Here is a 111,148-nt window from a genome sequence, read left to right as displayed (position 1 = left end):
TTCTGTGTGTCTGTGCTCTCCTGTGCTCTCCATATGCATAGTTTATCACAAGAGTAGCATTTCTAAGAGACTGGACTATCCTCATAAAGTCAGCGCAGGGTGATTTAGATGTTTTTAGTATGAGATGCAGTGCGTGCATTAGGCTCCGCTGGAGTGTTTAATTGCTCTCTGAGTGGTTTCAGTGCATGAGCTAACAACAGAGAGCCAGATGTGGTGTTAAACTTCTTACATTGTGCTCTGAGTTTTCTGAATGAGAACATTTGCACACATATGAGCCAGACTTTGTTAAAATGTATTTAATTCCTGCTATTGGAGTTTGTCATTAGATTAAAACATTTTACATTGTATTGAGATCAGATGATATTTAACAATGGGAACAGCATCTGTTTCCTCCTATAAACATAAAGACCTGGTGAGAAATGTTTTTACAGGAGAAAGTGAAATTGTATTACCAGAATGAACAAAAATACTATTATTGTTGCTTTGAATAATGTTTTTTTCTCATTGGATGAATGTTTTTTGTCTCTCTAAATGATGTTACATAAGGGATGCTGGATTATTTAAGTCTATTCTTTTATTTGTTTAACTGTACAACACAGCAACAATAACATAGTTGGTCTTTTGGTCACTAACGTCACAAAAGAGTACAGTGAACATTAGTGTGACAAACAGTATCATCTTATTATACTATCTCTCTTCCATAAAGTGGACCTTTGTGCATTTGAACATTTTTTATTATGCAGAAAACAGTAACAGCCATAAGAGTGATTTTGTTTTTTTGTCACAGGAGTTGCTCTCAGTGTGGATACCGTGTGCTGAGGCTCTTGCACAATCTTGAGTGGTTCTTTCTCGGACTGTCCAACCTGAGAATGGTGATTTCAGGCGCAATCTCAGGTTCGTCAGCCCATGAAACGCTAACTCACCTCAGCAGATTATAAGGAGGAACACCACAAAATCAAAACAGAAGAACCTGTCTGGACTGCGGTGCAATATGTTTTGAATGGTCTGTCCATCAGATAGACAACTATCGGAACCGGAAATATACATTTCCGGTTCCTCTAATATATTGAATGAATATTGCACATCTGCACAATGGAGTAAAAATAAATGTATTATAAATGGCAATATTCAAAATACATGATCTTTGCAGAGGTCTCTTGTCCTCACACAGACATCTGCAGTTTAATGTTGAGATCCAGAGAGCAACAGTTTCCTCCAACACACACTGCCTGTTTACCAGTAGAGGGAGCAGTGCACACACTAACCAGAACGCACAGGCTGTTGCTGCTTGTGGACATTTCTTTGATTATTTATGTTTTAATCTCCAAGCTAAATCACCTGAATCACCAATTCAATGATTTTGTTTAATTGTCTTCATGAATGACTACTTCATCGCTGCACATTATAGAAAATAGACTTGTTGAAGGTCACCTCACATGCTGCTTTCACGTCGGAACAACTGGCACACACGCTGCCAGAGCTAAAATGTGATATATATATATATATATATATATATATATTATATTACACCGAGACAAAGTACTACTGTTAACAATGTATTTACCCACGCTCACACTTTTGTTTCATCAGCCGTTAATCAGTTCTGCTGTTCTAATTTCACTTCAATTTCAATAATTATATTGTGTACTTATGTTTTAAGTATTTCCATACTTGCATACTGTACATGGGATGCGTAAGCAAATAGATAAGATGGGCTGCCCCAATATTATACTCCGTTTGTGCTTTATTACCAACAATTTGGACAAATCCTGAGGAACTTTTTTAATAATAAATGATAGTATTTTGAATGGGCACCTACAGTACTTTCCTATTTTATTTGTTTTCAGGAAACACTTTTTACTCTTCACATGTTTCTAGATTTTCATATGTGCAACAATAATCACTGCATATATAATTTTCTTGCCTAGATTAAACAGTAAGTGCCTAAAAAAATTAGTTTTTAATATTTTGTTTGACAGTTTGTAACACATTGAATTCAACATTTACTAAATCGTCTTCCATTAAAAACAGAATTTAAAAGGAAATAAAATAAAATAATTATTACTGCATTTGGATACCCTCAGGGACAGAATTGTTTAAAAGGTATATCTTATTCTTTTTCTCAAAAGGATCCAGAGATAATACTGTCGATGCATCGTAGCATCTCTAATCGTACAGATGTAGCACTTCAGTTTCATTTTCTTCCCTCTGAAAGATGACTTCTAGACTTGTCTGGTCGCTTTGTCAGCCTGGAAGATTCATCGCTTGTTACAACTCATGCTTTTGTCTCCTGGCTTTTCTGAACTGTTTATTAAAATCAAAACTTCAGCTACAAAACGGCATTTAAGATCAGGAAGCGCGTTTTTGAAACTTTGCTTTGTATTTCTGAGGAGATCTGTACCGTGGCATGTGCACAACCTTTCAGGAGAATATAATGCAATATCTTTCTACATTCTGACCTCTCGCTGATATTAATATATCATTTCATCTAAAAATCGCAGGTATAGAAATAAGTACAAAATGAAATGAAGGAACCAAATGAAATCCTTCCAAAGTTATTAAAAATGTTGTACGATATAGTTTCAATTTTCCACTAACTATTCCTGCAATGCTCGATATAAGATAAGATTTACTATTTTCAGATGTTACTCCTCAGAGAGTATGTATGGCCCATATTCAGAAATATCAAGAAAATCATACGTTGAAGTATGAAAACAATTGACAAGTAAAATAGATGTAACCTCTCAACACACTTTGGCATCTTTTGACAATTATTCCTATTTTATCCAACAGGGCTGCTGACATTTTTGTCTGCAGAGAATTAATTAGAAATGAGACATGTCATGATTTTTTGGAGAGGATGTAAATATTTGTGTGGCCTTTAAAACATATGTTTTTAGTTTGATGATGTTCTATAAATGTCTGTTATTTGTCATATTGGCCTATATTGCTTTTGAGGTATTGTTTTAGCTTATAGGTCTTTATGAAAAGGGGTCTAAAGAGACAGGAGGTGCACACGGTCACACCCCTGCCAAAATTCAAAGGACAATGGAGTGTTGCGATCTTTGTTTCCTCACCGCTGCAAACTCAAAGTATCTTTTGTCTTGTTTGCAGTAATCGAATCAGAACAACTTTGTTACGATCAAACGTATTCATATTTCTGTTGCCCATGAAAACTAATTTTACAAACACCCTTTACGAGTAAAATGGTCATGTAGAAAATGGACAAGAGGAGTGTGTGACCCCGGTGACCTTTCTTTCATCGGGGTTAAGGGTCAGATTGGGATCCAGCTCTCTGTGGAGAGATTAAATCCAGTCACCAAGGTAACATAATGGGCAACCAGGATGACCAGGGTCACATCAATGAACGCTGACTCTTATATTATATTACACACTGACTTTGATCTTATGGGTGAAGAAGGGAACGTGTTTATTTTCATCATCTGTCTACGTGTTTTACTCTGTCTGTTGCAATTAATAATAAATATTTCAACTATTGCAATATGTGCAGAATGTGTGTCTGTGTGTCTGTGTGTGTGTGTTCCTTTTTCACGCTAGCTCTCCTAGCTTTAACCTTTGTTGCCCCACAGCATTCTGTTTGTGAGTCAGCCGACCGGGGGTTGAAGGGTGTGAGCCCTGTCGCCCGGGGTCAGTTGGCTCGGCATGAATGAGTTGAATGAACATGTGCCTGGACTGAAAAGCCAGATCATGGTCGCCAAGTGTGAGCCAAGGCGGCTGGCATACAGCGCAGTCTGAGGCAGCTCAGGTCAGCTTATGTCACGGAAGAAAAGGAAAGGTGCTTGACTTAAAAGACCATATCTCATCATATCTCTGTCAAATTATTTCTGGTTTAAAGGTAAAAGACACAATCAGATCACTGTTGTTGCTTGAAGAGCACTTACTTTAAAACAGTTATGTTATGTAGGATTTTATCATTTTATGTTTCTTGCATATTTTAGCCAAATTCCCTATTCCATTTTAATCCATGTTTAACAACAGATTGTTTTTACCTTTCAGGCGCTGTGGCTTTTGCCACAATGTAAAAATCAATATCTAAAAATATAAAAATAGCTTGAGATGGTTCATCTATCACAATACATATTTAATCATGTTTAATTGTATGTCACATATGTTATTGTTGTGTGGTGATAGATTGAGAGAGAGAGAGAGTGTGTGTGTGTGTGTGTGTGTGTGTGTGTGTGTGTGTGTGTGTGTGTGTGTGTGTGTGTGTGTGTGTGTGTGTGTGTGTGTGTGTGTGTGTGTGTGTGTGTGTGTTAAGGGTTAAAAGGTGTGGTGAGAGCTGTGAGCTGAGGTCAGTTAGTTCCAGCCCTGAGGAGAGCGCCGCCGCAGCCTTGGAAAAGTGTGGGGGTGGTTCACTTCCCTTTTCCCAGCCTGACGGCTTCCTGTGAGCGCTATAACCGTTAACCACACCCTCCTCCCCTGGCCTACACCCCCTCACACCACCACCACACGCCAAGCCCTAGAAAACACTCTGCTCATACACCAACTCTCCCTTCTTTCTCCTTTATTCCCTGGCCAATCAACACAAGCACACACTCCAACAATAGTCCTCTTCCCTCGTACTGTTGTAGTCACACCTCTCTCTGCTCTGACAACTATCTCTTAGTTTCTCTCTGGTGCTCCGTGCCTGACCTCCCCGCTAGCCAATTACAAAGATAAGTTAACACGAGGCATGTTTGCGCTTGAGCCATCGTGTCTACGCAGGTAGGTTCATACTCTTGATCGCTTTCTTGGCTATCCTTTCTCGGCATGTCATCAACCGTGTGCATCTCATTAAAAAGACATTCTAAAGATCCTGTCTCTGCTTAGCAACAGCTGAGTCACCACTGAAAGGTGTCGGTGAGCAGATTTAAGAGAAACAATGATCTTTTTAGAATAAAAGAATAGAAGAACAAAAAGAAAGCACAAATATGTGAGGAACAGCAATGTTCAGGCCACATCTCAACATATCACACCTACAATACCAGCATTCCTGCTATACTCTCATCAGACATTGTTCTGCAGAAGAGGAGAATTGTGAACGAGATCTTGTGCGTCAGTGTGTATGTGAGTGGGCGTATATAAGCCTGTGGTCTGTGGAGAGACAGTAGAGATGTGTTGAAGAGTGTGTGTGTGTGTGTGTGTGTGTGTGTGTAGGGTAGGGGTGTATACATTGTGTGTGTGAGCATGGTGATAGGGGTGTTTGGGGGGCAGGGAGGGGTGAGGTCTACTCCTCCAAAGGGAGTGCTGTTCCCGTAGGGGAGAGGAGGAGTGGGGTGGAGTGCGTGGAGTGAGTGTATGTGGGGGAGTGAGTGTGGGGGCAGCTAGGCCATCTGGACTGTGAGGAGGCTGAAGAAAGGGAGAGTGTGTGCGTGTGTGTGTGTGTGTGTGTGTGTGTGTGTGTGTGTGTGTGTGTGTGTGTGTGTGTGTGTGTGTGTGTGTGTGTGTGTGTGAGAAGAGAGAGAGAGATAATGCAAGAAGGAGGGAGAGTAGGGATGAGAGGAGAGATGGAAAGAGAGCCGAAATTGAGGGTGTGGGAGAGAGGATGGCGGTACGTGAAGAGCAACAGAGGGAGGAATGTTGCTTGTGATCATTACGCTAAACATTTCCACAGAAGTACTCAACATCCTGCAATATGTATTGATTTTACTCGATAGAGACACGATAAGTGTGTGAACGTGCATCTGAGCATAAGATAAGGAAAAGACATTTGTGTTTAAAAGCCTCAGTTAGTATTTTTATACAGCATATGAGTAATTATATGCTAAAGAACATTTTGTACAGGTTCAGCGTGCCAAAGCCGTCACACCATTACTGTTTAGTAAGTGTATTTATGTTCTGACTGAACAAATATCAATTGTATTGCACTTGCAATAATGTTTAGACCTGATGTTTTGTATTTGATCATGTAAAGTAATAATGTATTGTGATATTTAACTCAATAAAGAAACTAACAAAGTGTCTTCACTCTGTTGTAAACAAATCATATCATAGATGATGACAGATTTCTTCACGTATTAATACACTTAAGAGAATATATCAAGATTTCTATCCATGTATTTATTTTCAGCACCTAGACACATCATAAAGACTGTATGTCCCAAATCATTTTCATATGTCTCAATAACAAGTTTAAAGAGGAAACACTTCAGGTAGGAGCTACTAAGAAATGGACACATTGGCCTATATTCATTTAGCCATTAGAAGAAAATAATAGGAACGTCTAGTTGTAGACGCAGATTCAGACCAACAATAACTTATTTTTTGCCGATTTTTCTGATAATAAAAGAAAAATCTGTCTTATGTATTTCAGGATCGTCTACCACTATGTATATGTTCCTCCAGATGCAGGTTACAAATAATAATGTGTTTTCAGCCGTGGCAGGTTTACTTTCCTGGTTGGTCTTTGTGTGTTTCAGTCTGAAAAAACATGGAGATGTTCTGGGGACCCAAAACTCTCCACCAAATTGTTTTTTCTAAATTTGATTTAAAAAAAAAAAAAGGAGCCCTGTACCTGTAGGTGCAGCACCAAACTTCAAGGGGATTTCTGTTTCCAGCAGTGTGAAATTAATACAGCATGTCATTTAGCAATTGTATGACAAGAAAAAGCAAAGAAAAGCATAGGTGTTACTAATAACATTAACTATGACTGTTCTATTTAAGCCTCTCATGAAGCCATGACAGTGTGACAATGAGCCAACATGCACAATACCAGTACCATGAAACCAAAGCAGCTAAAAAAAAGATTCATGCATCATTAATTAGAATTTCTTTTACACCTGTGCTTTTCTTACAGTCTCATTTCAAAATGTCTTCCATGGAAAAGGCCTCTGGACAGAACGGATTAACATGTGAGGGGACACCTATCAAGTACCCTTTTCAAGATGGGGGCCACATGATTAGATATTAAAACATGAAAAATTAGCTGTCTTGTTGACACAGCAAGCCTGGAGCTTTCTGGGCCATGGCAGTTATTTATGGCGCCCTGGGGCATTTGCCTGCTTTGACTGGTTCGTAATGCAGCCTTAACAGTTGATGATGGTTGTTGGCACTTGATTAATGACTACTAATGTTATTACTCACCACATATTATGTTGCATTGTGGGATAATTTGAGTCTCTCTGGACAATCAGACATGACTATAAAGTGGCAGACACTTTGTTATTTACTGTTAACAGTGAATGATTTCTCTACAAATGGAGTTTGGTGTAAAGTGCTCTCGATGGAAAACGACACGTTAGCCAGCCAAATGTGTGATGTGCCAAAGATGTTTAATGACAGTCAGTTATCAAAATGGTTTGTGTAAGGAGATGAGCAGTTGCGCGAGAAAGATGTGAGTATCAAGGTGAATGAAATGTGACGGTTCACAGAGACATTCCACATGTTCTCAGTTTGGTTGTGGAGAGAAAAGAAAAGGCTTCGCTGCTGTCCTTGGATGGTTGCTGATTAACCGTACCCTTGTCTTAAACACATCCCTGCTTTTCTTTGCCACATCAATATCATCTCCTTCCTTTCCAAACCTCCCCCAAGACCTTCCCTTTTCCCATGTCCTCCCCTGCCCTGAGCTCCTCCGGCCCTCCTGGCTGACGGGTCAGCAGGGGTCGGGAACTTGTGACTCCCTCGTTCACGCTCTTTCCTCTCTCTCCTGACCCCGCTCTTGTTCTATCACTTTCTCTCCATCTCCTCCATGCAAACACTCATCCTATTGTCTCATTATTTGACCCACTTTCTCTCTCTTTATCTCTTTCTTTCTACATCTCCCTCTTTCCGTTTCTGTGCTCCTTCGCTGGCTCAAGCTGTTCTTGGATGGCGTATTGATTGGGGTTTCTATTCACCTTCACTCACATCCTCTCTCTCTCTCTCTCTCTCTCTCTCTCTCTCTCTCTCTCTCTCTCTCTCTCTCTCTCTCTTTATTTCTTTTGTTCCCCAGTGTACTGTAATGCTCAAACCTCTTTGATCTGTGTGTTTGTGTCTGTCTATCTACTGCTTTCCTAAATGTCTCCATTTACTGTAAGCTCTACCACCATGCTGCGCTCAATTTCTATCTCTCCCTCCAGCACACACACACACACACACACACACACACACACACACACACACACACGCACACTCACACACACACACACACACACACACACACACACACACACACACACACATACACACGCACACAAACATTGTCAGGTTGATGTTTGAAAAAATTCAGTCGGCCTCAGATGTATAACAGAATAGGCCTGCAGCCTGACTTGCGGCTCACATTTAACACATTTGTCTGATCTGCTAGTCTTTTTTTCTTTGCTGTGTGTGTGTGTGTGCGTGTGTGTGTGTGTGTGTGTGAGAGAGAGAGAGAGAGAGACAGAAAGTGTGTACATATGGCATAAGCCCAGTTTCTCAGCATGTTAACCGTGAGTCGGTTGTGAGGCTTGTTTTCCCAAAGGCCACTGGTGTTAAATCCTCATTCTGAAGAAGGACCGCACAGCTAAAAACCTTGAATACTTTAGGGGATTTACATACAAACGTACACATACACACGAGATGCAAATACACACACACACACATGCACACACACACACACGTACTCGCAGAGCAAACACAAACACAGCCAAGAGGAGGGGCTGTACTTTACCCCCACATAGCTGAAGGGAGAGGTACAGGAAAAAAAAATTAGAAACCAAATTAGAGGAACTGGTCAGGCGAGGAGGTTGGAGGGGAGGGAGGGCAGTGGCGGGTTGAAGGCAAGGAGGGCTAGGACAAACAGAGCCAGTGACCTGAGGAAGGAGTGTCTGAGAACCTACCCAGCATGCATCAACAAGGAGGCTGCTGAGAGGACAGAAATACCAGTTAAAACAGCTCACAGTGAAAAAGAGCGAGAGCACAATGACGAACGTGTGTCTGCGGGAGTCGTCTTTGTCCAGCCGTCACCTTCTGACCCTTCCCTTGTATGTGCGTGTCTATTCTTACATAGTGGCCCCAAAAGATCCCAAACAAAAGCCTTTCTTGTGTGCACCCTTATCACTCCCTGCCCCCATGCTACCCCCCTCCCCAAACATGCGTCATCATCACCCCCTCACACTTCAGTGACACACGTACTGACAGCAAGATAGGATTTTTTGAAACTCACGCAAACCCACCTCGACCCCAATCTCCCCCTCCAGAGATGACAGACTGGTGCATCCCACGACTTCCCAGTCAGCCTCTCCTTCTGAAGAGCGTAAAAATCTGGGTAATGTTTTTAACTCAGCAGGGTGGGGCTGGAGAAAAACACATATCACATTATCGTCCTGATGACTCTGCCTCTTCCGGTTTGTCTCTGTCAATACAGAATCATGCTCACGCTCAGATGCATGACAGACACTCAAACGGCACCGACATAATGAGTTATGAATATTCCCCCGCATGAAACAACCCTTACTTGGTGTGAAGACAGTCAAACTGAGATGCTTACACATTACAACCTCCTACAACCGTGACCTCCGCCCCCTTCATCTTCTAACTCTCTCCCATTCTCCCTCTCTCATCCTTATTGCAGCTTCTTCTCCCTTTCTGTCTCCCTGTCTTCTATTGCCTCATCTCCCTCTCTTGTTGGTGTAAGTAAGCAGCTTAAACACCTACAGGGTGTGACATTGGGGCCCCACGCGCCTCCGAATGTAGTCAGTGCGGGCGGGAGAAAGCAGCGCTGAAAAAGAGAGCGTTTCATCCGTCTATTCTCTCCTCCCCTCTCCGCCTGGCATCGACGGCGCAAGTGTGGTTAAGGCAAAGCCAAGGCTGTCCCCTCACATTAGCCAGGGTTGAGCCAGACAAGCCGTCAACCACCCCCCCCCCCTCCCCGCAAGACTGTCCTCCACTGCTCATCTCGACAAACCCCCACCCCTACTCTCTCATCCTCTTTCCTTCTCTCCTCCGCTCAGCTCAGCTCTGCCATGGGCACCGGTCCCCAATCTCCAAGGTGATTATGACAAAAACGAACGACCCCCAAGAGACGGGGCCAGCAGAGATAAGAGAGAAAGAGGAGGATGGCAGAGGGAGAGAACGAGGAGGAGGAAGGGATTGGAGATGGATGATGTAACAGGGAATTTGGCTGTGCATTAGGATTTGGGTTGAGAGTCTCTGAACCAGCAGTTCATATCAGAGCATATCTATCTATTTCTATATCCCGCCATCATTTTTGAAGATAGATAGAAGCCAGTCATGGGAGGTAGGTAGTAGTTGTGGAAAGTAACTGAGTATATTTACTCATGTACTGTAATGTACTTGAGTATGTTGTACGTTTTACTCCCCTATAGTTATTCAACAGCTGTTTCTTATTTACTCATCCAGAAGTTAAGGAGCAACATTAGAACTCATTTGGAGTCGTGTTTCTGGCCAATTGTGAATGTCCAATATTCGCTCTCTTTTAAGCTGTTTTAAGTCTCTATTCTATTAACTCCTGAGGGAAATATCTGGCCCTTTATTTGCTAAACTTTCCTCCATGCTCCCCAGCTAGTTGCTAACTGTGTCTGTCTGCAGTTTGCTGCTGAGCTGGTAGTGTACGCTGGGTTTATTAGGGCCTTTTCACAGAAAACAGCTGCCTGATGTGGCAGAAAACTATGACATGAGAGCGGTGAGAGTCAAGGAAAATAGTAAAGCTGTGGGCCGGACAGCTAAACAATGAGCTGAAAGTTGCTCTGTAAAGGCGAGAGGAGCTGATCATTTTCTGTATGGCTTATCAGTATGAGCGAAACCTTTCAGAATGTCACATTGTTTGGAACTTTTCAGAGAGAGAGAGAGAGAGAGAGAGGAGAGGAGAGAGATGAGAGAGGAGAGAGAGAGAGAGAGAGAGAAAGGGATAGGGGAGATAGCGCTCGCGCGCCGACACGTATCTAGCTCTCTATACTCGCGAGATAGATCTTCGCATCTGCGCTGCTCGAGAGAGAGAGAGAGAGGAGAGAGAGCTAGACAGACAGGGCAGACAAGCAGCAGATGCTCTATACTGTACATATCTGCATTAGATATAGAAGATATTAGATATAGAAGGGTGACTCGCACGAATAAGATCCTAGCCCTTCCATAAGGGTCAAAGATAATTTGTTTGTGGTGCGGCAATGGGGTTCGTGACCCCAAGCGGTCAGGCAGGGTCAAATATCACAGCGGGCACTGAGCCCAAGAAGGTCATTAAAGAGACAGAGAGGCCTGATTGGGGGAGCTGAACAGGGGATGCTGCAGAAATGAGAGGAAGCAATGTAAAAGGAAATGTAGTGGAGGAGAAGAGATGAGAGGTCATATTATTGTAGCATAGCAACCCAGGTTTCAGTGTGGGTTGAGGCAAGCAATAATATATAATATTGCTGAGAGGTTAGACAGCTTAGAAGAACCTTTCAAGATGGATGTGGAAAGAGAGGTGCACTTTCTGAGCAGAAGAGGGGGAGGGAAGGTAGGAGAGGGGGTGGGGGTGAACAGAGTCGGTAGAAAGAAATAGCCTAATCCTCCCATCTCCATCCACTCCCCCTTTCTCTTTCTTTCTCCCCCCCCCCTCTCTCCCTCTCTCTCTCTCTCCTTCTCTGTTAGTCTTCTCTGTCTTTCCTTCCCTCGCTCTCCCTCCGCTCTGTGCATCATTAAAACAAGCAGAGTAGTGTTCAGAGCGTGGGGCTGCACTGAGACGGTGACCTCCACAATAAGAAGATGTTCTTGCTTCGGGGAAGAGAAGGTCGTTTTGTACTCCTCTCTCACTCGCTTTCTCTCTCTCTCTCTCTCTCTCTCTCTCTCTCTCTCTCTCTCTCTCTCTCTCTCTCTCTCTCTCTCTCTCTCTTTCTCCTACTACTTCCAATGGAGTAAATGAGATTTGGAGGGGGTAGGATAGTGGAGGAAGGGATCAAGAGGGTAGACATGCAGAAAGAGAGACGGAGATAGCCAGATGAAGAGGGAGAAAGGGCAGTTTAATGTAGGATTCATAACACAGCCAGCGAGAGGTAAGATATGAAAAACAAGGAAAGATCTGAATTCCCCTAAAGTAAAGTGGCTAGGAGGGCTAGAGTGAAGCAGACGGGGGCTGAAACCTCAGAAATCCAGGGCATGAAAAGCCTGAACATGAGTCTGCCTATTTTTTATTTAGAAAGAAGATTATTCCTGCCCTGAACTGGGGGAAATACATGTGTTTTCTCCACACACGCAGATGGACACAGTGAGGTCAGCCAGGATCCGTCCTTATCAAAGAACAGCAAGACTTGAGGGATGACCAGCGCTATCTGCGTCCTCGTCCAGAGGCATCTTTCCATCATATACATACAATACACACAAAGGCCGCTGTAGGGAGGACAGGAAGTCCTATGGGTGATACAAGGACAGGCAGTGGTGTGAACAGCCCCAGCACCTCCCTCCCCCTGCATGTCGTATTTACGCAGGAACAAAATGTGTGGGCAGCGGGCACAAACACATTCTCTGTATCCTCCAGATGATTATACATCCCTTAAATCCAATAACCTCAATTTATTCTGCTTCTCCTGGTGTCATTCTTTATTGTAATTCATTCATTTACACTTTCTTTGAGAAATCTGCTCCTTATTTGGCTTCCTTTCCACCTTTCATTAATGCCATCCTTCCTTCCTTTCCTCTTGCCCCTCAATTCTTACCGTCCTCTCTTCCTTCCAAACCACTTGGTTCCCATACTCTTAATTTGCTCTTTTCCTCTGTGGGAGGACTCTTTATAAAAGCCTTGTCGTATCCCAATACTGATTTGAGTATCACTAAGCTGCACCTTCACACATATTGTTGTCTCACACCTTGTGCCAAAAACTCCTTTGTAAAGCCTTCCCCCATCCCCTGCCTGCACCTGGTAGAGATAGTGTTCTTCCAGCTGCAGGCTCTGCTTTCTATACAAGCAGGGCTAGGATGGCACAAGAAGCACACAGCTGTTCCCCTTGGTAAATTGATAGTGAAGGGTAGTGGATGGGGCTTTGAAAGCGCCAAGTGCTATTTTTGTGACAGTTGTAGATTTTTTTGCTGTTTAATTCGATGTGACCAATTACACCGCTGCTTTACTCAGCAGGGGGGCACGGTGGGAGAGCAAATTAATGCATGACTTCAAAAAGTTTTCATAAAGTGCGTTTACATACCTCATACCTTTGTCGCTGTTCAAACGCAAGTCATCAAGGAGAGACCTGGTCTCACTTCCTGCGCTGAGCGAAGATGTGTGTGTCTTCTCTTCTCTGCATCTGTTTTTTTTATTTATTGCTTTCTCCCCATCCTTAGTGTCAAACTTTTAAAGTGGAAACAACATGCTTTCATTTTTTTTAAAGATCAAAGTCTGTAGAAGAGTGACAGTCCCATTGGGTAAGCAGCAATTCAGCCTGACACACTAACCCCCCTACTAAATGCAAACACACACACACAAGTCTACAACACACCCATCACCTTGTGTTTCAAGGACTCTTTGTAAACATAAGTAGCACACGCACACACACACACACACACACACACACACACTAACACACACAGAGGCACAAACCACTGTCGTATAGAAGTCTTGCTTCCCCCCTCACACCACTACTCTCCCTCCTGAGTGGATTGCGGCGATGAGTGTTCCTAGGATTGAATACATGTGTAAGTGGCCTAATGATTCCTAAACCCGTCCATGAGCAGACAGAGGGAGAGAGAGAAAGAGAGGGAGACACAGGGGAGGGCTGATGTTGAGGAGGTGGCGTAGGGGGAGGCCGGGGTCATGCTTGTCGTGTCAGGCGGATTGGGAGGCCACGTTGGCGTGAGAGAGCCCAGCTTTGAGTAAAGCAGCTTGTTTCAGGCAGGGATTGTGTTTGCGGACCTTAGTCGGAGAGAGAGAGAGAGAGAGAGAGAGAGAGAGAGAGAGAGAGAGAGAGAGAGAGAGAGAGAGAGAGAGAGAGAGAGAGAGAGAGATCTGTGCCTGGGCATTACAGACCTACATCCTTAATCCACATGGCCTGACATTCCCCCTTATTCAGCCCTCGGCAGCCAACAACCCAGACTGATGGTGGCACGGCTCTACCCCCTGCTGTCACGCCACGCTTCATTTTCTCCACACACACAATCACACACACACACACACACACACTCACACACACACACACACACACACACACACACACACACACACACACACACACACACACACACACACACACACACACACACACACACACATACTACATGTTTTGTTGTGCCACCCGTTCTCTTCCCCATAAACTTTCCCCACTTCCTCAAACCTACAACGATTCCTGGTCACAGAACATATACTCTTATTTCCTAAGAAACAAGCCCAAGTTCCTCATTACTACAGACACAAACACACTTGTAAATTGAACCTCATCATTTTAAATAAAAAATAGTCAGTACTTTACTGTACTGACAGTTATTGAATGTGTACAGTACTTTCAGTGGTGGAAGTACAGTGAGTACATTTTCTCAAGTACTGTACTTTAGTGCAAATTGAAATACTTTCCTTAAGTTTATCCATTTCATGCTACTACATACTATATAAAGTATTTAAAACTAGAAAAGGGAAATGCTGTTTATGAATGAATGAATGAACGTTTACTCATAACAGAGTATTTGTATGTTGCTTTATTGGTACTTTTGCAAAGAGTCTGCATTCTTACTTGAACCTTTTTTAGCTGCTTAGGAAACTACCTCCCACATCTCTATCTCTATCGTCCGTGATAAGCGTTAACAATTTTTGACCCCTCATAACTTCCCCCAGAACTTAGAAACAAAGTATAATGATAAAAATCCATCATGTGTGAAGGGGAGAGGTTAGGCTGTGGTGGAATTACCCCAGACTTTTTACCAAAAATTGGCCTGCATGCTGCACATCACATGGCTCTCAGAGGTGTTTTCCAGCCAAACTGTGTCAAACCGTAAATGTCAGTCTTCGTCTTCTCTCTCTTTTAAAAAAAATGTGACTGACTGGTGTTTTCTTGTTTGTGCCACAAGAGGGGGTAAGTTACAGTAAGCCCCTGGTCCTTACTGAGCCCTAAGGCAACGTACGCACAAGCTAGAAGACCAATGAACCCCACGGGACTCATGACAACCCCCCTGCTTACATCATAACACCGAATATAATAATAACAATAATAATAATAATAATAATAATAATAATAATAATAATAATAATAATAATAATAATAGATTATTATTATTATTATTATTATTATTATTATTATAATAATAATACTTTTAGATTATTATTAGTGATAGTAGTTGTAGTCGTAGTAGTATTAATTTGTCATGTATAGACATAGACACATGACAGAATTTGCCTGAGGGAGTCTTATAGGAGTGGGACTCGTCTTAGATCAGATGGATACTCGCGGTGTGTGCGTTCACGTTGTCTCATTTCCTGACTCTGCCCAGAGAGAGAGAGAGAGAGAGAGAGAGAGAGAGAGAGAGAGAGAGAGAGAGAGAGAGAGAGAGAGAGAGAGAGAGAGGAGATACGGGGACACGGAGAGAGAGAGAGAGAGTGTAGGGGGAGAGTGAGTTAGAGAGAGACGGAGAGAGAGACATAGACATGCACAGAGGAGAAGGAGGAGGAGGGGGAGGCTCCTGATACCAAGACACGGAAAAGCAGGGGAGGGAAAGAGAGAAAGAGAAAAAGGGGCTGGTGGAGGAAGAAGAGCGGGGAGTGGGAGAAAACAGGGGGAATAACACTTAAAGAAAGAATACAGAGGAGAGGAAGGACAGTACCTAGTGCTTTGGACATCCCCTCCTTTCTTCTCTCAGGCTGTCACACCAGATTGGACTCCAAAGGACCGACACCGCGTCCACCCCAGACCCCATGGGGTAACAGGTATGTCTGTCTTCCTTATATTAGTAGTAGCCCTTTCTACCAGCATTGAGCCCCGCTCCCCTGCTAACAGGTTTGAGGTTTCATTCAGACGGCGGCGGATATCGAAAGATTTCCGTGCCTTTTATATCATGTCAACAATTAGTTTTGTGTCTCAGAGCCATCGCACATCGCGTCTACAGCTGATAGTTGGTGGGCGCACAGGTTGGAGACATGACACAATGCAACTCCTCGAAATCGTGGCACTGTTATAGTTGGCCGTCGAAAAAAAAAGCTACTGTATGAAGGCCTGTCTGTCTGTTTTCTCCGCTGCTTTTTTATTCCAGTCCATTGGCATCATGTTAGCCACGGCATGAGTATATTTTTGACAGCTAAATACCCGGCCGAGTGAGCAGGCGACAGTCTGAAAGTACGCCTACCTGTTCCATACGTGATCGCCAGCTGTCTATTGAGCTTGTTGATATTTGGAGAAGCTGTCAGTCGTTGACGGGATTCGCACATTGTACATTTCACACATTATGTCGCCGGGTGGGGAACACAGGCAGGTGTTTTACAATGGGGGGGGAAATACGATTGATATCTACTTTCTAATGTAGGCAAACTGCTCTACAATTGAAATAAATATTTAGTGGACTACATAAAAATACTTTTTAATGATGTGTCGTAACAGCGCGCAGGAGGACAATCCAGTTGAGCTGAATATTGTTTAGAATAATTGTGATACACCTGCACACATGTATTCTCTGTACTTTTAAGACATATCCCACATACTCAGGTATACTATGTGACACTTGCAGATACACAAATCATCCTCTGTTTCATCTCAGCTGATCGAGTTTGATGAAAACAGCGGTTCCTGGTGAAATTTGCAAAGTTTTGAACAGCATGACAACCTATCGCCTACATCGGCTGCGGGGGAAATTGTCGTGCACGGATACCGTGTCACTCAAAATAAAGGGTGATGCTCCGTGCAGCCGTCTGGAGGGGATTCAAAATGAAAGCGCTCAGAGCCTGGAAGACAAGGGCTTAAACCCTCCTCCTTCTCTCCTCGATTAACCTCCAAAAGGGGGATTTCTCCAGCTGGAAATTTCTGCTGCGTCAACACCCAACCCTAGAGTATCAGACAAGACAAGAAGAGGGGGGGATTTTGTTTGCAGGTGGCGCTCTCGGTGTATTTTTTCTAATTGTTGAGTTAACGCACATAATTATCTGATCCGTGTTGAGAGTTGAAAAGTGTGGCGTCAAGTGCTTTATGTTTATTGGCATATGAAGCTGAAAGCGTCTCTCTCCCTCGTTGCTTCCCTGTCTGTCTCCTGTGCTGTGCTGTGCTGTGTGTGTGTGTGTGTGTGTGTGTGTGTGTGTGTGTGTGTGTATATATGTCTGCTGTCTGTGTCTACCCTCTCAAACCGGTCAGTTCCGTCTTCCTCCATTTTCCACCATGCGAGAGAGGGGAACAACCCCACTTCATTCACGCTCTGTATGTATAGACAGCAAAGTGCGCCTGTGTGTCGTGCACCTCCAGTACTGCCTCCTGCCAGGTGGGATCACACCTGTGTCACTCTTCATCTAATCATCATCTCTGCACTGGGGTTTCCAAACTTTTTGATAAGGTGAGAAAACCTTAGATTGACACAGGGATTTCTTTTTTAAATTGTTACACTTGATGTAAAGCTTTGTTGTTGAGGAGATGATAGTAAAGGTACTTAAAGCCATCAGCTGAGAAGACACTCAGTCACTGTGGGCTACCAACTTTAAGCAAATTAAACCACTACACATTCTGCAGGAGATCCTATGTCTTTCTCAGTTTGGGGACTGCTGTACCAGAATAGCCTGTGTTTCTGTATTTTAGTTTACTTTGAGGAACTTAACAGTGCCAGGCAGCCATTTATGACTCGGTTTGAAGCGCACCCTTTCAGTTTTTGTTTGTAAGTGCATGTAGAGCCAGTTAGAGCTAAGCATTTCCCTCTGTTTACAGTGGCTAACTGGATCTTTGGGATTAAGAGACCATCTAGTGATTTTTTCCAAATTGTCTTAGGCCTCCCTGGATTTGTCTGCTTGATTTGTCCGCTTGATTTGTCCTTCCTACTATAGAGCTAGGGTTGGCGCTTAATATGATAAACCCTCCAAAGTCTTTTATTCAGTAATTCAATTACTGTAAGCTTGTGTGTGGTTTTGCTTGCATGCATTCATCTGTGCACAGTTTGTAACTCATGAGCTGAAGATATCTTATCTTTGTTTTTATGTTGACAATCCTCAACTATATTGTTACTGCCACACCTTGGCATTTTAGCCTTCACGATCTCCCAGAATGCTTTGTGTCTGTAGGTCTGCCCCCTGCTGCACCACTGAGGTTGCTTCCCCCGAGTTAGAGCTGTGTAGTATTACCATTACAAGAGCAGTGGACATCAGTGTGTGTGTATTTGTGTGTGTGTTTGCACCTTCTCCATCTGTGTGTTCCACATAGAAAATATAATACAGACCAAGACAGCAGCTACAAGGATGAGTGGAGGAGGAGTGTAGGCGAGATCGGCCGAAAGATGGAAAAAATCTTAGCTGCTCGTGTGCTTGTGGGATTGCAAAGGAAGATTTGAAGCACTTTCCCACTTGTGTTATCTCCCATGAATGGACCTTTTTTAAAGTTGATTAAACAAGATAATTAGATAAATATATGGGTTTGAAGCCCAAAGTGCGTGTGGTATTTGTTGAAGGTGGTGAAGCTTGCTGCACTGAATATAATCCAGAGTTTGGAGGTTTGTGGGAAACGGTGAGGGTGTGGCAGGGTGTGAAAAGAGGGTGAGAATACGAGACAGAGGGGCTCAGTTTGGGTGGGAGTCAGGTTTGAAGCTTGTTACACTTGCCTCTTCGCTGTGTGCGTGTGTGTGTAAGGCTGTTGGTATGTAGGTGGTGCTCAGTACTCAGTACCATGCAGGTTGTGGGCTGAACTGTGTGGTAGCAGTTTAGTCTGCTTCAGCTACACAAACCCTGGGGATGTAGTGTGCTACCCCCTCGTGTGTGTGCGTGTGCGTGTGTGCGTGGTAGACAGCTTGACAATAAACTGTACAGTAAGTTTACCTAATCTAGTGTACATTCCCTAGAAATAGAAGAAAGAGGGCGAATGCTCCATAAACACTCATGTGTTCCCTGTTAGCAACCTTGTACTCCATTCATCTCTCTGTCTCTATCTCTCTCTGCCAGTTTTCTCATCCCGATCCCCCCTCGGAGCTCACTTGTTAATGGGAACACCTGTTTGGCTAACACATTGCAAAATGAACCATTTACACTTGCGTGTACACATCTTACATGACACGCCATGCCTCTCTGAAGTTTTCTGACAACTCTGTCTTCTATTTGTCATGCCGTGAATATTATCATTCTCACGTCTGATTTTGAGTCAAGACAGTTTGGCAAACATTAACCCCCGTGTCCAAAACCAGCTCCATCCCCTAATAACTCCCAAGGCTTTTTAGCTTAACTGCCTCTATAGCTCATTGTGCAGTGCTGAATACAGGTGTTCCTAATCCCCATGGGGTTACACGGATTGCTGTGGGGGATGTGTGTGTTTGTGTGTAACAGCTGTCTTCCCTATCCACCTATCTGACATGTGCACCCCCCCCCCCCCCCAGCAGAGAGAACAGGTGAGTTTAAGCCATTCCCACCTCAAAACCACACACACACACACACACACACACACACACACACACACACACACACACACACACAGAAATACTCTCCACCACCCCACTTGTCTTTTCACGTAGGTGTTAATATTTCATAGCTGTGTGTGTGTGTGTGTGTGTGCGTGTGCGCAGGATAGAATGTCAATGAAAGCAATAAGCTCTTTGTTCTTTCCTTTTGTTCTTTTGTCCCTGAATTTTAAATTGGAAGGTAAGTCACAGTTTTAGCTCAAATTGTTATAATCAACGGGCAAAAATTGAAAGTCCAGAAACATAATTATAATTTGATTGTTGCTAAAAAATAAATGCAAGTTCAGTGAAAATGACAAGTTGTAAGAAATCTTTCTTAGGATTTGTTGATATTGCAAAACACCTTTTGGGATCACACATTCCTGAGGAAACAGATGAGGGATTTCACTGTATGTGCTTTCATCAGGGTGTGTTTTAGTTTTATTTAGGAATGCAGAGCAGATGAACACTTTGCAACCAGAGCCTCGTGATCACACAATGTTTATCAGCGTCATGAGTTATTTTCTGGAATTTACAACATTTTCTAACTTCAGTTACCAATTGCATCAATGTCCAGAGTCGGGCTAGCATTGAAATCGAATCAGTCCCTCTCGTCTTTATGTGCACTACTAATTGTTGGTTTTTATTTACTGTACGTTTTCACTTAACAAAACAAATATTGCAACAAGTAAAGTGATGAAAAGCAGTTGTTTCGCTCGTCAGGTTAATGCATGTCAATGAGTTTTCTATCTGGTGTTAATGAAAGAACAAGGGAAGAGATGGAAAGTGTATATATCTCTTTGTGTCTTCAGCTTTCTGGAGCTCTGACAGTTAGCATTAATATTCCTTTGTATACACTAAAAGTATATATAAAGCTTTATATTTTCGAGTTACTCTAAACTATAGCACTTTCAAAACTTTTTACAATTATAATACAATCATCTGTATTTTCAAAGTTATAAATCTTTTTATTTTCTTTGTTGAAAACTTATGTGACTGCATGACGTTGATTCTCATGATCAACCACTGATGGGGCTCCTCTAATGAGCTGACGTGGGACTGACTATTGTTGTATGCATGATTTTCATTCTTTTACCAGAAACATTTTTTTGTCTCCCCAAACACACTTTCTGATTCATTCATAAATTATTACCTTATTTCTAAATATCTTACAAATTATTTTGTTTGCCCTTAAATGGTTTCCAGTTGTCACTTTATTTGTCTCAGTGTTGTAGATGTGCAGGTTGGGCATCCTTAATATACACACACACACACACACACACACACACGCACAGTATCGCTATAGACAAGATAGTTTGTGATCTCAGCTCTCCACTTTGCAGAAGGATCACTATCTATCTTTTTAGACACATTTATATAAGCTATTAAGAAATTGAAGGTTTGGGCTTGGCAAAACCTCTCTGTTGAAATCTGGGGTTTACAGGGTTGAAAGCCTTGTATAAGTATGTGGTTGTTAGTTGTTATTTTCCCAGTGAAAGAGTTTGTCTTTTATACACACAGTGTGAGTATTTGATGAGAAATTGAGCAGCTTTGAGCAAATACATCTTTAGAAACAGTCAACTAGCCTTGGGCTGTGGCTGGTGAGAGATTTCCATATCAAAGCTCAGGTGAGAGAGAGAGAGAGGGAGACAAGGGAGGCAGAGAGAGGAAGGAAAAGAGGGATTGTGAAGGAGAGAGAATGGGGAGAAGGAAGGAGGGGGGGGTGAGGTGATGAAACAGACATCTACTCCAAAAGAGTTCTAGCCCTTGTTATTCTGTCGCTTCTTTTGTGCAGCACAGTTTAGTCTGTGTGTGTCAATGCTGTCTGTCTCAATCTAAACTCCTGCGTTAAAAAAACAACCAGAGGGAAGGTTGGAAAGACTCAAATACAAACTAACACCTTTCTCTACTCAATACCATACAGAAACTGTCTCCACAACCTTATGTTGACTGGAGCTGACCGCAGAAACAGTGTGTGGAGCAGAAAATGGATTTCTCCCACCAATACTGCGTAACATCTGACCTGTGAGCTTCTGCCAATATTTGGATCCCTGTTTAATATTATTACCGAACCATAAAACCATCATTTTCCCTGGAAATATTTATCTTCTTTAGCTATAAGTATCAGACCTGACCCCATGGAATTGATGGCGACACTCTAATTAATGGATAGAGTTCTCATTTGGCGCTTTCAAACATGTGCGTGTGCCTCTGTGTGTGTTTCTGATGAACATTATCCTGCTTTGTAGAGTTTTGTAATCCAGCCATGGACTCTGGCTAGAGTGCTAAAGTGCTGCTAACAAGGCCTGTTTAACATTCTCTCCCCTGCTCAACATACAATTATTCCACTTCGCTGCCATTAACATGTACAGTAGGACTGGGCTTTTAATTGGCCTGATATGACTAATGCCAGATCAACTTGGATTTGCTAATTAGTTTTTGCTTTAAAAGTGCCATCAGGACATGAAATATTCATTGATGTGAGGTGGAGCGCGGACTGTGGGTGGTATTAGTGGGATATTAGTGGTATAGGCAGGCTGTTCCAATGTGATGGGAGAAGAAGATTGAACCTACATTGGCCTGTTGTGGTTGGTTATTCATACTTTAGGTGAGGTGTTAGTTTATCGTCATAATTTTAGACACCCACACACATGCACACACAAAGAGACGCACACACATTCATCCTGCGTACGCACACACCACCTCCATTCTCAGACTCACAAGGCCACCTCTTCTTCTTCTTCTCTAGCCCCCACCTCCTCTCTCCTGATCTCACCTCCCCCTCTGCCGTCCTCCCCCTCTACCCTCCCCCCCCTTCCCATTATTTCATCTGTTCATTTCTTGCATCCTTTTTTTTTTTCTCCTCACCTTTTCCGTCCCCTTCCTCCTCCTCTCCCTGCTTTTCCTCCTCATCCACCTTCTCCTTTTCCTTTTCCCTCCCACTCCTTAACTCCCACCTCTCCTCCTCCTCCTGCTCCTCCTCCTCCACCCCCTCCTCGGCTGTAAGTGGGCCAGGTGCCTCCTGTGGCCTCCCCTACTCCATTTCTCATTCTTACCCTTCCTCTACTCCCTTTCTCAATTTTACCCTCTCTCTGTTCTCTTTCTCATTTGTATCCTTCCCCCTGACCCTAGCTCATATTTATACATCCATACATGTGTGTATTATTATGTGAACTTTATAAACTGGTGATGAATGTGGACCTCTGGACACTTCATGAGCTCTCGTGTGTCAGTGTAGTTTCCTATATGAAGAAGAGAGGTGACGCCAATCCTAATGTGAACAGAAGTGAGTAGGTTCACATCCCCTTTTCGGTGGCGAGGGGCAAATTCCCCCAACGGCCTTCTCACTGCTCCTTCCAATGTTGCATTCACACACACACAACCAATATATATATATATACATGGAGGCCTCATTGTTGCTGTCTTTTTGTTCTCTTCTTGCTCTGTGAATGCCCACGGTGAGCTGGCAATGCGCTTTTCACCTCATCTCGTCCTGTCTATTTTCTTTTTTCCCCCCACTCTTCCTCTTTTCACACATTGTCATTCTCTCGGCCTTTGTTTCTGGCTGGCTCTTTCTCTTGCCCTCTTCTTTTTACTCTCTCTTTCTCACCCCCGCACCCCTTCCTCCCTCCCGCCTGTCTTTTTATCTCACCAACCCCCACCCTCCCGGTTGTTTTGGTGTGTGCGCTGGTGTGTCACGAAGGGGGGTGGCGGTTGATTGGTGGTGGTTGGTGGTTTGGACAGACACCTGATACTGGCAGTGCCTCACAATGTGGGAATGTGTGACTTCTTCAAAATTAGGTTTCCAAGGTGGGTGTTGTCCTTAGTGATGGTGACCACGAGCATGGAAGTTTGCACAGTGGACCTATTGTCTCTCCCTCTCTGTTTGTGTCTCTTATGTCTGGCTTTAGGACTGTACATGAATTTGCAGTTCTTTCCATTGCTGTTGGGGGGGGGGGGGGGGGGAGCAATAGTCTCAAAAGCCTGCGAGCCATTGCAGCTTTTCATGTTAGTCAACAGGTGACAGTCAAACGTCAAACCACATTGGAGTAAACACGCTCTGACTGAAAAGACAGACAGGTAGGGAGAAAGGATGACAGAAGAGGAGCAGGACAGGACAGAAGTGAGGATCCAGGTGAGGCATTTGTCTGGTCGCTCTTCAGTCAATCACTGTGGACGTGGTAGCCTCAAGCCACACCATGCAGAAGTCCATAAAAAAGTTGCTTATTTTAAGCAATTGCGCTTCAGCAAAAGAAACTTTTCTTGAAACTTTACTTTCTATTATTTATATCAGTGGCTTTGCTGCGATTCCTCCCCGAACAGCCAATCACGGCATAAACAAGGAAGACAAAGAACTTCAATGATTTTGCGTCTACACTGATCACTATTAGAATTTACTCAGCAGAAGGACCACAAGCCAGTCTGCGTTGAAACTGTTGAAAATATCGCTGAAGGGGCAGACCCTTAGTATCGATGCTACGTATTGATGAACGTCTGTGGTGATACACTGTGCGGCATATTGTACTCTCAAGTCTCGCAGACAAAATGAAGTGTCCTCCATGTGCTCCAGTAGTCCACTAAGCAACTGCTACAGTAGATGAGAAGCCCAGCGAGGCTCTGCAACCATCGATCTCCAGCTACACTGACGCCCCTTCTGTCTTCTATTCCTCGTGTGCTGCTTCAACACTACTTTTCTTCTATTGCTTTCTTATTTGTTCCCCATCTCTCTTCACTTTTCCATTCCCTCTTTTTTTTTCTTCTTGCATCTCCCGTCTCCCTCCCTCTTTCTTACCCTTCACTGTCTCTTTTCTGACTCCAAAATGTGAGTCTCTATATTTAGATGCTCCTCTCCTCTCCCCTTGATTTCTCTCCCTTTATCTCACCTCCTCTTTTTCTACTGTTGAAGGACAGATTCGCCAAAGCGCTCCGAGATTCATCAGTGTTGTATAGTAGCTGCTTTTTGATCAGCTTGATGAGTGACAATGCAGCCGCGGGCTATTATATACAAATGTGTTTTTATAAACACTTCTCCATGTATATGTAAATCACTGTGCTGCTTAGTTGTTGTACGGGAGGCTGTGGGAACGATGGTTATAAGTGAACATTGCATGTTGAGGGCTAAGTTAATATAGTTAAATGATGTGTTTTTTCTTGTTTGTGTGTGCTCTGGAGTGTTTGTGAATTAGATTAGCTGGGAGGGAAGTCTCTTTTAATATTTGATCAGGGGGGGGATGGAGGGTGGGCCTGTTGTCCTTGTGAGTACACTCTTAAGATGCAGCTTCTTTGCTCCCCTCTTTGCATGAACTCATTGTAAGCTGCGGCCCAGTGTGGATTTGAGAAAGATTCCTCTGTTTGCCGTCTGACAGAGCCACAGTCACACCACGTTACTCTTACACACACAGACACACTCTCTGGACTCCCGCCTCGGCAACAGATAGCAACTGGTCACCAGCAATGAGTCACCATCATTCAGTCATTCACTTGCACATTCAAAAACCACACATTTGAACAAATAACAATTAGCTTTAAGTTCACAGACATGTATTCCTTTAGGACTGGCATTGCTGTACCATATGTTCACTTCTTACATTTTCTTCCTCATGGTAACCCTTTTGTTTCATTTCCTTTATACTGTTCAGTTGTTCTATATGTGTGTGTTGTAGTCTTAGACCTTTGTAGCTGGTGGCGGCAGTGTTTTAACAGCTCAGGAACAGGCAGCCTGGGTTCTGTGAGGTACAGTAATGTACAGTAATGTACAGTAATGTACTGTCGTGTCTAGCTGAGTCGTGACAGGTTCCTTTTTTGCTGTGACAGGTTTTGTTTTAAGACCTATAAAAGGATCTGGACAACAAAATGCGCGCACACAAACACATACGTACACACACGTACTCTCACTTTGAGTGGCTCGTTGGCAGAGTGAGAGAGAGATCAGGGTGGGTGTTAAATGTGAGTTTTGAGCAGCTCCATAGACTTATATTATCATCATCACTTGTACTCGTGCTTTTGGAAACAGAACTGGGATGAAATGAAACTGGAGGAGAAAGGCAAAGAGATGTAAAAGTGAGTTAGAGGGATACATTCTGTGTGTTTGTTTGTTGAAGTGTCTCAGTGTAAATAACACGAACGGCTACACGATCCCACAGGTTGGAGGTGAAACTAAAAGTGGCCGCACCTAATGCTCGCTCAATGTGAATTAAAAATGTGTGACTAACTTGATTTACTAGTTTTTTTATCCGGCCAAAATGATGTGGACAGCCCTGGCTACATTCGGTAGACAGTATGTGTGTACCTTAAGTCTGGGGCTGTTGGGTTTAATGGTCTGGACGATTATGGTCATAGGAAAACTTCAGCATACTTTGATATTTTAGACAATACTGGGCTTCCAATTTTTGAGGCACCTATTTTGAGAAGGCCATTTCCTGTTTCATGAAATAAATGTGTTTTTTTTTTTTGTTTGGTGTGGGAGAACTTTACTGGCCTTCAAACTCAATCCCATCAAAAACTTTTGGATGAACTGGAACAAGCCAACATCCCTGCAGCCAGGCTCTAAAATGTTGTGGAAAACCTTCCTAGAAGAGTGGAGGCTGTTGTATCAGTCTGTCAGTCTGCAAAATGTGTTGGATGTTCACAGTTTGGGTTATACTTTTAAACCTTGCCTTCATTTCCCCTTCCAAACAAGTACAATAAAACGAAGGTTTTCTTTGCAGCCTGTGTGTTTGTCTGACGGCTCATGTTTATTGGTAAGACTGGTTAGTTTTCACACTTTCAAAAACAACTTTCACAACACAGAGTTCCCAGAAGTCAGGATTGAATCCTGCTATTAGACGATGTCACCCCTTAAAACACCACCTCCCCTGGAATTCCCTCGTGAAATCAGGGGTTTGTCCATCATGATGGGTCTGCTGCAGTGATGAAACTGGGTTTTGCACCAAGAGACACATGAGATTAGACCACTACCACTACAACCAATCTCCTCGCACCTGCAAAACCAAATGCAGACACTTCCTGTAGGTGATTTCACTTCCCTGTGCCACACAGATATATTTTTCAAAGAAGTAGCCCTTTCCTGTCTTATAATTATACTTAAACCTGAGTAATTATTGGACTAGAATACCTTCATACATTTGTATTTAGCCGGTTTGGTTCTGAGGTGAAGTAATAATCCTCTCAGCGCATGATAAAAGTATCAATCAACTAACATGCATATATACACTGACATATCATTTTTTGCACATACATTACTATGATTGCACTGCAGCTGTTGAGCGATGGTTTTTACATTAAAGTTTAGTACGAGGTAGATAAGTGGAAGTTTGTTTGTCATTTGAATGACACCTCCTATCTCACAGCTCGGTTCATCAGGGCTCCACCCCTGTTTGCATAGGTGGACAATCCTGGCTACCCTCTATGTTAAAGGCAACACATATGAAACAAAAGACTCACTGTCTGGCTATCTGTTCCCGTGCCTTCACCTCTCCTCTCCTCCCCCATCTCTGCCTTTTCACATCCTACCATCCCTTTTCTTCTTCAACCCTTTCCTCTTCTTGTTGCACTCCTTTATGTCCGACTCTCACTCTCGTTTTTTCCCTCCCTCCTGTATAGCCCTTTTTCTTCTGCCGCTTCGTTGTCTTGCAGTCCTCCTCATCCGCCCCTATCCGCTCCTCTCTCCCGCTCTCCCCCCTCCTTTCATTTTGGGTTCTCCAACAGTGGTAATGAGATGTTTCATTATTTGCATTTCACAGCTTTTAATAGAGAGAGAATTTAGGCTAAGCCCCGGGTCGTCAGTCAGGGAGTTACCATGGGAGACATAGCAGGCTTAGGGGCCTAGAGAGAAAGATAGCCCAGAAACTACACACACATACACGCACACATGCACAATTGTAAAGAAGGAAGACACAGGAAAAAGACAAACAGAGTAGGACATAGAATATAGAATAGGTAGATGGGCTGATATGACTTTTTTTTAAAGCTCTTTGTATGTCAAAGAGTATCACTGAGACTTAAAGGGTGATCGGAGGAACTCTAGGTGACGTTAACACTCGGCCATTAGTGGTCAGGTTAAAGGACGTCTTAAAGTCACACCTCTTTTCCGGCCACTCTGGGATGATCTGAGTCCATCCTTACTATGCCCGGATTTCCATAAGATCACACCAGGCTTAACACCTGTGTGGCTGAAGGAGAGGGGACATGGTGTCACAGACGGCCTGGAGCGGCTGAATTGTGCATGTTAGTGTCATAAGCCGGATGGAGGCTTATAGAGGCAGATCTTTTGGCAGGTGCACAGAATGTGAACATGCGCAAAAAGCATGATGAGCAGCACGGAGGTCCTCAGGTGTAGATGTGGAGGGTCCAGGTATTGTCTTAGGGTTGTGTGTGTCGGAGGGGACTGGGGGGAGAGAGCGAGGGCTGAAGGGAGTAGCGCTAAGTCTCCCTAAGCCTCCTGGATCCTCTTTGGTCCTTCTCCACATGACATGGCTATCCTTCTATGAGTCAATCTCTTCCTCCACCTTGACTTCTTGGAAGCCGACCAAAGACACCGAGAGCGGACGGAGAAAGAGAGAGCGAGATCGAAGTGCAAAATGTGGCATGATTAGAGCTGGTGGGGAAGGTGGAGAGAATAAAGATGGAGGGTGTGGGATAAAAGAAACATGAATACTGAAGACGGGAACACGTGCATTGAGGTCTAAAGAAGATAAAAGGAGAGACAAACATGAACAGTAGCTTATTTCCAATGGAAAACAGAGGACAAAGACGCTAAGAACGAGACATTCACAGCTAATAGCTTTGATGTGTTATTTTTTCTAATTGCAGCTTGCATGTCTGCCTGTGTGTGCATGTGTGTCGTGTGCATGTGTGTGTTATGTCTGTCCGTGCCTGCCTTGTTGATGGGCTGCCACCCTGGCTTGTCCCGGAAGGCTGCCAGCTCCGTCGGATTGGGGATTAACCCCAGGATAATGGCCTTGATGCCCAGTTGAGTGGAAGCAAAGCTGTTTAAAAAATATTGGCTGCCTGAGTCACTCTCCCCTCTCTTCCTGTCTCCCCATCTTTCTATCTTCTCATCTTTCTATCCTTGCCGTTTCTGCTCTTTCTCTTTTCTCTCTATTTTTCAATGTTCAGCTTTTATATTTCCTTTAAGTAGAAGTACTAGTAGATTTTTACTCTGGGAAGTAATAGCTGTTTTTGATCATACTGTCATGTGTTCATAGAACAAGGGCCTCCATTGTCCAGACGGATATCATTTTAATTCCCCTTATGCATGTTGTCATTTTGTTTTACCAGTATTTCTTCTCATTATATGGGAAAATGTCCACGTGCAAGCAAACCAATTATTTCTTCTTGTACCTTTTTTAATTTTTCATAGATATTAGCATATAATGTCAGATATTCTCTTTTAATATTTATTTCTTGAGGCGAAAATCGTTTATTTCACTTTGTTTTGAAAGCTTAACATAATACATAAATCATTTTGTGCAGACCTGCCAACTTTTCCATAGAAACTATGATATGGTGGTGTTCTGGTGCAAAAAGAAACCTGTTGCTTTTTTGATATTAACTTATAAAATGTTTTAACTGAGGCACGAGGCTGGGATGGTTGACAACATAAATGCCAACTTTTGGCTCCTGAAACCTGACTTTATATCCCCCTCCTTCCTCTTCACATTCATTCAATTCTTCAATCTCCGGCCAGTTTTTACTGCGTCCTCCCTGCTGATTTTAAACAACAGTGCCAAGATAAAAGCAGAGATGTGAAAAGGAGGGACTTCACTGCTAATAGAAGATCCTTAAAAGTAGGAATGATATGAAAAGATAATGTGTCGGTACATAAGAGTAGAGACTTATTGCAGTGCTGTGCTTATACAAGTCAAACAGTAGCCTACCAAATATATATATATATATATATACATATGCTTTGTTTGTTTTTTTTGCATTAGCAGAAACAAGTTCAGTCGGCTCATCAAATTTGACTTTTTTGATTTTATCAGTCTGTTTTTCTCTTTATTTATTCATGGGATTTATTTATTTATTTATTTTAGCACTCTCACAACAGGCTCTGTGAACTCGAGTTAGACATTCTCGTCCAACCAAAGTCGTTTTTATCAAATAATGAGCAGAACTGTTACATTCGTTGAGCATAGGGCCACAATTTGAATGTAAAGTGATTAGCTTAGGGTGGCAATTTTACAAGCAGCACACCGTCCACTAAATTAAAATGTGCCCTGACCAACTGGAAATCCTTTAATTTAAAATAAATACAACTGAGAGTGTATGAAACGCTCATAACACGCATAAAGAAACTCGCAGCCAGTTAAACCGTGTGCCTGCAAGAATGTTAATGAGGAAGCAGACAAGTTTTACCAAAGCAAAAGTGTGCTGTGAGTTTTATTTAATAAATGATGTTGTGTAATCACACATTATCCCGCTGTGTGAAGATGTTTCACGTGTTGTAACATCTTCATCAGGTATGATGTACGAAAACCTTGTGAAATCCCAGCATGAGGCCGCTGTGAAAGCTGTCTATGTTAAACCCCCGTACAAACAAAGTATCGCTCTGCCTTTGATCCAGAAGGACCTTGCGCACTGTCTCCCGCCGGTCCCATGCGGTCAAGGAGGCATAGAAGTGGCTCGGAGGGACAGGCTGCATTAAGAGAAACACAACAAGGAGGAAGCCCCATTCTCTCACTCCATCACACGTCTCATCTCTTTAGTTGTCTGGCTTCGGCCTAAAGTGACTTTGCTGTGATGTGACCAGGACAAACCGGGTGTGATGCCATGACGGCTCTGCTAAGCGTGTGAACGTGTGTGTGTTTAGTTCTTGCATGTGCTTGTGTATTTAGGGGCAGGGGCTGGATGTGTGTGTGTGTGTGTGTGTGTGTGTGTGTGTGTGTGTGTGTGTGTGTGTGTGTGTGTGTGTGTGTGTGTGTGTGTGTGTGTGTGTGTGTGTGTGTGTGTGTGTGTGTGTGTGTGTGTGTGTTATATGAGGGAAATGTGGCTCTTGATTGCACGTGTGTGTGTGTGTGTGTGTGTGTAAAGTAAAAGAGGGGGGTTAAGGAGGACAGTCACTTTTGATTTGGCCTCAGAAGGGTGACAGGCACTTGGAGCTCTGGTGGCATGCTTTACTGAAACAATCGTCTCTGACCATATATAAGAGCTCACAGACTGTCAACCTGCCTCCTGATGACTTTTTCCTTGCTTTTTTTTCATGGTGAAATTTCATCGAAGGATGAAAAGCTTTTTTCTGCTCTGTGACATCCTGAAAGCAAGCTTTAGTTTCTGTAGCCTTGGTGAGACTGCTAATGCTTTGGAAGAGACACAAAAGTCTCTGCCTCTCGCTCTTTACTTGTTTGTTTGACAAGTTCATTTCATCTTACCTTCCCATATCGTGTCAAGTGTATATTTGGGAAAAAAAGAAAGAAGTATGCTATAAATCAAGGCTGTAGTTACATGGTAGAGGGAGGCAGTTTTGTTCCTGCTGATAGTCGAAGCTCGTGGGGTAAGATGAAGTAGCTCGCTGAGGAAATGAGAAGCGAGGATGAACGCTGGAGAGGCTTTTGAGGGTGTTTATGTGCCGTAGTAACAGGAGCATTGGGATTGGTTCCTCTGGAAAAGGGGTTTTTGACTGGAGGGAATTGGACATTCTGAAATTAAACAAGCCAATTAGGCAAGCAAAGAGTTTAGAGGTCAAAGCGCACTTCATTAAAGTTCCTCTCTTCTGCCTAACTACTGACTCAGTGTGTCTCTGAGTCTGTTGAAGCAATACATCTGATTAGACCTCTCCCTCTCTTCCTCTCAGTCCTTTGCTGTCCTTTTACCCTCCACTGATCATTGTTTTTGTTTAATTTGAGGCACCATTTAACATGTCCTTGGCTGCAATCATAGCCACACATTCACGCCACATACGACTCAGGCTCGCACACTTGCCGAAAACTTAAACACTCAGTTTGAAACATGGCCCCCTGTGTGAAACATGGCTCCCTGTATCAGAATGCAGCAGCCACAGTGACATTATGATTAGCTCTTTGGACACGCATCGCCATCACGGAATGAAAAGTTGCACTAATGAACTTTGATTTCAGTTACTAGATTTACTGGGATGTCCCACACACTGGGTTGTTTTCCTTTAAAGTGCAAACATCTTGTTTGTTTTACTGTATAAAAGGGTTTTCTTTCAGCCAAAATATGGAAAATATATATATTTGCTCACCTTCTTCTAGTGGTATCTAGCCATACAGATCTCTTTAGTTTGATTTGTACAGATTTTGAGACTCAATACAATAGAGATGGAACTCCTTTCTATCCCACAAAAAGCTCACTGAAAACTATTGACAGTGTGGATTAATTGGGACGCTGTTTCTGGAAAGAGATGCTGCTGTTTTTCAATTAAGTGAGCACAGCATATTTAATTGCATTCACCTCCATTGTATTGGAGTGGAGTAGGGAATCTCAGATATCCTTTAACTAGGGCAAAACTGCATAGCAAACACTAGAGGTACGCAAGAAAATGTTTTTTTGTGATTTGGGTAAACCTACTTTTTAAATCCATGTTCACTGAGTACACTGCTGTGGCTGTAATTAGCATGTTGCTTGTTTTCTAGAGTGCTTGTGATTGTTACTCATTGATACTGGTAACAGAGGTGGACACGGAGAGCTGGAGGACCCTGATACGTGCAACAATTGACTTGAGCAATGGCAGTCTTATTCCTGCTGTTATTTCTTTGGTGTAGCTTTCTTTCACTGCCTCCTCTAAACTACCAGTAGAGACATATTTTAAATGGGGGCTGCTGATTGCCTTGTGCTGTACGGTGACCCTGTATTTCACCATCAAACATTGGCTGGAAAAACAATTAATAGAAAAGGTATTGAGGTATTTCTCAGTGAATAAATGCCTTTTTTCTGTGTTCTGTATGTGGCTCTCAGCCGGAGTCTATCTTATAGACCGGGGCTATACAATTGAATGTGCCAGTGGCCCTGAGTGAAGAAGAGGACAGAAGCTGCTGTGTCTTTAAAAGCGCTCCGTTTGTCTCCAAAGGTGAGCGGTGAAGACTCTCAATACCTCCATCAGGGTACCGCAGAAAGGAAAGAATATCTCAAGGTTAGACCGCCAATAGATGTTTTCTAAGAAGTGTGTGAGCTGGAGGATAAAACACTTGCGTCAAAACTTGCCTTTCGAACCTCTGAGGGACACTGTTATTCTGCATTCTCATCCAAGTTCCTTCCTCCACACGACTCTTTATTTCTTTGACTTAAATAAACGCCAGTCAAAGTGAAAGGTTGAGAGCGAGCCGTGCATTGATCAAACTCAGGACAGTTTTGGGTTGTTGGGTTTTTTTGAGAAAGACAGGCTTCAGCAGTTGTCACCGTCACTCCATTCCGCTCGTCCAGTGCTGTTCATAGGAGGTGTGTTTGTCCAAGTGGACGTGGGAGACACTGTGGATTTATCTGATCTTACAAGCCATCAGGTTGAGCAGAGCTTTGCTAAACATGACCTGAAGTGTGCCGGCCCCCGAGCAAACGCTGCTGTCACCTTGGCCAACCCGAGCTGTCATCTCTCAGAATGGCCCATGAGAGCTGACAGCTGTGGCGTTCCCAAAACAAATCACTGCTGCGTTTGGTAACACTCTGCGTCCCCGCGATTTAGCCCTCACCAAGACGAGAGCGGGAGCGGCGGCTGCTAATGCTCTGGCTAATGCACTGCCTGAGTGTGTGTGTGTGTGTGTGTGTGTGTGTGTGTGTGTGTGTGTGTGTGTGTGTGTGTGTGTGTGTGTGTGTGTGTTCATCTTCTTCCTCTGTGTGTGTTTGTGTTTGCAAGGGCTTATGAGGTTTCTCTTTGTTGTTCTGCCACTTAGTTGAATGGTTCAACATAGAGCGATGTTCATATCTCCCTTTGTCTCATTTGGCTCTCCCTTCTCTGTGGCTTTTTTCGATTACCTGCATCCCTTCAGGTGCGTGAGCTCAAAATGCCTCTTGTACATCATCTAACCTGAAGACAGCAGAAGAAATATAACTAATACCCAGTGACATCTTACATCAATAGTTGTGAACCCAAACGCCAGAAGATCCTTTTTGAGCTTTTAGATTGTGAACATTTAAACACCTCCATAAATCCTGTCAATGAACACTGAACAGTTGGATCTTTCTTCGCTGACAGTTGAGCAGCGCCACAAATTGTCATTAAGGATCTTCTTCTCTGTAGTTTTCAGAAAAACTTTGTGTTCACAACCCAGACTGAACTGTGCAAGATCAGAAACACCGAGGTGAAGGTTCAAGAGCGACTGTTCGTCTCAACTAGACAGTTGATTATATATTCGCAGTCGAAGGAGAGATGAAGAACAAAATAACAAGGAACTGAGGCTGTGTTTATTGATAAATATAATGGTAAAGTGGTCCGTACTAAATGAGGTGTTTTTCTCCCTCTCAACTGTTTTGTGAAAGTGTCACGCTTTTTAACTGACATTTTTAATGAGCTTACACACTCTCTCTCTCACACACACACACACACACACACACACACACACACACACACACACACACACACACACACACACACACACACACACACACAAATGGACCTGTCAGACACGGTTTAAACACAGAGATTTTTCACTATTTGTTACTGGGCTGTTTTTAGACATCAAAGTACAGCAGTTGAGATGTGGTTTCTATTGATGCCATTGTTTTTTTATGTCACAGTCATTATTGAGATATCCTTACCCTGGCTCGTCTTTAAAGGAGTGGTTCAGCTAAATTTGCTTATTTTTCCCCCTTACGTGAAAATGAATCTGACGTTCGAAGCAAGGGGTTTGAATATAGCTTCAGCCATCAACCATATATATGGACTTAAAAATATACGAAATGGCTTTGATGTAGTTCTTTCTGTACTGTGTCTTTCTGCTGCTGTACAGTCACAATTCCACACTGTACATTTAATGGTACAATATACTGTATACTTACAATAGTTTTATATTACTAAAATGTATTGTATGTCTTCTTTTGTTTCCCAGCAGACGTTTGGAGGAGAGGCTTTTGTTCAGCTATACAGATGAACAACAGGAAGGAGGACATGGAGATCTCCTCTCACTACCGTCAGCTCCTCAGAGAGCTCAATGAGCAGAGGCAGCATGGCATCCTCTGCGACGCCTGTGTCATCGTAGACGGAAAGATCTTCAAGGCCCATAAGAATGTCCTCCTGGGCTCCTCACGCTACTTCAAGACTCTTTACTGCCAGGTAAGTGACTACAGTTGGGTCAAGGGAGTGTGTTAAGTGCTTGTTTTTCTCTCAGATCATAGTAGTTTTGTCCTGTGTGTTTCAAATGTTTTGATTAAAAAAAGGTTTCCTGCATGATATATATAAACAAGGACTGCTATGAATAATCGTTCTCACTCTTCAGGTTAAAAAAGGGGCAGAGACTCACCACCAGACTACTGTCACTCACCTGGACATTGTCACGGCGACAGGCTTCAAAGCCATACTGGACTTCATGTACTCGGCGCACCTCGCCCTCACCAGTAAGAACGTGATCGAGGTCATGTCAGCCGCCAGCTACCTGCAGATGACGGACATTGTCCAGGCCTGCCACAGCTTCATCAAGGCTGCGCTGGACATCAGCATCCGCTCTGAGATGGCTGACGAACTGGCCGACTTTGAGATGGGAGCTGTTGCTGCCGCTGGTATAGGCGGAGGTGGAGGAGGTGGAGGAGGAGTAGGTATAGCAGGAGCAGGGGGTAGTGCGGGAGCAGGTTTAGGAGGAGGTGGAGGAGGAGGGATCGTGGGCATGGCTTCTGAAGCCCTGGCCTCCATCATGTCTGGTCGCAGCCCCTCCCCTTGGCTGGCGCGCCGCACCAGTCCGGCCAACTCTTCTGGGGACTCAGCCATCGCCAGCTGCCACGAGGGAGGCAGCACGTATGGCAAGGAGGACCAAGAACCCCCTAAGAGCCATGAGAGCCAGGAGGAAGCCTGCCATGACTCCCAGCCTGCCTGGCCACACGACTACAGGCCTGTCACCGTCAAAGAGGAACAGGTGTCCCCCGCATCCTCCTCACATCCCCGGGACACTCCCAGAGGGGCAGCCCAGAGTCAGGGGGAGACAGGGGCTGGAGGGGCTGCTGGAGGAGGTGGAGAGGGGTCATGGCAACCCCTATCAGGGTCAGGGCGGAGGAAGAACAGGAAGAACAAGGACACTGTCAGGCATATTACCCAGCAGGCTGAGAGGAACTGGGACAGAGAGCGGGACAGGGACAGAGACAGGGACAGTAGGCCTGGATCTCCTCTGCCCTCCATGCTGGCTGTGGCCGGATGGAACTACAACGGACAGGAAATCCCAGGTAAGGCTGACAAACCTGCTTCATACACTGTTTACTGTCTCCTGTCTTTTATGCATTATAGACAAAACGGATGCTTTTTCATGTCCAAATACTGTTTTTCTAGTGGATCTGTTAGTTAGATTATTAGTTTAGTGTCACACAAGCAGGTGGAATTAAATGTGACTGGCTCTAGAAATGAGTAGAATGGATGCAGGGCAAAGTAAAGCAGACCCTCACTTATATCTTGGAAAAGACTTTGCGGTTCTCATTAGATGACTTTGAGGCTTTAGTGTTTCCCAGAGTTGCTACAGTTTCCTTGTCGTCGCCTACTTAGTTATCCAGTCATGTAATTAGTGAATGACTGGTGAGATAATAAGATTAGGTTAGATAATTAGGTGAGAGTGTTGTCTCAGCACTCAACTATAGTAGAATATCATTTATCTCTGCTTCTCTTTAAAAGACACTTTCTAACCAGTAGGGAGGGCAGCACTTGTGTGCAAGCCATCAAACTGCTTTGTTGACTTATATTGAACTCAAGTTCAACAGAGTCTGCATGACGCTTTACAGTGCATGCACTTAATGTTTTGAATCCTGTGTGGATATGTCAATGCTTGTCAGACTTCCTTACAGTTCACTAGTTAAAATGACCTCTTTTCCTCCTCCGGGTTGAGATTATCATGCTTTTACACTAACGTGTTAGGCCTAAAGTGATTATCTCAAATCTTGGAGGTGTGAGGTGAAGCCTGGGTAAATGCAGATGGATAATACAATCCTCTTCTTACTGCAGTTTATGTAACACACACTCCCACATAAACAAGCAAATGCATACACAAACACACTCTATCACACATATTTATTTTGAGAAAGTATCTCTTGATCCTCAGCCTTGCAGAATTGTTTGGTGAACTCCTTTACACCAAAAACTAATACATAAAAAACACTTAGCTGTGTGTGTTTGTGGTCGCGTCGTCTACGTGTGCGTGTGTGGGTGGGTGTGTGTGTGTGCGTGTGTGTGTGCACACTGTGGGGCCCAAGGCGTCGATAGGTAGATCATTAAAAGTAAGAGAAGCTAATCCTGGGCGCATTAAGGGAGTTGGCTGTGAAATGGGCACACGCGTCGCGCAGCGAAAGAAAACAGGATAATTGAATTGACCTGGGTCACTGCACGGATTACCAGCGCGTCCTCGCCATCCCAGGCTCCTCCCCCTCTCTCTGGGGTTTAGGGAAGGACCTTCTTGAAAGGGCAAGAGGAGGAAAAATGCAGAGAGAGTGGTGGATAAGAGGGGTGAGGAGAGAGAGAAGAAAACAGAGCCAAAAAAAGACAGGCGAAGAAGACAGAGCATCCGTACAGGCTTATGAGGGTTTGTCTGCTTAGCTCTAAGTGTCCTAAGTCCCAGATTTTGTGACCTGCAGTCAGACATTATTATGAGGCCCTAGTACATCTTTTTTGAGCTACAGAATCACATGCATAGCCACATACACCCATAAAGTAAATAGCACTATTAAGCCCGTTGGCCAGTTTCTCAGTGTGGTAGAAGGTAGAGTTTTACTCTGGCTGTGGTGAAGCAGCCATTACCCAGAGATGTGTTTTCTCAGCCAAAGGTTAGAGGAAGTCTAGTGTTGCTACTGGTGTATGCTCACCTGGTGTTAGCCAAAAGAAAACCATTCATCTTGCTTTCCACTGGGTTTCAGGACTGGGCTCACAATGGAGAAGAGTGGGGGAAGGAGGAGACAAGAGTCTTTGTATCTTGAGGTTATTAACTATCTGGGTTTCCTTCAGTGGGCAGACTTTGCCATTTAGCAGTAAAATATCATGTTACCGGTGGGCTTACGTGATGTTTAAGAGTGGTAGTGTATGACAGTCAGGACATGTTTCACTATTGTGTGAGTCAGTTTGCAGGAGGTGGTTTCTGTGTGTTTAGCGAAGGTCTGGGGGATTGCTGAACAGGTTTAGTGAGGTCATTGTTGGATTGGGGGTGGTGTGATGTTTTGGTTGTGGGAGTGAACTTCTACTTCTATCATTATGATGCTCATGAATTCTTAGAATGAAAAACCTTCAAAGTGAGGACATTAGTGTGTTACTTTAGTCCCTGTGGGTTTATGAGAGTTTGTCTACTTAAGTCTTAAGTCTCCTTAAGTCCGGATTTTGTCACCTTCAATAGGAGATCCGAATCAGATGTATGGGTATATGGGAGGGCCAAGGAATTAGAAAGTGATTTACATTTCTATTTAAAGTTTCTAATTACAACATTGACAGCATTGCAGTGTGGGCAAGGTAGAGAGCAAAGAGTTATCACATACTCTGTACACTATGAAGCAGTTTGTTGGAAGCTTAGAAGAAGACTTCTATCTAATGAGAAAACACAAGACACATTAGCCAACACGTAAATTGAACTTGATAGTAAAACAAATATAAAACATGACATTATCACTGTGATTGGTGAATTATCCCTCCAAATAGCAGGCCTACAGCGCATCGTTTTGATGATGTATACCATAAATGTATTTGTTTATTGCTTCATTACTTTTACTGGTGTGTTGGACAAGTTCATCCAAGCAAATACAAATAAAAACATTCAAATGTCAATGATATAAAACAGAGAAAAGAAGCTAAATGTGAAATGGCTTTTATCGATCGTTGGAAATTGTCAATTAATTTTCTGTCGAACGAGTAAGAGACCATTTTGACTTGTCACAGCAGGAAAAGGCACAAAATAACACTAACGATGCTCCGATGAACGATGAAGTCTTGACAGTAATACAGCAGGCACAATATCAGGACCCTGAATGTGACACACCTAGAACAGCAGACATTATTAACGTCATTAATTACAGCTGTGCATTTTCTGCAATGCAATGTCAAGATGTCTGTTGTGAGAACAATTAGAGTTATTGATTAAATCAACAGATCCGTTTTAGCAGTACGAGTCCTTTTTGTGGAGCAGGTAGGGCAACAGTTAAGGCAAGGGTGTCAAACTCATTTTAGTTCAGGGGCCACATGCATTACAATTTGATCTCAAGTGGACCGGACCAGTAAAATCACAGCATAATAACCTATAAATAACGACAACTCAAAATGTTTCCTTCGTTTTAGTGCAAAAAAGTACAAGTACATTCTGAAAATGTTCTAATTTGATCTTTTTACAAAACATTATGAACAACCTGAAATTTCTTAAGAAACAAATTTGCAATTTCAACAGTAGTATGCCTCAGTTACGGATTTGGCCCCCGGGCTGCATGTTTGACACCCCTGAGAAGGGTTATTCCTACTATTAAGATTAGGGTCAATGTTTGGGAAGTTTTCCATCCTCACAAAGCTGAAAGAACAAACGTGTGTGTGTGTGTGTGTGTGTGCGTGTGCGTGTGTGTGTGTGTGTGTGTGTGTTCCCTGAAAGTCCAGCTGTTTGTTTCCATGAAGGGATATGGTAGGTATAAAGGAAAAAGGCCTCCTTCAGTCTGAGATTATCTTAATTGCTTCATTCTTTATTGATTAGAAGTGCCTAGACACACACACACTCTCTCTCTCTCTCATTCATGTGTGATCGGTGTCCATGCTTTACTATTAGAAACGCTTACATTACATACTACATGAGGGCTGCTTGACTGAGGATTACTCTGTAATATAGGGATACTATACAGCAGGCTATAGCTGTGTAAAGGGCTCAGTGTATTAGTGCGGAGCCGTTTCATAGCGTTTGCATGAAAATGCCGTGTGCCAGTGTTGACATAAACAGCTGCAGGAATTAGGATTTGTTTTCTTTAGATCCCCTTCCCTTGCAAACATCTGCTGTGTTCACTTGATGTCATTATTGAGGCCACTAAGTACTCAACTTCCTTTTTCTCTCTCTCTCTCTCTCTCTCTCTCTCTCGCTCTCTCTCTCTCGCTAACGCTTGATCTCCCTCTTACTTATAGTCACCTTGTCTGCTGCCACAAATATTTGAAATCTTGCATGTGAATTAGGAAAGAGAAGAATCAACCCCGTTTGCATTCCAGTGATCTGATCACGTGCATATATTTTTCTGCACAATAATATATTAAAGGTGACAATTTCTTGAGGATGGGGAGTTTTAAATAGTCTCTACTTCTCCTGCCTGCTTATGTGGTAAACCTTTAAATAATTACCTGAAATTATTTTTAGTTTGGCCCCCGCTGCTTCTTCCAAACCTGGATTAAAAAGCATCTGCAAATCAAAGACAGAGTGTTTTAAAAAAATCAAGCGTGAAGCTTTTTATTTGATTAATTCAGTATATTCTTCTTTAATGCTTCATATGAGCCTCTATTCTTGTAATCCATGTAGTGATGAAACCCTGAGTTTATTAATTAATTATCTGATCAACATGCAATTAGTCTACACCCTTACCACACTCAAGACAGGTTTAAAAAAATGATGTCTATATATTTGACATATTGGATTTTTTTTTTTTTTATATGCTCCGCTATACTGCTACTGTATTTCAGTTTTTACACTTAGTTCCTTTCAGACTCCAGACACAGTGGAGAGGTCCTTTCTCAGGAAAGTCATGGTTGAGTGTTTCTAAAATACAGTTTTCAGTGTATCATTATGCCCTCAAAGGCCTTACTTTCTGCCATTTGATATTTTCAGTATTTTCTTAGCATTCAATGCTATTATTTGATTTTATTAAAGTAGGTGTCACGTATTCGGAGAACATGTTTTGGAGGCAGAACACGATCGCTTGAGAAGAATCCCGAGCTTGTAAAACCATTGATTTCTTTCCTACTTCCTTGATACTTGGGGCAGACACCAACTTGATCTTTATCCCACATAATAACAGCACTGGAAATACTTTTTTTTTTTTTCTTTCGCTGGTATAAAAAAAACAAAAAACAAAACACACACACACATGGTGACCTTTTGTGGCAGCTTGGGGGATTTTGGCAATCTAGTACATGGCCGTTGTGATGTACACACATACACATACACATACACATACACACACACACACACACACACACTCACACTCACTCACACACACAGCTTAGAGCATCTGATTATGTAGACGTGAACAGTTCAATCACACGTGGGTTGTTCTTTCCATTTCCCTCTAGCTGTTGCACATTGATTACATCGAGAATCTTTTTTGAAATCCAACATCTTTATCTGACTCTCCTCCTCTCCTCTCTGTGGCCTGAGAGTTCCCCTCCTCAACCACTAATACACACACGCTTACGCACACTGACACACATACACATGCCCACAGAGACAAAAAAAAGTGAAATCGTTTTTCCTGGTTATTCCTGCAAGCTTGGGAGCGCTGCAGTTTGTGCTACATGTTTTGGCTTGTTTGAATTTAGACCTTCATCCTTCGAAGCTTCGGAGCCTCCTGGACTCACCTGGGGCCCCACAGACAAGCGCTCTCAGAACTGCCTTCTAGTTTGCACTTCCGCATAAACTTTCTCTCTTTTTTTTTTCTTTCCCTCCCTGCGCTCGTCTCCCCAAGTCTCTGCAGTCTAAAGGTGAACACTTGAAATAATGAATCGGATCCCCCTTTTGCCCCCTTCCTCTCTGTATTCCAGTTAAGACTCTCCCCATAGTATTTGCACTTCATTAAACTTGAAATAGGTTTAATATTTAAAACACCGTGAACAGATTTCAACCCCCTCACCCCTCGCACACCTTTTTCCCTCCCTTCTTCTCGCTCTAAGTTTAATAATCTACTCTCATATTTCCTCCCTAATTCACTCCTCCTTCATTAAAAACCAAAATAGATTTAATATTTCAGGCTGTGTGGACTTAATTTTAACCCCTTTCTTCATGGCTTGGTGCTTAACATGCATTGGGTTGAATAACTACATCATGTTGAGGTCTCTCCCCCTGTATTTTCTCCTTTCCATCCATGTCTTTCTCTCTTGTTTTGTGTGGCTCCTGGTTCATCTTTCTCACTTTTTCCACAGTCAGTCTATTATCAGTTCTGTCTCTTACTGTCTTTGTACTTCAGGCCTCTCTCTCTGTGTCTGGCTCTCGCTCCCCCACCCCCTGTTTGCTCTGCTTCTTTGTCCTCTGACGGCACAGATGATTTCAGCCCTTTCCTCCCACCCTATTGACTTTTGTGGCCTGCTCACCCCACCTCCCTCAGTTTCCCCTACTGCCTCCATCCTCTCCTTCCCCTTTTTTGTGACTTGCTACCACACACAAGCACACTCATTTCCCCCTCATCTGCCTGTTGTATGTTAGCGAGAGGGGTTGAATGCTTTTTTTTGTCCTTGTGGGAGTTGTGACGGAAGACTAAAATACGGTTCTTTCCCCATTTTCCCATTTTTCCGTTCTTTCTTTCTCCCGTCAGCCTCCACTTCGCTCCCCATTAAATACAATTATAACAGTTCCACTATCACCGTGGTAACCAATCATTTCTCGCCGCCCACCAGTCATCTTTGTCATATGACCTCACATCCTGCTGGACATTATGGGCAGTCCACCAGCTAAAAAGCCCCTTCTCCTACACCACCACGCCATCACACCACACACACACATTCACACAATTTTTCACACTCTTGCTGTCTGTCTTTTTCTCTCACAGCACTCTCTCTCTCGCTCAGTTCTCAATACTGACACCTGCTCTATTTATAATTCGGTTGGCTTTAAAAGAGCCATTTTGGACAGGAAGCTGCCCCCTCCCCACTCCTGACCGTGGCTTTTTTCCAAAACGTCAGCACCCCCTACCTCTCCACCTCCTGCCCCTAGAACAGGCCGGAGAAGGATTGCTGGGTGGAGAAGAGGAGGAGTGTGTGTGTGGGGTTGGGGGTGTATTTGTGTGTGAGGGGGGGGTTAAAGATTAGCCATCCCACCCTGAGTGCACCTGGGTTGGGCCCATGTGTTTTAGTCAACCACGGCCCACACACACACTGCACTCACCCACTAACCTATACCCACATGTATTCATAACACCTGCGAATACATATACCTATAAAATACTACATTTACATGTTTTAACTCTGTCTCTACACGCACAAATCTCTTGGCATTGATCACTCAGGTCAAAGAATTTATTTACCCAGAATGCATCCTGACAGGATGTCCTGTTGGCAATGTGCAGGGGAGGGTGGGTTTCTGCGGTTGAACATTCACAGCAGTACCCCACAGCTAAAACCCTCACACATCAACACACACACTTCAAACTCCATCACATACCCTAATGTCTATACTCTGGGATATTAAGGGTTGTGGTTAACGCTGAGTCTTAAAATATGTATCATGTCTGTGTGTTCATATTTGACTGACCGTGAGTAATGCGTTTTGACACTAATTATGACACTTTGGAAATTACCTCACTGTGTCTAACCTAACTGAAAATCTGTAATAAAAAAACTATGAACTTTACATTTGAGCGAGGCCTCCTCCTCTTCGATGAGAGATCCGTGACAAGGCTCCTCTTATGGAGATATGAGATGGAGATGTGATGTGATCTAGGATGCCTCTCTCCTCCAGTGATCTGATGGCCAGTAATGGGCCCTGCAGCCGTGAGCCTGGCAGCACTGCTCACTGTGGCTTATGTGTCACACTGTACCCAACATGCACCAAGAGTTAGTCGAGCGCAAGCAGCCAGGATATTGAGACTAGTGGTGTGTGTGTGTCTGTGTGTGTGAGAGAGAGAGAGAAAGAGAGGCAAACATATAGTATACACTGGCAGACTGACTGACAGGAAGAAGCAGAAACAGGAACTTTGGTGAAAAGTTTAACCTTAGAAAGTGCTTTACAGTAAGCCGATGGCTCGGTCTGTGCTGTCTTTCTCTCTCACTCTGTCAACTTGAAGTTTCTCTTTCCCGGTCTGTTTATTTTAGAAAGGTGGCTTTGTTCTATTTACCATACCCACTCCCTCTGCGGCCTCTACCCCCGTCAGACCAGTTAGAAAAGGGGAGCGAAGAGGAGGATGAGGGGAGTGAGGAAGGGGGGTGCCTGTGCATGATGTTTGGACAAACGGACAACCCGAACAGGATATAGAGGTCTACAGCCTGTGGGTGTGTCGGTTTGGCCGAGGCGCAGCTAACACACAAACACACAAACCTGCGTGCACACACACACACACACACACACACACACACACACACATGTACACACAATCGTGGGAGTGTTCCCGCTGGAGGGCAAAGTCTCCCTTCCTCTTACACATTCATTCTCTCCTTTTCCCTCCTTCCCCTCATTCCCCTTTTCCGCTGTCACACCCCTCCACACCTCCTTCCTTTAGACCTCTCTTTCTCCTTCATCCCTCATTCTTTCTCTTGTGACAAACATCCCCCCCCCCCCCCCCCCCCCCCAACCCTTTTTTAAAAGAGGAAAAAAAAAGTGTTAAAGACACAGAAGAGTCGGCCAACAGCAATGAGAATCCAGGAAGGAGAGGCCAAAATCTCCACAGGGAACAATTATGGTTTGGGCTGTATACAATACATACAAGTGTGTGTGTGTGTGTGTGTGTGTGTGTATTTGTCTGGTACACTTGCGTGTGCATTTAATAGTTATAGAGGCGTTGAAGACAGTCCTGGAAGTCCTTCACAACTATTTGTCCCTCTCTTTATCTCTCCTCTATCCCTCCTTCCCTCTGTCTGTTTGGACCATCCTTCCAAACCCGTCAATTGACACTGTCACTTCTGTTTTCACTCATCTTGTACACTGGAGCTACGGCCGCTGTGTGTGTGTGTGTGTGTGTCTGTCTGTGTAGTGTCTGTGTGTGTCTGTGTGTGTGTGTGTGTGTGGTTTCACATTGAGTAAAGGGGCTTCAAATAAAAGGCAGGGCTGTGCGTTAAACTTCCTCCTCATCAGCAGGCTCTGTGAGCTTCTGTGTCTTGTTTGTTTGTTCGTGTGAAACTGGAACTTCCAGATTCTATTCCAAAATCAAGAACTTATCAGATCAACATTTGTAATAATGCAAATAACAAAAAATCCAGCCCTGCAACAGAACTTTTCTCAAAGCTATAATCAATATTTTCTTAGTAACAATGCTGCTTCGTATTTGCTGGATGTGGAAATAAACGTTAACTAGTTCCCCTTATCAACTTAAAAGGGGATACTATGTGCTGTACAGTGCTGAGTATTTACAAGTTTGAATACAATCCCAAAAGCATAGAGAGGCAAATATGAGGACAAGGAAGGATAATTGAGAAAAAGCTATAATGACATATATGTAGATTTCCATGCTGGAAAAACATCATTCAAATCTCTTATAGCAGCAGCTGTAGTAGATACTCAATTAGCTTAACCAATGGAACATGTTTTACCTTTTCAGAAAGACAAATAAAGAAAACCTCAATCGAGAGATTGCAGTTATTTGAACTCAGGACTTTGGCTTTCTATATGCTCTGCTTATTGTCATTAGACATGATGCTGCTTCTACAGAAAGAGGCCAAACTCTCCTTTGTTCCTGTTGCCCCCCCCCCCCCTCCCCCAACCCATTTGCCCCATATCACCTGCCTGCCCGTACACTTCATTGTTTCCACTTCCCTCTTTGCAACTTTTTCCTCCTCGCTACCCTCATGCACCAGCAGCAGCATGCAAACTTCATCCGATCCATTTGATCTCCTTTCTACTCTCCCTATCTCTCTCCTCGGCCCTCATCCTTCTTCCTCGTAAAGTATCTCTGAATCTAAAATGGGTCATGGGCTTGTTTCAGGTGGAACTTCCCACAACAAGGGTACCCATAGTTTTTTTTTATTTGTTAAAACTAATTCCCCAGTAGAGACCATATCTGACCTGAGTGGGGAAATAAACTTTCAAGGGCCCTTGTGTGAATTCAGAGTGAATTAGAGAATACTAAAGGGGACTGATGTATAGAAAAGTAAAAGAGGTTTCAGAGTTTGTTCTAAGAGTGTGTGTGTGGGAATGCATGCGAGATAGATAGAGAGACGGAGTGTGTGTTTGAGTGTATCTGGTGTAATTGTCTGTGACCCTGGCAGTTTTTTCTTTTCTTTTCGTGGTTGGGACTGTTTGGCCTTCCCATAGTTAGTCTGGCCTCAGAGTCATCCAGTCTCAAGGTTTCGTGTGTGTGTGTGTGTGTGTGTGTGTGTGTGTGTGTGTGTGTGTGTGTGTGTGTGTGTGTGTACAGGAGAGGAGAAAGGGACCAATGGAGGTTAGAGGTGGATTTGATAGCGCAGGACACTCAGACCCCTCTCTCCCTCTCCACCTCCATACCCCCTCTGTTCAGGCCTTGATAAGTGGAGCCGGAGTCTGTGGGGGTTAGGGATTCCTGTCTGGCATAAACACACACATAGAAACACACACACACATACACACACACGCACTGGGATCCGCCCGCTCTGCATTCCTGTGTCCGACTAAGGAAGCTGCCTAGCCGTCTTCCCCTCCACTCCCAAATTATCCCCTTCTCCTGAAGTCACTGCATACTTATCACACGCCTCTCTACCTCTCTCTTCCACTCTGACTCATACATACCTCTTCTATCTACCATGTCTTCGTCCTCTCTATCCTTCAAATGAGCACGTTGCAGACAGCACATCTAATCATCAATTCGTGAGTCGTAAAAATGTTTCATTAGAGCAAGTGAGGCGATGATCTGCCAGTTCAGTGACATGCGTTAAAGGTTCAATGTGTAATTCCGAGCCACCTGCTCCAAAGACATAGGGGGCAGTATTTCACCTCTAAAGCTGGGTCCATACAATCTCTAATGTTTATATTTTAGTTATAGGAGTTTGGCATATTTATTGTATTCTAATTTATTCATAATATTGTGTATTGCATTTACTTCTTGTTATGCCTGTCAGTCAATAAGCAGGGCAACAATACCAAATTTTGACCAAACTGCTAAAACTCTGAGAGCCGGTCAGAAAACACTGTTTTATAATCTTAACGTGGGGCTTATCTATCTGTGTTTACTGGGGCACTAATGTTAACCGGGGCTGTAGTCCATGTGACGTTACGTTAGTTTGTTTATTGGACTAAATATAAAGTGGCAGAAACTAGAAAACGCTAGTTAGGGTTAGTCAACACATAACGTCAAAACAGGTTACCTCTTCACTTTCTGTTGATAATGTTTCTTAATCGTTTTAATGTTTTACGTTTAAATTCTGGCACATCTTACACTTTGAACCTTTAGTGTCACCTTATTGTAGCGCAAAAACTTGCTCAAAATGTATCATTTTTTGAAATGGTCTTGGTCTGTTACTCAATACTAGAAAAACAATAGAAACTCCATTGGGAACATTCAAAAATAATTAATTGTATCGACAGAGAAACACTCCCATATGTCCCTGTGGGTTTCTTTTTGTTTAATCTTTCACTGCTTTTCAATCTTTTGCTCATTGTTTGAACTTTTACATATGAGCTCTACTTTTCCCCTGTACGCCATCTCTCCCTTTCACCCTCTTATCATCCCGTGTTTTCTCTACCTCCCCTTTTGCTATCTGGCTCTGTTTTATATCTTTTACCCCTTTCTCTCCTTCCCTCCCTTCCTCATTCTATTCCTCCCTCCCTTACAGGGTGTGTAGCAGGGGTTAGGAAGGGGTCATGTGGTCCTGCGCTGCCCTTCTCTCTAATGGCTTCTTAATGAGAGAGCCAGAGAGAGAGAGAGAGACAGGGAGAGGAGCAGTTTGGAGAAGCGGGGTGAGATATCAGTAGTTCTGCTTAGGGCACTGACTTTCTGTGCATGTGTGTCCAGTAAGGATGTGTGCACTGTATGTGTGTGCACACGCCTGCGCAATTTAACTGACCCCTTGCTCCATTTCGAGCCCTTTCCGAGCTCTATATTCCTCTCCGGGGAAAGAGGAAATGACACGTTTGTAGCCTTGAATAAGCGCCTGGGCTCGTCACACACAGTGTCCACTGGGTCTGGCTCGGTGGAGGAGAGAGGGGGTGTGTGTTGTGGAGGTGAGGGAGGAGGGGGTGGGGATGGGCCCCGTTCTTTAATTTGCACTGCTTCTGCTGATTTGATCACAAGCAATTAATCTCAATGGCTCAGCTCGGCTGCAGTGGGGGAAGAGAAGATGAACACTGTCCTCTATGTGTATACGTCCCTATGGTTTTTCCCTTCGTCCACACAGTGGGATTTCTACTGTTCTTACCTCTGATCCTTGTATTATAGTCAGGAGGAGCATGCAGTAGGAATTTGTGGCTATAATCTCGCAGTGTGGACTCCCGAGCAAGTTCTGGTTTTCCATAAATATCACCCCCAAAATCTTCATCCTCTTAATAAACATGTTCAGTGTATTTAAGAAGGTTTGAATGAGTCCTGCAGTAATGAAACATATCAATCACTTATAGGGATCTGAAATTAAGTTTTTTTTCCCTTTACCTGCCACCAAGGCAGGTCACTAAACATTTTTACCGGCCACTCAATTTTTTCATCTGCCACGTCGGAAATCTATGTAAAATTGTAAACACTGAGTCAGTGGTACCAGACAGACTCTACCTGACTGTAGAACTGTGGAATATATCATCTCATGAATCAAAATCTCATGGTAGATTAGGATATAGCATTGAAATAGTGCCATAAAAGATATAAAATATCATGAAAAATATCATGTCCATAATATGTATCTGTATATATAATAAAGTAATAAAAAGTCATAGTATGTATAGTATAGTATGCCATATACAAATTCAAAGCATAGCATGTCATAAAAAAAAAAGTCATAGTATAGTATGCCAAAAAAAAAAGTCATAGTATTTTATGTCATAAGAAAACGTCATGGTATAATATGTCATCATTTTTTTTCTCCATAGTATAGCACGTAATGTTTTAAATAAAATGGGGACATGAAAATAAAACTAGGATTTCGACAATCAGTGCTCATAATCGGCTCCGCGTTGGCCGCAGTGCCAGAATCCTGATTATGGATTTAGAACTGCGTCAAACAAGGCCGTCGTCTATTTCGGTGGCATCTTCACAGGCTGTACTGCTGAAAGGCTGGTGGAGTGGTGAGGTTCAAGCTCCAGACCCGTCCTGCCTCGGTCTTGAGATCCATCCAACTTTTATCAGCTCAAGAGTGACACAGATCTCCGCTGATCCACTAACACTAAGCTTGTTGCTTGCACAGATTTGGCACAGCCTTTCACGTCTCATCCGTCTCACTTCCTTCCTCTGTTTAACCCTTTGCTCCGTTCCCTCATTTTGACCTCCTGCGTCTGTGCGGAACAAACACTGCGACTCCTTCCCTAACTCTCCCTTTCTGCGCTGCCTCTCTGCCAGTTTTCCATCTCCCTCTATCTCCCTCGCCCTTGCTTTCCCTCTCCATGGCACTGTACTCCTCCCATGCTGAGGCCAGAGCTCTCTCCATTGTTGGAGGCAGGTTGCCAAGGATACAAGCACAGAGAGGCACAGTCTTAATGTTATAAGATGGGAGAGATGAGCATAGAGAGGGGAGAGGGGCAATAGCTCTTGTGCTCTCTGTTCACTGGGCAAGCCCGACCACACACTAATGCTCTGCAGGGAACACGTAACACCCCCGGCTCCCCTCTCTGTGGAGTGTCCCTCTGTGGACGGAGCACAGTGACATTGACTGTTTTCTGGAGAAACCCCTTGTGCTGGTCATCTGCGTGTATGATTGCAGCGTACGTCTTCATGTGTTGTGTTTTTGTACATTTGTCAGGCAGCCACTTATCAAACAATCAGAACTGAAAAGATTCGAGGACACTGGAGTTATTAGACGTCTTGTTTTTTTGTCAATGAGTATTATTTTCTCTAAACTTAAGAAAGAATCTGCCAGTGCGGTTTTTTTCCAAACCCATTTATTCTAATATAATATGACTGTCACAACCTATATTGATAAGTTAAGTTTCCTTGAAACACATACAGTTGTTCTTTATCCTGGTGCACTGATCCGTTGGTGAAGATCACCACACTCTTGGCACAAAGCGTACAGGTTAAATATAAAGAATATGATGGCTCAGCACACTTATGTCCAATGCAGATATTTAGCCAGATTTTTAAAGCACGTTGATTCGTCTTGGGAGCAGGATGAAATAATTATACTTTCTTTGATAGCGCACAGTATAGCGTCAGACTTGAGAATCAACCAGCTGCAGAATAGAAACATTGTGTTTATGTGGTAGGCACCTCCATCAGGACAACCTGGACTAGCAATTATTTTTAGAAATGAAAAAGCAGAAATGATAAAAGTGTCCTTGATGTATCCCAAAAACGGACGCAGCCACAGACAGCATAGGCACAAACTGATGTGATGTGTGTGTGATGGGTTTCTGTGCACCCGGACATGTTCAGCATGTGCAGTCCGGCGTGCTTGAAGGCGCACACAGTCCGTTTGGTCAGACATTTTTGCAGACCTTTGCCATTCCAAGAATATCGAGCTGGAAATATACTGACGTTGCCAACTTTGTTTGGTTGTTAAATTTGTCTTAAATTCATTACCAGGGAGCAGTAAAGAAGTTATTACAGTTAGTTAGTAGCCTCAAGCTTCTGAGCTGGTCAGTGTGAGTCGGAGAGTGTGTTAACCCGCAGGCTCTGAACAGCATCCCCGCCCAGAGTATTGTCGTTTTCCTCCTCCACTTTCCATTATCCCTCCTCTCAACCGCTCTCTCCCACCTCACCCTTCAAATACGACCCTGGACCGGGCTGGATGGGGCTTTTGGGCTGGTGCCCGCTCACCAGTTCCTCCCCAAGCGAAGAAATAACCACTCACTCTCTGTCTCTCTCTCTCTCTCTCTCTCTCTCTCTCTCTCTCTCTCTCTCTCCCCCCCTCTCTCTCTCTCTCTCTCTCTCTCTCTCTCTCTCTCTCTCTCTCTCTCTCTCTCTCTCTCTCTCTCTCTCTCTCTCTCTCTCTCTCGCTCTCTCTCTCTATCTCTCCATCTCTCTCTCTTTGCTTTTAGCACAAAGCCCTGCGTGTCTGCCTTCCTTCCCCACCCAGCATTCTTTCCCCATGCAGACTTCTCCCCCGCTCTCTCTCTCTCTGTCGACTTCCCTTCTACCCGCCAACTCGCTCAGCCTCACCTTACCTTTCATTAGCCCACTCTTTATCTCACACACTCTCTCCGCTCGCTCTCTCCCCCTTCACTCTCCTATCTCGCCAGCTTTTACACTCCCTGTACTCTCTCTCTCTCTCTCTCTCTCTCTCTCTCTCTCTCTCTCTCTCTCTCTCTCTCTCTCTCTCTCTCTCTCTCTCTCTCCTATTCTCCCCCCTCAGTTGCTTCGGCTTTTGTTTCTGATACATCTTCATTTATTCCTCTCTTTCCCTGCTGACCCTATTATTTTTATACACTCTCTCCCTCCACCATCACTCCCCCTCTCTTCCTCTCTCTCTCTCTCTTTCTCTTTCTCTCTCTCTCACTCTCTACCTCCCTCCCACTCCTCTGTCCCTCTAAGCTGCATTAACTCCCCAGATTACCTTGAGCCCTGCAATCCTCCATCCCCCACACACTCACCCGCTCCCTCTATACCTTCCTTCCTTCACTTATTCACTTGCTCACTCAGACTACATCCACACCAAGGCGGCTAATTTTGAAAATGCAATTTACGGTTGGAAAGTTTCCATTTTCATGTTTTTCTTTTTTTTTTTAAGAGTTCTCCATCCTACACTGAAACACTTCAAAAATAGGAAACTTTACAAATATGATCCTTGCTGTCCATTTTGGAGAAAACACTGTGCATCACTGCCGACATCTCGTAAACAGTGAGACAGACACAGCGAACTGTCACCTCCGGCTCTCTATGATCACCTGTACTGTGTTTCGTTACAGCAGAACTCACCTTATATGTTTCTGTTTCTGTTGTCACACAACTGAATGAGCATAAAATAACAATCTGATCACTGGTCTTCAAAGCTAACCAGGTCTTTTGAATAAACTGTATGAATTTATTTTCCTGTTTAACTCTATTAAAGAAAGATTATATACAATTCTGAGGAAAAAATGGCCAGAGAGGAATAAACGGCCCAGTACAGAGAAGAGAAGCATGGAGAGCTATTGTGACTGACGATCCCGACTTGTGTGTTAGCTGGCCAGCTGCAGAATATGGCCACCTTATTGTGGTAGCAGCCCTACAAAAAAATATCCACCAGGCAGAAGATGAGGACAAACTCATACCGGTCCGACACCATAATATCTTTCTTGAGAACTTTCAATTTTGCAAACGAAACATGGTAACGGTAAAAATCAGACAAAGACGATAAGGCTTCACTTCCTGATATAATGTCCCTACTGCTCATGTGTTTATTTGTATTGTTTGGATGTGTAGCGCTAATTTAATGAGCATTCACCCAAATAATGTCCTGAGACTGTTTGAAGCTGTATTGAACGCCGGCGTAGAGCGGACAGTGGGCAATGAAGATAAAATTATGCATTTTAAAATTTAGCTGGCTTACTGTAGACGTACTCTCTTACACTCACTTGCTCACCCCCACCGTCACTAACCACCCTCCCTCCCACATCCTCTGTAACCTCCCCCTCACCTCTCCTCACTCCCCCTTCACTCACCCACCCACCCACACTCCATCACCCCACCGTCCACCTCTCACCCCACCACTCTTGCAATCGCTGTGCTCCTCTTCTCTTCTCTCCTCTCCTCTCCTCCCCTCCACCCACACTCTCTCTTTTACTCCAAGCCCCCAGCAGTACCACCATCACCACCAGCACCATCATCTCTCTCTCTCTCTTCCCTGTCTTTTACCACTCTCGTCCCTCCCTCCTCTAAAGCCTTCAGGCTTTGCTTGATTTATGCTTGCCCTCCCTATCCACACACACCCCACCACCACCCACCCACCCTTCCCTATCTCTCTTGGAGGTTGTGGCCCGGCTAGTCCCTAAAAACAACAGCGAGAGAGAGAGAGAGAAGACAGAGAGAAACAGAGAGAGAGAAGGAGAGAGAGAATAACAACCTCTTTTACTTTCCATCCTCCCTCCTTTTTAACCCAGCATTTTTTTCATTCCCCTCTCCCACACTGCTTTTTAAATTGCCTCTGAATTCTTGAGCTGTTTTAGTGCCTCACTCCCCCTTCTCTGCTGAAATTACTTTTTTACCCTCTCAAACTCTGGCATGCTGAGGAAGCAAGTTTCACCTTCCCTCCCCTCTTTGTCCACTCGAGGACAAACATGCACTAATCGTGTGTCCTGTGTATGGAACTGTTTGAGAAGAAAGACGTGCGTTTTCTCGTTTGGAAGCATGTCGCTGTAATGTCGCGCAGAAAATACGGCGAACAGCAAAGTCTTGTGACAACACGGCTCTTGTAATGCCTTGTCCTTTTCAACCTCGGGCTGGCCGAGCCATTAACCATGCCAACTTGGGGCAAGGCTTCTTTACGGACACACAAGCACATACACACACACACACAAAGATACATAGTGAGTGAGTCTTTCTCTTTTGTTTGCACTCCCATACTCAAACATGCACACAAGCCCTACTTTCTTTTCTGACAGCTCTCTTGTGGTCGACAAGCCTCAGTACCTCGTTGCTTAACCACCCTGGACTTTTTCTCTCCATTGTGTTTGGCTACTGTCTCTGTTGATTTGAAGGCGTGTGTGTGCGTGTGTGCGTGTGTGTGCGTGTGTGTGTGTGTGTGTGTGTGTGACTGGAGGTGTTAAAGGAGTGTGTCCATTAACAGCCAGTTCATGTGTGTTCGTAAGTAGCGGCTATGTATCAATTTGCTTTATTTATGCATTTATCTATCAAAAACCTGTACTTTTGGAAAATGGAAACTCCTTCACACAACAGTGTTTGGCTTCATTTAGAGGGGAAGGAGGTATTTAGTGAGATACACAGACACACACACACACACACACACACACACACACACACACACACACACAAACACATTGACACACTCCTTGAACACAATCAGAACAGAAGATCAGGGGTCAAACTGGGTCAGCTGACCCATCCCTCCCTTTTCAGACCTTCACTTTCCTCCTCTTTACTGCGTCAACGCTCTCTCTCTAATAATACAACTCCCCTTGTGAAACACACACACACAATCTCACACACACACACACACACTTAACTCAGATATACAGTGCAACTTTCATCCACAGCGCCATAAAACTGTATCTTCTATCCATTAGCCGCAACTCCCTCAATTGATAATACATGCAGTATCCCTCACAACACATTTGAAGTATAGTTCAACACACACATCTTTTATTCCAAGGCAAGTCTTATTCCGCCTTTGCTTTTTCCCACTCAAGCCCCCACATAGCTTGCAGCATCGCTCACACGTGCACACAGACACACAAACACTCACACACATATGAACAAAGAGAAGCACCATCTCCACATATTTGTCTCTCCTTTTAAAAGGGGTTTTTATTTAGCATAAATGTTGAAGCCAAGGGTGCCTGGCTACCATGGCAACCAAATTAAACGGAGGATCTCTTCATAAAGCAGAAATCTAAATTATTCGGACTCTTTTATGAAGGGGAAAATGAAAATTCCCTTCACTGTAGAGAGGCCGCTGCACTGTAAAGGCAGAAGAAAGGAGGGGAAAATGCTGTTGTTTTCTTGTTTCTGACCATGCCGTTCAAAGCCGTTATCCAAAGCCATTGAAATTCATAGGTTGTCTTATGACAAGCAGTATGTTAACACTCATCATATGTGCACAAAGGAATGATGTAACCACAGTGTTTCCAAAACTCAAGATAAACCTATTGCCTCTGAAAGACACCACAATATGTGTGTCTACAAATCCTCTGAGAAACCCGGCACACATATGATGAAATCCATAAGCTGCGTGCATAGGATTAGGTGCGACTCTTTCTGGTGTGGTAAATGATTGTATCTGTCGGAACAGGATGAGGTTTAAGTAACACACCATCTACGTAGGGCCCGATAAAGCTTACATAAGTGAAGGAGGATTATGTAGTATATTCCGATTATTTGGTGCTGAAGCCCGTTTGTGGTCAGCCGAATACTAATTTCTAATATCTCATGCTTAGTCTCGGAAATGCGGATAAATCCTCAGAAAGCAGGATGCTGTTTGTTGCACGGCAGGACGGAGAGAGCTATTCACTAATGTTTAAAGCACAGATGTTAATTTCACACATTTTCTGAATTTTGACCGTTTCCGTGCGAGGAAATCATGAAGCAATCAGTTTTCCATAACTCTGTCATTTAATCTGCAGTATGTGACTGAAGCATTGTTACTGTATGAGTGTGAGTAGGGCAGACATGTTCCATCTGTAGTTGCATGAGTCCAGGGGATGCTGGGAAAAGTGGTCAGGGGTCACTCGCTTGTCCAATGAACAGATGAGTGGAGGGAGATGGGGGTCAGAGAGGTGACCCTCTTTTCTCTCTCCCTCTCTCCCTCTCCTTCCATTTGTTTGCCTCTCCTTTCTCCATATACGTGTGTGTGTTTGTGCATGTGTGTGTGTGTTTGTTGTTGGCCCACAGCAGATCTATGTTATTGATTGACTCTTGTGGCTGCTGGGCTGCCCACTGAAGGAGGGGGCAGAGCTCTAATGAATTCCTGCACCTCATGCCCCTTGCGCCAACCCCTACACCCCCTCCTTAATTAACTTTGTGTGTGTTTGTGTGTGTGTCTGCGCAGTTTGGGCAGGGGGTGTGCGTGGATTTTGTGTGTATCTTCTGTGCTTCCTCCACAGCTCGACACCCCCGCTTTTACACTCCCCTGCCTTTTTTTTTTTGTTCTTCCTCTCTCTTTCTGTCCGTGCCTCCTCTCATCTGTCTTCATTCCTCCTACTTTATCTCCTCTTTTTATATCTTCCTCTGCGTCTGTGAGTAGTTTGATGGCCGCTGATTACTTCGTATGTATGTCAGTCTTATCTGTCGCGCCCCATCTCTCTTCCCCCCCCCCACAACGTCCTCAATACCTCACTTGTATCCCTACACCTTTCAGATCTATTCGTGTAAGTGCAACTGTGCATACATAGCGTGTATCATCCATCTGACCTGCGATCATTTATCTATACTGAGCATGAAAAATGACTGACACTGTGTGTGTGTGTGTGTGTGTGTGTGTGTGTGTGTGTGTGTGTGTGTGTGTGTGTGGTGTGTGTGTGTGTGTGTGTGTGTGTGTGTGTGTGTGTGTGTGTGTGTGAGTGTGAGAGAGAGAGACAGAGTGGTCAACATTGACCCAGTGGGCTGTGAAGAGGCGTTAAACCCATCGGTATTCCAGACGTCGCGGCAAACTACTGTCTCTGTCACCTTGACTCCCCCTGCAGCAGATGAGCTTTGGGATGAACAGGAAACACTTAGCCCTACCTGACTGTAGTTAAAATGGACAATAGGGCTATTCTGTTCTCTTGCTCCCATTTGAATTTTTCACTCTGTCTTTATCCTTCGCTTCTCCACTCGTTTCTATTCTCCGTGCCCCCGCACATCACCCCTGTTTCTGCCTTCACTTTGTTTATTCCCCATTAGAATTAAGTGTGATTTCAGCTGTCCCTGCATGGGCTTTGTGGAACATTAAACTTATATATTAGGATGTCAGAAGGTTTCTGTCCAGAACAGTCGCACATAATTACGCGCAGTCTGCATTAGCACTCAGAAGTCTTGTGTGTGTGTTTGTTTAAGGTGTAGACAAGCCGTTCTTTCAAAGTCTTTCAAAGATGTGCGTGATGTGTATTTTTGTCTAAGTCTTTGTTAGAGAAAGCAAACTGTCATCAGTTAAATGTCAATTAAGAGGCAATGAAAGTGTGTTTGCGTGTCCATATTTGTGTGGGTGTGTGTGTGTTTGTGTTGAGCGGAGCTGTCGTCAGATGTGTGGTCTGACAGTCTTGTAGATCTACAGTGGAACCTCCAGCGACATGTCTACTGCTGACAGCTTCTCTACACACTCTGCTTTCAACGACACTGACGGCTAAACACACACACATACACGCATACACACATACCACTTCTGTGTCTGCCTTTCTCTCTCTCACTGTCTCTTTATGATCTCCCTGTATTTTTGTTGACTGGTGATGATGAGGTATGTTAGGGAGTTGAGGAGAGAGAGATGATTCAGAGCGGTGACGTGTTGGTAGTGGCTACCGAAAACACTGGGTGTAAACGATGACTCGGCTGAGAGGTTTGAAAGAATTGGTTTAATATGGTGGTGTTTTTTTTTCTGTTTTCACTCAAGCTGTTATCACTGTCGGGTGAAACTATTCAAGTACAATGTTAGGGTTTTTTATCCCCTTTGATAGGGTTTCACAAATCCAACAGTGTTGGGATTTTCAGCCAATAGAGAAGCATGTAATCCCTCTAATTAAGTTAAAACACTGCTGTGTGAAATGTCTGGAGACATTGTCCCGTGTCACAGACTTGAATTTCTCTGCTTTAGTTTGCGTTGCTTTACAAACCATTTTAATGTCTGTCAGTGACTGCTGCAGGAGGACAGAAGAGCCTCACCCATCTTCTGTTACTTCATCTCTTTTCAGGGGCAGACGTGACCGAACCCAACAGCTCAGACAGCCGCGGCGAACGCCTCGACTTCTTCCTTAAACAGGAAGAGCCTCTCACCACAGAGCCCAGCTACCTTGGTCCCAACGAATCGGAGGAGGTCGGGGGAGGAGGCGTGGTCGGAACAATCTCGTCTGTAGCCAATCTGAAGGCGGCGCTGATGAGTAAGAACAGCCTGCTGTCTCTGCGGGCTGAAATGATGGGAGATGATAACCCCTTGCTGTTCGAGTACCTGCCCAAAGGAGCACACTCCCTGTCTTGTAAGTCACTATTTACTAACACTGTGCGCACATACACACACACACACACACACACACACACACACACACACACACACACACACACACACACACACCTCATTATATCTTACAACTCGGGTATACACAAACTGTTTCGAATCTACTGGTGTATTTTGAAGTAGCGGCTCATGTGGTCACCTGTGCGAGACATAAAACATACAGGCTTGACTGCTTTTGACATGAGTGTCCTCTTCTTCTGCAGAGTATTTTCCCTCATCAGCCACTGTCTTTGGATAACTGAATGTGTGTGTGTGTGTGTGTGTGTGTGTGTGTGTGTGTGTGTGTGTTGCCACTTGAGTGTGTTTGTGTGGCAATGCCAGTGATGACTAGTCAGCGGTGACTCAGTGAGAGAACATTTTGCTGGGATCGCTCTCGCTTTCGTGAGAAAGATTTGTTTGGTTTTATGTGACAGTTTCTTTGTGCATATCAGAGCAGCAGCAACATAAACCAACAGAATTGCGGCAACTGTTCAGATATTACTTACAATACTTCAGCAACCAAACTGATGATCATCCTTTTAACAGTACCTTCAAAATGTGGAGTATTTTCTAAAAAATGGTATCCTTCAAAATAAACTGTGAAACATACAATTATGATAGAAAAATGTTAGGTTATCTGAGATATAATAAATTATAAAGTTATAGATTAAAAAAAGTATAAAAGTTGTATTTGGTTTTTACTGAATGACTGAATGACCTTCTTCTCATCTTTGAATGTCTGAATACCTCGCCACATAAGAAGCAATAACTCTTTTATCAGCTAAGATTTTCCATTTAAAGCCTCCCCTTACTTTAGAATGAAAACATTTTTGACCACGTCAATATTAGATTATCCTTATTTGTGCTTAATATGTCCACGTTAACAAGAGAGGTTTTCCTTGCTTCAGTCCGTGTTTTGCCTTCAGTGAGGGTGTTAAACTGTCAGCGTCTACATGTGTGTATCTGTGTGTGTGTGCCAGCGTGAGCGTATATTTGCTTGGGTCCATGTCTGCGTGGGCACATTTGTTTGTGTGTGTGTGTGTGTGTGTGTGTGTGTGTGTGTGTGTGTGTGCAACTCGTGTGTTTGTGTCTCTTTGCTTTTACTGGCTAGTAATTGGATCTTTTGTCCCGAGTTCTGCCTGTCTTTGTGAACAGAAGAAAAGCAAAGGAAGGGTACAACTCCGAGCAGAGTCATGCCTTTTGAGTTGAGCCCCACTCACCTACAAAATAAAAGACAGGGCCAAGACTGAATGGACCAAAACACACGCTCGCACACGCACGTTACATCACCCCTTGTGTGTAAGTGTTAAGTGTGTGGGATTGAAATGTTTCTGTTGGCTTGAAGAGGAGAATCAGATGCTGTCACAGCACAGATAGACAGCCTCACAAGCTAGAGAAGAGAAGAAGAGGCTTCTTTTTAATACACATTCACACTGTACAGCTACACTCAGACTTTACTATATGAATAGGAGACATTGGAGAATTCAGAGAATGTTAATCATTTGCTCCCTGCATGGAAAAAAAAACATGTTTAATGAGTCTTATAGCTGTATTTCAGTTGTCACCAAAGAAACCTCAGGGAGGTTTTTGGTTAGCCAAACCCTATTTTGAATTCACTTCACAATAGGGGTTGGGGAAATGGGCTTGTCGAGATGGCCAACAACTTCCCCTCCCTCCCCGGGTCTGTCCCTGTGTCTAAATGAGGACAGAAATAAACAAACACTGTACCTCAGATTACTGGGCGGAGGATAAGTCTGCCTGGTTTGACAGATCGCTGCTCCCTGCCCCCCTCCCTCCATTCAGCCCTCTTTCCCCCCTCCTCCTGTCTGTTCTCCTCCTTGCTTCTCCTTCACCCCTGCTTAACATCCTTCCTGTCCTTTTTTTCCCTCCTGTACTCCCCCTCACGTCATCCATCCCTCCTTTCCTCCATCCATTTCTCCTTCACCCCTCCTTAACACTCATCCCTCACACTCTCTCTCACTCCCTCCCCTTCTGGCAGGCTCTTGCAGTTCTTCCTTATTTGTCTCACTCCTTTCTCTTTCCCCCTCTTTCACTTCAGCTGTGGAGCATCAAAGTATGTTGGTTTAAAATCCTGGGAAAGTATTGATCTAGGCAGAGAGGAGGTAGAGCAAGGTCACCTGGCCCAATTCAAGAGAGACCACTGAATATCAGCGGCAAAAAGGCCTTGACACAGAGCTTCTGTCTCCCTCTCCCTCCCTCTTCCTCTTTCTCTCGTCTCTATATAATTGACTGTTTAATAAAACATTCTTCTCCTAAAGATTCATACATCCAAAATCGGACCAAACTGAGAATCAATGTCCTACAGTTCAACCACTAAATGCTTCTCTCTCTTCACATTTAGCAATTCAAACCAACCCAACCTTCACCTTGTTGACAAGGCCTGCAAATTCAAATGCACAGCTCCTCTCTTTGCCATCCTTTGCATGGGTCACGGACTACATCCTCCTAGCATGTGGAATTCCAAAATACAGTGGGACCAGTCTGTATGTCAATCAGCCTCATGAATCCAATTAAGATCATTGGGATTTGGCCTTGCTACCCCTTTTTTTGTGCGTCAGACAATCAATGCCAGACAATGGATTTGCCGGACCATCCCTGCGCACCTGTCCTCACTGCCACAGCATACTGGCTGTAAAGAACATCCAATTAACTATAGGGATCATACTGACATTATTGAACTTTTCTTTCCACTGCCTGCTCTCGTCACTTCACATCTACTTTTGAAAACTGACTCACTCCGTACAGTATCTCCCAGTGGCTCCATAGTTTGTTTTTAATGATTTTTATCCATGACACAAATCTGGTGCAGGACACTTTTCAGATTTAAAATTTGGATTCCATATAGCAACACCATACCCTTTGCCTCCTGTTTTAAATGCAAGTGGAAAGGAAGAACAGTAACGGTTAATGAAAAGGTAGATATTGATGCAGGAGCAATAACTTTCAATCTGGCAGTGGGATTTTCCATTAAAGGTCACCTAATCCACTAAACCTTTGTGGAACTGCTGGCACGAATCTAAATCCAGGTTTGCTCTCCTGCATCCTTAAAACAATAACATTGAGGTAAACTGTCCAAAGGTTATTACTATCGGGGCGTAATTAAGCGTTTTTGTCGTTGAAAACTCCTCCAAACAGACTATAGTTGATTAGCTATTGGCAATTGGTCAGTCAGTTTACAGTAATTGCCTCCCTACAGCCTAAAAAGACCTAATAAATCTGACCCCACTCTGATTGCAGGTGGAGGAGAGTTTGCAGGTTGTATTTTAATTCCTCTATCGTCATGTGTTTGAGTAATTCAGTTCTACATTAGTGTGTTTTTCTTCTCTCTATTTCTTTAACTCGTGTCGCTGTGCAGTGAGTCTGCTGTTATTTGTATTCTTGCCAGACGCAACTGTAATATTAAACTCAGTGAGACAAGATTGCAAAAAAAACAACAATCGTATGTTGGAATCCTTCATGAGGCTTGAACCGAGACTGTTGATGTAGTTATTGCACGATAGTCCTTTCTTAAGAAGTGTCCACTGCCACCATTTGTTAATGAGCTGCTCCTTCTCACCTGCAGCTCATCTCTTTACTCTCGTCTCCATTTCTGCCTTCCCTCTTAATGTTGTTCCTCCCGTCGCTGCCGGGGGTTGGGGAAGAGGAGATGGGGAGTGAAGCAGCATTTGTGTGTGTTCTCAGTAAGTGGGAGTGGGGAGTGTCGGGCGCGGTAGTTTAACATTCCAGGAATCCGTCCACGGTCGAGCCTCATGGTTGTGTGATTCTGTCCGTTGTGCAGAGGAGGGCAATGAATGGCTAACGCACTGCATAACTCTGGACACATTCCCCAAAACGCTGCCCACACTCGCGCATACTAGTATACGCACACACACACAATCCTTGAATAACCTGCAACACATTACACTTTGATTCATAAGCACTATGAGAAAAAGAGATGCACTCTCAGTACCAGCTAATGGTGATATTAATCTAGCAGAAAAATCCTCTGTGTGAATAGTTATAGAGAGCTAAAGGCTCGGTAAGGAATTTTAAATTCTTCATCCAGCGTGCCTTTACTTGTTGCCAGTGAACATCTTACATGGTCGATACAGTCGTCCTTTACCCTGGGTGTACAAAAAGTCTTCACTTGAGCTGCAAGATGGCTGCTCTCCAAAACAATCTCCCTCCACGCTACAGAGGATCCTCAAGCCCTCTCCATATATGCATTTTACTCGCTCACACAGCACATGCACACTCTCTCACAAAACACACACCCTGCCATCCTCTGCGCACACATGTGGGTGGAAGGAGAAGGAGAGCAGAGGAGCGAAAGAAACAGAGAGAGAAAGAGAGAAGAGAAGCCCTAACCCTTTCCCCTCGGCTGGTGGAAAGTGAAACTTCAGAGTTTTTCTTCCTCCCCCTCTCCATAGTGTTTGATAGTGTAGCACTGGCAGCCTCTGTGTGCCCCCCTGCCCACTCTCTCCTGTTGTGTTCTGGTGGCCAGCTGCTAGCAGAGTTGCAGTTGTACGTGAGTGGGTGGGTGAGACTGGTTTCCTGTGCTCCTCAGGGCTCCGCTCCAACAACTACTGCAGCACACTCCGGCCAGGGGCCACGGGGGCCACTATTCATAACAAACAGGGGGCTGGCTCCTCTCCTCCTCCTCCTCTTCCTCTTCTTCCTCCTCATCTTCCACCATCACCACTACTGCCATCAACATCAACATACTACCCACCCACTCCACCCACACCACTGCACCCCTCTGAGCCTCGGCCCCTGGAGGCCCCCGGTCAGCGGGCTGGGGCACCCCCGCTGCGCTCAGAAGGGTTGGACATGGAAGTGGAAGAGGCCCCCGAGGGCCCCGAGCCCTCCATCTTGCCTGAGGTAAGCACACAGAGCCTGGCTCTGCTCCAGGGTAGAGGTTGCTCTCTGGGTACCGCTCCTCCACTCAGATACAAGTTTGTAGGAGTGGAGATGAGCATCCAGGGGGCAGCTTCACCCTCTTTCTACAAACACACTGAGGGGGGTTGAGGCTACGGAGAATAGAAAGTGACTTGAAACATAGTGGAAGGGTGAGGTTGTGGGTGTTTATGGTAAGAATTTGGGGTAAATGGGGTTATTTATCATCATTGGAAAGTATTTCTTTACACAGCACCGCTCAACCCCTCTCTGTCTCTCACTCTCTGTGTGGAATCTGGCATAATTCTTACAATAGACTGTTATCTTTTGTTTGTCTTTCTTTTCTGTATGCTTTGTTTGCTTTTTCTTCCTTATTCTTCACTCTTGTCTCCCTTTTAGTTTTTCCGCATCATATTTTTTAATATAGCCAGACCCAAATTCACCTTCAAGTCAAGAGTCTTTGCTTGGCATTAGCGGTAACATAGTTTATAGTGGTTACATTAGAGATGACACATCTGGTCACAATGGCAGCGTGCGCTTAGAGATGGCAGATAACGGGCGAGGTAGTGAGATGAGCCTGAGTAGAATCAATACAAGTAGACAATGAGAGGTTTGCTCTTGCTTTGCCCAGGAAATTGTTTGTTCTGTTCTGTTCTGTGTGTGTGTGTGTGTGTGTGTGTGTGTGTGTGTGTGTGTGTGTGTGTGTGTGTGTGTGTGTGTGTGTGTGTGTGTGTGTGTGTGTGTGTGTGTGTGTGTGTGTGTGTGAGTGTGGGCGTGTGTGAGCATGGCAGTATGAGCATGTGTGGATGTGAGTTTTGTGCCAGTCTGTGTGTGTGTGTGTGTGTGTACGCTGTGTGTGCGGGTGAGCGTTTTTAGGAGCAGCATTTGATTTCAGTGGACCTGCCTCCCAACAAGACTCCCTATCTCGGTGGACAAGCCATCTGTTTGCCCAGTGCATGGTGTTATGTTCTTAGAGCGGAGGAGGAGGAGGAGTGTAGGAGTGTAGGGGCAGAGGATATGGGTGGGGGCAGGGTCTGAAATTAAGTTTTTTTTCTTCACCTTGACACTGTGGCAGGTCACTGAACATTTCTACTGGCCAATAAATTGTTTCTACGCTTTAGAATTGTAAATGCTCAGTGTCAGTGGTACAAGACAGCAGAAATATAGAACATATCATGTAGTGTAATATATCATGTATCATAATATGATATTAAAAAAGTGCAATAAAAGATATTATAGTATGCCATATAGATGTAATAGTATACTATGACATAAAAATGACATAAAAAGTCAAAGTATAGCATGCTATTAAAAGTCATAAAAAAGTAATAGTGTAGTATATCATAAAAAAAGTCATAGTATATTATGCCATACAAAGTCATTAAAAAGAAGTCATACGTATGTGGGGGAGAAGGAATGGCAGCAGCATGAAGTAGATGGAGGAAGGATGGAGTTCAGATGGGATGTAGACGAGAGGAAAGAGGTGTTTAGGGCTCCTCGCTGTATCAGAGAGATAATATTATTAATACTGTAGATCAACCTAACTGCTCATTGTGTGTCTCATAGGATGACATCCAGGAACTGTCTGCTTACTTGTTAATCTCTGACAATTTATCTGTATCTTTGCCTCGTTCTGATTTATGTATGTGTTTCTCTTCTTTTCTTTTTCCTTTTCTGTTTCCATGTCTTGTTTTTGTGTTTCACAGCTTGTCTCACATGCTTGCCTCCTGCATGCCCAGACAACAATCCATACAGACTGTATAAATGTGTGTGTGTGAGCCATAACAAGGTATTTTGTGCTTACAGGAGGGTGTAAAAAACAAAGAAGACATGAACGAGTACAGCACAGGTATAGTCTAGCTCTTAAATTTGAAAAAAGTTTATCATGTTAAGATTGAGTTTGCACCTTTAATCTATTGCTCTCAATTTCACTCTCGCTTTTCTTCTCGCTATCTCAGCCTTGGAAGGTGACCGGTCTCCGATTGAGAGGGATCAGATGGGCAAAGAGAGCTGTGGTAGTGGCTTGACTGTGCCTGCGTCAGTGTCCTTAGCTGGCAGAGGGACTAAAGGGCTGATGGTACTGGGCGAAGAGGCTGGGTCAGGGAAAAGAGTCCTGCCAGAGCCCGGTGCCTGGCCCTCACAGGGGTTTGCCTGCTCCCTGTGCAAGCGGCTGTTCAGCAGCCTGGAGCATCTCAGGGAACATGAGTACCGCCACACCCTGTCTCTGATGGCCCTGTCGCTGGACTGGCCAAGCATGCAGGGTCTGCACCACCAGCCTACCCAGCCCCGTCACCAGCCACAATCCCAGCCTCTCCACTTCTACCAGTCTCTCTACCGCCCTACAGTGGCTGAGCCCGCGCCGGCCCGCTACCTCTGCTCCCAGTGCCCCGCCAGCTTCACCCTCAAATCAAACGCAGACCGACACGAGAAGACCATCCACTTCAAGAAGAAGCTGATGCAGTGTGTGTACTGTATGAAACACTTCAGAGACCGCACAGACCTGCACAGGCACCTGTCCTCCGTACACTCCAAAGAGAGAGGGCACACCTGCCCAGCCTGTGCCAAGGCTTTTAGCACCCAGAAAAACCTGGCAACACATGTTAAAGTGTGCTGCCAGGTGGGGTCAGTGCCAGGAGCTATGCTGGGAGGCAGCACTGGGTTGGAACTGTCTAAGGGCGGGGTTATAGATTCACTTTGGCGGTTTTCTCATGAGATGAAAGTTGACAATCATGATCTCAGTATCAATGTGGAAAATTGAGACAGGCTTATGTGCACTCATTCATACCCATCAGTTAGCAGCGTATCCTCCTGTTGTACGTTCATGCCAGAAATGCTCCAGAAAGGGATGAATTACTTTTAAAATCAAATATATGTTGACGTGAATATAAATTCCTAGCGACACCTCTTTTTTGTTTTTTACAAATTGTTAAATAATGTTAATATGTCGTTATTTTTTAACATAAATTGACAGCTTGCATGTCAACAATAAACAATTGCTATGCAAAGCTGATCTGTTTAAAGAACTGACTGAAATTATAAGTACAACTGGTTTTTAAAGTTATCTTTAGTTTTGTGAATAGTTTGAGTGTGCACTGATTGGATCCTTTAACAGGTGAATAACTTTATGTTGCGGTGCTTGGTGGAGAGACGAGGGGGCGTCTTTCCGCCTCCCCGACCTAAACCACTTGTCTGGCTCTCTGTCGCCAGTCTGACTAAACTCTTCTCTCCTTTTTAGGCAGAGAGATCTTTATCTTTGTGGCCAACCCTGCATTACTGGCACAAAGACACTCACGCTTTACTGTGGCTCACAGCCCACACAACCACACCACCTGCAGGAACTTTGTAGAATTGCAGAATAAAGACACACATCAGATTATTTCTGTTTCCAGTGGTAGTGCAACCGTTTACAGATAAAATAGCATTTAAATTAATGGATTTTTATTCATTAATTGATTTTTTTTTTTTAACACTGTGGTTAATGCTTCTAAACTGAAACTAAAAGAAAAGAAAGAAAAACTAATTAATAGTGTCACCATCCCCACTGGACACGTAGAAGCTCGTCTTCAGTTTTCCCTCTGACATGATTACCTTCGGTCATTGCTGTCAGATCAGTGCAGATGGAGGGGATGTGCCGAACGAGACAAAGCCAGCTAAAACAATAGAGCGGTCACAGCTCAGATGGGGGTTGGGTGGTGTCATTTTCTCTCTCTGTGTCCATCTCCTCTGTCCCAGATCTGTAAGTCCTCTAGTGGCTGGAGCTGGACAGTAATTGGTCTTTCACGGCTCCGGCCCTTCTTAACCCCTGACCTCTTCATCTAAAGAGGAAGCGGGGACCGAGGGGCAGATGCCCCTTATACCAGATGAGCTTCGTGATGTCACTGCGCCAGACAGATAATGGTGTGGTTGTGAGACAAGTGGGGAAAACACAGGAGAGGAGTATAAGATGGAGAAGACAGTTAGGTGGAGCGTGTTGCAGAGCTGCAGGATATTGGAATCAGCATGAGCACTGGCTTCAAAATCATCGCTAATGTAAATTCACACTAATTTCTGCCAACATTTCCTCCTTTGAGTGTACAGCAGGCCCGCAACAATAAAGCAAGATATTTTCCTGATACCAATCATAAAGCTTTATTGTGAGTGTCATACTCAAAGACGTCCACCTGTGCTTCCCTCTAATATTTTCACAGTCACTGTCATTTCTATGTGTTCAGTAAAAGCAGAACTGGTGGAGAATATACCCCCTTTGCTGTTGTGTATACATACACACAGGGAACTCCCAAATGCCAAATCCTTTCTAACACAAAACCCTATCTCTCAGGTAGCACACGCTGTCCTAGCCAGCAGCTGAAACAGACTGGCAAGCTCAGAGAAGTCAGGAACTAATCAGGAACTCTGCAGAGCCAGCCATTCAGAAGAAATGGCAAATACTGCAAGGCTGTTTGTGTGGCTTTATTCTCTTTAGTTTAAAACATGTGTTGTAAATACTGAAAGATATTTTACTCTAGATTATTATGTTTTTCTTCTCTTCTAGAACAAATTATATCGTACACAGAGATGATTTTGTTTTTTTTAATTAGAATAAGATTCTGCTTGTAGTTTTTCTGCTGTAATTAAACTGTGATGGAAAATGAAATGAAAACTTCTGTGTACTTTTTATCTTTTATCTGTGCCGTGCACATCATTCACACAATCGCACATATTCCTTTCTTTGTCTTTGTCTTATACTTGCCACTCAAAAAAAGGTTCAAATCCGTTGTGCAGTTGATGTGTGCTTGCTTGTTTTTGTTCTGTCGAGTGTTTAATCAGAGCAGAAGTCGATTTGCAGATGGAGGTAATTATATTGTATCACTTTAAAGCTTATAACCCTAAACTGTGTGTTTGACCCCCTCCTTTATGAACAGTAGTTGTGTTGTGCTTGTGTACTCATAAATCCAGTCTTGATCTCTCATGGTCATACACACAATTTGTTTAATCGGATGCCCTTCACCTGGCTTAACAATCATTTAAGTGTAGACCTTGAGATAATTGGCTTCCCAGACCTCTACACAAGATTGGGACCTGGTATTAACATTAGTTTTTATTTTCATTTCTTTGCTGAAGCCTCCCTTTGTGTGTGTGTGTGTGTGTGTGTGTGTGTGGTTTTATTTCCCCACTCTCACGCCTTCTTGTCATTGTCTGTGTTTGTCTTTCTGTCTGTGTTTTGCTGTCCATAGCAGAGACCCTCTAGAGCAACTAAGGCAGACTGACTGCTGTGTGTCGTGTTTATAGTATCTCTTTGCCTTTATTGCTTTAGTATGGAGGAAGAGCTGTTGCCAGGGCAACTGTAGCTTTGACTGGGATTGGGGTGACCATGGGAATTGATGGTACATTTCTAGACCATGCCGCTAATTAAATGTAATAACTGAAAAGTGACGTCTCGTTTTATTTAAAAGAGCTTCATTCAACGCTAATCTTTTTTGTCTTCTTCTTTTTCTCTCTCCCTCTTTCTCTCCCTACAGTGAATGACTTCACAGTGATCCGTAAAAAGTTCAAGTGCCCCTACTGCAGTTTCTCTGCTATGCACCAGTGCATCCTAAAGAGGCACATGCGCTCCCACACCGGCGAGAGGCCCTACCCCTGTGAAATCTGTGGCAAGAAGTTCACCAGACGGGAGCACATGAAGAGGCACACGCTGGTGAGTGCAGCTCTGCGATCACCAGTAGGAGGCGGTAAATCACACCATATAGCAAAAGTGTGTTTAAAAATCAAATAAAAATGTGTCTCCATCCAACAGGTCCACAGCAAAGACAAGAAGTATGTGTGTAAAGTGTGCAGCCGAGTCTTCATGTCAGCAGCCAGCGTGGGGATCAAACACGGCTCACGGCGTCACGGCGTCTGCGCCGACTGCTCTGGCCGGGGCATGGCCGCTCTGCTGGACCACAACGGGGAGGTGGGAGGAGACATCTCTCCGGAGGAGGAGCTGTATCCCGGCGATCGTTTTCACGATGACCAGGCGGAGTGCGACGGTGATGGAGACGGGGAGGAGGAGATGATGGTCGAAGGGGACGGAGAGATGATGGGAGAAGGGGAGGAGGAAGGAGGGAAGTGGAAGGACTCGGGGATGACCGCTGAGGCACATGGAGCACTGGACAATGAGAAGGAGGAGAGCGACTCCTCGGCACAGGAGGGGGAGCAGCAGAACGGGAGTGAGAGGGACTTCGCCTGGATCTCCTAGAATCTGTCAGGCTCCTGTCAGCGGCTCGTCGTACTAATCTCTGAAGATCTCTTGCGATCTCTCGGGTAGAATCCTCTGCTCTCTTTACCCATTCGTCCCACCGTGGGCAGGCCTTCCTTTGAATGGAAATGCTGTAGGGTGATGCGCGACAATGATCTAAAACCAACACACTCAAATGCACACACATACACTCAAACACACACACACATACACACACACACACTTAGGCTATTCTCAACCTTGACTGCCATAGTAGAAGAAGAGGGGTCAAGAGATGGCTCAAGTGCGAGGCTTTTTCTGCTTACCTCCTTTACTTCTGATGCAGTGCTTTTGTGTTTCTTTTTCTTGAGGGTTCAGGCCAGAGTCCAGTAGTTTTCTACTCTGTCACAACAGAAATCAACGAGGACGCTGCCAAGGACATGGCCAATGCAACTTTGTATGTTTGCCATCACAATCACCATGGAAACCAAGGATCACTGACAGTGTAGGGAAAAAGCCAGGAGGGTGGGGGGGGTGTCTTGGTTCCACCTCTGCTGTAATGTTTGTGGGGAAAGTGTCTCTCTACGAGTGAAGGGAGAGTCTAAATCTATTGCAAAGCTACGTGTGTCAGAGGACCGGGCAGCCCGATGGCACATTGTTGATGCAGAGTCCTACTGCCGCAGACTTGCACTTTAATGACAGCTGACTCCTATCAAAGCCCTGAACCCGTGGTTTACATTTTTGATCTGATCTTTACTTACCTAAACAACTCGGTGACCGCACCTACCTTTAAGGATATACTTTATGTCCTCTTGACTGTTATCACGATATAGAAATCACTGAATCTTTGTGCAGATTGCTGTTTATATAGCCTACGCCCTTTCAGTGGGGTCCTTAATCTTTTCTTTACTTAAGTTCACCACACGGTTTCTACCAATCCATTCCAACGAATACTGGAGATTTGACTAATGTACATACGATTTTTGGAATTTAAAAGGGGAGCGTGTGTGAGACAGCAAGAGACAGAGAGAGTGTATGTATACACAACGTGGACAGTTTGGAAAATCAACAGTGGATCCACAGGACCTACACTATTAACTCTTTCTGTCTCTCTCGCTGTCTCTGATTCAGTTTCTCTCAGTGGAGGATGTGTTAGGACCTGAGAGCTGTGTCTCTCACACCGACGGAGGAGCTGCCTTTGTTTCAAAAAAGCCTTTTTTCTTTTCTTTTCTTTTTTTTGTCATGTAATTCCAGTTTCTCAATTCAGAATATGCAGCCTCTTTCCATAGTTTATCTTTCTTTTGGTGGTATATTTTCTCCGGCTTTGTAAGGTTAAAAGAAGAGGATCAAAATCGTGCTTGACATTTCCGAGTTTGATATTCGTAGAGAGTGTAATATTAATTTGTTCGGTTTAACAGCTATTTATTGAAAAACATGTTTGTGGATTTCCAAAATATTTGAGAAGTCATTCTCTCTCTCTCTCTCTCTCTCTCTCTCTCTCTCTCTCTCTCTCTCTCTCTCTCTCTCTCTCTCTCTCTCTCTCTCTCTCTCTCTCTCTCTCTCTCTCTCTCTCTCTCTCTCTCTCTCTCTCTCTCTCTCTCTCTCTCTCTCTCTCTCTGCGTGTTTGTATGCAAGAATGTTTGAGTGTCCAAAAAAAAAGTCTATATTGATTTCTTAAGATTATTTCCATGTTTTCGGCGATGTTATTGACAATTCAAGTGAGGCAGATGACATGTCTTATTATTATGATTATCAGAACAATGATTACTGTTGTTGATGTTACTATTATTAAGTGCTGGATGCTAAGCTTTATTGTGTGTTCTTTTTTTTGGGATATTTTATATCTTGTATAAGAAAAAAGCTTTTATACTTTGCCTTGTTGTGGACAGCAAGCCATAAGGCTTTTATCAACCTTTTATTGTGCCAGTTTACGCTTTTTCTGTCGTATTTGCTTTTTTTACCAAGGGGAAAAACAACTTCACTGTCAAACTTCTTTGTTAAATATTGATTGAAACATATATTCAGCACACGCTTTTGCATCACTAATGTACACTAATTGATTAATATCAAACCAAAAACAATCTAGTACCTTGTATACATGAAGTGCTTTCGTTTCACAGTCTGTGTGTGCAGGTGCTTTTTTGGATTTTATTGTCGTGGTTAACAGTTTTGTTGTTGGGTTGTTTTTATTTTTTGAACCTGTCACTATTTGTCACAGTTTGAAAAAGTGCACATGTTATGGTAATATTGTGAATATGAAGAAGGGCTGTGTGAAAGGACCGGCTAGCTTTTGAAGATCGCATCTTAAAAACCAAGCTCATTAGATTTTTTTTATTCTAGTTTCTACTGTCTCACGCCTCGCATGACACACAATCACGTAGAAACGCAGCACGCAGACAAAACGCTCCTCTCAGACAGTGTTGAGTCTACATGCTGTGTTTATATCTGCCAGTGTTTTACTGGCTTGAATCTTTACAATAAAGGGAAAGTGAGCACTGCAGTAGTAACTCTGGGAAACATTTTGTCGCCTGTCTGCTACAGGTGCCATGGACTGCACTTCCCCATCAACCCCCGCTGAGAAACTCTCAGTACAATTTGATTTGTGATGCTTTCTTCATGTCTGTCTTTATTTTCGTTTGTATTATTTATTGTGTTTTTGTTCGACCCATTTATCAAAAGTTTTGGGTAGAAAAAAAAAAAAGAAGAAAGACAATGGGGTAGGATTTTTATGAATGTCAATGGTGGGTGTGGAAGGAGCCCATGATCGGTGACAAATCTCTGTCCTGTGGTGCCGTTGTGGCCACAGAGACATCTGGATGTATGTGTGACTCCCCAGCCCTGCGCTCTTCTCACGACCTGTACTGTATGTCTTCTTCCTCATACTGGGTTGTACTTCAGGAAAACGTCTGCCATCAACCCCTCAATATGTGCCTCAATGACATTTCACCCGTGTGCTTGTGAGAGTGTCTGTTTCCGAGAGATGTGTACGTGTTTGTGTCGACGGATAGAGATTACTAAAATGTGACTGATCAGATTAGGAGGTGCAAAATGTTTCGAGGATGAAACTTCAAAGAGACAAATCATGATGGGCGACTAGATTCTCCTTCCCACCGTGTGTTGATGACCTTTTGTGCCCTGATTCTGTGGTCTTAACTGCATGCCTGTGCTCATTTTGTCATACCAAAGCAACGTCTTCGGCATCTGCACACTGTCTCATTCCACACGATGCAAAACTGGAACTGTTTGCTCTATTGCAGATGAATATGGGTATTCTTAGACGTGTACAAATTGCAATCCTCATTTAGCCTGTATAGCTTGATTCACACGTGCAAATCATGAAGCCATAGATATGGGTATATCTATATTATACTATATTTCAAAATTGGCGCTTTTTACTTTAGATTTTGTTCTTCTACTAAGAGTGATGCGTGTATACCTTCATATATATGAATTTATATTACTATTATATATTATTTATTTTCTCTCAAGTTTCAGACGGTCTTTGATTTGTAAAAGGTCACACTTGAAGCTTGAGGTTTGTTTATTTTCATTGGGAATATTGTTCAATATGATACTGACTTTATATTGATGATTATCATAAACCTGTGTTTGTAACAAAATGTGTTAAATAATCAAAAAAATCCTGTCCTGTTTTTACACCTGTTTTGTTTTCGGGCAGATTTAAGTGCTCTTGTGCAGATATTTTTTCGGTTGATAGTACTGATCACAAAACATTTTTACAGCCAACCATGAGCCTCCTGTTTTGATGTTGGGGCGGGCCCACCGGCCGTCCAAGCCTCTTTCTAACTTCATGTTTAGTGGAAGAATTAGCTTGACTATTATTTGCAAAAACCAATCAGTCTCAATAAATTTTGAAATTGCTGCTGTAAAGAAGTGACACATGTGTGTTGTGCCTTTTGTTTTCTTCTGCCTGTTGGGAGGGTTGACGTTACCAGTGTTGTCATGCCCACCTGCTGTCCACAAGGGGGCACAATAGACAAATCAAAAATAGTAAACTCAAAGGAATTAATCCTGACTATTCATTTTACATGGAAGATTAGTAATTATAAACACATGCTGCATTCATCATTAACATATCAAATATGAACATATAATCTGACTGCAGACTTCTTCCATTCAGGTTTATTTTCTTTCTTTCAAATTACATCACATTATCAGCATCATACATTGTCATCCATCTTTTCAAGCACTAGTCATAGGCTTGACATTCACACAAATACTCCTTGAGTGCACCACTCCTCAGAAATTGCTTCCTGCATGTGCGTGGGGCTGCTGATGAAGACCAGAGGCCGAGCCCACACACACACACACACACACAAACACAGGAGAAATCTCTTGCCCTCCAGTGAAGACCCGAGGCTGACGTCAACGTTTCCCTCAAAAATGTGTGTGTGTGTCTGTGTCTGTGTGATTACATTCAGAGAAAAACAAAACTCCACCAGCCTTGAGCTATCAGTTACTGAAAGAAGAAATCTAACACATAAAACCCTTCAGTGTTGTATCTCCAAACAAAAAACAAACAAAAAAATGAGCGATGCTAGACATGCAAAACAACCTCAAATTTAACCAGACAATCAATCAATTAATGAGAAAACAAAAACAAGCAGGAGTCAGTTTTCACAGCAGCCAGTGTACGGCTCAGTAAAAACACAACAGGTGACAGAAATGGTAATCAAATGAGAGATCGGACAAACAAAGGAGTAAAAGCCTGGACACATAATAAAAGCTCAGTAGAAGAAGCAGAGAATTGAGTGGAGCTGCCATTGCAATGCATTACATTACATTTGATTTGGAAGGAGATCTATTGGCTTTGCTGCTGCTGGTTTACACACAAATGAAAACTGACATTCAAGAAAGCAGCACATAAATTTTGACATGTGGAAATAAAAATGAAGGCTTTTTTTGATGCACATTTCAAGGGTTTAGTTTAGCTTAATATACTGGGTAAAGGCTTGGGTGGGAGCACAGTAAAGCTGGATAGGACAAGAACAGGTAACTGTAAAAAGAACGAGGTGATCCGAGAAGAATCACTGTAGTGAGGAGGAAATGGGAAGGATATGTCTACTAGGAAACAAGTGGAAGACACTAAAAGCGTGCAGTCAGTTGGAATGTGCAGGGATTCCCACAAAGTTAACATTTTCATTGTGACCAAAGGTCGTAGGTTATCCTGCCTAACAACTTAACGTCATAAACAACATCCACAACGATGATGAACACACATTTTCAGAAAAATTACTATTTGGCAGGGAGAAAGACAAAAGACAAATAGCAACAGTGTAAGCATGTAGCCCAGATGTCACCAAAACTCAAGTTAGTTCTTGTTCCCCTATAAAGCATCTCATTGCACAAGGTAAAATAGAAAAGCAATACTGCATGGTTGCGTTATTTGATATGACGTAGCAGTGTGGCGACAGCTGTGGGTGTTAAAAAATGTGGATACCAAAATCAGGATGCGCTACAGGTTCACTACAGATCGCATGAACTAGCCGGAAAACATAACAACAAAAGACTTGTTTTTGTAGATTTTACATTCAACAGGTTTTGTTTTTCTCCCCTTAGCCTCTAAGCTACAATATGAATTGAATCTTTTATGCATTATGTTCACTATAGCTTTTCAATCGACTTAAAAAAAAAAAAAAAAAAACATTTTCTGAGCAACTATACTGTAAAAAACAAAAGTTTACTTTTCATAAAACAAGATAACAACAACAAAGAAAACAACAACAAAATGTGAAAAAGCCTCACGGTTCTCTTTATGTTGCATATGTACATGAAAGCCCTGAAACTGCAAATCCATCGATATCATCACCGCGTGTCTCGTGCCTGCTCTCCATCAACGTTCCCTACGACACCCATTAACAATCAACTTCAATCTCTCATTTCACAGGTGAAACTTGTATATTTTGTCACCATAAAGTCAACAAGAGCAACTTGAACCCACAGTTCTTTCTGGCCATAATGACACAAGCCGAGCTCCTACTGATACGACTTGAAGCCTTGATCATCGCGGGCCATTTCAGTGCAACTCGAAAAAAGTAATCAAAATTACTGCCTCGCGTTTGTACGCCTCCAGTCAAGTTGCAATTCACATCCATGTCTGTCTAGACTCATATAATATGTAGCGAAGACTTTGAAGGAATTTACACAAAAAAAAAAAGGTATTAATAGTATTTTGTCATAATTAGCATAAGAATTCTTGAGTTATGGCCAAAGATGTGTTTTGTGAGGTCACAGTGACCTTTGACCACAAAAATCTAAAGTTGACATTTGTGCCAAATTTGAAGAAAATTCCCTCAAGGTGTTCCTGAGATATTTGCCTTCGAGAGAATGAGACGGACGGACGACCCGAAAACACAATGACATAAAAAGGTGGAATAGTGGCAACCACAGGAGCCTGTTAGCTTAACACGCGCCAACAGTCCCATTCTCTGCCAGCAAAAGCATCGGCCTGTAACCCTGCTGGTGGAATCTAAAGAGCGCTTTGGATGGAGAGATACCCGATGGGTTGCATTTGACGCTCCATCAAACGACCAAACCAGAGATAAGAGATTTAAAAGTGATATCCAGCACTGATAACTGCATCGACACAGTTCCTACCTCAGCTCAGTCAAATGTAAATAAGAAAGGAAGCACAAGTGCGGGCTTTACGGATAACAAATATGTGAGTATTGTGAAAAAGCTCCAGGCAATAAAGCAGTGTAAAAGCATCTGTTATCAAGACATTAATGTGTAGCCACTGACTGAGACTGGTGCTTTCCCATCACTGAGACAAGGCAGGTGCTGCTTTCAGCCCTTGGCACTCCTCCAAGGAAAGGCAGAGTGACTGACTACCTAAAGTACCACACCGTACTTCCCAGTACCACACTTCTAAAAACAGCCGGTATATTTAGTACAATAAATCTGACACAGAGAGCAGGACATTAACTGTCACTTAATGTAAAGGAAGCTAATAATGGGGGACCCCAGAGGCACAGAACCCCCTATCCCTGACACCCCATTTATTCCACCGGGCCGCGACGACACCCCCTCCAAAAAAAAAAAAAAAGAAAGGAAATCCTTTCACTTCAAAATGTGTGTATATAAAATGTATAAAAACATGTCACAACATAGTGCAATTTTATTAGGTAAGAATACCTTGTTTCCTTTTAATGCTCTTTTCATTGGCACTTTGTGAAGTTTCTGATCAGAAGAGAAGGAAGCCTACCTGGGATGCCACTGCAATAACCCATTTTACAGGCGGGATCGTTCGTTTCCAAAACAAAACGATGCTTTATAACGGGAACTGAATGAGAAGTTATTAACTACCATTAGGTTTTACATGTGCGCTTTATAGGTTTGACTTCGAGCCACCAATTAACAGTAAAGCATCTGCTCCCCAGCTTTCATGGAGAAGTATTATCTGGTCGGCGATAATGTGTCATCAGCCGACAGCAGACAGCCAGAGCGACCTTGTGACGACAGGGGAAAGCACAGTAGTTTCTATGGCGACAGAGGTCTGAAGTCGTAATGTACCTCAGTCAAGAAGTCAGCTCGACGGCCTGCTCGTCTAAGAGAGGACTGTGTGTGTGTGTGTGTGTGTGTGTGTGTGTGTGTGTGTGTGTGTGTGTGTGCTTGTCATGGGGGATCAGGTCAGGTCAGTGTCAGGAGCGCTTAGAGAGTCGAGGACACGCAGGAAAATCTACATTCAAACAGCTGCTGAGTAACAGCACAAGGACGAACCTCTTCAAAAATATACATCTACTGTCAAGACTCCGAAAACAGGTGAGAAGAATAGCAGTCAAAGAGTTTTACTTTATCGGAATAGAGGATCTAAAGAGAGAACGTGTCACATATTGTGAAGCCCTTTGAGACACATTTCTCATTTGTTTGATATAAATCAGTCCATTGATTTGACTATGGTTTATGGGAAACAGGTTGATCATCTTGAAAAGATCATTATCGTCTTTAAATCTAAATGTTTGCCGAGTCGACTCTACGTTACTGATGAGGGGAACAAATACAAATGGGGATCTCTGAATGTAAGAATGACTTTAAAATGTTCCAAGCTATGGCTGCTGATGTGTCTTTCATCTTTATTAGCAACAATAAGAGATCATAAGTAAGTTGTACACTAAGTACACTCCACCCTGCAGGTGTTCAGTTTCAGGCTGGAAACCTTCAAATAATAATTAGTTATTTCATTTTGATTAAATGCTTGTAATGTTACCACTTGCATTTTTTTTTCTTTAATTGTTGTATAACTTGGATAATTAATAGAAACACAAAACAGGTGACAAATGGGTTTTCAAATTAAAAAGGGCACTATTTTTATAGATTGGCTAAAAAAACTATTTTGTAAATACAGGGGAAAGGGATATATAAAAAATAAAATTAACATGCCTAACCATCAATACCTCTACTTCCTATATTTAATCTAACATTTGGAAGGCTTATGAATAGAGAAGGACTGTGTTAGTATTACAGTAATCTACATTATTCTAGATAATCTTTACTTTCACTTTGGTGAAATACTTTTGCGCCACCTACGCCGCCGCTCGGCACTGACTTGATTTGATTCTCACGTTTCCTTTTCAAATGTTAGTCCAGAATAAAAACATCATTCTAAAAAAAGGATTCGACAAATCTACTAAAATCATAGGAAATAGTCTCGGTTCCTATGAAGCTCGGTGTGTACAAATGTTGCAATGCTGGTTTAGTGATAGTTATTCCAAAGACTGAAGATTGGAGGTAACCTCTCGTTTTCAAAACTGTAAGAAATGAATTCAAATTGCCTGATTTATCATCAGGTTGTGATTGTTGGGTGACAATCTCTATGTTATTTACTTACATACACACGTTACATCAGTCAAACTTTAAGTTAAGTTAGTTAAGTTAAAGTTTCAAAGGGCAGTTATCATTCATCGGGGTAAACAATCTCTTTAAGAACAACAAAGGAATAAACTTGAGCCCTTCTGCTTCACCTCATTCGCCTTAATAACACAGACAACCACAAAACAAGACAATATTAAATGCTGTAATCCTGCTGATTGCACAGTGCAACTGCTAGTTGCTTCAGCAAGTGTTTGCTGAAAATAAACTCTATATAAGAAATAGATATCAACTCTCAGGCATACGCTGTGGTTTCAGTGATACTCTAAAAGACTACTTATTTCTTCAAGGTGCATATCTCTCGGGTAAGTATAGAGAAGAAGAGATATTTCATATATTGTGTGCATCTCTAAAAAAAATATGTTAAGTGCTGGGGAAACTTTTTGTACCACTTGTGTGTGTGTGTGTGTGTGAGGGTTTTGTGCATGTTAGCAAAAATGACAATGGGCTGTACTGAAGTTGCTTAATGAACAGGTGGTAGATATTGAACCATATGTACTTAAACATAAAGTCAATATCCAGTAAGGCTGCAGAAGACAGTGACCCTAGATTCAGGATTCAGCTTACACCGAAACTGTTGGTTGTAGGTGAACAGGCGTTTTGCCTTTGGTAGGTTTGAAGTCCCTTACACAGTGACAATGAAAAAAGGATATGCTACAGAGGTCTTAGGGAGCAGATCTGGTGTTGACCCTTCAACCCCCGAAAAACTCATGATCACACCATAAACAGTAGATGCTCCTATAATGAACAGAGTATACCAAAAAGCGTATCTGTAGTCTTTAAACATTGTCTTGAGTTGAGGCTGGGAAAAATCTAAATCAGAAGGTTCCAATTGAAATGTTTTCCTTATTCGTGAGTGAAAATGATTCAGTCTCACAAAAGGTCTCCGAACCTGCACAAAGTTATTTTTTCTTGCCGATTTCTTGTTTTGTTTGTTTTTACCCACCGGTTTGGAAACAAACAAGAGAGATGGTGAATGCCCTGCTGGGCTGGAAGAAGCAGGACTGAGAGCTTCATTGTGAAGAAATCTCCCCTCATCTCCTCAGTGGAAAAGTCCACCTGCAGCCGTCGCTCCGATCGAGGAACAACTCATCTCACGGACACGGGAAGGGGACTGGATTAGTCGGTGAATCTCTGACAGGCTTTTTTCCAGCGACAGGCCGTGCACCACATGTCTCTCTTCTCCATGCCGTACACCTTTCGGCACTTCTTCGCCTCCCCACGGGGTTTCCTTGGTAACAGCAGATGTGACAGCATAAGGACAAGCACACAGACATCCAGACGCCCACACGGGCATCAAAACACACATATATGTGCAATGAGCTTATAAATGTGTACATGTGCATGTGTAGGGGCGCGCACACACACACACACACACACACACACACACACACACACACACACACACACACACACACACACACACACACACACACACACACACACACACACACACACACACACACACACACACACACACACACACACACACACACCTTTCCTTTCAATAAGAAGCCATTTTTAAAAAATGAAAGAGGACAGAGGAAGATGAAAGAAATAGAAAGAGAAAAGGTTTGATCTTAAACTTAGTCTCATAGTTGAGAATAAAGAGAGAACTGGAGCCAAACTAGCCCCACTTTCTTGCTTAAACCAACACTCCTCACATAGTCACACAGACAAACGGCTGCTGCATACCTGGTTCCGGGTGTTGATTTAGGTGGCGGCGTTATTAAAGCGTGGTTCTTAATGACAGTGGTGTGCGTGATCGCTGCCGGCTGCCGCTTTTCACCGATGCTGACTGTCCGCACGTGAGTCACAGGCCCCTGTTAAGTGGAAAGACATCATAAGTGCATTATTTAATATTACACGGATACAGTGAAGCTTTATACATCGTTCTACATGACAATGACAGATATACGGGAAGACACAACCTTTCAGTTCTGTAAATGTCAAGTCCACCATTAAGTCTATACACCTCGACACACTTTGTCGCAAATAACGTGGTGTGCTGCTAACAGCTGTTCATATGTTCTTGATGCATTACATTAGATTTAATTTAGCTGAGGCAAACAAACCACGAGGATGCAAACTCAGAACAGCAGGAATCTCGCAAGTACGTTAGCGTCGAATAGGCCAAAACATTTGAAGTGCGGTTATAGAAGCAAGCGCTGCTGTGTCACATGATGGAAAGTGCGGTAACCATTTACAACGTTAATAATAACAACGTAGAATAAGGACTGAAATGCCAAACTATTTAAATAACAAAAAACATAATAATACAAAAACACACCATCTGCCTCTGGTTGCAGATTTGCAAGTTCACATCATTACAAACAGAAACATTATGTCCTGAAGCCCATTCTCGAGAAGTCCACGTGTATTTATTAAAAATCACCTCACCCTCTGATCTGTAGTCAACTTCACCCAGCCCTTCTGCGCTACTGCACACGCATGAACCAAAATAGCAGGTGCGCTTGGAGACGCCCACGCAGTCTGAGACGTACCACTTTGTAAGATTAAAACAGGGCCTCCGGGGTAAACAGCACCGAGTCAGCCTCAGTAACAGTTATGAATGAGTTAAGGATCATTGTTGTTTGTCTTGGTCTTCTCAAGTGTCTGTGCAGCTTTAAATACTGTTGAACGTTTTATTCTCTTAGACAGACTTTGGAAGTAAGTTGGCCTCATGCAGTGTTGCCTTCCCTACAGTACGTTACAGAACATTCTTTATTGCCTCTGATTAGGAGCCACAATATCACCTTGTACACAACAGCAGACAGGCACGAGTTATCACAATTACACGGATGACAGCCAATGTGGCATTGCTGTAGCTCCTGATGACACAAGCTGCATTATTACTGTGTTTCAGACATTAGCACGCGTGTGGCTTAAAGGTTTCTGCAACACAATCAAGACAACACAGAGGAACTAGTTCCTGATGTGTCATCCTGGGCTATAATCTCAGTGTATACGTCTATATAAGGCTGTTTTGTATCAATAAATGCTTCTGTTCACACATTAACCTGCACCATCATCATTAGCTGGCTGCACTATCCTGATGCAATCCTTTCTGGTCTGCCTAAAAGAAGCCACAGTTCAAAATCAATGCATATAAAATTAAATCAGAACCACAACCATGAGAGCTCACATTACATGCGTGTTCTGTGTCCCGGTCAGTTTTATATTTGATTTTAAAGACCCTTTTTATTGGTTTGTAAATCTTTAAACAGTTCTTTGCCTGTGGACGTCTGATGTGATTTTAAGATACAATATGCGCCCCCTCGATCCCTCAGGTCCTCTGACTGTCTCCTTGCTGTCCCATGAGAGCAGACTTTGATTCATGGCAAAGCTGCTTCAGCCATTATGCTCCCAGTCTTTCAAACAGCCTACTTGAGCCCTTGATGTTGTCAGACAGAGCATTTTAAAGTTGTTGTTTTTGTAGTTTGATTGCTTTTAATCTTGAACTTCATTTTCTATTTAAGCTACAATAAAATAATCACGAGTGGAAACAGCCTGAGAGAAGTTAAGATTAGGATAAAAAGGCGTGAGACGAAGCCTCACTCACCGGGACGCCTTTGAAAATGACATGAGGGGATTGCCATGACACACTGATGCCGTTCCCAGTCCCAATCCCAGGCCCGGTGCCATTACCATTGCTTAACCCAGCCAGCTCAGGACCGACTGGGATTCTCACTGGAGCAGTGGCCTGGAACATGGACAACCACCCCCGCCATAGCGAGGAGGGGACACGACACAAAGGAGGAGGGACAGGGAAAGTGCAGATAGAAACAGAGAGGAAGACAATACAGAACAAAAAAAAGATCATATAATGAGCAGGGAAGGCTTTTCTGCAACTCTACGTCTAAAATGTGTCTTAATATCAACTGATCAGGCGTCAAGAAACACAACGGTGCCTGCCACAAAGAAACAAACATCTGTGCGAGTTTTACGATTATAGATAAACAATACTGAAAGTAGGGCTGGGCCATATAACATTTTGAATATATATATATATATATATATATATATATATGTATATACAGTATCTATATGGTGGATTACAGTAAAGTGATTTAATCTGCCAGACTGTTATATCTTTCCACATTATTGATGATTATTTATCAAAAATCTCATTATGTAAACATTTTGTGAAAGCACCAATCCACAACCCTACAACATCGAGGCACTATTTGGCCAAAAATATTGTTTATTTGACTTTATCTTTGCTTCTCCATATGGCCCAGCCCTAACTGACGGGCACTTACAGAGTACGGCACAAAGCAGTTTGGAAGACATCATGAAGAATAGCAGAGAGAACATGAAGTTAGTCGTGTTGAAGAGCACGAGCACGGTGCAATATGACAAGTAGTTATTGTAGTTGCCGTGCGTTTACAAGCTGGAAGTCTCTTTTCATGTGCATTGTATGTCGTCATAGCAACTGAAAGTTTCACTCAACCTCGAACCGCTACTGAATTCAATATTCAATACAGAAAGATTTATACTTTAACTAAATAGGTTTTTCTACCTGAAACCATTTAATGTTTTACCTCCAAGGGCATCAGAGTGCACATGAATTGGTACAGTTAGAGGAAGAAGAAGAGGAAGGACGAGAAGGAGAGGGAGGAGGCATGAATACCCCAAGTTGCTACAAAGAAGTTCAAATAAAGTGTTGCAAGCAGGAATTTGAGAATGATTAATTCTCTTTTCTGATTTAAAAAGAAATATTGAATTGAATGTGAACTTCTGCTCACATTTCTCTCCCTGAGATTCACTCCCACAGCGGTGTAGGAGTGAAGTCCTTAATGTTTTGTTTTCAGGGGCATTTGCTGTAGCATCAATCACATTCAGCAATGTGTGTGTTCGTATACGTGTGTGTGTGTGTCAAAAGTCTGTCTGGTGTGAATTACCTGGTAGGCGTGGTCAGTGCGGATGTGGCAGAGGGTGGAGGGAGCTGACTGGCTGAGCAGTGTCGGGGCGTGGCTGTGCGATCCGTTCATATTGATGTGTTCTGAGTGAGGGACGGCGGTGAGCGGTGGAGGGAAGACGGGCGGTGGGCCGGACGTGGTGGGGGAGGTGGGTGTGAGGCTGGACAAGCCTTCCGTTAGGCTGTCCATGTTGACCTCGATCTCCGAGTAGTAAAAGTCCTCCTCGCCATCACTGTAGTCCGAGTCGCAGTTTCGCCTGCAGGAGAGGAGCAGAACTTAAGAAACTCTTCAGGGGATCCCTAATTTAGAGGTTCAGCTCCATTGTAACGACATCTTCAGCTTTGAAGTGATGATAAACTGCATTAAACTTCACAACCACATGCAGCGGCTCATCTCAACACATCTTTATTTAGGCAGCACGGGTGTATTCTGAAATTAAGTCAGTTTTCCCCCCTACATTTCAAATTCATAAACCTTGGTGGGTAGCAGAAACTTCTGATTCTATGTATTTGAAATGAGTCCACACACACACACACACACACTTTTTTTCAGTATTCAGTGTCATTTCGAAGACAATATCAAAAAGGCTTTTTGTTGGTGCCTTTTTTTCCTGCACATTTTTGCACACATCTATGGCTTGTTATGATGAACTGTAAACATAAAAAGAAGAAAATAAAATATCTCTCAAAGCATTAAAGGCAAACTATAAAATACTGACTTGGATTGTAGTGGTCATGAAAGAGGATTTTACCTGTGATCTTCCATTTTACTGAAGTACCACTGACTTAAGCACAGCTGTCAGTTGTAAGGGTGAAAATAAATAGCAGAAAGTGGTAACTCTTCCCAGCAGCAGGGGGCAGTAAAAGCCAGTGTGCTGCAGGGGACTGCAAACAAACAGGCTGGTGATAAAATGACAATAACTGTGACGAATATATTTTCTCAAGTGTAACTGCTGCATTTTGTAAAAACAGTGCACGTAACTGTTGCTACAATGTGATACCTTGTACATTTATAATAAGATTTAGTTATATTGTATGCATTGCAATACAAAGGAATCTGATTCTTTATTTGATAATATACCTAATAATAAGGACTGGCACATGTGTAAAGAAGCTGTAATACATAATCTCAGCTGATCAGATGTAAAGACGCTGGACAGCATCTACGCTGGGACTTGTCAGATGCGTCACTTTTCTCGTCTTACCACATTATTTAAAATTACAGAGTTTGACTACCCACAAGCAGCAGAGTAAACATTACTTAAGTGACACCTACACAGTAAAAGTCTTTATAAAAGTGGAAAACAAAGCCTGTAGTTGTAAAACAACAAAAAACATGAATATGAATACAAATAAACTTTTAAATACTGTTGGTGTCACAATAAGATCATTAATGTGAATCATACATATAATCATACTGCCTGCTGCTGGTGTGTGGGCGTGAGGGTGAGTGTGTTGTGCTTCAGATAAACACTGTGGCTAAGTGCATAATACACAAAACTACGCAGCATGCAAGACTTTATGCAGAAAGGAAACACTAATGACTAAGGGGGTGAACATAAAATATGATATTTCCATTTTTTTTTTTAAACATTCGATTACACATCTATAAGAGATGTGAAGAATACAGCTAAGACTTGTTCAAGAATCTCTTCTGGAAACAAAGACGAAGCACTGCATGTGTTGGTGTTTTGCAACTCACCCCAGGTGGACGGTGCGGATGTGTCGCTGGATCCCTGAGGAGGTGCTGAGGACCTTTTCACAGTTCTTCCACAAGCACTTGAACATCACCTTCATGGAGTTCTGAAAGAGACGTTCGCCACAAAAACCAGTCAGTTAAAACACAACATCGTCTGCTGTCATACATCTACCTCTGGTTCATTTATTTCATCATTTTATGCAAGTCTTTGGTTTGTGAATAATGGAAACATATCAGCCACGATAGAAACAGTGATGCAACTAAACATTATCTGCAGCACACTGATGAGTATTTCATGGGAAATGGAGGTTTATGCATCGTGTCGTGTATTATCACGTTCCTCTGTGGGGCTCTCATTGGCAGCCCTACAAAGGCCTTCGTGGGTGATCGAGTGCCACGCTACAAGGGGCCAAACACTACACCTCATCAGACAGCTATTACAACATCAAGTCTATAAAAATAGAAACCTGATATGTCATAAGTTCAGACTCATACAGGGGAAAAGAGGAAGAGAGAGAGAGAGAGAAAGAAAAAGGTAGGGACTGAGTCTATCTCACAGTACCTTCATGTCCGCTAACTGATCGATGAGCAGATGAAATGGTGGACGTCCATCTTATCAGAAATAGTTTGGTGTTAGGGTGCAGCCTAAGGGTGCCCCTAATGATAAAACAATATTCAAGGCCTCTCACAAAAGGTACAAGTACATATAAATGCATGTACACTGCCATCACCCTGTATACGGAGCCACCTGTGAGAACCACAAAGACCTCGTTCTAACCTCTGAACATCAAAAGTAGCATTTGTAAATGTTCATCACATCTGATCCTCAAATCAGAGACAGACAGACAGACAGACAGACAGACAGACAGACAGACAGACAGACAGACAGACAGACAGACAGACAGACAGACAGACAGACAGACAGACAGACAGACAGATAGACAGACAGATAGATGTGGGTGTTTTTTATTTCAATTCATTTTCTCTTTTGCCTATCAGGCGCTGGCAGCTGTATGATGAGCAAGCAGGGACCTGCATCACTGCTAATGAAAGACAGTGGGTGTGCATTCTCATTACCTTTTAACAGCCTCTGGTGAAAGAAGGGCAATAAAAGGGCAGTGAGGAAGCAGGAGACACAGAAAGAGGACAACTGAGCCACAGAAATAAGAGTAGAACAGGTTCTTTTTGTATCAATGATTATGTTAACACTCTCCGACACTACTTTTCCTCAGAACTGTTTGTGTGTCGCTCCCTTTCTATTTAACAGCAACATGGCATTAAACTACTCGAGGGGAGCTGGCTATATGCATGTCCTCTGATGGTGTTTAAAACAACCCTCCTAATACAAAATGACACAGCAAAGCTAGTCTTTAATCCCACAAACAATCACAAATCACTTAATTCCCTAAGTGTTTTTCTTGCATCTTAACACTGTTACAGTAAGACTGGCGATTGCCATGTTTAATAATCCTCTTAACCCACTGCCTGCACAAAATCAAATGGCCTACAATCCGAGGGGCAGCTGCTCACAGAAGTTTTATTCCTGCGGGGTTAGCGCTGTCAGCTATATTGCAACACAAAGCTAGCCAGCCGATGAGCTCACGTTTTAGTCCTCTTCCACAACACTTGTGTGTCTATATTCCTCCCAGGGTCACCCTACTTCATTTCCTGTCTGCTTATCTATGGTATGGCATAGGTCTCTGGCAGCATCGTCCTTGGAGTCTTTATGGTTTTGTGTGTGTGTGTGTGTGTGTGTGTGTGTCTCCCACATATTGTACGGTATATTGTACGGTATATGAGCTCTTCTCCGTATCTGTATGGCTAGATTCATTTGTCCTCTTGCTGCCAACGTGACTACTACTGTAAACCCAGACGGTCGTCATTTTTATGCACCCGTTGAACCTTTTGTTACTTCCTGGTGTTCATCCAACCCCTCTCCTTCATTCCTACTAACCTTCCCACCTCTCTCCCTGAAAAGACTAAAAAGGGGGAACGCTTACTTAAAAGAAAAATTAAATAAAATGAGAGGGAGAGAATTGAAAGGGATAATCAATCATCCACACAAGCAAAAGGCTTTGTTCATCAGTTGTTTCTCTACAACGGCCATGAAGTATTACTAAGCATGCACTAACGTTTTGGTTAAATGTCAACTTATTTTGTAGATTTTAATTTATCATCTTCATATATATTTAGTTCTATTAGATGTGGATATTATCCAAATATGCTCCTTTGCCGTGCTTTATCATCAAACCACACTTTCCACCAGCACTCCCCATTTATTTCACAATAAAAGTTTGGGAATAATAATTAAATATTTAGCCAAAACTACTTATTATTTGTATCAGTGCTGTATAAATTGTGTGCATAACATATTGATAAAAAAATATATATAAACTCAACATGAACATCCATCTTTACCTTTCGCTTCCGAGGTATGGGGTCCTCAAACATGAAGTGCGTGCTCTCTGGGACATCCTCGATGACATCATCCCCCTGGGTCAAGTGCAGGAAGGTCTTGTTGGTATCGTTGGAAAGAGGTGGGGACGGTGTGGAGGGCACTGATTGGTCGCTGGTGTCCCAGCTCCAGTTGCCACTGGTCGAACTGCTGTAGCTATTTGACAGCACATCTTTCCAAGCCCTGCTGGCTGGCTCTGGGACTGCAGTTCAAAGAACACACACAGTTAACTTCAGATTACTGGCAAGACTTGGCTTGAAAGAGGATGTTTCACATCTGAAGATAGGCAAATGTGAACATAAGTGTGAGTGCTCATTATGCAGAACAATCCTGACCCGAATCCTAACCTAACGAAATGAAAATGTAAAATCTCTAAAAAGCCATAAACCATGAAGGCCTGTTTGATGCATACATTTTAATATCTTTAATAGGATACTCTTTTGTCCTAACATTTTACACACTGATCTCTGTCCGTTAATCCAACACAGCTCTAAATTCCTGGACAAAGTTCGATATGATTTGGCCCACAAGCCCTTTCTATACCCTTTGACCTTTTGATTTGATAATCACGCCAGCTTGATTGGACTTTCACTGTTGCAAAACATAGGAAAAAACTAAACCTAAACCCTAACATAGAGCAAATCTTAATAACATGTATGTTGGGGATTAACATATACCAACCAATATAGGAATGTAAGGAGCTGAATCCCTGTTCATATGTAGCATAGAACAATTTGTGTATGAGGATTAGTGTTGACAGAAATACTACAGCATGGTCAGTTCCATTTCACTCCACAAAGATACAGTATGGGGAAATTGTGAGCCATCACGGAAAACAACATTTTACATATTAGCTACATATTTGATAAATAAGCCTTTCTAAGAAGTGACGGGGATACTTAATGTAGCATTTATTCAAAATCCTAACTTGCATGCAAGCACCAACATTAGCATGAGGCTTGAACAAACTTTGATAAATCAAAAGATATCAACCAACCCTCTCCTCTCTGCAAAACTGCAAGTAAGCTTTTCAATGAGATTAGCTTCTCCCAGGCCCACAGCAGCCTTTTGACAAGATGTAATGACTGCTGCATTCTACCATGAAAACTCACATTGCTATAGATGTATTTTGCCAAATGGTACAGCAGTGTTAAATGGGGTTGATATGGCGTATGAACTGCTACATGTTGCCCTACTCAGAGCATAACCGTAGCCTTTGTTTAATGCTGGCTCACAAAAAGCAGATAAGACTTTGACCGTCTGCGGTGATAGGGTCATGGCTGAACAGTTGAATGGTGCTAATAATGCAGTAAGACTCCCTTCCATTAGATGAACAAAGATTAACACATAAACGACTCAGCAGATCAGTCTGTGCCGGCGTAAGCTAACATCGAGTAAATGATGTTGAGTTTGTATTCCCACTGTCCCCCCGCTACAGAGAGTGAGTAACCATTGGCATGATGTAAAGTGAATGACCTCAATTTGTTTAATACAGCGCATGAGTCAGTATTTAATGGAGTAGTTTTCACTGCAGGTATGTTGGAGGTAGAATGAGGCAGTGATGTTACCTGTGGGTGCAGAGGAAGGGTTGAGCACCAAAGGGGATGTGGACAGTGAGGTCAGGACGGTGGCAGCCATCACTTCCTTATCAGCATGACCTGAGGGCTTCCTGCAAAACACACAAATATAGATTGACCACACTTCACCTAGAACCCAGGGATGTGTTTGAACAAATCAAACTTCAGCCGTACTCAGTCAAAACAACAAACCGAGGTTTACAGAGTAATGGAAAATTATTTTAGAAGAGGAAGAAGGCTGGCCTTGTCCCCAGAGAAATCTATAAATCTCTGTAGCCCCCCCCCCCCCAAAATATCAGCAGTGATGCGAAGAAATGTGTTGATGCAGCGAACAAATCCAACAAAAGAAATAGCCAGAGCACAGAGAGATACATGATTATATGAAGAGAAAGTCTTAGGCAACTGTGTGTGTGTGTGTGTGTGTGTGTGTGTGTGTGTGTGTGTGTGTGTGTGTGTGTGTGTGTACACGAGGATGTAATGGAAAGCCTTGAGTGAAAGGGTTTTGTGGTGTGTTGTGCACAGCTTGTGCAACCTCGCTGAGAGGGAGAGAGATGCGTGTTCCTCCCTCGCTGCTCAGTACACCCCATGCTGAGCAGTCCACCCTCAGCTCAAACCTTATTTATATTACCCAATTGAACTAGCATCGTAAACACAGTACACATTTGAAAAGTAATACACATGCACAGTGAGCACAAAGACTGTGCTTTGGCATCCGGTATTCTAATAAAACCATGATCGAGCACAACAGTCATTTTTGTCATGCTGCAATGAAGCAGAACATTCTCCGCTGCACGCAGACTTATTCTCTTCTATTTTGCACTTTTCACCCCTGTTCTTGTTGTCCGAAAGCAAAATGCAGGGGAATTATGTCAGGCGGGGCCAATAACTCACCCACACACACACACACACGGATTAAAACTCTCATGTAAAATCCCCCAAATTACAAGCCATGAAAGCCGATACAGTCAGATGAATACATGTCCACGATGTACAGCTATGTAGGCAACATGCACATACAAATAATATAAAATGTTAACTTATGAACACATTAAACAGATGCAAGACAAACATACACAGCAGAGACAGAGGCAGAGACACACATGGTCTGCAGCTTTAAGAGGTCCCTGTCCCGCCCCCAGACTTCTCCACTACACAACCAGAGTAAACTGGTTTGAGGCGTTCTCTCAGCCAAGCCCTAAACCCTGGCTGCGATCCACTCGGAGTCTCAGTACACACACACACACACACACATACCGAGTGCAAAAACTTCAGTTTGGAGTCCAAAAACACAAACAAAAGTATGCCATAAACCAGCAAGCGTGAGTGTACCTGCTCACACACCCACTCTGAAAAGAGACGAGACTTTAAAACATTTATGGACAAAGAATAAGTTCAGAAATTGTTTCAGCTCCCACGCTGATGAGAATGTGTTGGATGGAAACCAATCTGATCGCAGAGGAATGTACCAGATATGAAGGAATCTCTGAACACTACGCAGCCATGTCCACACAAAAGATGCTGGTGTTTGACCACTCAAAACATGGGTTAAGTGTGTATCTGTGTGTGCGTGTGTTTGTGTGCTCTGAATACAATGCAGGCAGTTGGCAAAACTATAGAATTATAAAATACCAACAGGGAGAGAATCATAGTATGCAAAGAATAATGTCTAAAACACACACATGCACATTGATAAACACACACACACACACACACACACACACACACACACACACACACACACACACACACAGAGTCTCGATGAGAGATAAAGAGATAACAAGATTAGCCGTGTCCTGTTTCAGTCATTAGCCTTGTTTTCAGCACTAAACAGGGCCAACCAGGGACACACTGGATTCATGGGCCTCAATCTCTTCCTTAACAACAAGCGGTTTTTTTTTATTATTTTGTTGCAAACACGGAGAGCATGTTGTCAGCTTGACTTGAGTTAAATGTACTATTTGGACTGCCTATGTGGTGTTGAAAAGTATACTAAAAGCATACCACTGACAGTCATGCATGTCTGTGTGTGTGTGTGTGTGTGTGTGTGTGTGTGTGTGTGTGTGTGTGTGTGTGTGTGTGTGTTAGTGAAACAGAAAAAAAATAAACATACTGGAAAGTCACCTAGACTATTAGTTGATTCGAGAGAAGATTCAAACTTTGATATCCCTGTCCCGCACTCACACACCCACATAGAGGAATACCAACACACACCAGACCCCATTAATACCCCTCGCCCCACCCCCCCCCCAACCTACTCTGATTTCCTGACAATGAGTTTTTTCCTTCCTCTGATTCCCGGCAGAGGCCTCTGGTGCAAGTTTTTGTGTTTGTGTGTGTGCATGTGTTAAGCAATAAACAACACTAATGGCGTGTTTTAGACACCCGTTCTCAGGGGGCCAATTGCCGATTGACTCTTCCTCAAACTGCCGTTACTATCAGACGGACTTTGATATTAATGTTCACACCAAGTTAGAAGCAGATGGCTGCCACATTCTGCTACCATTGTAAAACCAGCTGCGTCATCCCTGTTCATCGTTTACTCCATGGATGTATAAAGAGAACTGGATAAAAAGTTGGAGGCGGGGCCCGTTCCTTCCTATGAAAGTTGCTCAGTGGCGCATGAAGCCAAAAGAAGTTTGACTTCCGAGTTTATAATTACTCGGATCTTCCACGTCGTCGGGCCCATAGAACAAATACATTAGCATTCCTAGACACTCAGTCTCAAGCTCATTCACATAAATGCAAGAAGGAAAATAACTCAGAATTCGACTATTGAGCTATTTAAGTGTTTAAACTAGGAAGTTGATTTACCTTTAAAAAAAAAAACACGCACACAAAAAAAAGGGAAAAAGTATTTTTCAAACCTAGGATTTGTAATTTCACGGTTTGGCCACTATGTCAAATTGTCTTTAAAGCCCAGCACTGTCCCTGGAGCCTTGTTTACTCTGATGATGACATCAGCGCCTGTAGATACTCTAAAATGACACAGTCTGCTGCTCTCTCTATGACTTGTAGTCTGTTGGTGAAAGAACTGTGAAGCCATTAAACTTGATAGGAGTACAGAGCTAAAGAGAGACTTCACTGACACAACAGTAAATCTGTCTGCATCTCCATCTCTTCATAGCAAGGGGATGCCTCAATTTAGTGCCCAGAAGAGGTGATTGGAGAGCAGAGATATCTGTCAAAGACGTTGGGCTATAAGTGTGTGTTTGGGCGGAAGGGTGTTTTGGTTTTTGATTTCCTAAATCTGGATGTTTATGAGAGCCTTTAAGCCCAACCATGGTACGTTTATAGCGTGCAGTAAATTTAAAGATGACATGATAAACATGTCTTTACCCACATATGCAGATGAACATGTGTAGGCACATACACACTGAGGTATTTAATCTAGTACTAGTTACACCATACATACTCTGAGCTGTGAAATTTACGAGCCCTGTCACTGATAAACATGCTTTATGTTTTAGGTGCTATGACTCAATAGGGAAGTTTTGACCCCATTTACTGTGTGTGTGTGTGTGTGTGTGTGTGTGTGTGTGTGTGTGTGTGTGTGTGTGTGTGTGTGTGTGTGTGTGTGTGTGTGTGTGTGTGTCTCTGACTGGACAGTTGGCCAACTTAAGTACATACACAAATAAAATCATACACTCACTCTCTCACACCCACACACACACACACACACACACACACAAACGCATACACAAAATACACACCCTCTTACCTTCCTTCCTCCTTCAACTTCTATTGGCCTTGGCTGAGCCAAGAACTATCCCCTTTGGCAGCAGCACAACTCATGGGCCAGCTAAAGTCAACAACCCAGGCCCAGGCACATACAGAGAAAGGGAGAGGGAGAGGGAGACTACAGCTTTGAGCCAAGACACAAGTAGCAACAACAAGCTCAGAGTGTAGAAAAGGGGGAGAGTAGTGTGTGCCCAAGCATGAGTGTGTGTATTGTGTGAAATGAACGGATAAGCTTTGTAGATGACAATATTTTATCCAAAGTGTAGTAAGTTACAGTGAGTCCAAGCTCAGACTATTTTTGTAAGATATTTTTAAAGGTTAAATCACTAATAAATTGGATACACTTGGAATACAACTTCCAAGTGTCCTAAGAGGACATTTGGATTTTGATACGGCAGATGGTGATATGATGCTGCCGTGTTGCCGTTTCTCAACCCTCAATCTCGTCCAGCACTATAGTAGGCTACCTGCTGTTGTTGGGGAGACGACTGGGCCTTCCCTCTATATTTAACACGGCACCTCTGCTCCAGTTACCAGCCCAGTTGAAATCTCAAGGATCACCATGGTTCATAGCACACATTGCACTCAGTATAAGCACACTTTAAGGACCCGTGTGTATGATTCAGGAGGATGGAATGGAATATAATATTCTTGACTATGTTTTCATGAGTGTATAATCATCTCAAAAAATAAAAATCTTTAGCTTAGTTACCGTAAACTTAAGAGAATGATCCCTTTATATCCAGCCTACATAGGGAGCGAGTCCTCTTCTACGGGGTCTGCCATGTTGCACCGCCATGTTTCTATAACCCACAACAGACAAACCAAACATGGGCTCTAAAGGGGGCCTTTCGTACAAAGGCCACCATAGGCTCTCTGAGACGCTTGGAAAGGGGTTAACGGAGAGGTATTCTTTTGGTTTCAATGTGCAACCTCACCCCTAGATGCCACTAAATCCTAACCACTGGTCCTTTTAGGTCCAGGCCAACTGCCACAAAACACACAAGTTCACGTGTTTATTAGTGGTGTATTGAACTTCCTAGTGTATTTTTGAAACTTTTTTTTTTGCCTAACCTAATCTAATCTCTCTCCCTCCCCCCTGCATGTGTACCGCACCTGTTCGGCACAGCCAATACTCAGTTTACCAGAACACAACATCCAACAACACCCCCCTTTCACTGCCTGTGAAGGTGCAAACTGTGAACATTTTCCAGCAACCCTAAAAGTCTAAAGGTAACAGTGGGGGATTGTTCCATTCTCAAAAGACCAATATCATATTAAGTGCTGGACCACAAACCATGGAAGAAATACTGTGTGTCACGCAGACTGTTGGAAGAAATCTATTCATTTTCAGGATTATTCAAAGCAGTGCAGAGTACAATATGGAGGGTGTGTTTTCTCTGGGGTCTTACATTGTCAACAAAAATCTCTGATCTCCCTCTCAGCATCCGTAGTGGTCACTTTAAATAGCACTTATCCATCTAATGTGATCATATGATCGACCTGAGCCCTAAAACAGGCATCAGGTTGTATTTCTGTGTCCATGTATGTATCTGTATGCATGTATGCCGGCTTCTTCATATCCAAAGCAGCTGCGCATGCCTCACATTGGCATGGATACGGGGAGCTGACCTTGGCAGGCAAAGAGTCGAAAAACACAGGTCACACAAACACACGTCAACAAAACTTTCAAACACCACTCTGAGTCGTGACACAATCGAACACAGAGAGTGGGTTTGTCTTTTGTCTCTGTCCGTTCCTCTCTTGAACACAAACAAATGCACACGGCGGTAGAGAATGTTTCCAGTCATGAGATAAACTTTTACTTAAGCAAACCTCTTACATTATTCATCACTCAAACATATGTTTGCAGTGCTCATCCTCACGCACACTCAGATGTGAGCAAGGCTGACAGAAAAGGTGATGGAAACCACAAAACCACAAGAGCATTGTTAACCATACATTACGTCCCCTGTTCTCATATGCATCGCTCTCTCCTCTTTCCTTTCAGCCCGTTTAATGCTCAAGGGCTCCTGCTTGACTGACTCTAAAGAGAATTTGGACTGCACGGTTTATGTAGAGGAGCCAGTGTGTTTTATCCTAAAGCAGAATAAATCATATATGTAGATGAAGGCTTTTGAACAAGAGATTCATCAGTGCACACGTTTGAAGTAAAATAAGCTGTGCAGGTAATGGCATGATGTAGTCGAACTGGTATATCCTGTATAATGATGTAATGTCGTGACGACTTGAGGCAATAAGAACTGACCAGGCTGGTGTTGATGATAGTCTCCTGGCTGAGCACCCCGACAGCTGCCCCATCGATGCTATTAATAGAACACCCACAGCTCTCTATCCCACAATCCCTCCGTCACCCATTGTCTTGCCTCGACTCCACTGTATTACGTATTGTCATCTGCCCCTCTATCTCTATTGCACTTCCTTGCTCACTTTGCTGGCAGATGGTTAATGATTGGCAGTTAACGGTCAGTCACCCCCAACCCCTGTTTTTCTATTTCTGTAAAGGTTTTTTTGCAATGTAGTATGTATTGTAAATATCCAATGAATACAAATATATTGACATAAAAATGTGGGTAAGCATGAGTATCTACGCAATTCACCCATTGTTGTGCAGTCTATAAACACGTTGCCTCTTTTGTAAGTATTCAGGCCAAACCCCCTGGAGAGGGAGAGGCTGTTAGGCAGGAGCCGTGTCACTTTAATGTGGGCTTGGAGCGTAATGGTTATTCAGATTCAGGACAAAAAGGCCTCTCTTTCTAACTCTTGATCCTCAAATGCAGTCTAGAGCCTTTGGGCCATGCACAAACAACAACAAGCTTTGTTCTGGCAAAATAATAGAGGATAGACACACACGGAAAAAGACGTGATTCCCTCTGTGGTGTGATGTCTCGCTCCCCACGTCTGCAGTATATATCTTAAACTACACAGACAGGAGGATCGTATACATATTCCATTGAAACAGTACACTGGCAGGTTAAACGGCAGAGAAAAGGGGTTGTTCTGTGTGCAGCGACCTGAATTTACAACAAGATCAGAGCCGTGCTAGTAGCGCTGGTTCCTCGGAGAGAAAATGTTGACACAGCTCAAGCAATTAGCTGGCTGACGACAGAGTAGATCATGACGTGCTACCTGACATTCATGCCATGCCCACATTGTGGAAACCGCTAGACATTGGGATATTGTAGGTCATGAGGCTTGCAGTGTGAGAGCCACACAGGCTTACAGGTACAGTTGGTGTTAATCGGATAACAGTGCACTCACACAGACAAGCCTTCTCATGGCTTTATACCATACAACGCTTAAACAAGCCAAGAGAAGTTTCATCTGTTACTTTAGGCCTGATTTCCCCCTTTCTAAACCTCTGCACCACTTTAAGATATTACATCCTCAAAATATTGGTTTCACACTTAATACAATCAAATCAGATGACCATATGTCACAGAAAAATATAATTAGTCATCCGTAGATGGAACAAACAATACACAACACCGCTAATGTTCATGTCTCTGGGCAAACTAGCGAACAACTAGCACTACTTTACTTTATCACCTCTCTGTCACTTCAGGCTACACAACAAGTTTAACTTGTTGCTATAGCAACTTCCCTCACAACTTCTGTCAGTTCGCTCCAATAACAATTATGTTGCTAGGGGAATGCAGGGCAGTTTCTCCTGAGTTGAGGCTTTTGTTCCCCCCCAGCAAACAGCAAACAAGATATGCCCTTCTGTCTGAAAACACTGCTTCCATATCAACAAGCCTGTCGTTTTTCATTTGAGTCATGAGTTGATGTAGTGAGCCAGAGATGTCAGCCGCGTAGTTGCGTTTCTTCCAAGTGAAAAAACCATTTTATTCCTGGCCGACATCCGTTCAAATCATATTTTCTTTTATCTAAATAATCCAAACCACTCTGGGCTAGACTGAGGTTTTTCATTCTCCAGAATCATAAAAACAAAAAGACATCTCATGGCTCAGTCTTAAAGATTACTGAGCTGCTGGTTTTCTCTGTGGATGTGAAGGGAAACCAGAGGGAATCAAGTAAGAAAAGTTCCTCCTGCATGTCATCAATTAGGTGTGTTTACCTCTGAATTAAACATGAAAAGGAAGACACAACATAGACTGATATACAATTCAAATGTTAAACCGATGGTTACCAAAATCGAACAGAAAGAAACATGTTAACTTGAAACATAGATTAAAATGTCAGAGAGTCCTTAACAGAGTGGTCAGTTCTCTTTCTGCAGCACTCATGCTCTTATTTTGTTCCTCATTCTTCACTTCCCACTCTCTCTCTCTCTCTCTCTCTCTCTCTCTCTCGCTCTTGAGATGTGCCCTTCTGCCATCACAAGCCAGAGCAGGCCTTTGCTCGGTTTCCTGTGTTTTGCAAAAGCAAATCAATGCTGTTCTAAAGCCACTCTTCTCTACTTACTCCCATGAAGCCAAATATCTGCGGGGCAGCGTCAGACAGACAAAGACTCCAGCCAGTAAAATAAACTGATCAGTATCTTTTAGGTTAGATTAGGTGATGGAGCTGGGGCTCAGAATAAGAAAGTGCAGTTAGTGGGAAAATGCCTGCAGACTTTGAGGGAGTGTAAATTGTGACTTTTTTTTGTAAACTAAATCCACAAACATGTTTTTCAATAAATAGCTGTTAAACCGAACAAATTAATATTACACTCTCTACGAATATCAAACTCGGAAATGTCAAGCACGATTTTGATCCTCTTCTTTTAACCTTACAAAGCCGGAGAAAATATACCACCAAAAGAAAGATAAACTATGGAAAGAGGCTGCATATTCTGAATTGAGAAACTGGAATTACATGACAAAAAAAAGAAAAGAAAAGAAAAGAAAAGAAAAAAGGCTTTTTTGAAACAAAGGCAGCTCCTCCGTCGGTGTGAGAGACACAGCTCTCAGGTCCTAACACATCCTCCACTGAGAGAAACTGAATCAGAGACAGCGAGAGAGACAGAAAGAGTTAATAGTGTAGGTCCTGGTGATGGAGCTCACAATAAGAAAGTGCAGTTAGTGGGAAAATGCCTGCAGACTTTGAGAGAGAGAGAGAGAGAGAGAGAGAGAGAGAGAGAGAGAGAGAGAGAGAGAGAGAGAGAGAGATGTTTTTTGTGCACAACATTGTTTAAACACTATTTCACAATCAAAGGCGTTTTAAGAGAGAGATTTCTATAGCTGTAGTGCATATGATCTGGCTGCTATAACCTATGAAGAAATAAATGAAAAAAAATAATAATAATAAGAGAAACAACTGAACACATCAAATAAATAGAAAGTGTCCACTATGTCGGTGCCTGTTTATTGTGCAGACAAATCTGTGTCGAGAGTCTAATTTCAAAAGAGCACACTCAAACTTTGACACAGCTTTTCCAGAGGACATTTAATCTGGGGTTTTTTCTGCATGATTGATGGCACAAATAAATAAAAAAGATCAGTCTATTTACAGGCCCAAATTGCAATTTTCAGGACTTTCCCCTACCATTGTCTTGGAGGGGCGCTGCGCCCCGCCAACGGAGCCCCGCGCCCTGCCTGATATTCAAGGTGTCTTTTGTTTTTTTCTCAAATTCTTTTTATTTTCTTTAATTCACAACTCACTTTTCACATTGACAGGTGCTCTTTTATTAAATAAACTAAACGATTATGCTATTGATCTCATTTATGTGCATGTTTCAGTGTGTACTGTCTACTCTGCGCATTCACATTCTCTCCTTTGCTCCACACACACACACACACACACACACACGAAGAAAGGAGAGGAGAGAACTAAATAGAAACCGCGCCACGCACGCATGTATTTTGTTTCACATACATAATGAAAAAGTGACAACAAAAGTGTGTTTCACTTGCTTAAAAAACATCACCACCATTTAAAGTTATTAGAAAATACTAATAACATACATGCTGTTGTGTAATAGGGGCATTTATTGTCAAGAACCTGGTGATACGATACGTATCATGAGGTTACTATTTTATTTGATATAATTTTAGTTCACTGAATAGCCCTAGTGCATCATCTCATTCAGACTGTACTAAATACTGAGTTATACAACAGAACATATTATAAAATGCAAGTCTCCCAGTGGATCTTCTGGCCCTGTTCCTGCAAAAGCCATTCACCTCTCTCCAAATGATCAGGGTTTTAACATCCTAGGGGGGGGTGGGAGTGGGGGATGTGACACTATTGGGAATAAGCAAAAGGAAAATGGCCCTTCTATCATCCTGCAATCTCAACAATGGGATAGTTAATAAGACGGATGGAGGCATTTAGAGCACATCATGGAAACACATCATGGAGATGATGATCATAAAACAGAGTCTACCTACAGACAGCTGTGGAAAGTGCTGCAGCTCTGTAAGAGGATGTAAAACCCTGACTCTGGATCACACTGCTAGTTTTTTTACTGCTTAAAACATGTTGAAATATGATGGCTGAGTATCACAAAACTGTCAGTCTCCCTGTGAGAGTTCAGTTGTGCATTTTCAAACAAGGCCAAACCTCGGGGCAATGGTTAGCTTAGGACAGACTCTTTTCTCCTGAACAGACCAGTCATAGAGCTTGCCAGCCACAGCTCGCAGCCTTGTCATGCCGCGTGTGACTGAAGTGTTTTTCTATCAACCAGTCGGGTCTCCCTCCCTACAGCCATCACACACACACACACACACACACACACACACACACACACACACACACACACAGTTAAGATTATTTTGTCAACTGTTATTCTAAAGTTGATGAATAAACTGTCAAACTTAGTGTTACAAAGTGTCTCTGTAAAGGTTACGCAGTACTAGGTTAGGTTAGGGTTAGTTTGTTGGATAATTTAGCAACCTCATAAAATATTCATCTTAAACATCAGCAGATAGAAAGTAGCTCGTTAGGACAGCTACAGTATTTACGTACATTGGATAATATTGTTTGGACAGTAGACAGAAGCCTTGCGTTAAGCTAGAGAGGTTTTAGGGGCTTATAACAGATGCAGCTTCAGAAATACCAACATACCTCCACATCTCACTCATTAAGAAGAGCTGACGTGAAACCAGAGACAGAAACAGCTGCTCAGCCTGCCAATAAAATGTGTAACATGCTCCCCATATACTCTTATTATTAGGTTCAGGGATGCCCTTACATTTCCCTGTTTAACCTCCTCTTTTTCTCCGTCTTATTTTTAACGGACAATATTGTCACTCAATTAAATTTACTATTACAAACATTGTGTTTACATTTCCTGCAATTGTACAACGCAAATAATTATTAATAAATAATTACATAAATAAATACAAAATTCTATAGTGTTAAACTGAAGACAAAGAGGCTGTTGTAGACCCAACAAACGACCACATAAAAGGATGTGGATGTGAGGATTAAATCTGTGGGGAAAGTATAAAGTGATGAATTGATATAAAGACGCTACTGTGAAGTTTATGTAAAAACCGAGTTATGGATGAAGTCTGTTTTTCTATGATGGATTATCTTGATCGGTCAATTTCAAAGTGTGTGTAACAGGAAGCAAATGGATTCCTCTGTAAGGACCACAAGCCTCTCTCTCTCTCTCTCTCTCTCTCTCTCATGGTGTAATTATGGTGAACAAAACACAGTGTAAACACGAGCTAGTGTTTATATTGGGATCATGGTGTTGATTCTTGGTCCAAACCGGATTGGGGCAGATCGAACAAGAGCGAGGAAAAGCTGTTAGACTGAAGAGACTGTAGATCAGCCTTGCCCTGTGCGTAAATCACAACCAGGCCAACCTCATGAAATATCTAATTTCTACCTCTTCCCAGGCCGGAAATCTCCACGTTAACATGCAGCAGTCAGAGGCGAGAGAGAGAGAGGGGTGTGTCTGCTCCCGTTTAAAGAGACTGCTGGAAAAACATCTCGCCTTAAAACGCCTTTGATTGTGAAATAGTGTTTAAACAATGTTGTGCACAAAAAATCTCTCTCTCTCTCTCTCTCTCTCTCTCTCTCTCTCTCTCTCTCTCTCTCTCTCTCTTCTCTCTCTCTCTCTCTCTCTCTCTCCCTCTCTCTCTCTCTCTCTCTCTCTCCTCTCTCTCTCTCTCTCCTCTCCTCTCTCTCTCTCTCTCTCTCTCCTCTCCATCTCGTGCACATAAGGCATCACCTACAGTACGTAATTGTGGGTGTCATCAGTGCCTTTGTTGCTCATAGCTATAGTCGACGTATGTGTAAACATTGCTAGCTGACTCAGCAGGGCAGAGCGAATACTTTGATACTTAATGTAATATCCAGGAGGTGAGAGGAGTCATTAGCAGATCTGTGTGTGTTCAAACCTGACTACCTCAATACGAGCCAAGTACTGAATGAGAGTGTGTGCGTGGGTGAAAGAGAAAAAGGAAAAAAAGGATTAAACTAGAATTACCGCCTTGTGGTTGTACGCCTCCACCAGCCATGTCATGTTGCAGGTTCCATGTCTGTCCAGACTCATATAGTATACGTTGTGAAGACGACGCGCATTTTATCATAATTAGTGTATGAATTGTTGAGGTATGGCCAAAAACGTGTGTTGTGAGGTCACAGTGACCTTGACCTTTGACCACTAATGTCTAATCAGTTCCTTGAGTTAAGCAAACATTTGTGCCAAATGTTAAGACATTCCATCAAACGTGTTCCTGAGATATGATGTTCACAACAATGGGAGGGACTGATGGTCTGACAATCCGAAAAATAAAATTCCTCCGGCCACGGCTGTCGCGGAAAAAACACACAAATCTGTTCACTTGTAGAGCCGCTTGATTGATTGATTGTCTTGCCCTCCAACACAATTCGTTAGAGTCATTATCCCAGCCCACACAGCTCTATTGTTAAGGACGTGCATGTACGCTCAAGGACACACACAGAGCGTAGGGGGTTTCTAGGAGCCTATGAGAAACTGGGACCGCTGGTTCTAGCAACCTAAGTGTGGGTATGCTGTTAAACATGGTTTAATCAAGCTGAATCTTTGAAACGTATTAGCTGTTTAGCACACATTCAATGCAGTGCGTCTGGCTTTTTAAAAATCACGCTTTGATTTACCCGATCCTCACAGGCCCATGCATTTTGAAAAGTCAATGATCACATTACTTAACTGTGTCAACACAAAATCAATTGGAAAAGCCAGAAGTTCAGCACAGCTCTCTTCCACAACTAAACTAAAAGACAGGGCTGTCAATAATCCTTTAATTACAAGTGAGAGCACGGACATCTGACGTTCCTCGGGATGGAGTCAGAAACCTCAGCCAGCACTGTGTTTTCCACATACATACTGCCATAGTGAGGGGAAGGTAACGTCGATGTGTCATGTGTTACTGACAAAGCAAAAGGGAGAGAAGAGAAGATGGTGACTGAGAGGAAAGAGGCACTATTGTTGCCATGTTAATGAAAATGACATATGACAAAAAAAACATAAAACTAGACGATGGCTAAATATTTACACACAGGCTGAATTAAAATGTGTTTTCTACCAGAGAAAGGGAAGATATTCAACTACATGCTTAACGGTAATTAAAAAACAAACATGAAAATAGATGTAGGCCCTTCAGCTCTTCAGAGGCGTTTCTCAGACTTCTCTGTTTGCAGTCTGGACTGAATTTCACTGCTTGTCATCAGCAGACTGGGATGACTTATGATAGAGTTGCGCAAGTGTGTGTGTGTGTGTGTGTGTGTGTGTGTGTGTGTGTGTGTGTGTGTGTGTGTGTGTGTGTGTGTGTGTGTGTGTGAGGATATTAATAAGTGAAGTGATTGAGAGCAGGAGAAAGCAAAAACCCATGAAACTACAGGCTTACAGAACATTTTGAAAACAGTTACTTTAGACTTTAAAAGGCTTACTCTGCCCAGCTCACCAAGGATCTGGTTTTGGAATGCTATTTGTAAATTCAGTGAAGCGTCACGCGGCACATTCAGAACATTTTCCCGCCGTATTGTGCCGATTACTCTGTCAGAGTGAGAAACAATCAAACGGACAAGATTAGCGTTATAGTTATAATCTACAGTTTAAGTGCGTATTCATATTATCTCATCAGTCTGTGTGATTTTAAAGAAGATTTAGCTTTGAACTTGCGAAACAGCGACAACATATTTCCAACCAAAATAAACCCTTGGCTTGTGAAAGTCATGTCTGCAGATCTGCGATTTATTTTAGCGCCAATAGAAACATTGTGAACATTCCAGTGATGAATATGCTATAGTTTGTTCTACCTTATGAATGTATGCAGTCACTGAAAAGTTGTGAACATTAAACAATATCACGTGCATGGCATGTTGGAGACGTGTGATTAAGAAAAAAGAAAGAGAGAAAAGGGAAAGACAGACATATGACCGACAGATTAGAACCGATATGTTCTACAGGAGTATGGAATAACCTTCTTGGCAGCGAGAGCAGCATTGTTCAGAGGGCTTCATCTCCTCTCGATTTGAATAGGATTTAGCCGGTCGTCCTTCAGACAAAAGGGCAGTGGGCAAAAGGCCAAGAGAAATGGAAAATAGGATGAATGGAACAGATAAAACACACGGGAGAAAGAAAAAAAAGGAGGCAGGGACTTTTTACAAAGCAGAGAGAGTTGCGACATCTCAGGCAAAAACCTTGCAACCGTGGAGTAACCTTTCTGCATATACTATGGTATCAATGTTTCGACTGCCTGAGCTCAACATCACTACTGGAGCAAAGTGGATTTCACTGTAATTAACTTTTTACACTTTTATGAGCATAGTCATTGACTCAAAGACAGAGAGGTAAAGATGTCATGGGAGCGATAACAGTTGTATGAAGAAAAATAAAGAAGCGTAGTGGGAGGTTTTCTGATGAAAGGTGAGAAAGAGGTTAGTGGACAGACGGGGAAGCCACGGTGCAGCTGCTGGTTGGCATGAGGAGTGGAGTAGAAGAAGAGAAAGATTGATTGAAGAGAGAGGAAAGACAGTTGACTGTGGCATCTCTAAATGCTACTGGGGCCGAACAGGAGGCCTTATGTAAGAATCTATTAGTGTGGGTGAGCAAGCGAGAAAGCATTTTACTGCAGCGGTGCCAGAGCTGCGGAACAGAAGTTTCCTTCCCCCTTGATAAGTGTTTTTTTTTTTTTTTTTCTCTGTGTTGAAGGCATCCTGCTGGAGGACAGATGTACAGTATACAACCTACTTATGCACTTATAGACATGACAAATATGTGAGGATTTATAATGTAACATATAATTGCAGCATAATATTATAACATTGGAACATTACTTCTGCAACAGAGCAGACTGTTTGCAGAAAACATTCCTTCATGCATCCTTACTTGTGAAATGGATTTAGCCTATCTTCACACACAGACACACACACGCACGCACACAGACACCATTAGTGTTAAAGATTACATTTTCAGAGCCAGTTGCAGAGTTGCACCCTGAAAACGCAGATGAAATAAAAATATTTTTTTCTTTCCAACTACATCCCGACTCCGTACACCTGTAACTCAGGAGACGGTAGAGCTGCAGTGTTAGAGGTCTACTACATTCTTCTGAGGTTATAAATTGTCTATGTAGCATATGACCCAGATCCTGAGGCCGACCTTGTAGACATGCCAGATGCCTGTTCGCGTCCTGATTTGACCCTTCTCTCTCACATGACTCCATTCATTGAGGATGACCTTTCACCTCAGCATGTGTCAGTGTAAGAGCATTAACCTCTTGTGGTCTGGAAGGGAGCAAAAAAAAGTAACACCAGAAAAAAGGATAATAATGCATCAAATTCATACGGTGTTTTTTAACTAATGATGATACTGTCATGCTACACATGTACTGTATAGTAGGCAAATGTTTTATATGTAAATATAAAAGAAAACGAGCACCTGAGAAGTAGCTGGCTCCGCCACTTGAGCTGCCTTGTCAGCAGTCTGGATGTGGGTTAGACATCCCAGACTAGAGTGGGGGCGGGTAGCTGACTCTAACCTTCAACAACCGGCTGCGTCTCCTTTGGGAGAAGAGGGTCAGTGGTGGGGTGATCGAAGGGGGTTGTAGAGGTGGTGGACTCTGCTACAGCCTGCCTGCCTGCCTCGCCTAAACCCCCCTGGTGACTCTTAGCAGACTGAGTCAAAGACTGGGCTGTAATTATGTTCAAAACAGAGCCGCCTTTTTCCCCTCTACCATCGACCCCCCCCCAACCGAACACACACACACACACTGCAGTTGGTTGCTCTAATGTCTTGTTTATGCAGACTCTGTGTTTTCTATTCATGTTACCCTACTGTGGTGACAGTGTACCTGACCAAGGACAGATAAGAAAGAAAAGCATTTCACATCAAAACAACATGCCCACTACACTCTTCATTTTGTCAGACCTCTTTTTTTTTGTGTGTGTTAATTTAAGCTGGTCTTTGTTTTGTTATCAGTGTGCTGGATCCCACACTGATGAGTATTGACAGGTAGAGCGAGCTCTGATTTAGGGTGCGAGTGAAAGAGAAACTTGATCAGAAACAGAACAAGGAAAAGAGAAAGAGAGACACACACACACACACACACAAACACACACACAGAAGCAAGGTTGACAATCTGGTGGGTGTGTTTAAATATACAGTGTAGCTTTGAATGTGATATCAGCGAGTAAATGTGTTGGTTCCTCCTCTTTCTTCCTGAAAGATCTTTGCCCCGGCTTGTCGAAAGGAGAGTGACCTACTTTGCTGCATTTGCAAACTGACTAGTCAAGGTGTGAAAGCAATACGTAACTCATACAGTGTTTGATGTAAAACACACAAAAGGTGAGCAACAGCTTTATAGGTTTAATTCTCTTTGAGCATATGTAATCCTGTAACACAATGGCGGTATTATATAAGCCGTTTGGGAGCAAAGGAAAATAAATGGTTTTGTTGACATTATCCAAAGCAGGGCAGAGATGTACAATGGGTCACACCCACGTACACAGAAGTGCACACACATACTGAGATGGCAAACGCAACCTTCTACCACTGTAGCCATTTTTTGGGGGAAAAAATAGGTGCCTCACACTGAAGTCCCAAAAGAGTGTCAGTGCAGTGCACTTGTGTAACTCGGTGAAATCGTTGGCAATGAATCACCGTTTCTTTCCATGGAAATTGAATTTTCCAACTGCTCTTATAAATTGGTGATGAATACCCCGTGTGCAATATACATATGGATAACAGCTGGGATGAGCATCAGAAAATAGCATAATCAATTCGCGACCAGACCCCGGATAAGCGGTAGACGATAGATGGATAATCAGTTCACCAATTGAACTGAAAATGGTTTAAACCAAAATGTGAATAATTGCTTAGAGAGGAGAGCCTCTTGTCACAAGCTGCAAAACAAAAGCCAATTTAAGCAGCGTAAAGACTGGGAGTTAATCTGAAAGGTCAACAAAGAGGCATGGCTAATATGACCACAGAGTTATATAATGTTGTGCAATGTCTTTCAGTGGCTGTGTAGTGTCAACTCAGAGCTTGTTATTGTTGTAGCAGTGTGCTGAGATAGCCACCATCAACATGCTGTGGAAAAGAGATGTTTCAAACTTTTAATTCTGGTTATGACCTGGATCGAGAGGTCAGAACAACAGCCTTGTTGTCTGTAGTGGGCATACACACTTGACCGTGCACTCTCAAAAAAGTAGACATCACTTTAGTTTAAAAGCATGCTCAGTCTTGCATGCTCCTCAGAGACACTGCCTCATGTCATACATGATCAGCAGCACGTGAAGTTCACATGATGATGACAGAAGGATGAAAAGAAGTGTAGCATTTAAACCCCCGAACCTCTACACACACCAAAATCAAGCATACTCTCAGCAGTTGAAAGCGGTTTTCAGTTTTTATACTTCAATGTACCAACACCGGGCAATCTTTCTGTTAATGTGTAAGCGCCGTCTGACGGCCTGACAGCGTCTTGACACAGACAGTAACCAATGTCTGCCTAAAATTAAGGAAACTGTGCTTAGGCACCACCTTCAGTCTCTCCCAGTCTTCAGTACCATTACATAATCACTTATCAGTGCACTGGGCTTGTCCATGGATTCATGTTCTGCTTCTTCTGTGTGAAAAAGTCTGTATGTGCATGTAAGGTTAACTAAGGACTTTCAAAGCAAAACTCATTGCACATGAACCATCAAACAACACACGTTCACACACAACAAAGCTTCCCGCCAGACACGCAGTGGGCACATCACACTGATACATTCACTGGCCTGGCCTGTCAAAGCAGGGAAAGCAGTGGGCTTAGAAGCAGTCGAGCGGGACAAGAAACCCGATTAATAGTTAGCCTGATTTATCTGTAAACAAAACAAACACACAGTAATTCTTTCATTCGTTCTCTCTATTCTTCATTTAAGTGATTGTGCAATCCTGGCCCTCATCTCCAGCTCTCATTTTGAAACTATTCTGGATGGAACACCAAACATGTGGTCAGTTGACCAGTACGCCCCCACACCATTCATGCCCAACCACTGCACAGTTGTAGCCAGAGGCCGAATTCCACTTCTATTCAAGACTCTGTTTAGGAACACAGTAGAGTATTTTATTTTTTCACCACAAGTTCTGGGTCAAATTAGCTCTTGGACTGCGCTGAATAGAAACAAGAGCCATGCACACAAAAATAGGTCTATGAATAAAACCAAGTAATATACAACAGGGGTTCATGAATGTAGAGGTCATCCGCCACTCTGTACCTGTTTCTGGGGACGGGGATGTGGGAGGATGGGAGGGATTGTATCGCTGTTGGTGGTATGATACGCCCTTGTGCTGCTCTGAGGTTGTTGGCCAGCTCTGCCTGTTTCCCTGGGTTCCTGATGTCCAAGTGCATGAAGACGCCTGGCAACTGCCCATTTATGCCTGGGCAGTGGGTAGGACTGGCCCTCTTCAAGATCCCAGAGGAACCAGTGTCTTTTTGGTCCTCCAGGCCAGTCTAGAAAGTAAGTAACACATTAAAGTCAATTATCAGCATTCCTACTACATCAGAAGCATTATGTGATATGTGATATGAAGAAGAGGTTAACCATTTTGTGAACTGCTTCAACACCTTCACAAATGAAATTAGATGACTCTGCATGACTTTCTTTTAGGGTTTTTAACCATTAATTTATACATTTTATTTATAACAGAAACCCTAAAGTGAATTCATCGGCATGACAGTGGTTTCTGGAATCAATTCAAATGCTCATTTAGAAATCCTTAAATAAGGCTTAGGTCCATACCCAAGTGCCATTATCACACTGTCATGTTAAAATAATCAGGCAGCAATTCACTAAATTAATTTGAATAAACTGCCATCTGATCTGAAAAGCAAGTGTGGCAATTCGCCACCTGTGCATATGTGATGTTGCATGGTCAATTAGTAACTATATGACGTGGTTAAATTACTAACCGTGCAAGGATAAACACACATGGGTCACAAAATGCAATGCAATGCAATTCAAGTTAAAACACAATGCAAACAGAACACTTTTTTTTAAACATATGTCATATCTAGCATGGACCATTACAAGTTCGGTGGTGTGCAGCCAGAAAGCACTCACTGTAGCTCCACCCTACAGTTATGGGGGAGGGGGTATGGCTAGTAGTTTGAAGTCCCTGCCCCCCTTTTCTGTAAACTTTGTACACTGAATGCGCCGCCATTTAAAGCGGTTTTGATACGACGAACAAGCGTTGACAGCAGTTGCTGAAATTACTGACACTTTTTAAAAAGTGGGTTAAATAGTTGTGAAGGCGGACCTCACTACACATTACAACACAATATAAAGTAGTAACATTAGAAGTCTCGTGTGAACTTCACGCTCGCATATTTCAACCGTTGAAGTGCAATGACGGCGCGTGATAGCTGTCAAACGTTATCATTAAACAGCGTTCATATTATCTGTGTTGTAACTTGGGTGTACTGTTGACTTTACCAGCGAATGGAGTCGCGCGTACACACTGAACATGGATAAAAAGGCACTTACTTTTTCCACGTCGTGCAATATTCGACCACCCGGAGAAAGTTCGTTCCCTTTTGAAGAGGTTCGCTCGCTTTTAACCTCCGGCACTGAGCCGCCGTCCATTACTAATTTGTAAAAGACGGGACCGTTTTTCTCCACCGTGGGGACCCGTGTGTCGCAGAGCACGGAGCGGCCTGCCCGGCAGTTAAAATCCGCACCACCGACCCTTGTCCCAACCGACGACTGCTCCAAAATATATCTGGCATCCATATTCAGACAGGGCGAGGGGAGACTAAAGAAAGAAAACCAGCTTTCTATAGATTTTAGTGCAAATTGCTGGAGTTTGATACATTTATCAGGATTGTCGCAAATTGATTGGTAATGCCTGTGTCTTAACTTATATTCTAGTCTACATGTAAAGTTTGCCACCACTGCTACGCAGGATATCCAAAAAGCCGCCCGGTCAGGGGGATAAAAGATTGTTTTGCCTCTTTCCTCCAAAAGAATGCCACGCCCCCTGTACTTCACTCCTATTGGTCAACCGCGTACATAAACATTACACTTTGGCACGCGTCCACTGCGAGGCGGACTCTGATTGGCTGGTTTAACTGTGTCAATCAGGTTTTTTCTCTAATCCAAGCAATGTGTGTGGAAGAGGGGAGAGGCGTGTCCTACAGTTTACCGGCCGGTGTCTGTCAACTACGAAGAGCCGGTCTGCGAGGCAGGCGAGGGAGAGCAGAGGAAAAACAGTCTGGAGGCCTCGAAAACAAACTGCGCATTTATGTTTTTTGCTTTCAAACGGTGATTGTGTTTTCTCACACGAACCGTACTTTACTAGCGGGTTATTATCCATGAAATTAAAATATTTGTTTCCGCCACCACAACTTATAAACCCCTTTATTTATCGGCAAATGTGAGCTATTTATAGCTATGTTGTTAAAATGTAAAATGAATAGAGTTGTGTCTGTGCAGCGTAGCATGAACGCCAGTGTAAATTACTACAAATCCAAGAAAATAGCCCTGCAGTAAATAGTGAGGTTTATGAAGTAAGGTTCAATTGTATGACAGTCACAGGAGTGTGCTTGATTCAAATGTATGATAATATTCAGGTCTGTTGACATTAACTTGATTGCATTGATTGATGCATTAGACGCTTCACAAAGGTAATATTTGTCATACTTCTTTTTTCATTCGTCCCTCGTGTCCACTTAATGTGTATAAGATACACTGAAAGGTAGTACCACTGTAAAAAAATATTTGATTTCCTTATTTGTTCCTATGTCAGTATCAAGTAATATCTTTGTTCAACAACTTTCTTTACCCAGAACTGTTGTTAATGTGCAGCTCATACAAAAGATCAAACAACTTTTATTATTAATAACGTTATTTGTTTTTGTATTTAGGTTGTTGGAGGCTTCTTTGTGCCTTTTTATCTAACTAATTATTAAGTATCTGCAGAGCCCAGACACTATGGCAGTTTATTGCTTAATGTTGTACAAACACATTTTATTGCAAGCTACAGTTATTACTGTATGGCTGCTACACAACCGTAAAAACTGCAGTGCCACCTTTTTTGATATCCTGTACAAAGCAATAACACTACAGGAAAAAGACAAACACACGTTACAATGTGCCACTTTATTAGAAAAGTAAAAACTCACTTTAATATTTTATGAAGGTTAATATAAAACATTACAATCGTTTGCATATCTGCACTGTCACACTATATTTTATTATATTCATTATTTTTTCAACTAAACCCTGTGCTTTAAGAACATACAACATTGGCTACAGCTGTCACAGCAGTATTGGCCCATAATTATATCTGAAGACAATTAACAAACAGCATCTGTATCTGCATGGAAAGCATGAAACATTTTGCATCCACAAAGTACAATGTGTCTGTGATACCATCTTTTTTTTAAAACAAATATACTGTATACTGTATGTTACATTGGAACAACATCAGAACAGCAACAGAGTATTTTACACATTTACATCAGCATACTGTATTTGTTTGTGCAACGAACATCTGTCTCGATCAGTGTATGCTGTAACAGTGTTCAACAAAATATATCAGATCAGTGCTTTCTCTCAGAATAAAGAAAATGTGACACATAATGTGACAGCCAGAGAAAAAGGATTAGGTGTGATAGCGATTTCCAGCCAGCATTGTCTAAGGGAAGCCTCAACAGAGCTTGTTAAGTGTCTCAGCTGTTAGCCATTTCTCATATCAGGCAGTAGTTGAGCCGTTGGTGCATTGTTGATATCAGACTGGGTTTGGCCTGACCCCACAGCTTCTGCCCCCCCCCCCCCCCCCCTCCCCTTCGTATCACTCCCTGAGTCCCTCAGAACTGGACATCAAAGGCCCCTCCCCTGCACAGCGAGGGAGAGGTGACGCAGAGAAAAGAAGAAGTCTGCGATGGTTATTGGAGGATAAACACAGATGGGGGAGGGAGTATATGCTAGGGCTGACCAAGAGAAAGCTAAATGTGCTTCATCCCCTAAACTGGAAACACACATGGCTTAATGTTGCAGTGTGTGTGCCTGATGGAGTGTGTTTGTGTGTGTGTGTGTGCACACACATGCACACACATATCAGGAGGGGGAGGGTCCTTTGGGTCTGTGTCCATTTGCAGTGATCCTGATCCAGCTTTATACTAGCTGTTATTCTTCTCTCTCCTCACCTCTATCACTCTTTCTTGTTCCCCCCCGAGCGGAGGATAAACAACGCTCTGCTCTAAACTCCCAGTGGCTTCTCTTTAACTTTATATTTCTCTCTCCTCCTCTTCCTCCTCCAAGTTGCTGCTTTGGAAACAAAACTGAATGCTGCTTTGCATCACATGGCAAAAAAAGTACAACAGAAAAGATTAACAAACAAGAGATCAATTAAGTACCACAATATTTGTTTTCATCTCCATATATCAAAGCATGCACTTTTTTTGATCAAGCAGGAAAAAATTGCACCAACAACATAAGCGTACTGTTTTCATGGCAGTGGCATGAGCTATCCAACCAATGGTATTGTCAGTAGGTAAGAAAAAATAAACAGTGCATTAAAATACAGAGTGCATTTGTTTTATATACTTTCTGACACAGTAGCATTGATAAATTAATTACTAACCTTACTAAACCCGTCTTCTCTTTGCATGGTTGTCTCACAGTGAGATCATTCTAATGCATCCTTCAGCTCTGTGAGCAGTTTGTATCCCTCTTCACCTCTTATCTTTATGCCCATTTATTAAGCCTCTAATGTTTTGTTTTCATCCTCCGTTCTTTCTTTTTTTTAATGTTCCCCAAAGCTACATGGGAAAGATTGTTTATAATGGAAGAGAACTCAGTGCGGAGGCTGGAGACGAGGGTGGGGAGACGGCGAGGGGCAACCTTCCAAAGGATACTCACTGGTCATTTTCATGCCCAGCTCTTTATTTTCCTTGGAGTCCAAGCCCTCTGTTGCTATTTCAACCAGCAGACTTAAGTCTGGTGAGCTATGGGGAGCTCTAGCTCTGAAACCAG

At 43.0% G+C, this 111,148-nt stretch overlaps 2 protein-coding genes across 7 annotated transcripts; one reads left to right on the top strand and one right to left on the bottom strand.

Moving 5' to 3' along the window:
• The first annotated feature begins 15,532 nt into the window (after window positions 1-15,532).
• zbtb46 (zinc finger and BTB domain containing 46) lies at window positions 15,533-72,342 on the top strand. 6 transcript variants are annotated; one of them, XM_029435078.1, is made up of 8 exons: window positions 16,925-16,944; window positions 17,202-17,397; window positions 34,473-34,693; window positions 34,857-35,790; window positions 57,057-57,338; window positions 61,923-62,236; window positions 64,058-64,100; window positions 64,210-65,259. In XM_029435078.1, exons 3-8 carry the CDS (start codon window positions 34,508-34,510, stop codon window positions 65,007-65,009), a joined length of 2,559 nt encoding a protein of 852 aa, XP_029290938.1. In that variant the 5' UTR covers window positions 16,925-16,944; window positions 17,202-17,397; window positions 34,473-34,507; the 3' UTR covers window positions 65,010-65,259. The 6 variants fall into 6 exon arrangements, with proteins under 6 accessions (XP_029290934.1, XP_029290933.1, XP_029290938.1 ...); XM_029435075.1 differs by having other exon boundaries at window positions 34,470-34,693; XM_029435074.1 differs by lacking the exons at window positions 16,925-16,944; window positions 17,202-17,397 and adding an exon at window positions 15,533-15,790.
• Window positions 72,343-72,572: 230 nt separating this feature from the next.
• slc2a4rg (SLC2A4 regulator) lies at window positions 72,573-108,053 on the bottom strand. The gene is made up of 8 exons (XM_029435501.1): window positions 107,657-108,053; window positions 106,388-106,623; window positions 87,977-88,077; window positions 86,372-86,610; window positions 83,957-84,057; window positions 82,238-82,511; window positions 79,029-79,156; window positions 72,573-78,564 (listed from the first exon to the last, which is right to left on the bottom strand). The coding sequence occupies exons 1-8, from the start codon at window positions 107,900-107,902 to the stop codon at window positions 78,453-78,455; spliced, it is 1,437 nt and encodes a 478-aa protein (XP_029291361.1). The 5' UTR covers window positions 107,903-108,053; the 3' UTR covers window positions 72,573-78,452.
• Between the last annotated feature and the right edge of the window lie 3,095 nt (window positions 108,054-111,148).

This window comes from Cottoperca gobio, chromosome 7 (assembly GCF_900634415.1).
Source record: "Cottoperca gobio chromosome 7, fCotGob3.1, whole genome shotgun sequence".
NCBI classification, from domain to species: Eukaryota; Metazoa; Chordata; class Actinopteri; order Perciformes; family Bovichtidae; genus Cottoperca; species Cottoperca gobio.
The sequence above is the reverse complement of the archived record's forward strand: the minus strand, read 5'-3'. Positions and strand labels throughout refer to the sequence as shown.

Bases quoted from the DNA above. Each gene is read 5' to 3' on its own strand.
- zbtb46 (XM_029435074.1), top strand. From the start codon at position 34,508: ATGAACAACAGGAAGGAGGACATGGAGATCTCCTCTCACTACCGTCAG. The intron at 62,237-64,057 runs GTAAGCACACAG...TTGTGCTTACAG, and splicing joins AGCCCTCCATCTTGCCTGAG to GAGGGTGTAAAAAACAAAGA. The intron at 64,101-64,209 runs GTATAGTCTAGC...TCGCTATCTCAG, and splicing joins CATGAACGAGTACAGCACAG to CCTTGGAAGGTGACCGGTCT.
- slc2a4rg (XM_029435501.1), bottom strand. From the start codon at position 107,902: ATGGATGCCAGATATATTTTGGAGCAGTCGTCGGTTGGGACAAGGGTC. The intron at 106,624-107,656 runs GTAAGTGCCTTT...CTTACTTTCTAG, and splicing joins TATTGCACGACGTGGAAAAA to ACTGGCCTGGAGGACCAAAA. The intron at 82,512-83,956 runs GTGAGTTGCAAA...CCTCTCCTGCAG, and splicing joins ATCCGCACCGTCCACCTGGG to GCGAAACTGCGACTCGGACT.